The sequence below is a fragment of the Oncorhynchus mykiss genome, chromosome 9 (assembly GCF_013265735.2).
Source record: "Oncorhynchus mykiss isolate Arlee chromosome 9, USDA_OmykA_1.1, whole genome shotgun sequence".
NCBI classification, from domain to species: Eukaryota; Metazoa; Chordata; class Actinopteri; order Salmoniformes; family Salmonidae; genus Oncorhynchus; species Oncorhynchus mykiss.
In genome coordinates, this window is record NC_048573.1 from 57,147,543 (window position 1) to 57,291,721 (window position 144,179).

The 144,179-nt window shown below is 42.0% G+C and overlaps 7 protein-coding genes across 34 annotated transcripts in view; 2 read left to right on the forward strand and 5 right to left on the reverse strand.

Annotated features, from left to right (window-relative positions):
• Window positions 1-21,493: 21,493 nt before the first annotated feature.
• LOC110532451 (N-fatty-acyl-amino acid synthase/hydrolase PM20D1.2) lies at window positions 21,494-37,394 on the reverse strand. Of its 2 annotated transcripts, XR_002474833.2 has the most exons (14): window positions 37,028-37,394; window positions 36,818-36,904; window positions 33,198-33,433; window positions 32,905-32,991; window positions 31,555-31,688; window positions 27,718-27,837; window positions 26,947-27,022; window positions 26,761-26,822; window positions 26,522-26,600; window positions 25,702-25,773; window positions 25,048-25,213; window positions 24,813-24,912; window positions 22,499-22,713; window positions 21,494-22,375 (listed from the first exon to the last, which is right to left on the reverse strand). XR_002474833.2 is itself a non-coding variant. In XM_021616368.2 (13 exons), exons 1-13 carry the CDS (start codon window positions 37,245-37,247, stop codon window positions 22,584-22,586), a joined length of 1,569 nt encoding a protein of 522 aa, XP_021472043.2. In that variant the 5' UTR covers window positions 37,248-37,394; the 3' UTR covers window positions 21,494-22,583. The 2 variants fall into 2 exon arrangements, 1 of the variants encoding a protein (XP_021472043.2); XM_021616368.2 differs by having other exon boundaries at window positions 21,494-22,713.
• A 258-nt stretch (window positions 37,395-37,652) lies between these two features.
• Window positions 37,653-58,259, reverse strand: lemd1 (LEM domain containing 1). Of its 22 annotated transcripts, XM_036988450.1 has the most exons (12): window positions 58,200-58,249; window positions 55,536-55,569; window positions 53,403-53,470; window positions 44,870-44,972; window positions 44,653-44,775; window positions 41,739-41,803; window positions 41,386-41,460; window positions 39,633-39,728; window positions 39,411-39,506; window positions 39,151-39,240; window positions 38,607-38,671; window positions 37,653-38,296 (listed from the first exon to the last, which is right to left on the reverse strand). In XM_036988450.1, exons 3-12 carry the CDS (start codon window positions 53,463-53,465, stop codon window positions 38,017-38,019), a joined length of 1,056 nt encoding a protein of 351 aa, XP_036844345.1. In that variant the 5' UTR covers window positions 53,466-53,470; window positions 55,536-55,569; window positions 58,200-58,249; the 3' UTR covers window positions 37,653-38,016. The 22 variants fall into 22 exon arrangements, with proteins under 22 accessions (XP_036844345.1, XP_036844347.1, XP_036844346.1 ...); XM_036988452.1 differs by lacking the exon at window positions 53,403-53,470 and having other exon boundaries at window positions 58,200-58,228; XM_036988451.1 differs by lacking the exon at window positions 55,536-55,569 and having other exon boundaries at window positions 58,200-58,214.
• A 12,193-nt stretch (window positions 58,260-70,452) lies between these two features.
• Window positions 70,453-75,736, forward strand: mfsd4ab (major facilitator superfamily domain containing 4Ab). The gene is made up of 10 exons (XM_021616379.2): window positions 70,453-70,881; window positions 71,521-71,719; window positions 71,823-72,071; window positions 72,257-72,419; window positions 72,616-72,731; window positions 72,832-73,005; window positions 73,183-73,330; window positions 73,537-73,607; window positions 73,687-73,807; window positions 73,920-75,736. The coding sequence occupies exons 1-10, from the start codon at window positions 70,652-70,654 to the stop codon at window positions 74,006-74,008; spliced, it is 1,560 nt and encodes a 519-aa protein (XP_021472054.2). The 5' UTR covers window positions 70,453-70,651; the 3' UTR covers window positions 74,009-75,736.
• LOC110532456 (acidic mammalian chitinase) lies at window positions 74,550-82,445 on the reverse strand. Its single transcript, XM_021616381.2, has 11 exons — window positions 82,395-82,445; window positions 82,272-82,301; window positions 81,556-81,757; window positions 81,385-81,441; window positions 80,374-80,539; window positions 80,091-80,215; window positions 79,785-79,908; window positions 79,485-79,670; window positions 76,893-77,012; window positions 75,156-75,297; window positions 74,550-75,020 (listed from the first exon to the last, which is right to left on the reverse strand). The coding sequence occupies exons 1-11, from the start codon at window positions 82,417-82,419 to the stop codon at window positions 74,704-74,706; spliced, it is 1,494 nt and encodes a 497-aa protein (XP_021472056.2). The 5' UTR covers window positions 82,420-82,445; the 3' UTR covers window positions 74,550-74,703.
• An 11,345-nt stretch (window positions 82,446-93,790) lies between these two features.
• LOC110532457 (cell division control protein 42 homolog) lies at window positions 93,791-97,160 on the forward strand. Of its 4 annotated transcripts, XR_002474834.2 has the most exons (7): window positions 93,791-94,070; window positions 94,526-94,649; window positions 94,836-94,908; window positions 95,011-95,120; window positions 95,325-95,522; window positions 95,760-95,899; window positions 96,214-97,160. XR_002474834.2 is itself a non-coding variant. In XM_021616383.2 (6 exons), exons 1-6 carry the CDS (start codon window positions 93,991-93,993, stop codon window positions 95,841-95,843), a joined length of 669 nt encoding a protein of 222 aa, XP_021472058.1. In that variant the 5' UTR covers window positions 93,793-93,990; the 3' UTR covers window positions 95,844-97,160. The 4 variants fall into 4 exon arrangements, 3 of the variants coding, with proteins under 3 accessions (XP_021472058.1, XP_021472057.1, XP_021472059.1); XM_021616383.2 differs by having other exon boundaries at window positions 93,793-94,070; window positions 95,760-97,160; XM_021616382.2 differs by lacking the exon at window positions 95,760-95,899 and having other exon boundaries at window positions 93,804-94,070.
• Window positions 97,161-99,960: 2,800 nt separating this feature from the next.
• Window positions 99,961-115,728, reverse strand: LOC110532458 (F-box only protein 44). Of its 2 annotated transcripts, none has more exons than XM_021616385.2 (6): window positions 114,997-115,728; window positions 108,194-108,452; window positions 107,969-108,086; window positions 107,002-107,097; window positions 106,765-106,900; window positions 99,961-100,671 (listed from the first exon to the last, which is right to left on the reverse strand). In XM_021616385.2, exons 1-6 carry the CDS (start codon window positions 115,393-115,395, stop codon window positions 100,525-100,527), a joined length of 1,155 nt encoding a protein of 384 aa, XP_021472060.2. In that variant the 5' UTR covers window positions 115,396-115,728; the 3' UTR covers window positions 99,961-100,524. The 2 variants fall into 2 exon arrangements, with proteins under 2 accessions (XP_021472060.2, XP_021472062.2); XM_021616387.2 differs by lacking the exon at window positions 99,961-100,671 and adding an exon at window positions 105,367-105,423.
• Window positions 115,729-129,136: 13,408 nt separating this feature from the next.
• LOC110532460 (F-box only protein 6) overlaps window positions 129,137-144,179 on the reverse strand; it is a 36,789-nt gene continuing 21,746 nt past the window's right edge. For both annotated transcript variants that reach the window (XM_036988464.1, XM_021616388.2), the window contains 3 exons: window positions 142,882-142,977; window positions 142,647-142,782; window positions 129,137-130,286 (listed from right to left, as the gene is read on the reverse strand). In XM_036988464.1, coding sequence (XP_036844359.1) covers window positions 130,140-130,286; window positions 142,647-142,782; window positions 142,882-142,977 — 379 coding nt within the window. In that variant the 3' untranslated portion in view covers window positions 129,137-130,139. The remainder of the gene's footprint in view (window positions 130,287-142,646; window positions 142,783-142,881; window positions 142,978-144,179) is intronic.

Sequence of the window (144,179 nt, forward strand, 5' to 3'; positions counted from 1 at the left end):
TAGGTATCACGATCTCTTTCAATAATGGCAGGAATGGAGGTTTTTATCCTGGCTAACAGCCTGCTGCCTGGCCTGCACCCCCTTTCATTGCGGAGCTAGAGAAGTTAGAGCCCTGTCTATGTTGGTAGATAAGATGAGAGCACCCCTCCAGCTAGGATGGAGTCCTTCACTCCTCAGCAGGCCAGGCTTGGTCCTGTTTGTGGGTGAGTCCCAGAAAGAGGGCCAATTATCTACAAATTCTATCTTTTGGGAGGGGCAGAAAACAGTTTCAACCAGCGATTGAGTTGTGAGACTCTGCTGTAGAGCTCATCACTCCCCCTAACTGGGAGGGGGCCAGAGACAATTACTCGATGCTGACACATCTTTCTAGCTGATTTACACGCTGAAGCTATGTTGCGCTTGGTGACCTCTGACTGTTTCATCCTAACATTGTTGGTGCCGACGTGGATAACAATATCTCTATACTCTCTACACTCGCCAGTCTTAGCTTTAGCCAGCACCATCTTCAGATTAGCCTTAACGTCGGTAGCCTTGCCCCTTGGTAAACAGTGTATGATCTCTGGATGATTCGTTTAAGCCTAATACTGCGGGTAATGGAGTCGCCAATGACTAGGGTTTTCAATTTGTCAGAGCTAATGGTGGGAGCCTTTGGCATCTCAGACCCCGTAATGGGAGGAGTAGAGACCAGAGAAGGCTCAGCCTCAGACTCGCTGCTTAACCAGTTGCATCTCTAGGGGCGCTATTACATTTTTGGATAAAAAACGTTCCCGTTTTAAGCGCGACATTTTGTCACGAAAAGATGCTCGACTATGCATATATATAGATTTTGTCTGTAAGTGCCCCAGAACTCATTCTACAGGCGAAACCAAGATGATACGTTAAACAGGAAATGAGCAGAATTTCTGAAGCTCTGTTTTCTAATGTCTCCTTATATGGCTGTGAATGCGACAGGAATAAGCTTAGACCTTCTGCCGTTTCCCCAAGATGTCGGCAGCATTGTGACGTATTTGTAGGCATATCATCGGAAGATTGGCCATAAGAGACTACATTTTCCAGGGGTCCGCCCGGTGTCCTTTGTCTAAATTTGTGCGTAATCTTCAGGTGCGGGCATTTTCTCCTGGGATTCAGGAGAGAAAGCACACTTCCACGAACGATATATCATCGAAGAGATATGTGAAAAACACCTTGAGGATTGATTCTAAACAACGTTTGCCATGTTTTCAGTCGATATTATGGAGTTAATTTGGAAAAAAGTTCGCGTTTTGAGGACTGAATTTTCGGGTTTTTTTGGTAGCCAAATGTGATGTACAAAACGGAGTTATTTCTAATACACAAAGAATCTTTTTGGAAAAACTGAGCATCTGCTATCTAACTGAGAGTCTCCTCATTGAAAACATCTGAAGTTCTTCAAAGGTAAATGATTTTATTTGAAGGCTTTTATGTTTTTGTTGAAATGTTGCGTGCTGGATGCTAACGCTAATGCTAACGCTAAATGCTAACGCTAAATGCTAACGCTAAATGCTACGCTAGCTAGCTACTTTTACACAAATGATTGTTTTCCTATGGTTGAGAAGCATATTTTGAAAATCTGAGATGACAGTGTTGTTTACAAAAGGCTAAGCTTGAGAGATGGCATATTTATTTCATTTCATTTGCGATTTTCATGAATAGTTAACGTTGTGTTATGCTAATGAGCTTGCTGATAGATTTACACAATCCTGGATACAGTTTTTTTTCATAGCTAAACGTGACGCAGAAAACGGAGCGATTTGTCCTAAACAAATAATCTTTCAGGAAAAACTGAACATTTGCTATCTGAGAGTCTCCTCATTGAAAACATCTGAAGTTCTTCAAAGGTAAATTATTTTATTTGAATGCTTTTCTGTTTTTTTGTGTAAATGTTGCCAGCTGAATGCTAATGCTAAATGCTACGCTAAATGCTACGTTAGCCATCAATACTGTTACACAAATGCTTGTTTTGCAATGGTTGAGAAGCATATTTTGAAAATCTGAGATGACAGTGTTGTTAACAAAAGGCTAAGCTTGAGAGCTAGCATATTTATTTCATTTCATTTGCGATTTTCATGAATAGTTAACGTTGCGTTATGGTAATGAGCTTGTCTGTATTCACGATCCCGGATCCGGGATGGGGAGATCAGAAAGGTTAATGGGGAAAACCGGTTGTTAGTTTCTGTCGGCTGAATGAGCGACACCGGTTGAGCATTCCTACAGCATTTCCCTCCAGAAGCCATGAGAAGATTGTCCGGCTGCGGGGACCGTGGGAGGGGATTTATACTAATGTTACTATCTGTACTTACTGGTGGCACAGACGCTGTTTCATCCTTTCCTACACTGAAATTACCCTTGCCTACCGCTTGCGTCTGAAGCTGGGCTTGCAGCACAGCTATCCTCGCCGTAAGGCGATCGTTCTCCTGTATATTACGAGTACAGTGACTACAATTAGAAGGCATCATGTTAATGTTACTACTTAGCTTTGGCTGTTGGAGGTCCTGACAAACCATGTCCAGATAAAGAGTCCAGAGTGAAAAAGTTGAAAAAGAGAAAAAACAATGTGCCATCAGTCTTCCAAGCCTTTTTAGACGAGATTTTCAGGGACCTGCACGGGCAGGGTGTAGTGGTGTATATTGATGACATTTTGATATACTCCGCTACACGCGACGAGCATGTGTCCCTGGTGCACAGAGTGCTTGGTCGCCTGTTGGAGCATGACCTGTACGTCAAGGCTGAGAAATGCCTGTTCTTCCAACAATCCGTCTCCTTCCTAGGGTATCGCATTTCCACTTCAGGGGTGGAGATGGAGAGTGACCGCATTGCAGCCGTGCGTAATTGGCCAACTCCCACCACGGTAAAGGAGGTTTATCCGAGGTTTTGGTCAGGTGACGGCTCCCATTACCTCACTGCTGAAAGGAGGCCCGGTACGCTTGCAGTGGTCAGCTGAGGCGGACAGGGCTTTTAGTCACCTGAGGTTTCCGTGTTGGCCCATCCGGATCCCTCTTTGGCTTTCATAGTAGAGGTGGACGCGTCCGAGTCTGGGAAAGGAGCTGTGCTCTCTCAGCGCTCGGGTACTCCACCTAAGCTCCGCCCCTGTGCCTTCTTCTCGAAGAAGCTCAACCCGACGGAGCGAAACTATGACAGGGGGGGACAGGGAGCTGTTGGCTGTCGTCAAGGCCTTGAAGGCGTGGAGACATTGGCTTGAGGGGGCTAAATACCCTTTTCTCATCCGGACTGACCACCGCAATCTGGAGTACATCCGGGTGGCGAGGAGACTGAACCCTCGCCAGGCAAGGTGGGACATGTTTTTCCCCAGTTTCCTACCGACCAGGCTCTCAGAACGTTAAGGCAGAAGCATTGTCCTGACTGTATGACACAGAGGAGCGGCCCATGGATCCCACTCCCATACTCCCGGCCTCTTGCCTGGTGGCACCGGTAGTGTGGGAGCTGGACGCGGACATTGAGCAGGCGTTGCGTACAGAGCCCGTTCCCCTCCAGTGTCCGGCTGGGCATCTGTACGTTCTGTCTGCTGTCCGCGACTGGCTGATCTATTGGGCCCATACGTCACCCTCCTCTGGTCATCCTGGTATCGGTCGGACGGTGCGTTGTCTTAGTGGGAAGTACTGGTGGCCCACTTTAGCTAAGGACGTGAGGGTTTATGTTTCCTCCTGCTCGGTGTGCGCCCAGTGCAAGGCTCCTAGACCCCTGCCCAGAGGTAAGTTACAACCCTTACCCGTTCCACAACGGCCATCGTCGCACCTGTCGGTGGATTTCCTGACTGATCTTCCTCCTTCACAGGGTAACACCACGATTCTGGTCGTTGTGGATCGTTTCTCTAAGTCCTGTCGTCTCCTCCCATTGCCCAGTCTCACTACGGACCTACAGACTGCGGAGGCTCTGTTTACACACTTCCGGCACTACGGGGTGCCTGAGGATATAGTGTCTGATTGGGGTCCCCAGTTCACGTCGAGGGTCTGGAGGGCATCCATGGAACGTCTGGGGGTCTCAGTCAGCCTTACCTCAGGTTTTCACCCCGAGAGTAACGAGCAGGTGGAGAGAGTTAATCAGGATGTGGGTAGGTTTCTGAGGTCTTATTGCCAGGACCGGCCGGGGGAGTGGGCAGCGTTCGTGCCTTGAGCAGAGATGGCACAGAACTCGCTCTGCCACCCCTCCACTAACCTTTCTCCCTTCCAGTGTGTATTGGGGTATCAGCTGGTTCTGGCTCTTTGGCATCACAGTCAGACCGAGGCTCCTGCGGTGGACGACTGGTTCCGGCGCCCATGGGAGGCCGCCCATGTCCACCTTCAGCGCGCCGTACTGCGCCAGAAAGTGGGCGCAGACTGTCACCGCAGTGAGGCCCCTGTGTTCGCACCGGGGGACCGGGTCTGGCTCTCGACCCGAAACCCGCCCCTCCACCTGCCCTGTCGGAAGCTGGGTCCGCGTTTTTTTTGGGCCATTTAAAGTCCTGAGGAGAGTGAACAAGGTATGTTACAGGTTACAGCTTCCCCCCGATTACTATATTAACCCCTCGTTCCATGTGTCTCTCCTCAGGCCGGTGGTGGCTGGTCCGCTCCAGGAGTCTGAGGTACGGGAGGTTCCTCCGCCCCCTCTGGACATCGAGGGGGTCCCGACGTACTCCGTTCGTTCCATACTGGATTCGAGATGTCGGGCGAGGGGCCTTCAGTACCTCGTGGACTGAGAGGGGTATGGTCGGAGGAGAGATGCTGGGTTCCGGTGGAGGACGTGTTGTATCTTTCTATACTGCGAGATTTCCACCGTCTCCATCCGGATCGCCCTGCGCCTCGCCCTACGGGTTGTCCCCGAGGTAGGTGCCGACGCACTGCGTCAAGGGGGGGGTACTGTCACGACTTCCGCCGAAGTCGGGCCCTCTCCTTGTTCGGGCGGTGTTCGGCGGTCGACGTCACCAACCTTCTAGCCATCATTGATCCATTTTTCATTTTCCATTGGTTTTGTCTTGTCTTCCTTCACACCTGGTTCCAATCTCATCAATTACATGTTATGTATTTAACCCTCTGTTTCCCTTCATGTTTTGTCAGAGATTGTTTTATTGTATGTTTGTACAAGTCAGGTGTCGGTGTGCGACGGGTTTTGTAGCCAATTATGTTATTTTTTTGTATATTTTGGTTTTTGGAGTTGTATGAGCACTTATTAAACTTCCCTGCCACCGACACGAACCCATTACACCAAGATAAGTGTACATTTTTCTCTCTCTCCCCACCCCTCTTCATTCGTTGTGTACAAGCCACCATATTTTGTGAGTCCACTATGGACTGTGTTATAATTTAGTTAGCAAGTAAATAAACAATTAAACTAATTTGTGTAGTACTGAATCATGAGTAAGGCTGGGTTTTTTGCAGATGCATGAGGTTACAACTGTTCAGAATGATGATATGATACGAGGTAATGATTAATACGTTGACTGTTTGATGGATGTGATCGGTAAAGACCTTTAGAGTTTAAATATGGAGATGGTAACTCTTTAACAACCTCTTCTGTGGTGCCCCAAAACCTAATTGTTACATGATTCATTTAATCTGGTAACAATTAAACATATTTAGTTGATTAAATAAATAACAGTCATCAGATTAATTAAAGTAAAGTCATGACACGTCTCTTAGTTAACGGCCTGGATCTTGCATAATGTTTGTTCTCCTATGATGACCTTTTGCAATTTCTTTTTCAGTTTTCTTTGTTTATGGCGTAAACTTCACATCAAAGATATCCAACAGATAGGCATACACAGAGTGCGAATTAAACTGTGATATTCAGGAGAGCCTTTATTGGGAAAACAAATATATATAGATATACATGTACACTGAGTGTGAAAAACATTAAGGACACCTTCCCAATATTGAGTTGCACCCCACCCTTTTGCCCTCAGAACAGCCTCAATTCGTCAGAGAATGGATTCTACAAGGTGTCGAAATTCTTCCCGCAGTTGTGTCAAGTTGGCTGGATGTCCTTTAAGTGGTGGACCATTCTTGATACACATGATAAATTGGTGAGCATGAAAAACCCAGCAGCGTTGCAGTTCTTGCCACAAACCGGCACTTAAATCTTTTGTCTTGCCCATTCACCCTTTCAATGGCACACATACACAATCCATGTCTCAGCTGTCTCAAAGCTTCTCCACTTCATCTACACTGATTGAAGTGGATTTAACAAGTGACATCAATAAAGGATCATAGCTTTCACCTGGATTCACCTGGTCAGTATATGTCATGGAAAGAGCAGGTGTCCTTAATGTTTTGTACACTCAGTACAGGAGGTTGGCGACACCTTAATTGGGGAGGATGGGCTCGTGGTAATGGCTGGAGTGGAAGGGTATCAAATACGTCAAAAACATGGTTTCCATTATTATGAGCCTTCCTCTCCTCAGCAACCTCCTGTGACACTCAGTGTATAAACAAAAATATAAACGCAACATGCAACAATTTAAAGGATTTGACTGTGTTACAGTTCATATAAGGAAATTGAAATATATTTGTTAGGTCCTAATCTAAGGATTTCAAGACTGGGAATACTGATATGCATCTGTTGGTCACAGATACCTTTTTTTAAAGTAGGGGCGTGGATCAGAAAACCAGTCAGTATCTGGTATGACCACCATTTGCCTCGTGCAGTGCGACACATCTCCTTCTCATAGAGTTGATCAGGCTGTTGATTGTAGCCTGTGGAATGTTGTCCCACTCCACTTTAATGGCTGTGCAAAGTTGCTGGAACTGCGTCAATCCAGAGCATCCCAAACATGCTCACCGGGTGATTTGTCTGGAGAGTATGCAGACCATGGAAGAACTGGGACATTTTTAGCGACATGAGGTAGTGCATTATTATGCTGAAACATGAGGCAGATGAATGACACAACAATGGGCCTCAGTATCTCATAATGTTGTCCGTAGCTTATGCCTGCTCATACCAAAACCCCACTGCCAACATGGGGCACTCTGTTCACAATGTTGACATCAGCACACCGCTTGCCCACACGACTCCATGCATGCTGTCTGCCATCTGCTCAGTACAGTTGAAACTGGGATTCATCTGTGAAGAGCACACTTCTCCAGCGTGCCAGTGGCCATCAAAGGTAAGCAATTTGCCCACTGTAGTCTGTTACGATGCCGGACTGCAGTCAGGTCAAGACCCTGGTGAGGACAACGAGCACACAGATGAGCGTGAACTTGAGACATCTGTGGCATTGTGTTGTGTGACTAAACTGCACATTTTAGAGTGGCCTTGTATTGTCCCCAGCTCAAGATGCACCTTTGTATCAATCACGCTGTTTAATCAGCTTCTTGATATGCCACACCTGTCAGGTGGATGGATTACCTTGGCCAAGGAAAAATGCTCACTAACAGGGATGTAAACACATTTGTGCACCAAATTTGAGATAGATTCGATTTTTGTGTATATATATATATATATATATATATATATATACACTGCTCAAAAAAATAAAGGGAACACTTAAACAACACAATGTAACTCCAAGTCAATCACACTTCTGTGAAATCAAACTGTCCACTTAGGAAGCAACACTGATTGACAATAGATTTCACATGTTGTTGTGCAAATGGAATAGACAACAGGTGGAAATTATAGGCAATTAGCAAGACACCCCCAATAAAGGAGTGGTTTGGCAGGTGGTAACCACAGACCACTTCTCAGTTCTCTTGCTTCCTGGCTGATGTTTTGGTCACTTTTGAATGCTGGCGGTGCTTTCACTCTAGTGGTAGCATGAGATGGAGTCTACAACCCACACAAGTGGCTCAGGTAGTGCAGCTCATCCAGGATGGCAGATCAATGCGAGCTGTGGCAAGAAGGTTTGCTGTGTCTGTCAGCATGGTGTCCAGAGCATGGAGGCGCTACCAGGAGACAGGCCAGTACAGCAGGAGATGTGGAGGAGGCCGTAGGAGGGCAACAACTCAGCAGCAGGACCGCTACCTCCACCTTTGTGCAAGGAGGAGCAGGAGGAGCACTGCCAGAGCCCTGCAAAATGACCTCCAGCAGGCCACAAATGTGCATGTGTCTGCTCAAATGGTCAGAAACAGACTCCATGAGGGTGGGATGAGGGCCTGACGTCCACAGGTGGGGGTTGTGCTTACAGCCCAACACCGTGCAGGACGTTTGGCATTTGCCAGAGAACACCAAGATTGGCAAATTCGCCACTGGTGCCCTGTGCTCTTCACAGATGAAAGCAGGTTCACACTGAGCACATGTGATAGACATGACAGTCTGGAGACATCGTGGAGAATGTTCTGCTGCCTGCAACATCCTCCAGCATGACCGGTTTGGCGGTGGGTCAGTCATGTGGGGTGGCATTTCTTTGGGGGGCCACACAGCCCTCCATGTGCTCGCCAGAGGTAGCCTGACTGCCATTAGGTACCGAGATGAGATCCTCAGACCCCTTGTGAGACCATATTCTGATGCAGTTGGCCCTGGGTTCCTCCTAATGCAAGACAATGCTAGACCTCATGTGGCTGGAGTGTGTCAGCAGTTCCTGCAAGAGGAAGGCATTGATGCTATGGACTGGCCCGCCCGTTCCCCAGACCTGAATCCATTTGATCACATCTGGGACATCATGTCTCGGTCCATCCACCAACGTGTCGTTGCACCACAGACTGTCCAGGAGTTGGCGGATGCTTTAGTCCCGGTCTGGGAGGAGATCCCTCATCAGGAGCATGCCCAGGCATGTAGGGAGGTCATACAGGCACGTGGAGGCCACGCACACTACTGAGCCTCATTTTGACTTGTTTTAAGGACATTACATCAAAGTTGGATCAGCCTGTAGTGTGGTTTTCCACTTTAATTTTGAGTGTGACTCCAAATCCAGACCTCCATGGGTTGATAAATTGGATTTCCATTGATAATTTTTGTGTGATTTTGTTGTCAGCACATTCAACTATGTAAAGAAAAAAAGTATTTAATAAGAATATTTGATTCATTCAGATCTAGGATGTGTTATTTTAGTGTTCCCTTTATTTCTTTGAGCAGTGGATATATATCATTGGAGGCTGCTGAGGGGAGGATGGCTCATAATAATGGCTGGAACAGAGTGAATGGAGTGGCATCAAACACATGGAAATACGCTCCAGCCATTACCATGAGCCCGTCCTCTCCAATTCAAGTTCAAGTTCAAGACGACTGTTCAAGGCCGGCTCTAGCCTTTTGGGGGCCACCCAAATTCTGCACATTTTGACATCGGGTGAAGAGAAAATGTAGCACTTTCAAAGCACCTTTTCTGCAGTTCTACATATTTTTCCATAGAGTGTAGCGAACACTTAGCAATTTTGCCATGGGGCCAATAATTTTTGTGTGTGTGCAATTTCACAGCTGATTCCCTGCCATTCTACCCATTTTGCCATGGAATGGAGAGAAAAGTTTTCAGTTTCACAGCTAATTCCCTGCAATTCTACCCATTTTGCCATGGAGTGGAGAGAAAAGTTTTCAGTTTCACAGCTAATTGCCTGCAATTCTAAAAATGTTGCCATGACTTATGTTAAGGATATCTGAGTGACTAACAAAATTAATGGGGGCCCCTGGTGGTCAGGGCCCTGTGCACGTGCCCTGCATGTCCAGTCTGTATTCGGCCATGATTACTACAAGTTTAGATTGCTGGCTAGACTAACTTCCTAATCTGAAAATGTTTAGCTGACATGGAAAAGGAATACCTAGTTGTCACTCCCTGACCTTCGAGAGCCTTTTTATTTCTCTATTTGGTTAGGTCAGGGTGTGATTTGGGTGGGCATTCTTGTTTGTCTATTTCTTTGTTGGCCGGGTATGGTTCCCAATCAGAGGCAGCTGTCTATCGTTGTCTCTGATTGTGGATCATACTTGGGCAGCCCTTTGTCCCACCTTCAGTTGTGGGATCTTGTTTGTGTGTAGTTGCTTTCTGAACTGCACATAGCTTTACATTTGTTTTGCATTTTGTTGGTGTCATTTAAAATAAAAGTATAATGTACACCTACCACGCTGCACCTTGGTCTCCTTCTAACAACGGACATAACACTAGTCAGTTGTACAACTGACATGTGTCTTAATTGATTGACATAACAGAAAAATTGCTGATGCAAAACCAAATTTCCAACCTTGTGTATTCAACTATTCTAACTCTCAACAATAAATTGACACAATGACTGAGTTCAGGGGCTCCCTAGCGGCCTGGGATCCTAAGCGACCGCTTATGCCTGGAGCTGGCCTTGCAACTGTTGTACAATATTTGAACAACTGAAAGTCCCAATTCTACATTGCTGATACAGAGGGTAGAGACGGTTTATTTTAGATACTAATCATCCAAGGTAGGTAGACCATAAAGATGTGTCTCAATCTCTGGTACAGTTCAGACATTTCACTTAAGGCTATGACCTGACAAAAATGGTATTTAGCCTTTGGCCCAGACTTATCAGAGCGGTGTAAAGGGTGAGATGTGTTCTCCTCCAGACACGGATCTAGCTTCTCACAGAGGAAGATGTAGGACTTGGGCTCTATGTTTTTATCATTACAATATAGTTCTACTATTACCATTCATTCAGCTAGGTTTACAATTCTAAACTATAACCTTTTTGGTACTATCAGAGCAAAATATATATTGCCTATGCTCCACTGATTTGAAGTGCAATCAGAAAAACTTTAGCCACAATATACAAACACATTTTTACCACCATGCTTTGTTTAATGAAAAAAAAAAAGTATACATTTTTCCAGGTTCAACTTTGATTTTGAGAGGCTGTGCAACTCATCATCGTCAAACTAACACTCCTTGCTGGTAAGTCAAATTCTGACAATGAAATATTGTGATCAATTTAACATAATCGTGTTTGGTGTTACGATGACACCATAGTGTAGATTCCTCAATGACTGCATACAATGAAGCTTGTTTGGTTTTTCTAGTGAACAAATGTTTTGTTCCTGTTTTAGGCCTGTCTCTCTTGATGTGCCTTCAAATGGGTAAGAATTGTGTTTATTATACTATTGAATGTCAATTCAAACCTTGTCTGTACAATAGCTATACCAAAAATGTGCTGTTTGTTGGTTACATTCATAGTTTGAATAACATGGCCCAGTACAATCATACATGTATACTTTAACCTTGTTCTGACAGAACGCCCGATACCAGTATTTTAATTCCTCAACAGTGTCATCAACAAAACTGGTGTGCAATTTCCCAGTGCCTGGTCTCAGACCAGGCTCTGGGAAATACCTGCCTGCCAACGTGGACCCCAACCTCTGCACTCATCTGATCTACGCCATCTCAATCCTCTGCCACTACAACCAGCTGGTCACCTATGAGTGGAAAAATAATGTTCTCTACACATCTTTCAATGGGCTCAAGACCCAGGGAGTTTTACATGCTGAGCTATATGTCTATGATCTCTTAGGGCCTCCAACAGCAATCCTTGCATTTACAATAAGTGTTACATAGTCACATTTCTCTTTAATTTATTTAAATGCATGACATTGGGTGTGCTAATTAATTAATCTCTCTTGTCTTGGACAGAAATCCTGCTCTGAAGACATTATTGGCAGTTGGAACTACCCAGTAAGTATTGTTGTCAGAAAGCAATGATTAAGTTTGACATGTTTCAGGAGATGTTACAGCAGTAGGAAAGAAAGAGAACATTTCTTAATAATCTACTGTTATACCCTGTAACACGAGGGAGCCCCCCAGACGACAAGAATAGGTTCACATTGCTGTGCGGGGTCAGTTTGGCATTCACAGCCACAGTAGTAATAATCACAAATATCTGGAAAGCATTATATTTGTATCCTGAGTAGCAGTATTTAATGGGTCCTCCATAATGATTACGTTCAAACTTAACTGATCCAGCACAACATTGTCATGATATTATTTCATGGATAAAAGAAACATGAGCTGGCGCACACCCAGAATAATAGTTTGTGTGGAGGTGCAGACTAACGGCAGATAAACTATAAACTATCAAAATAAAGAAAGTCACACACTCCATGTATAATCTCCCAGCAATTTACTGGGTATTTACCAACGTTTCGGCATCTCTGTGCCTTCCTCAGGGTAATGTCATGAATACTTGAACCAGGTTATGTAGACACACAGTGCAATTAGTGTAATCAATGACAGTAGTGAGGGGTGTGTCATAATGATTAAGTTAATAAAAATGTATTAGTGAAACTGTTAAATAGTATATGGAATATTAAATATATTACGCTATTGTTATCATATAGAAACATAATGGAATATTGTATATCATATTAGCATCAACATACATTATTGTTTCATTCAATTTCACAATTTCGTATTTCATTTTTGTAACATGTAATCTTTTGGTTCAACCTGAATATATAATGAACATCATCAACAGAGGGAACATATTAGGTGTATGCTAATAAGCTGTCAAAATATTTTTTAAATTTATAAGACTTGTTCATAAAGGAAAATGTGTTCATAAGAAGGGCCAGAGATCAAAGTCAATATTCAGACCACTAGGGGTCAATGTTTTTAGACAGGATATCCAGTAACCCTCCTGTTGTAGTAGGATCTCCATGTTACCTCCTCTCCTTGGTAGAGCAACATACTCAATGCCTGTGTATTTGAGAGAGGAGATGGGATGGTTAGCTTCAACAACGTGAGCTGCTACTGGATAGTCAATGTTCTTACACCTGATTGAGCTGCAGTGTTCAGCTATGTGTTGTTTTAATTGTCTTTTTATTTGTCCTACATAGGCTTTTCCACATGAACAGGTGATGAGATAGATTACTCCCTTGGTCTTGCATGAGATGATACCCCTAACAGGGATCTTTCGACCTGTATGTGGGTGTCTGAAGAAAGACGTTTTTATAGTACTATTGCACTGTGCACATGAGCCACATTTGTAGTTTCCATTTGGGATAGGTGTCAAGAGTGTCTGAGTGGGCTCAGGAGGCATGTCAGATCTCACCAAACTATCTCCAATATTGCAACCACGCTTATAGACCACCAGTGGGGGTTCCTTGAAGAGGTGTGCGATTATTATTATTTTTGTCTGATTGCAGAATATGCCAGTGCTTTTTCAGGATTGCTTTAATTTTCTCTGAATCTTTGGTGTAAAAGACAGTTGCGTTGTTTTTCTTCGTTGATTTGAGTTTTTAGTAATTCCGCTCTTGGTTTTTGAGATATTTTCATCATTGCAGCATCAAGAGTTTTGTCCTTGTAGCCTCTCATTTTCAATTTATCTGTCATTTTTTTAGCGTTGCTGTCAAAATCTGACTGGTGGGCACAGATTCGATTTAACCCTGCATAACTGGCTATATGATAGTATGCATCCCCTTCCCCTCAAGAATGATCTATCAGCAAATAGCAAGGTATTGAGATCTGTGGGCTTTGTGTGTAAATCTGTGTGTAATGCATCATTCTCTTTGATAATTCATAAATCCAGGTAATTTATTTTTCTCTCATCAGTCTGCATGGTGAATGAGGTACTCAGAGCTCTCGTTTAGTAGAGTTTGGAATTAATTTAGTTCCTGCTGACTTCCTTCCCAGAGCACAAAGACATAATATATGTATCTCTTCCATAGAAATACTTTAGAAAGTAAGGGTTGTGTCTCTGTTTTAAAAAGGAATGCTTCTTCAAATTGTCCCACATACAGGTATGCATAGTTGGCGAAAAAGGGGAGCACATGGCTACACCACGAATTTGATGGAAAAAGTCTGACTCAAAGACAAAGTAGTTATGGGATAATACCAGTTCAGTAAATTGTAAGATGCAAACATTGGATGGAGCAAGGGTAGAGTCTCTCTGCTGAAGGAAGTATTGTAGCGCCTGCAAGCCTCCAGTGTGTGGGATGTTAGTGTACAAGCTCTCCACATCAAAAGTGGCCAGCAGGGTGCCCTCTGGTATCCTTCTTAAGCCCTCTATCAATGACTATTGTCTTTGACATAAGATGCGAGATTCTCAACTATCGGTTTAATGTGGTAATCCACAAATGTAGAAATGTTGGCTGTCAGAGTCGATTGCTGCTACAATGGGTCTACCTGGAGGAGGAGACAATGGGTCTACCTGGAGGAGGAGACAATGGGTCTACCTGGAGGAGGAGACACTTGTTTGTGTAATTTAGCGACTGTATTGAAAGTTGGTATCTTGGGAAATTTCACACATAGAAATTCAACTTCTTTTTTCGTGATTTGTCCAGATTCCAAACATCTGTCCACTGTGGATGATATATTATGCTGGAATTCCAGGGTAGGGTCACTATTCAGATTGTGATAGAAGTCACCTTTAGAGAGTTGTCAGCAACATTCATTCACATAGTCACATTTATTTTGTATACAAATTCCTCCTCCTTTGTCACATTTTTTATGATAATTTTAATAAGGATCTGACTTTAAGTCCTTAAGAGCCATTCTCTCATCTCTCCTCAGATTATCATAGGATTTGTGTTTCTGTTTGTCTTTCAGTAAGTCACCTACATCATTTTCAACAATCGTACAGAAGGTTTCTATGGATCCATTACATTTGAGAGGAGGTACAAATGAACATTTTGCTCTAAATGTTGTTCTCTCAGATGATGATGTTCATTATATATTAAGGTTGAACCAAAATATTACATGTAACAAAAATGAAATACGAAATTATTATGTGAAATTGAATGAAACAATAATGTATGTTGACGCTAATATGATGTACAATATTACATTCACAATCGAATGCCGACCGTATTACCTCCCAAGAGAATTATCTTCGGTTATAGTCACAGCCGTGTATATTCCCCCTCAAGCCGACACCATGATAGCCCTCAAAGAACTTCACTGGACTTTATGCAAACTGGAAACCACATATCCTGATGCTGCATTTATTGTAGCTGGGGATTTTAACAAAGCAAATTTGAAGAAAACACGACAGATGTTCTATCAACACATTGACTGTAGTACTCGTGCTGCTAAAACACTCGACCACTGTACTCCTACTTCCGGGATGCCTACAAGGCCCTCTCACGCCCCCCCATCGGCAAATCTGACCACGACTCCATTTTGCTCCTCCCTTCCTACAGGCAGAAACTCAAACAGGAGGTACCCGTGCTAAGGACTATTCAACGCTGGTCTGACCAATCGGAATCCACGCTTCTAGATTGTTTTGATCACGCGGACTGGGATATGTTCCGAGTAGCCTCAGAATAACATTGACGAATACACTGATACGGTGACTGAGTTTATCAGTAAGTGTATAGGGGATGTTGTGCCCACTGTGACTATTAAAACCTTCCATAATCAGAAACCGTGGATAGATGGCAATATTCACGCAAAACTGAAAGCGCAAACCACCGTATTTAACCATGGCAAGGTGACTGGGAATATGGCCGAATACAAACAGTGCAGTTATTCCCTACATAAGGCAATCAAACAGGCAAAACGTCAGTACAGAGACAAAGTGGAGTCGCAAATTCAACGGCTCAGACACAAGATGTATGTGGCAGTGTCTACAGACAATCACGGACTACAAGGGGAAAACCAGCCACATCGTGGACACAGACGTCTTGCTTCTGGACAAGCTAAACACCTTCTTCACCTGCTTTGAGGATAACACAGTGCCACCGACGCGGCCCGCTACCAAGGACTATGGGCTCTCCTTCTCCTTGGCGGACGTAAGACATTTAAGCGTGTTAACCCTCGCAAGGCTGACGGCCCAGATGGTATCCCTAGCCACTTCCTCAGAGCATGCGCAGACCAGCTGGCTGGAGTGTTTACAGACATATTCAATCTCTCCCTATCCCAGTCTGCTGTCCCCACATGCTTCAAGATGTCCACCATTGTATCTGTACCCAAAAAAGCTAAGGTAACTGAACTAATGACTATCGCCCCGTAGCACTCACTTCTGTCATCATGTACTTTGAGAGACTAGTCAAGGATCCCCTCTACCTTACCTGACACCCTAGACCCACTTCAATTTGCTTACCGCCCCAATAGATCCACAGACGATGCAATCGCCATCGCACTGCACACTATCCTATCCCATCTGGACAAGAGGAATACCTATGTAAGGATGCTGTTCATTGTCTATAGCTCATCATTCAACACCATAGTACTGTCCAAGCTCATCATTAAGCTTAAGGCCCTGGGTCTGAACCCTGCTCTGTGCAACTGGGTCCTGGACTTCCTGACGGGCTGCCCTTAGTTGGTGAAGGTAAGAAACAACACCTCCACTTCACTGATCCTCAACACAGGGGCCCCACAAGGGTGCTTGCTCAGCCCCCTCATGTTCACCCAGGACTGCGTGGCCACGCACGTCTCCAACTCAATCATCAAGTTTGCAGACAACACTAGTAGGCCTGATTACCAACAACGACGAGACAGCCTGAGGGAGGAGATGAGGGTCCTGGGAGTGTGGTGCCAGGAAAATAACCTGTCACTTAACGTCAACAAAACAAAGGAGCTGATCGTGGACTTCAGGAAACTGCAGAGGGAGCATCCCCCTATCCACATCGACAGGACCACAGTGGAGAAGGTGGAACGCTTCAAGTTTCTCAGCATACACATCACTGACAAACTGAAATGGTCCACCCACACATGGATGAGGGGCAATCAATTCACATATCTTCAGAGTTGGTTCTGTTGGGTGACCTAAACTGGGATATGCTTAACACCCTGGCAGTCCTACAATCTAAGCTAGATGCCCTCAATCTCACACAAATCATCAAGGAACCCACCAGGTACCACCCTAAATTCGTCAACATGGGCACCCTCATAGATATTATCCTGACCAACTTGCCCTCCAAATACACATCTGCTGTTTTCAATCAGGATCTCAGCGATCACTGCCTCATTGACTGCATCCACTATGGGTCTGAGGTCAAACAACCACCCCTCATCACTGTCAAACTCTCCCCTATAACACTTCTGGCGAGCAGGCCTTTCTAATCGACCTGGCCCAGGTATCCTGGAAGGATATTGACCTCATCTCGTCAGTCGAGGATGCCTGGTCGTTCTTTAAAAGTAATTTCCTCACCATCTTAAATAAGCATGCCCCTTTCAAAAAAATGTGGAACTAAGAACAGATATAGCCCTTGGTTCACTCCAGCCGTGACCGCCCTTGACCAGCAGAAAAACATCCTGTGGTGGACTGTAATAGCGTCAAATAGTCCCCGCGATATGCAACTATTCAGGGAAGTCAGGAACTAATACACGGTCAGTCAGGAGAGCAAAGGCTAGCTTTATCAAACAGAAATTTGCATCCTGTAGCTCTAACTCCAAAAGATTTTGGGACACTGTAAAGTCCATGGAGAACAAGAGCACCTCCTCTCGTCAGCTAGCCATGCTTTCCTCCTGGCTACCCCAACCCCGGCCAACAGCCACCCCCTTCTCCTTCACCCAAATCCAGATAGATGTTCTGAAAGAGCTGCAAAACTTGGACCCGTACAAATCAGCTGGGCTAGACAATCTGGACCCTCTCTTTCTAAAACTATCCGCCACCATTGTTGCAACCCCTATTACCAGTCTGTTCAACCGCTCTTTCGTATCGTCCGAGTTCCCTAACGATTGGAAAGCTGCCGTAGTCATCCTACTCTTCAAAGGGGGTCACACTATAGACCTAAACTGTTATAGACCTATATCCATCCTGCCCTGCTTCTCTAAAGTCTTCGAAAGCCAAGTTAATAAACAGATCACTGATCATCAGCTCCTTCGATCACTGTGCAGCCGTCTTCATCGACTTGGCCAAGGCATTCGACTCTGTCAATCACTGTATTCTTATCGGCAGACTCAATATCCTTGGTTTCTCAAATGACTGCCTCGCCTGGTTCAACAACAACTTCTCAGACAGAGTTCAGTGTGTCAAATTGGAGGGCTTGTTGTCCGGACCTCTGGCAGTCTATGGGGGTAACACAGGGTTCAATTCTCGGGCCGACTCTTTTCTCTGTATATGCAGTGCCTTGCGAAAGTATTCGGCCCCCTTGAACTTTGCGACCTTTTGCCACATTTCAGGCTTCAAACATAAAGATATAAAACTGTATTTTTTTGTGAAGAATCAACAACAAGTGGGACACAATCATGAAGTGGAACGACATTTATTGGATATTTCAAACTTTTTTAACAAATCAAAAACTGAAAAATTGGGCGTGCAAAATTATTCAGCCCCCTTAAGTTAATACTTTGTAGCGCCACCTTTTGCTGCGATTACAGCTGTAAGTCGCTTGGGGTATGTCTCTATCAGTTTTGCACATTGAGAGACTGAAGTTTTTTCCCATTCCTCCTTGCAAAACAGCTCGAGCTCAGTGAGGTTGGATGGAGAGCATTTGTGAACAGCAGTTTTCAGTTCTTTCCACAGATTCTCGATTGGATTCAGGTCTGGACTTTGACTTGGCCATTCTAACACCTGGATATGTTTATTTTTGAACCATTCCATTGTAGATTTTGCTTTATGTTTTGGATCATTGTCTTGTTGGAAGACAAATCTCCGTCCCAGTCTCAGGTCTTTTGCAGACTCCATCAGGTTTTCTTCCAGAATGGTCCTGTATTTGGCTCCATCCATCTTCCCATCAATTGTAACCATCTTCCCTGTCCCTGCTGAAGAAAAGCAGGCCCAAACCATGATGCTGCCACCACCATGTTTGACAGTGGGGATGGTGTGTTCATGGTGATGAGCTGTGTTGCTTTTACGCCAAACATAACATTTTGCATTGTTGCCAAAAAGTTCAATTTTGGTTTCATCTGACCAGAGCACCTTCTTCCACATGTTTGGTGTGTCTCCCAGGTGGCTTGTGGCAAACTTTAAACTACACTTTTTATGGATATCTTTAAGAAATGGCTTTCTTCTTGCCACTCTTCCATAAAGGCCAGATTTGTGCAATATACGACTGATTGTTGTCCTATGGACAGAGTCTCCCACCTCAGCTGTAGATCTCTGCAGTTCATCCAGAGTGATCATGGGCCTCTTGGCTGCATCTCTGATCAGTCTTCTCCTTGTATGAGCTGAAAGTTTAGAGGGACGGCCAGGTCTTGGTAGATTTGCAGTGGTCTGATACTCCTTCCATTTCAATATTATCGCTTGCACAGTGCTCCTTGGGATGTTTAAAGCTTGGGAAATCTTTTTGTATCCAAATCCGGCTTTAAACTTCTTCACAACAGTATCTCGGACCTGCCTGGTGTGTTCCTTGTTCTTCATGATGCTCTTTGCGCTTTTGACAGACCTCTGAGACTATCACAGTGCAGGTGCATTTATACGGAGACTTGATTACACACAGGTGGATTGTATTTATCATCATTAGTCATTTAGGTCAACATTGGATCATTCAGAGATCCTCACTGAACTTCTGGAGAGAGTTTGCTGCACTGAAAGTAAAGGGGCTGAATAATTTTGCACGCCCAATTTTTCAGTTTTTGATTTGTTAAAAAAGTTTGAAATATCCAATAAATGTCGTTCCACTTCATGATTGTGTCCCACTTGTTGTTGATTCTTCACAAAAAAAGTTTTTAAAATTTAAAGTTTAAAATACAGTTTTATATCTTTATGTTTGAAGCCTGAAATGTGGCAAAAGGTCGCAAAGTTCAAGGGGGCCGAATACTTTCGCAAGGCACTGTATCAACGATGTCGCTCTTGCTGCGGGTGGTTCCCTGATCCACCTCTACGCAGATGACACCAATCTGTATACATTTGGCCCTTCTTTGGACACTGTGTAAACTTACCTCCAAACGAGCTTCAATGCCATACAACACTCCTTCCGTGGCCTCCAACTGCTCTTAAAACGCTAGTAAAACCAAATGCATGCTTTTCAACCGTTCGCTGCCCGCCCGACTATCATCACTACCCTGGATGGTTCTGACCTAGAATATGTGGACAACTACAAATACATAGGTGTCTGGCTAGACTGTAAACTCTCCTTCCAGACTCATATTAAACATCTCCAATCCAAAATAAAATCGGCTTTCTATTTCGCAACAAAGCCTCCTTCACTCACGCCACCAAACTTACCCTAGTAAAACTGACTATCCTACCGATCCTCGACTTCGATGTCATCTACAAAATAGCTTCCAATACTCTACTCAGCAAACTGGATGCAGTTTACAGTGCCATCCGTTTTGTTACCAAAGCACCTTATACCACCCATCACTGCAACCTGTATGCTTTAGTCGGCTGTCCCTCACTACATATTCGTCGCCAGACCCACTGGCTCCAGGTCATCTAAGTCTATGCTAGGTAAAGCTCTGCCTTATCTCAGCTCACTGGTCACGATAACACCCACCCACCCATAGCACGCACTCCAGCAGGTATAGCTCACCCAAAGCCAACACCTGCTTTGGCCGCCTTTCCTTCTAGTTCTCTGCTGCCAGTGACTGGAACGAATTGCAAAAATCGCAGAAGCTGGAGAATTATATTTCCTTCACTAACTTTAAACATTGGCTATCTGAGCAGCAATTGTAATTACTTTGCTACTATGGCCTATTTATTGCCTACTTCCTCACACTGACTATTTTTTTTCTATTGTGTTGACTGTACGCTTGTTTATTCCATGTGAAACTGTTCGTTTTGCACTGCTTTGCTTTATCTTGGCCAGGTCGCAGTTGTAAATGAGAACTTGTTCTCAACTGGCCTACCTGGTTAAAGGTGAAATAAAATGTATAAAATATCACATTCATTCATATACAGGCTATCCTCTGTTTTGCCTACATGAAGTTGGTTCCGTTTTCAGTCATGTCTTTGGTCACATTCGCGCGGGTCAAACAAAAACACCCTAATTACTTGACAAAAGTAATCCACTCAAACGCACCCATTGTATCATTCCATGCTTGACAATAACACATTGTGTACGACAAATTTGCCACCCCTTCCTCCCACGACCACTCCACCACCGTGCCTACATTAGTTTAGATTCTAATGTCAATATGTACACCAATTACAACAATACCAATTGTGATATCATTCAATAGTGTCCCAAAAATAAAGTACTTGTTCAATGTTTGTATGTAATATTTGTTGATGCTGCTGATTGTGATTTGCCTTTCAGTTGAAATGTTTGAAACCTTTGTTGATACACATTAACTCCAACTGTAAAGTAGGCTACTACTTAGTAGTAAGTATATAGTCTACAATAGGTGAATAAGAAAACAATATTGTGAGGCTACTTGTTAATGTGGCATGGATTTAGACCTGTCTGAACACGGTTCGTTAACCAGGCTTCCTTGGGACATCCCTACCCCAGGGTTTCCCAAACTCAGTCCTCAGGACCCCAAGGGTGCACGTTTTATTTTTTGCCCTAGCACTACACAACTGATTAAAATAATCAACTAATCATCAAGCTTTGACCATTTGAATAAGCCGTGTAGTGTTAGAGCAAAAACCAAAACGTGCACCCCTTGGTGCCCCGAGGACAGAGTTTTAGAAACGCTGCAACCCCTACCCTAACCATTTTGAATGTCAACTTCAGTTGGGTAGAGATGTCCCAAAGATCCCAGATAGCAAGGACTGTCTGAACACTTAATCATGTCTGACTACATTGTTTGGACACACCAACTGGAAACAAAGATGGCCGTCACCACAGAGCATCTTGTTTATTATCCATTATGTTCACTACACCCCCACATCAATGATATCTTTAGCGTCATTGGCACAGTACCTCCGACACTAGGCAGTAGTATTTCAAGAAAAATAGATACTTTCAGTTATCATCTGAAACAGAGGATTAAGTATTGCACCTCAATTAACCTGTGTGTTTAATATTCACAATTAAAAAATGCTCTCAAATACCTCAGAAATCAGCAAGTAAAATAGCATGCAAAGTTCTCCTTTTAAAAGCTTGCGATTTCAATCTTCATACCATTAATGTGCATTAAATAATTGTTTTACATAATATCTTTAATTTAATATTCATTTACAGATGCCATTCCACAGGGAGGAAATTTGGCCAGCAAATATCAGATCATCTCTCTCACATGCATGCTGCATACACTTCACCAATCACCTACTTCAAGCTTCATGTTGCCAATGACCAGTAACAAAATAAAAGTAACATATCAAATTGATGTTGTACCAATCAAAACGGCTTTTCTATGGCCATACCAACATCTAACTCCATATCTCTAATGCAATACTGTCACCGGGTGGGAGGGTTCTTTTCTTAAAAAAATGTAACCCAGATCAAATTCTCTGTTGTATTATTTCTGTTCCTCGTTAGACTTTGCCCCCTTGATGTCTTCGTAACATTGAATTGCTGTACTCATTCATAATACAATCCTATTGTCTTCATTCAAACTATAGCATTGATCCTAGTGTGCACATGGTTTGTTGCTTATCACCACGAGACAACTGTGCTTCTTCCAAAATATTGGAGGGACCAAACCTGACAGGGTAAACAGAACATAAAAGTGTAATTTGGATTATGAATGTAAGAGGCTGCATTTACACAGGCAGCCCAATTCTGAGATTCTAATTGGTCTTTTGACTAATCACATCAAAACTTTTCAGATCTGATTGTCAAAAGACCAATTAGATTAACAAATATTAGAATTGGGCTGCCTGTGTACACACAGCCGGAGTGGCATACACTTGCAGCAATGGATAAGTGAACCACCAAAGCACAACCACCGCCCACAGTACCCATAATGCCCTACAACTTTAGAGCTCATGACCAGCACTGTGAGGAGAAGGGAGGTCCTTGATGTCACAGTTCTGGATTAGATTGAAGTAAAAGACCACCAGTTCCTCGTAGTTCTTCTTAGAAATCCTCTCGTTAATACCATGGAACCTGAAAATGCAGAGGGAAAAGATAGAAAGATAAACTAAATTAAGTTGAGGTGTTCTCGTTTGTCGAATGCAGTACAGAGCATTGTTTAACCCCCCTTGTCGGCACACTGTGTGTATAGGGCTGACTTACATTTTATGGTTCAACCGTGGCACATGGCTAGATCATAAGACTGGAGTATTAGTCTCGTGATCAACAAAAGAACAGGGCCTTGTGTTCAAACAATCTTATGACTAGATCGTTATGACTACATTCAAAACCTTGCTTCTGGACAAACTAAACACCTTCTTCCCCCGCTTTGAGGACAACACAGTGCCACCGACGCAGCCCGCTACCAAGGACTGTGTGCTCTCCTTCTCCGTGGCAGACGTGAATAAGACATTTATGCGTGTTAACCCTCGCAAGGATGCAGAGCAAGACGGCATCCCTAGCAGCATCCTCAGAGGATGCACAGACCAGCTGGCTGGAGTGTTTAAAAACATATTCAATCTCTCCCTATCCGTCTGCTGTCCCCACTTGCTTCAAGATGTCCACCATTGTTCCTGTACCCAAGAAAGTAAAAAGGTAATTGAACTAAATGACTATTGTTCCATAGAAATCACTTCTGTTATCATGAAGTGCTTTGAGAGGTTAGTTAAGGATCATATCACCTCTACCTTACCTGACACCCTAGACTCACTTCAATTTGCTTAACGCCCCAATAGATCCACAGGCGATGAAATCGCCATCGCACTGCCCTATCTCATCTGGACAAGATTAATACCTATGTAAGAATGCAGTTCATTGACTATAGCTCAGCATTCAACACCATACTACCCTCCACGCTCATCATTAAGCTCGAGGCCCTGGGTCTGAACCCCGCCCGGTGCAACTGGGTCCTGGACTTCCTGACGGGCTGCCCCCCAGGTGGTGAAGGTAGGAAACAACACCTCTACTATGCTGATCCTCAACACAAGGGCCCCAACAAGGGTGCTTACTCAGCCCCCTCCTGTAGTCTCTGTTCACCCATGACTGCATAGCCACTCACGCCTCCATCTCAATCATCAAGTTTGCAGACGAAACAACAGTAGTAGGCCTGATTACCAACAATGCCGAGACAGCCTACAGGGAGGTGAGGGCCCTGGGAGAGTGGTGCCAGGAAAATAACCTCTCACTCAACGTCAACAAAACAAAAGAAGCTGATTGCGGGCTTTAGGGAACAGCAGAGGGAGCACGCCCCTATCCACAGACGGGACCGTAGTGGGGAAGTTCCTCGGCGTACACGTCACTGACCAACTGAAATGATCCACCCACACAGACAGTGTGGTGAATAAGGCGCCATAGCGCCTCTTCAACCTCAGGAAGCTGAAGAAATTTGGCTTGGCCCCCAAAACTTTTACAGATGCACAATTGAGAGCATCCCGTCAGGCTATATCACTGCCGGGTACGGCAACTGCACCACCCACAACTGCAGGGCTCTCCAGAGGGTGGTGCGGTCTGCCCAACACATCACAGAGGCCAAACTGCCTGCCCTCCAGGACACCTACAGCACCCGATGTCACAGGAAAGCCAAAAAGATCATCAAGGACATCAACCACCCGAGCCACGGCCTGTTCATCCCACTCTCATCCAGAAGGCGAGGTCAGTACAGGTGCATCAAAGCTGGGACTGAGAAAAAAAAGACTAAAACAGACTTAAATAGCCATCATTGGCCGGCTTCGACCCAGTTACGCAAACCCTGCACCTTAAAGGCTGCTGCCCTAGAAACAGACTTGGAATCACTGGCCACTTTAATAATGTTTAAATACTGCTTTACTCATTTCATATGTGTACACTATTCTATTCTACTGTATTTTAGTCATTGCTCGATCTAATATTTATATATTTCTTAATTCCATTCTTTTAGATATATGTGTATTGTTGTGGATCGTTGTTAGATACTACTGCACTATTGGAGCTAAATACATTTTGATTTGAACACAAGCATTTCGCTACACCCGCTAAATATGTGTATGTGACCAATAAAATGTGATTTGAATAGAGCTGGAGAGAGCTCTTCTACACAGAATATTTCCTTGTGGGTGTTATGGCTCACAGTTCTTCTGTTACAGTGTGTGTCCTACCTCTGGGCGTCCCCTGGTCTGAACCAGGTAGGAGCAAAGCGATAGATGTCCTTGGCCAGGTCAGTGTAGTGACGGCTGTCTGTGTTTCCGATGCAGATACCTGCACATTGGAATATGTAGTAGTAGGTCTCGACATAAAAATGCTAAAACATTTCATTAGCAGAAAACATTTTCAACATCATGGTGGGCAAACCAAACTAATACCATTCCCTCTCCACGTACCCCAATTTCTTACCAGGGGCAACAGTAACTTGTGGGAACTGGTCCAGCACAGTCTTCTTGATGATCTGGAACCCAAAGGATGTTTCATCGTAGGAGCTGACAGGCAAAGGGTCAAAGCCATCCACTAGCTCCATCTTAACCCTCTCATCTCCCACTGTGGACTGGATCAACTCCAAAACCTGAAGGGAGGACAAATACACTATCATTGTGAAAACTGTGAACAGTTTTCTTCAACTGTACTTCAAAGTTGCCAGCATGACTAAATTAAATACATTTTCAATGTTTTACTTTTGTGAGAGGACCATATGATTCTAGCTAAAATAATAGATAAGTAACATGAGTTTTTAATATAGCATGTGGTTGAACCATATAGATAGCAGTAGATTTGCAATGTCGCAGCACCATTCATTAGACCAGGGATTACCAAACAGATTCAGCCGCGGGACAATTTTCCTTGAGCAGATGGTCAGGAACATAATTACAAATAATTTGTAGACTGCAAATTGCCCGCAAACATAATATTTGACTAAAACAATAATTTAAAATATTTATTACTCAGAAAACTTGGGGTGCCAAATAAAAATCACCCATTGGCCAATTTGGTCCGTGGGTCACCAGTTGGGGAACCTGGCTTTAGACAGAGCTTGCAGTAAATACTAATCCCCACCTCTTGTAGTGACTGTGCGGAATGTATCCGCAGATTCACATAGGCCTCAGCTTGGGAAGGAAGAATGTTAACCTGTGAAGAAAGAAAACAAATGTATGTAATTAAAAAGGACTCCCCAGAGGAAGTTGCCGCCACTATTTCAATGTAATTTCCTGTCCTAGAGATGTAATACACATTTAGGTTCCACAACTAAAGTATGACAAAGGCTACTTATACATATTCACGAATTGGGTGTGGGAATTTCCACTTGGACTTGATAAACATCAACCAACAGGGCACCGACAGCAGTACAGTTAGCATGCTAACCTTATCTAGCTAGTTAATGTTATCCGTTGTTGCCACTTATTTTTTTACTACACAGTATTCAAAAGATTAGCTAGCTGGCTCTATGGCTGGTTCTGGAACTGGATTTGTCATAAGCACTGATTTACGGAAAACTTTGCCGCAGATGGAAACCACTGGACGCAAATCCAACATAGAAATAGAAAATAATAAGATGAAGCTCCGGTAATACGGATAACTATTGAAAGATAGCTGGTATGCATTTTTCTACATTTGGAATGGAAACGATGCAACCTCTGGTAGGCTGCTGACAGGCTTTGGCTGTGGTACAGAAAAGCAAAGTCAGCCAGTGTTCAGGCTTCTCACAGGGGAAGTGAAGAACTATAAGTTCCTTTGCAGGTGCCTTTTCATTATCTGGATAGACACTTGTGGTTTCTGGCCATTGTCTTTCAGCTCGGAAAAGTGATTTCTACTAGTGCGGGCATTTAACAGACAACTTTATGCACAATATATAATTTATCATGACTAGATATTGTACCTTAACTCCTGAGTTGAACATAGTGATTGCAGTTGTGGTTCTCACAAAAGCATTTGTATCAGGTCTTCTTTCCATTACTCTGTAGCACAAATAAAAGCTGTTAATTAGGTTTCAGAATTAAATCAACACCATAAATTCCCACAACATGAGGTATGTTTATTTTATAAGAGTATAAATCTGCATGTAATTCAAATAATCAAAGATGGAACAAGCCAGTGAAATTCAGAGTGGAAAATTACCTTCCAAGGAGTGGGGAGAACAGCCACATATTCGACATGACAAATTTGAGTGGGAGCCTAAACTGTGAGAAAGAAAGTGATAAAAAAAATATTTTTTTACTGACAAATAGATGTAATTTGATGGAACTTTCCCTTTAACACTCTATAGCACTTATAGGATGTCTGAGGCTAGAAACACAGCATTACCTTGTGAGCCAGGTGTTCAAAGGTCCCACGTTCAGGGCCTTCACCAAACAACCTAGGCATTGGGTTATCCTCCAATCTGACGAAACAGATCACGTGTGCTTAGACTTAGAGAACGTGGGCTTAGGGTCACAAAGATTCCTCCCTTTACTGAGTTTCCTAATATTATTAACTGAAAAGGTCCTAAGAGGGAACTTGGACCTTGCAAAATGTCTCATGCTCTATATACTGAGTACATCAAAGATTAGGAACACCTTCCTAATATTAAGTTGCGCGCACACCCCCACCCCCCACCCTCAGAAGAGCCTCAATTCGTAGAGGCATTGTCTCTACAATGTGTTGAAAGCGTTCCACAGGGATGCTGGACCATGTTGACTCCAATGCTTCCCGCAGTTGTGTGAAGTTGGCTGGTGGACCATTCTTGATACATACAGGAAATTGTTGAGCGTGAAAAACCCAACAGTTCTTGACACAAACCGATGCACATGGCACCTACTACCATAACCCGTTCAAAGGGACTTAAATATTTATTTAACATGACATCAATAAGGGATAAAAGCTTTAACCTGGATTTCCCTGGTCAGTCTATGTCATGGAAAGAGCAGTTCTTAAATGTTTTGTATACTCAGTGTATGTTCATGGCTGACCATGCAAGGAACATGGAATTCCCTTTGATTGCACAGTACCTGTAGTTGTTAAGCAATGGCTACACACAGTAGATCCATCTAGCCAATTCCCAGCCATACCTGTGACGATTCATTAATCCCCTCTTACCTTTTGACTGCTCCTGCCAGGATGCCTATGCTGCTCTCACTGGGAGGCATGGAGGAGTGACCCGGGGCCTTGGAAACGCTCAGCTTCACCGTAGCCAGCCCCTTCTCACTGATCCCAATCCTGACATACACACACAGGCAAATCAAATAAAAATCTAATATTATTTGTCACAGTGAAATGCTTACTTACAGTTGAAGTCGGAAGTTCACATACACTTAGGTTGGAGTTTTTCAACCACTCCATAAAACTACAGTTTTGACAAGTCAGTTAGGATATCTACTTTGTGCATGACACAAGTAATTTTCCAACAATTGTTTACAGACAGATTATTTCACTGTATCACAATTCCAGTGGGTCAGAAGTTTACATACACTAAGTTGACTGTGCCTTTAAACAGCTTGGAAAATTCCAGAAAATGATGTCATGGCTTTAGAAGCTGCTGATAGGCTAACTGACATCAGTTGAGTCAATTGGAGGTGTACCTGTGGATGTATTTCCAGGCCTACCTTCAAACTCAGTGCCTCTTTGCTTGGCATCATGGGAAAATCTAAAGAAATCAGCCAAGACCTCAGAAAAAAAATTGTAGACCTCCACAAGTCTGCTTCATCCTTGGGAGTAATGTCTAAATGCCTGAAGGTACCACGTTCATCTGTACAAACAATAGTATGCAAGTATAAACACCATGGGTGTCATACTGCAGTCATACCACTCAGGAAAAATATGCGTTTTGTCTACTTGAGATGAACATACTTTCGTGTGAAAAGTGAAAATCAATCCCAGAACAACAGCAAAGGACCTTGTGAAGATGCTGGAGGAAACAGGTACAAAAGTATATATATCTACAGTAAAACGAGTCCTATAGATATAACCTGAAAGGCCGCTCAGCAAGGAAGAAGCTACCACTCCAAAACCGCCATAAAAAAGCCAGACTACGGTTTGCAACTGCACATGGGGAAAAATAATATACTTTTTGGAGAAATGTCCTCTGGTCTGATGAAACAATAATAGAACTGTTTGGCCATCGTCCTGTTTGGAGGAAAAAGTGGGAGGCTTGCAAGCCGAAGAACACCATCCCAACCGTGAAGCATGGGGGTGGCAGCATCATGTTGTGGGGGTGCTTTGCTGCAGGAGGGACTGGTGCACTTCACAAAATAGATGGCATCATGAGAGAAGGGAAATTATGTGGATATATTGACGCAACATCTCAAGACATCAAGTCAGGAAGTTAAAGCTTGGTCGCAAGTGGGTCTTCCAAATGGACAATAACCCCAGGCATACTTCCAAAGTTGTGGCAAAATGGCTTTAGGACAACAAAGTTGGGGGGGGGGGAAATCAATGCAAACAGTCTGGGTGGCCATTTGATTAATCGTTCAGCAGTCCTATGGCTTGGGGGTAGAAGCTGTTGAGGAGCCTTTTGGACCCAGACTTGGCACTCCAATACCACTTGCCGTGCAATAGCAGAGAGAACAGTCCTGGGGCGGCAGGGTAGCCTAGTGGTTAGAGTGTTGGACTAGTAACCGAAAGGTTGCAAGTTCAAAGCCCTGAGCTGACAAGGTACAAATCTGTCATTCTGCCCCTGAACAGGCAGTTAACCCACTTAACCTAGGCCGTCATTGAAAATAAGAATTTGTTCTTAACTGACTTGCCTAGTTAAATAAAGGTAAAATAAAATAAAGTGTCCCGCTCCTTGAAAGCGGCAGCTCTAGATGTTGCCTGTATTCCATGGCTTCTGGTTGGAAAATGTATGTATGGACGTTGTAGTCGATGCAATTAAGCCTGTGACTGAAGTGTATGTACATACACTCCTCAATGCCATTCGGTGAATCTCAGAACATATGCTAGCATATGCTAGCAAAACAGTCCTGTAGCGTAGCATTCACATTATCTGACCACTTCCTAATTGAGTGAGTCATTGGTACGCCTTGCTTGTAAGCAGGAATCAGGAAGATAGAATTATGGTCGGGTGAGGGAGAGCTTTGTGGAGTGGAGTAAAAGTGGCCTTTTTTTCCCCTGCTGGTAGAAATTAGGTGAAACAGATTTAAGTTTGCCTGCATTAAAGTCCCATGGCCACTAGGAGAGCCGTTTCTGGATGAGCATTTTGTTTGCTTATGGCCTTATACAGCTCGTTGAGTGCAGTCTTAGTGCAAGCATCGGTTTGTGGTAAATAGACGGCTATGAAAAATATAGATGAAAACTCTCTTGGTAGATAGTGTGGTCTACAGCTTATCATGAGGTACTCTACCTCAGGCGAGCAATACCTCGAGACTTCTTTAATATTAGACATCGCGCATGGGCTGTTTTTGACAAATAGACAAACACCACCACCCCTCGTCTTACCAGAGATAGCCGTTCTGCCCTGCCGATGCACAGCAAATCCAGCCAACTGTATATTATCTGTGTCGTCGTTCAGCCATGACTCGGTGAAACATAAGATATTACCGTTTTAATGTCCCATCGGAAGGATAGTCTCAAACGGAGCTCATCCAGTTTATTCTCCAGTGATTGCACTTGGCAGGCATATATACTTTTAATATACTGTGATAGCAAACATAAACCATATTTAAGTTGTGTTTTATATCATATTGTACAACAGCTGATGAAACTAACACTGTAAAAGTGTGAAACTTTGATCAGTAACCAGGTTTCCATCCAACCACTTCATGCAGATGAACTACGTGACGCATGGGAAAATCATGACCTGGTTGATGGAAACAGCTGGTACAATTTTATAAATGTGGACAGACAATTTATTCATTCGACATAGTGGAATCTTTGTGTGTGCGGAAAATTAATTACACGAGAAATGATGCAAATATTGATAAGCATCATATCGAAGTAAACTTGAGTCACAAGACGATATGTTGTGTGTTCCTTCCACTACGACTCGGGAAAGCATGCAGTTTATTAGGCTACAGATGAAAGAAGTTATGATGAACTTCACAGGGTGGTGAAAGTGCACAGGGATGATCTTGATGCTCATTTCCAATAAATATTGAGGATCTTATTCTAGTGACATGATGATCAATGCTTGGCTTCCATTTGACAATTAAACATTATCTTGCTCTCATCCATAATAATCTCATCATGTAGGTAGCCTACCTGCAATCTATCTACAAACCGTTGGCTAGAGTGGTCACATTTGCTATATAAACAGAACAATTTTGGTGACAAAACTATCAGTAATTGAAAATGCGATAAAGACCAATTTAACTTGTTTTTTTATTTTTATTGGGGAATTCAACCGCAAAAGTTATGTTCTCACACAGCCTTTTATCCACAATAAGTCCGGTTAATGGAAACATCTCTGGTGGGAAAATGTGCATATTGTCGTACTCACATTTTTAAATAGTCGCATGAAAATCTGTCGCCAATTGGATAGAAACCAAGCTAATGTTAGTTTCTGGTTGAAAATATATTTTACGCAGGACCTTGTAATCAGCCGTTTTTGCGTGGGTGGAGTTTTGGCTTGCCTGTTGACATAACCAGGCAGTATAGGTTAATAGACCAATAAAGAGAGTTCCAAACCGCTCTGCCAATAACAGATAGTTTTTTCAGGTTACATATCCCTCCCATTAGGCCCATCCAATTACACCCCTCACTCAGACCACTCCTAGACCACTCCTAGACAGTACTAACTAAATTCTTGCTTAAGAAATTATTTTTTGCTAAAAATCTATTTGAATTTGACAATTTTAATGGAAAACTATTATAATGGTACTTAAGTGTTACCCAGAAATGAGTTCTTACCGAGATAACAAAAAAATGGCTACATTGGGCCTGTGGTTATAATCACTTAGAAAGACACTAAATATGAGAGAAGAGTGAATGAATGCTTACAGAGCAGCAGGCCCCTGCAGACCACTGATGACTCCATCCAGTACAGCCAGACCCTCATCCAGTACAAACGCAAGCTGTACCCCTTTCTTCTTCAGCACCCTCACTATGTTCATTGCCCCCTGGAAGCCACTCACCTACAGTAGACCGACAAAATCCTGTTAATGATTTCTGTTCCTTTTCAGTTAGTGAAATACAGTTTAAGTCGGAAGTTCACATACACCTTAGCCAAATACATTTAAACTCACTTTCACCATTCCTGACATTTAATCCAAGTAAATATTCCCTGTTTTAGGTCAGTTAGGATTACCACTTTATTTTAAGAATGTGAAATGTCAGAATAATAGTAGAGAGAATGATTTATTTCAGCTGTTATTCCTTTCATCACATTCCCCATGGATCAGATGTTTACATACACTCAGTATTTGGTAGCACTTCATTTAAATGGTTTAACTTGGGTCAAACATTTCAGGTAGCCTTCCACAAGCTTCCCACAATAAATTGGGTGAATTTTGGCCCATTCCTCCTAACAGAACTGGTATAACTGAGTCAGGTTTGTAGGCCTCCTTGCTCGCACACACTTTTTCAGCTGCAAACCGTAGTCTGGCTTTTTTATGGCGGTTTTGGAGCAGTGGCTTCTTCCTTGCTGAGCGGCCTTTCAGGTTGTCGATATAGTTCTTGTTTTACTGTGGATACAGATACTTTTGTAACCGTTTCCTCCTGCATCTTCACAAGGTCCTTCGCTGTTGTTCTGGGATTGATTATCACTTTTCGCACCAAAGTATGTTCATCTCAAGTAGACAGAACGTGTCTTCTTCCTGAGTGGTATGACGGCTGCGTGGTCCCATGGTGTTTATACTTACGTACTATTGTTTGTACAGGTGAACGTGGTACCTTCAGGCATTTAGAAATTACTCCCAAGGATGAACCAGACTTTCTTTCTGAGGTCTTGGCTGATTTCTTTTGATTTTCCTATGTCGTCAAGCAAAGAGGCACTGAGTTTGAAGGTAGATCTTGAAATTCATCCACAGGTACACCTCCAATTGACTCAAATTATGTCAATTAGCCTATTATCATTTTCTAGAATTTTCCAAGCTGTTTAAAGGCACAGTCAACGTAGTGTATGTAAACTTCTGACCCACTGGAATTGTGATACAGTGATTTATAAGTGAAATAATCTGTCGGCAAACAATTGTTGGAAAAATTACTTGTGTCATGCACAAAGTAGATGTCCTAACCGACTTTCCACAATTATAGTTTGTTAACAAGACATTTGTGGAGTGGTTGAAAAACGAGTTTTAATGACTCCAACCTAAATGTATGTAAACTTCCGACTTCACAAACTTCACAAACCTCCTCATCATGACCCAAACCAATGAAGAATCCCCTTCGCGGTGAATAACCTCTTATCAACAGGTACTCCAGCGCCTGGAGAATTCCCTACAGTGAAAGATTTGTCTGGTTAAATTCTCACAATGTGAAATTGTATTATTGGGTGAGAAAATCAGCAACCACATTGTTGATTACGCAATGCTCTTAGCTCAAAGATAATACATATTATAGATTTATCTCTACAATCTGGTCCTTGTTCTTGGAACACCCAGGTTCCATAAACATCTACCCACTGTCAACCCTCACGATCTCACCATGACAGACTGCTTGTTATCGATGGTCCCTCTCCCGTAGATGAATCCATCTATCTCCTTTGCAGAGAATGGTGGGGCCTCCCATCCGTCTCTCTCCTCAGCAGGCACCACATCTATGTGGGCCAGCAGCATGTAGGGGACGAGGGCCAGGTCAGAGCCCGGCACCCAGAACAGGTGGCTGTAGTTGGCCACAACCTCATGCTGGACCAGGTGGGAAGAAAACACTGTCGGGAAAGCTGGCAGACAAAAAAAAAAAATCTGTTAAGTGTTAGGAAATGCAGGATATGACCCGTACGAAAAAAACTGCACTCAGAGTGTTGCATTATTCTGCAAATACTGCATCCAAAATACCACAGTCGACTGCAGTTACTGCACTTTTACTGCAGTTCCAAAACTGAAATCTTTTTTTGGAAGGGCATTTCTATTAAGCTTTTAAAATAGTGGATTTGAAGTAAACGCAGACGCATTACTGCTTGAGTATCAGAAAGCAGTGTCGAAATGCTAATTGGTAACTGTATATGCTCAAAGCCCAAAGGCCGGCAGATGGCGATATTGAGTCGTTTCATCTTATGGTCATAAGGGAATGCATGCAGCAGGCTATACACTAGTATGCCGCGTGGACGTTTTTTTGTGTGTGTACATTCTCCATTCAGGCTGCAAAGACATCAATTTCCTCAACTCAATTTAATCGTGAGAAGGCAGAATTTCTTTGGGAAAGTATGCATACTTTCTTGATGAAGCAACATTTTCCACCCCCATGGTAGTGGCTAATGCTACTTCCTGATGTTTAGCCAGGGTCATGTCTAGATGGGACACAGCTTGTCAAAATTGAGGTCAAAAGTTATTATTTTTACATTTCAGCTAACCGTAAACTGAATTATCCTAACCTGGGGGGTTATGAAGGAACCAATGGGATGCTCAAGGTGGGGCATTCCTGCAGGGAACTCTTAAAATATTATCGTGCAGTTGCATACATGGATTTATCGGGCTTCACTAAGGGGCTGTAAAATTAAAGTTGTAACAAAGTTGACATTTAGCATAGCATCCATTTTTTTGTCACGACCCCCAACACCCTACCATAATACTTCACCTAACAGTATATGGCCTGTGCGCATTTTTAGCACTTCACTGAGCTGGCAAGCCTCCAGCTATACAGCACTCACGTAGAAGCAGTAATAGTTAGTTCAGAGTATTTCTGAGTCAACTTTTTAGACGACATGCGTCCCATTGTGCCTGTTGTAAACCAAACACTGCATTCCACAGTAAGAACCTCATACCAACAGTCAAGCGTGGTGGTGGTGGTGTGATGGTTTGGGGATGCTTTGCTGCCTCGGGACATAAAGGCTAGGCAACAATGATTTGAAAGTCGCAAAATAAATCAAATGCTGTTTCTTGCCTTAAGCTGGGCATAATTCACAAGTGATAATATCATTCACAAGTAAAAGGCTAATATTGTCACCCATCAAACTATTCTTGATTTAATCTTATTGTTGCATATACTAAATAATATATGTGAAATTTGTTTTGATTTAGGTGCATGATAATGGTCAATTCTCTCTCTAAACAAGGGCAGCAGAAGAAATACATGTCATCTATGCACTTAAATAGCAAATGGAGGACTCTTTTCCCGTGGTTCATTATCATGCCAGCCAGGTAGGCTAAACTCCTGTTGTAAGGAGAAGCAATAAGCTTAATATTAGGAAAATGAATAAATATATATAGTAGTCCTAGCCTATAGAACACTGGATGGGAACCGCTTCTTTTAATAGAGGCCATCACTCTGTTCTCTCACGCAACAGCATAGCCTATAGAATTGTTGCGCACTTCTCATGAAGTGTTTGATTAGATGTTCGAATATATTTGCATTGATGTCAGAGTGATTAGAGGGACAATAAGAGTGCTGAGTACCAGGCAGTTAACAAGTCTGGTAGGCTACTAATGACCATCAGCAGCATCAGAGCTTTTTAATGTAATCTTTATTTAACTAGGCAAGTCAGTTAAGAAATACATTCTTATTTACAATGACGGCCTACCCCGGCCAAACCGGACGACACTGGGCCAATTGTGCACCGCCCTATGGGACTCCCAATCACGACCAGTTGTGATATAGCCTGGAATCGAACTAGGGTCTGTAATGACGCTTCTTGCACTGAGATGCAGTGCCTTAGACCGCTGCGCCACTCGGGAGCCTAATTACCATGACTAAGCGGTCACGTGGAATTAGACTGCCTTCATGACTCGTCACCGCCAGTGTGACGGTAATATGGTCACTGTAACAGCCCTAGTCCACATACACATATCTGTCATGCTGCTGCTCCAGTTTCAACTGTTCTGCCTGCGGCTATGGAACCCTGACCGGTTCACCAGACAGGTTACCTTGTCCCAGACCCGCTGTTTTGGACCCCCTCCCTCTACCACACATGCTGTCTCAACCTCTTAATGCTCAGCTATGAAAAGCCAACTGACATTTACTCCTGAGGTGTTGACTTATTGCACCCTCTACAACTGTGATTATTATTTGACCCTGCTGATCATCTATGAATGTTTGAACATCTTGAAGAACAATCTGGCCTTAATGGCCATGTACTCTCAATCTCCACCCAGCACAGCCAGAAGAGGACTGGCCACCCCTCAGAGCCTGGTTCCTCTCTAGGTTTCTTCCTAAGTTCCTGCCTTTCTAAGGAGTTTCTCCAAGCCACCATGTTTCTACATCTGCATTGCTTTCTATTTTAGGCTGGGTTTCTCTATAAGCACTTTGTGACATCTGCTGATGTAACAATGGCTTCATAAATACATTTGATTGTTTTATAATGTTAGCTAAATGTAGTAATAAATAAAGGCTACGTTTCTTTAAATGGACAATTCTGTGAACTGTCTTGTGCAAGTTTTAAATTGACACAATACCCATTAGTAAAGGTATCAGCTAGAGATGACATGCAGGAACGTGCAGAGATTTGTAGTTTTGACATGTCTAAATTGATTACAATTAGCATTTTTGAACCTGAGAGTAAATAGAGCCAAATATATTGATATAAGAGAGAGAGATGTACATGGTTATCAAAACCTCAAGCCAAGGTAAGCATACACAGCTCTTATTTTAAGTGTTTCTAAAATCCCTTATGGGAAAATGGGGTAAAAATGATTGGAACCATTTCCCTGTTTGACTACTAGGTTATGACACCTCCACTGTGGGATTCTACTCAGGGACTTGCATGGAATAAACATAGATTTGTAGTTCTGACTGTGTTCTTCAAGGGGTGATGACATTCCAAATAGTTAACATGTATTTAATATTTCCTTGAAAACGACACGCAGTTGTCAATGCTTTCTGCGGAGCTGAAGGACTACATGCACCCAGCAGGCAAATCGAATGCTCTATTTTATTGTGACGTTTCATTGAAAACGACCAGCGCCATGCATACCTTTTGGACGGTAAAATGAAACGAATCCTTATCGCCATTTGCCGGTCTTGTGCTCAGTGGGCTAATGGGCCTTGTGTTCAGTGGGCTAGTGTACTCAGTGAAAACATGTTTCCTACAGTAACCGGTTATAATATAACCGCCCATGCAGCATGTACCTGCTCCTAAACCAAGTATAACAGTAGGTATCCGGTAGTTTACCTTTCCTCAAGAGGCCGTCGAACTCGCGCAATGCGGTGGTGTTGAGCTGCGTCTCCGTGGTTGACACGGTGGGAATCCGGATTGCGTCTGCGTACAAAAAAGCAGGCGGCGTTGAGCAAATTTGGTGTGCACATTATAGCGATTAATCATTCACACAGCATAGGTTGACAAACCTGCTCAGCTTAATGATCGAATTAGTCCGGATCTCACCTCTGAAATTCGATAGAAGCTCCTCTCTCTGGTGCTGGTTTATGTCAGACGCAATATTGTTCGTCTTCTCCCAGTGTGCAAGTTGAAGTCCTGCATTCACGTCAAACGTTAGTGTCCTTACAGTGGCTGCAACGAAAAAGGCTAATATAACTAATAACAAGCTAAACGACACAATTTTCACAAACTTGAGAATGTTCAATTTTGCACTGCGTTCGGTCATTTTTTTAATTCGACAGTGCACAGCGTGTTGTTGTGAAGAGTGCAAGCTGCTCGTGACGTGATCTGCTAATTTGATCTATGAATGATCGTTTGAGCGCCACCTTTTGGGCTGGAAATAGGTCACCAGATAATCATTTACCTTATTCACCTTCATGCACTTCGATTCAAATTGCCATATAGCACTTGTTTTAGACAGAACATGTCAAATGCTCTTTATTCAAATTAACTCAGACAACTACACAATAAGCAACTCTTGAAAAATCAACAAAAAACATGTTGCATGTTTCATATTACACTGAAGTCCCTGACATGTTGTCTTGACCACATCTTTGGTGAGCTCCACATAACACTTTACTTGTTTTTGATAACAAGGCCACAAACAAAACCAACAGTGTAACTTCTACTGTAACTCCAGGAATTTGTCATTGAGACATACTTTTATTAAATACAAACACTCAATTAAGTTACAAATTTCATACATGTTTTTATTATTTTAAAAAATGTAGGCCTAGTCATTTGTTTTCTGCACTTGCACGGATCCTGTATGCATTGGAACAGCACAGTAGGTTTCACCGTAACATTTTCGAACCAACAGGATTGTCCAAAGGAGAATGACACCAGAGCCATATATAGAGATTAAAAAAAAAAAAATAAGGCTTTGAATGATGGTAACAAAATGATGTTCCGCACAACAACTGTAAACCAATGTGTGGAGTACTGAGGAGGAGCAGGGGAATTATGCCTCCCTAGAGAACGAGCAGAGGAATATCCTAGGGTTCAGCCTGGAGGGACAGCCCCTCAGTCTCCGTCTCCATGCTGAGGTTGTCCAGCAGAGTCACAAAGGGATTGGCCAAGCTATCCTCCATGGCAGCATAGATGAGGTAGAGGAGACAGGCCACGATGAAGAAGACCAGGATCTGGACCCACAGAGGAACCAGGCGATGCTCCACTGCCCATCGCTGTAGGGTCATGGGACTAGCAGGGAGGTCTGGGTATTTAAACTGGACCGGTCGCCCCGCTGCACCCTTGATAGGCCTCCGACGGGTGGCACTGGAATAAAGGGGGGAATTAGCAACATTGAAGTGCCCAAATATTTATATTCCATGTACCTATAGTAGACTTAGGTAAACCAGAATTCTCCATCTCTGGTCCTAAAGAGTTGCTGGGGCTGATGTGTTCTGTTTTAGTACTGTATATGAAGGAACCAATAGATTGCAGAATAACCCAGACAGGGTACCTTTCAATTAAAATACTGGTAGCAACTGACTGCTTAACCAGGTTTGGACAAAGGCTGATGTGACTGCAGGCTTCTTTAATATCTAGTCTACTGTGTAATGTATTTTTATGAGACTGGACTCACGCAATACCAGTTGGTGTGGGTTCTGTCTCTGGGAACATCTCCATCAGAACATCTGTGACTGGCTCCTAAAGACCAGACAAACAGAAGCACATATCAGAGACTGACACACACCAAAATAGATGAGAGGAAAGAGAAGTGTCCACACCAGTGTCTGCCCTCACCACCTTAAAACAGGTCAGGTGGAATGCCAAAAATAGATCATTAAAAGTTGGGGGAAACAGGAAAGTCAGATAAAGACACTTGTGATTATTGTGCTAGCTAGACCATAAGATTAAAGTCCTCAAGTACAGTCAACTAATGTATCAACCTTTTCTCAGTAAAACGTTAATTTAGGTATGAATGAGCACTAATTAAACCACTGGCTTGGTTATATACATGAAGACCCACCCAATTAGACTCACATACTAATAGTCAATTTATAAACAGAGTAATAGAATGAGCCCTGCAGATCTGCATGTAGACCTGAAAGCACAAGTATATGAACTGTTGAAAGAGCGTAAAAAAAGAATCTAAAAGACTTGGGTAAACAAGCTAATGTATGTGCCTTGATTTGCCGTTTGAAAAGGGATGTCTTAGGGGTGACGAATAGGGATCTGTTAGTCATCGTATACTTGTCCACCGTCGCCACTTCCTGCTAAAATAGGTGAGAAACCACACAAATTAAATGTTACATCCTCGTTTCCCTCTCAGCCCTGTACACCCACACAATGTTTACCACAGCCCAGTGAATCACAGAAACCCGATAACCACCAACACCAGCCTGTCACTGATAAGATTATTGAACTGTTTGTGAGTACTACTGACCCAGTAGGGCCTGGGGCGAGGTCCTTGATTATTACTCCTGTTGTTCCCTCGCTTGATTTCTGGTCCACTACTGGAGAGAGGGATCCGACTCTCAAACTGTAGTTCCACAGGAAAAGGTAAATACAGCATATCACTCCAGTGGAGATTGATAGAATTGCATATTTTACATAGTAAATATGATCATTAAGACTAGATACCAAAATCAGTTCAAAACAAACTTCCCTCCTCCACCATTTGAGTAATGCTGAAGCTCTTAGAGGACAAAGAGGAGTCAACATCACAACCACCTCTCAGAGACACAGACTGGGGCGACACCTGCAGGGGTTAGGACAGAACTTAAAAATAAATATACACCAATAGCTTGCTTGATCCCTTAGAAGATACTCTCCATAAGTGAAAAAAAACCCACCAAAATCCTTGCACCATCTTTGGAGTGAGAAAAGGGTGCCCAGACTCATGCACATTTTATACTGAACAAAAATATAAACGCAAAATGTAAAGTGTTGGTTTTATGTTTCATGAGCTAAAATTAAATATCCCAGAAATGTTCCATATGCACAAAAATCTTATTTCTCTCAAATTTTGTGCACAAATTTGCTTACTTCCCTGTTAGTGAGCATTTCTCCTTTGCCAAGATAATCCATCCACCTGACTGGTATGGTATATCAAGAAGCTGATTAAACAGCATGATCATTACACAGGTGTACCTTGTGCTGGGGGCAATAAATGGCCACTCAAATGTGCAGTGGTCCCACAACACAATGCCACAGATGTCTCAAGTTGAAGGACGTGCAATTGGCATGCTGACTGCAGGAATGTCCACCAAAGCTATTGCCAGATAATTGAATGTTAATTTCTCTACCATAAGCCGCCTCTGTCGTTTTAGAGAATTTGGCAGTATGTCCAACCAGCTTCACAACCGCAGACCACGTGTAACCACACCAGCCCAGGACCTCCACTTCCGGCTTCTTCACCTGCGGGATCATCTGAAACCAGCCACCTGGACAGCTGATGAAACTGAGGAGTATTTATGTCTGTAATAAAGCCCTTTTGTGGGAAAAACTATTTTTGGCTGGCTCCCAAGTGGGTGGGCCTATGCCCTCCCAGGCCCCTCCATGGCTGTGCCCCTGCCCAGGACTACTCTGTTTATTATCTATGCATAGTCACTTTAACTCTACCTACATGTACATATTACCTCGACTAACCGGTGCCCCTGCACATTGACTCTGTACCTGTACCCCGTATATAGCCTCGCTATTGTTATTTTACTGCTGACGTTTAATTATATTGTTACTTCTTTTTTTTAACTTAAGATTTAAGAAAAATAAGTGTTAAAGCATTGTTGGTTAAGGGCATAAGGCTTGTAAGTAAGTATTTCACCTGTTGTATTCGGCGCATGTGACAAAGAACATTTTATTTAATTTTAATGAATTTATTTCAATTGACTGATTTCCTTATATGAACTGTAACGCAGTAAAATCGTTGAAATTGTTGCATGTTGCGTTTATATTTTTATTCAGTATATATTAAATGAATTGCTAGCAGAAGGGGATAGATCCCATGCCCATTGAAGAGGAATGTCTGTAAAAAGTAAGTCATTATGAAAGTGTTACAGTGGGAGGAAGTTTGGTGAGTGTAGTGGTATATCCCTAAATCTGTGGGCAGTCCTAGTACAAGAGGATGTTCTGCTCAGCACATGCCCAGAGGTAACAGGTGAGGGGGGGGAAGCTGCTGCCCCCACTCTGCTGTGGCAGACAACTCAGCCACATTCCCATGATACCCTGCATTCCTCCCGGGATCGATTTCAAAAGAGGCCCGGATCTCTTCGAACCAGCTGCCAGGGTGGCACCATTATCATCCCATTACACAAAAGCATTACCCTCATTAAATAATTCCATCACCCATTTTAAAACATTGATTTTGTGAATAAATAATACATAATGGTGATGGTGGTATAATGAATAGGCAGATTTACCATTCTGGACAAAGGCATAAAACACTGATGATAGCGATATTCCGTGTTTTTATTATTCCATGATTGCGGTACCATCTATTAAAAGTAAGGAATAACTTAGCAGAGAACCACTCCTAAAATATAACTTATCTTTACATTGAGAGAGTTTTCATTATTAGATCCATGTCCAGAGATACCAATTACTGCCACCAGATGGCACTGCAGGCAATGTTCTCTCCTTTCATATCTTGAGGAACATGACATACTGTAACTGCAAAGGACATTTACTATTCTTAAAGGAATGAGAGGCTTAACATAGGTACAGATCTTTGCTTTGAGCACAGTTCTGAAAACCAGAGTATGAATGCACTCACCCGTATGTCAACGTGCAGGTTTTCCTCCATTAATGAAACCGTCTCTGGGCTTCCTTGTTGTGAAACTGCAAAATCAGAGGCAGAAACACATTAGATTAGATTGATTGCTGGTATATCAGCACAGTATGATGGCAATTGATTTATATATACACATATACAGTACCAGTCAAAAGTTTACACATTTACTCATTCAAGGGTTTTTTAAAATGTATTTTACTATATTATAGAATAATAGTGAAGACATGAAAACTATGAACTAACACATGGAATCATGTAGGAACCAAAAAAAGTGTTAAAACAAATCAAAACATATTTTATATTCTTCAAGGTAGACACCCTCTGCCTTGACAGTTTTGCACTCTTGGCGTTCTCTCAACCAACTTCATGAGGTAGTAACCTGGAATGCATTTCAATTAACAGGTGTGCCATGTTAAAAGTTCAAATGTGGGATTTATTTTCCTTCTTAATGCGTTTGAGCCAATCAGTTGTGACAAGGTAGGGGTGGTATAAAGAAGATTTGGTAAAAGACCAAGTCCATATTATGGCAAGAACAGCTCAAATAAGCAAAGAGAAACAACAGTCCATCATTACTTTAAGACATGAAGGTCAGTCAATCCTGAAAATGTTAAGTACTTTGAAAATGTTTCTTCAAGTGCAGTCACAAAACCCATCAAGTGCTATGATGAAACTGGCTCTCATGAGGGCCGCCACATGAATGGAAGACCCAGAGTTACCTCTGCTGCAGAGGATAATTTCATTAGAGTTACCAGCCTCAGAAATTGCAGCCCAAATAAATGCTTCCTAGATTAAGTAACAGACACATGTCAACGTCTCCTCTGAACAGTTGATTGCGTGAATCAGGCCTTCATGGTCGAATTGCAGCAAAGAAACCACTACTAAAGGACACCAATAAGAAAATACTTACTTGGGCTAAGAAACACAAGCAAAGAACATTAGACCGGTGGAAATCTGTCTTTTGGTCTGATGAGTTCAAATTTGAGATTTTTGGTTCCATTCGCATGTCTTTGTGAGACGCAGAGTAGGTGAACGGATGATCTCCGCATGTGTGGTTCCCACCGTGAAGCATGAGGAGGTGTGATGTGTGGTGGGTGCTTTGCTGGTGACACTGTCAGTGATTTATTTAGAATTCAAGGCACACTTAACCAGCATGGCATCCCATCTGGTTTGCGCTTAGTGGGACTATCATTTGTTTTTCAAAAGGACAATGACCCAACAAACCTCCAGGCTGTGTAAGGGTTATTTGACCAAGAAGGACAGGGAAGGAGTGCCGCATCAGATCACCCGACCTCAACCTAATTGAGATGGTTTGGGATGAGTTGAAGGAAACGCAGCAATTTTTCAGTTTTTGATTTGTTAAAAAAGTTTGAAATATCCAATAAATGTCGTTCCACTTCATGATTGTGTCCCACTTGTTGTTGATTCTTCACAAAAAAATACAGTTTTATATCTTTATGTTTGAAGCCTGAAATGTGGCAAAAGGTCGCAAAGTTCAAGGGGGCCGAATACTTTCGCAAGGCACTGTACCTTTTACTGTTGGATGTTCTTATAGGCACTTTAGTATTGCCAGTGTAACAATATAGCTTCCATCCCTCTCCTCGCCGCTACCTGGGCTCGAACCAGGAACACATCGACAACAGCCACCCTCGAAGCAGCGTTACCCATGCAGAGCAAGGGGAACAACTACTCCAAGTCTCAGAGCTAGTGACGTTTGAAACGCTATTAGCGCTCACCCCACTAACTAGCTAGCCATTTCACATCGGTTACTCTTAGCCTAATCTCGGGAGTTGATAGGCTTGAAGTCATAAACAGCGCAATGCTTAAAGCACAGGGAAGAGCTGCTGGCAAAATGCACAAAAGTGCTGTTTGAATGAATTCTTACGAGCCTGCTGGTGCCTACCATCGCTCAGTCAGACTGCTCTATCAAATCATAGACTTAATTATAACATAATAACACAGAAATACGAGCCTTAAGTCATTAATATGGTTGAATCCGGAAACTATCATCTCAAAAACAAAACGTTTATTCTTTCAGTGAAATACTATTTTATCTAACAGATGGCATCCCTAAGTCTAAATATTGCTGTTACATTGCACAACCTTCAATGTTATGTCATAATGGCAAATTAGTTCGCAATGAGCCAGGCGGCCCAAACTGTTGCATATACCCTGACTCTGCGTGCAATGAACACAAGAGAAGTGACACAATTTCACCTGGATAATATTGCCTGCTAACCTTTCTTTTAGCTAAATATGCAGGTTTAAAAATATATACTTCTGTATATTGATTTTACGAAAGGCATTGATGTTTATGGTTAGGTGCACGTTGGAGCAACGACAGTCCTTTTTCGCGAATTGATTATATGCAATGCAGGACACGCTAGATAAACTAGTAATATCATCAACCATGTGTAGTTAACTAGTGATTATGATTGATTGATTGTTTTTTCTAAGATAAGTTTATTGCTAGCTAGCAACATACCTTGGCTTCTTACTGCATTCGCGTAACAGGCAGGCTCCTCGTGAGGCAGGTGGTTAGAGCGTTGGACTAGTTAACCGTAAGGTTGCAAGATTGAATCCCTGAGCTGACAAGGTAAAAATCTGTAATTCTGCCCCTGAACAAGGCAGTTAACCCACCGTTCCTAGGCCGTCATTGAAAATAAGATTGTGTTAACTGACTTGCCTAGTTAAATAAAGTTGTAAAAAATATATATTATTATTTTTTAAAATTGGCAAAATTGGCGTCCAAAAATACTGATTTCCGATTGTTATGAAAACTTGAAATCGGCCCTAATTAAATCGGCCATTCCGATTAATCAGTCGACCTCTAATACACACACACATTTCACCCTGATTCCAAAGTTGACATTAGAAAGTTACATCTTAATAATCATACCTGACTCTTCGTCCCCTTCACTGTCTGAGTACTGGTCTGCATCCCCTGTGCCACCGTTCTGCCTGGGCTGGGCAGGTTTTAGTAGCCTCTGCAACTTCCTCTCATATATAGACCTAGTGGTGGCTATCACACACACAAACATAAGATGAGAATACATTGTATAATAATATAGGTAAATAGACCGTCTGTAAACAGTGTAGTCTGGGAATAATCTCACCTACAATGGGTCCAGCTTCCACTCCATATTTGAGTAGTGTGGTCTTAAGCTCCTCATCTGTCAGTACACTGGGGTCTAACATCTCTGGATCTTTCTCCTCTTCCTGTGGGGACAGGAAACTACCATGTATGATGAAAAGACATTACACAACTTTTACCATAACTGAGAACTGTCTCTTAAACTAGACAGGGTAAAACACAGTCATGTTGATCGTACTAATAGAAACATATATACTGTTCAAAAAAATAAAGGGAACACTTAAACAACACAATGTAACTCCAAGTCAATCACACTTCTGTGAAATCAAACTGTCCACTTAGGAAGCAACACTGATTGACAATAAATGTCACATGTTGTTGTGCAAATGGAATAGACAACAGGTGGAAATTATAGGCAATTAGCAAGACACCCCCAATAAAGGAGTGGTTCTGCAGGTGGTGACCACAGACCACTTCTCAGTTCCTATGCTTCCTGGCTGATGTTTTGGTCAATTTTGAATGCTGGTGGTGCTTTCACTCTAGTGGTAGCATGAGACGGAGTCTACAACCCACACAAGTGGCTCAGGTAGTGCAGCTCATCCAGGATGGCACATCAATGCGAGCTGTGGCAAGAAGGTTTGCTATGTCTGTCAGCGTAGTGTCCAGAGCATGGAGGTGCTACCAGGAGACAGGCCAGTACATCAGGAGACGTGGAGGAGGCCATAGGAGGGCAACAACCCAGCAGCAGGACCGCTACCTCCGCCTTTGTGCAAGGAGGAGCAGGAGGAGCACTGCCAGAGCCCTGCAAAATGACCTCCAGCAGGCCACAAATGTGCATGTGTCTGCTCAAACGGTCAGAAACAGACTCCATGAGGGTGGTATGAGGGCCCGACGTCCACAGGTGGGGGTTGTGCTTGGAGCCCAACACCGTTCAGGACGTTTTTCATTTGCCAGAGAACACCAAGATTGGCAAATTCGCCACTGGCGCCCTGTGCTCTTCACAGATGAAAGCAGGTTCACACTGAGCACATGTGACAGACGTGACAGTCTGGAGACACCGTGGAGAACATTCTGCTGCCTGCAACATCCTCCAGCATGACCGGTTTGGCGATGGGTCAGTCATGGTGTGGGGTGGCATTTCTTAGGGGGCCGCACAGCCATCCATGTGCTCGCCAGAGGTAGCCTGACTGCCATTAGGTACAGAGATGACCCCTTGTGAGACCATATGCTGGCCCTAGGTTCCTCCTAATGAAAGACAATGCTAGACCTCATGTGGCTGGAGTGTGTAAGCAGTTCCTGCAAGAGGAAGGCATTGATGCTATGGACTGGCCCGCCCGTTCCCCAGACCTGAATCCAATTGAGCACATCTGAGACATCATGTCTCGCTCCATCCACCAACGCCACGTTGCACCACAGACAGTCGAGGAGTTGGCGGATGCTTTAGTCCAGGTCTGGGAGGAGATCCCTCAGGAGACCATCCGCCACCTCATCAGGAGCATGCCCAGGCATTGTAGGGAGGTCATACAGGCACGTGGAGGCCACACACACCACTGAGCCTCATTTTGACTTGTTTTAAGGACATTACATCAAAGTTGGATCAGCCTGTAGTGTGGTTTTCCACTTTAATTTTGAGTGTGACTCCAAATTCAGACCTCCATGGGTTGATAAATTGGATTTCCATTGATAATTTTTGTGTGATTTTGTTGTCAGCACATTCAACTATGTAAAGAAAAAGGTATTTAATAAGAATATTTAATTCATTCAGATCTAGGATGTGTTATTTTAGTGTTCCCTTTATTTTTTGAGCAGTGTATGTATCATGTCTACTATAATGATAATTGAATGCTGAATCAAACATCATGATAAACTAGCTGTTACAGCATAAGTTGTACAAAGTGGTTTAACAGTGGTTCAAATTCCACCCCCATTAAAGCTTCTATCGAAGACACCCTGTTTTGTCTACAATTCAACATATGCATAATGCTTGGTTCTAGCATTTATTGAAAAATACTTCAGTGTTCATATATATTCATTGACAGACTAGCAGACTAGCTGACTGTGCTGTAAGTTGCAAAGACGACAATCCGGTACAGCAGCAGCAGCCTTTGAAAGCATCAAGCATGTGTTCGACCAGAGAAAGCAGCTGAGAAGACATCTGAGAACACAACCCCGGGTGTCGCTAGTTATCAGAGCCAAAGTCACCATTACAGCTAAACCAAATCAAATCGGATTTGTCAAATGCGCTGAAAACAACAGGTGTAGACCTTACCGTGAAATGCTTACTTACAAGCCCTTATCCAACAATGCAGTTAAGAAAATATTTACTAAATAAACCAAAAAAGTAACACAATAAAATAACAATAATGAGGCTATATACAGGGGGTACCAAGTCAATGTGAATGGGGTACAGGTTATATGAGGAGTAAAGTGTAGGAGTAAAGTAGGAGTAAAGTGACTATGTATAGATAATAAACAGCAGCGGGGGGGGGGGTCAATGCAAATAGTCCAGTTATCCATTTGATTAGTTGTTCAGCAGATTTATGGCTTGGGGGTAGAAGCTGTTAAGGAGCCTTTTCGACCTACACTTGACACTCCGGTACCACCTGCCATGCGGTAGCAGAGAGAACAGGCTATGATTCGGGTGGCTGGAGTCCGACAATTTTTTGGGACTTCCTCTGACACACCTAGTATAGAGGTCCTGGATGACAGGAAGCTTGGCCGTACTAGGCTGTATGAGAGTGATGCCCGGGTTGACTCATAACCCGCCAGTCCCCGCAGGCTGGGTTTAGGGTCATTAAATATTGTGTGGCTGTAGGGCGGGTGGGTGGCGGGCAGGTGGAATAAAGAGAAACAAAACCTTTAAAAAAACAGAAAATGTATAATTATTGTGCAATTTACATAATGTACATTGAGGTTTTTCTTTCATTATCTTAGGCTATCTGGAATTAGTGCATAACCCTAAACTTTAGGGCTTAACTGTATGCGTGCCAAATTGCCGACACAGCCAATCCCCAAATTATGCTTTTGGGAATGGGCAGAAAAAGTTTACATCAATCCCCGGAGGCAAAATAATAAGATAAATGCTGCGAAAGGAGAGTTGAAAATAAAGAGAAGGGAGGGCCAGACAAGTAATGTTAGGAAAAGATTTGGTGAATTGGTAAAAGAGAATGATAGTAATGTCGGCTATGTTATGTGATCCGATTCAGGAAACTAAGCGTAGGTCACAAGTCACAACTTCACAGGAGAGCTGTTTGAATGTAAAAAATATATTTTTTATGTGATGATTGTGAGGTGCTTTACAAATTTGACAGTCACAAGACAGGACTTCAAATAGGCCAATGGCATGTCAGGGGAACTGTAACTTACTGTTTAGATGGGTTAAATGAAAACTGAAATCTGGACGACTAACCAGAATAACCTACTGTTAATAATAGTAGTCCAGTGTGAATCGACATCCCTGTGTTTTGAGAGAAAATGTCTGAGTTTTACAGGTGTTGCTCACGGTTTGAGCAAGAAAACAAGACCTGAGTGGATAAATTGTGCTTACGCATAGCCTATATATGAATGGCCTACACGTAACAACTTTCACAGTGAATGCTTTTGTTTATATGTTTTGTGCGAATGAATTGAACATGGCCAAATGCATCATAAAAGAAATATTGCGCCTGTTTAATGCAACCCTTGCTGTTAATAGATCGCAAAGCAGCACAAATGAGCTACACGTTTGGAACAAGTTCACTTTCTCATCCATAGCCTAAAAACGCATATCAAGTGCAATTTAACTGTTAAACACATCTGAAGGCTGGGGGGCATTTAGGAAGTCTTCTACTGCGGATCGGTAAAATATCCTAATGATTATGATCGCACTTCCTCAATTCAAATATTATGGCGACACTATAATAAAGATGATTTGGTATGGTTTAGAAACTAGGGAACCAAGCTCGAGTTATCAGTGTATCCTGTTATCGCCTGGACTTGTTGAAATATCTTCACACCTAGAAAAACAAACCTCCAGGATTCGGTCAAAACGGTCCATTTAAAAAACAATAATTACAGGGGGCATATCCCGTCTGAATTGTCCTCACGAATAACGGATATTCTGGGGTAATAAATACATAACCAACGTTCTCTAGTAAAAACTAGTCCTGTGCAAATTGGGCTATAGTCTTAAGCAATATGGCACGAGGGGGTGTGGTATATGGCCAATATACCACAGCTAAGGGCTATTCTTAGGCACGACGAGTGCCTGGACACAGCCCTTAGCCGTGATATATTGGCCATATACCACGAACCCCAGAGGTGCCTTATTGCTACTGGTTACCAACGTAATTAGAGCAGTAAAAATAATATGTTTCGTCATACCTGTGGTATATGGTCTGATATACCACGGCTGTCAGCCAATCAGCATTCAGGACTGGTAGCACACAGTTTATAATTAATAATAACTCCTGCAAAATTAAGCATTTCTTGCAGTAAAATAATACACCAAATGTCGGCAAAATTGGGATTTGGAAACAGGAGTGGAGAAATATGATTGATTTCTTTCTGCATCTTGAGAGAATGCAATGCTCAGTTAGATACGATCGTAGAGGTGATGTCTTCATCATAAAAGCATAATAAAAGTTGATAGTATTTCAACCACGTAAAATATGTATTGCTTTATTGTATTTTCATCCCAGTCGATAAACGTCTTTGCTCCGCAAAAGATGACAGAGAAGACTTTACCGATGTCAACTACTATAGATTGAAGAATTCATTCTATCGATCTATTACATTGTTCTTTTGTGTAATGGTATATTTAGTCGTCAAGGGCAACATATAAATGACAAAAGAAAAGCTACAAGTATCTCATTATAGACAAGTTGACTAACAAATAGCCTACCAACATGTTGTAAATTATAAGCAGAAACATATCTAAATCGGGCAAAACAAAATCCTGCACCCTCTGTCAAAAAAATAATTCTGCCATCTTTGACTGTAGCCTATAGCGCATTTTCTATATTTGCGGGTTGGGTGTGGGCCTCAGATTTTCACTTTATCACATTTAGTCGTGCGGTTGCGGATGGGTTATTAGAAATTGCGGCCGGTGAACAAACAGCTGACCCCAGTAGCGCCTTACAGTCGGATGCCGAGCTGTTGCCATACCAGGCGGTGATGCAACCAGTGCTCTCGATGGTGCCTATTTCTACAATGTATCTTCTTAAAATCTGATTTGAAATCTAACCTTCAACACACTGCTAACCTTATGCCTAACCTTAAATTAAGACCAAAAACCTAATTCTTGTTGAAAGCTCTAGTTAAGTGTGAAACCACACTGAATGATGGCATGGCATTGTTGACCCAGTTCTGCAAGACCCCCCTTCATGGGCCCCTCCCTGCAGACCAGCCAGCCAGGCCGAGTATATAGCTGACCTTGCAGAGTATTAGTTGATATGGGGTTACAACAGCTGCATGCAACCTTGTGTCCTCCCTTTACTATTAGGCAGTCACCCTGGATAGTATCAAGAACATGTTTAACTTAGTTTACCAGAAAATCTGACCCCCGTAGACATAGTAAACACTGTATGCTAAATGTTAGTATAGTATAAAGTAAAGTATAGCATTAGTTTATAGTTGACTACCTCTGCTAAGCTAAAGCCATTTGAACGTTCCCTAGTGAGCAAATGACTGAATATGGGAGGAACACATAATATTATACAACGGGTGGGTCTAATCCTGGATGCTGATAAAACCGCATAAATTACTTATGATCAGAGTTTATATGAGATCGATTCCTATTCCCAAATAGATTGGGAGGACTGGGTATAGAAAGCTCAATTTATCTAGATCAGAACACATATGTTGGCTTGGAACTAGTATACGTTATAAAGAGTTTCACTCAAGCTACTTGATACAAAATAATTAACTTGCCATCCGATTGACATGATAGCTCTACTTACAAAGTCCTGACTGTCCTGTACTTCCACAACATCGTCATCTTCCTCATCACTAGAGAAATCTGCAGCACTTTTCTGAACGATGTGTTTCAAATATAGTTCCACATAAACTTGCTTCTTGCTCTCCACCGCAGGCAGGGTGACGTTGTGGGCTATTAACTCCGACTTCAGTCTCGGCTTGGAGAACTGAGCGGGGTCTTCTACAAACACGGGCATGTCACGCGTCCAGGGGCCGACCAATACACCAAAGCAAGCAATATGCCAACTTGTTTAGCAAGCTAGCTATTGAAGTAAAAAGACGGTCCAATGCCAATGAACCAGCAATCGTTACTAGCTAGCTACGGCGTCACCCAGCCGGAGAAACAGGTGCTGCCTGGAAGAGGGCAGAGGGCACGAGTTACTTGATTTGCCAGCCAACACAGTCAAGCAAGCAGCTGCAACTGTAGGAGCTACAGTAAGTTAGCTAACTAAGCTAATTGAGTCAGACTAGTCATGATTCCTTCGCTACGTCAGTAGCATTTCACTTTAATAGTATTAACTGACATTAGTTGTTGATACCGTTTTTATGCATTATTTAGCGCTTGTACCCTTAAAATAGTTACCTTTGTTTGGCTGGTACTGCAGTGAAGGCACGGTTGTCGGCTGTTTCTCTGATTTGGCGCCGAATGACTTGTGTTGCTTCTTGATTAAATGCTTTTTCAAATCACACTTGCTTGCGTTTACAAATGTCACTTTAACGAAGTACTTTTCTACATTTACATGTGAGGCTGGCTGGGGCATCATTTGGGGAAGCTACAGGTACATTTTTCTACTTTACCAGGTTTGTCATATATATATATATATATATATATATATGTAAAGTAATTTTTCACAATTCACGACATTTAAGACTAGTATAAATTCCCTGTTTTAGGTAAATTAGGATCACCACTTTATTTTAAGAATGTGAAATGTCAGAAGAAAATTAGAGAGAATGGATTATTTCAGTTTTTATTTCTGTCATCACATTCCCAGTAGGTCAGAAGTTTACATACACTCAATTAGTATTTGGTAGCACTGCCTTTAAAATTGTTTCACTTGGGTCAAACGTTTTCGGGTAGCCTTCCACAAGCTTCCCACAATAAGTTGGGTGAATTTTGGCCCATTCCTCCTGACAGAGCTGGTGTAACTGAGTCTGATTTTTAGGCCTCCTTGCTCACACACGCTTTTTTCAGTTCTGCCCACACATTTTCTATAGGATTGAGGTCAGGGCTTTGTGATGGCCACTCCAATAAGCTTGACTTTGTTGTCCTTAAGCCATTTTGCCACAACTTTGGAAGTATGCTTGGGGTCATTGTCCATTTGGAAGACCCAGTTGGGACCAAGCTTTACCTTTCTGACTGATGTCTTGAGATGTTGCTTCAATATATCCACATAATTGTCCTTCCTCATGAAGCCATCTATTTTGTGAAGTGCACCAGTCCCTCCTGCAGCAAAGCACCCTCACAACATGATGCTGCCACGCCCGTGCTTCACAGTTGGGATGGGGTTCTTCAGCTTGCAAGCATTCCCCTTTTTCCTCCAAACATAACAATGGTCATTAAGGCCAAACAGTTCTATTTATGTTTCATCAAACCAGAGGACATTTCTCCAAAAAGTACGATCTTTGTCCCCATGTGCAGTTGCGAACCGTAGTCTGGCTTTTTTTATGGCGGCCTTTCAGGTTATGTCGATATAGGACTTGTTTTACAGAGGATCTAGATGCTTTTGTACCCATTTCCTCCAGCATCTTCACAAGGTCCTTTGCTGTTGTTCTGGGATTGATTTGCGCTTTTCGCACCAAAGTACGTTCATCTCTAGGAGACTTCTTCCTGAGCGGTATGATGGCGTGGTCCCATGGTGTTTATACTTGCGTACTATTGTTTGTACAGATGAAGGTGGTGCCTTCAGGCGTTTCGAAATTGCTCACAAGGATGAACCAGACTTGTGGAGGTCTACAATTTTTTCTGAGGTCATGGCTGATTTCTTTTGACTTTCCCATGATGCCAAGCAAAGAGACACTGAGTTTGAAGGTAGGCCTTGAAATACATCCACAGGTACACCTCCAATTGACTCAACTGATGTCAGTTAGCCTATCAGAAGCTTCTAAAGCCATGACATAATTTTCTGGAATTTTCCAAGCTGTTTAAAGGCACAGTCAATTTAGTGTATGTAAACTTCTGACCCACTGGAATTGTGATACAGTGAATTATAAGTGAAATAATCTATTTGTAAACAATTGTTGGAAAAATGACTTGTGTCATGCACAAAGTAGATGTCCTAACCAACTTGTCAAAACTATAGTTTGTTAACATGAAATTTGTGGAGTGGTTGAAAAACGAGTTTTAATGACTCCAACCTAAGTGGATGTAAACTTTCGACTTCAACTGTATGTGTGTATATATATATATGTGTGTGTGTGTGTGTGTACATATATACATACATAGCCACTGTGTGTGTGTGTGTGTGTGTGTGTGTGTGTGTGTATGTATCTGTATATATATAATGTGTGAGTATATGTTATAGATGTTTCATTCTCAGGATAAACCTAAACATGCCCATACAGTACCTATGAGGAGGTCCACAGGTGACGTAACCTACCTCTGGCCCAGTCGTTTTCCATATCCTCCTTAGTTTTCCATTTTTCCTGTCGTCTTCTGTCATTTAGGCTGGCATAAAGAACGCAAGACATAGAAAGAATGTGGAAGTTTGAGCATACAGTCATGCTTGCAGAAGAAAAGAAGATGCTTATTGGTTTACCGGCTTCGAAAGGTAGGCCTAAGCTATGCCCTGTAGTATAGGACCTGAGTAACAAATATCCTATTACCAGTTTGCCTACCTGTATGTAGGCTATTTGTCTGGATTTGGTTTGTTTCCCATGAGATCACAGTGGCAGGCTTGGGTCCTCGTTTTGTACAATTGTCTTACATTATTACACCCAGTGGCTACAGCAGCCATTCCCATCCTCCTGGCAGTTTTCTCAGAGACAGGTTTTATTTACTCCTTGAAAAGTGGGATTATGTGTGTATAACAGCTGTTTCAAAAGGATATACATGCCAAACAAGGTGACTGAGGCAGATTTCCTGGCATGTGGACATAGACAGTGAGAGTACCAACCTCATTGCATTTTCTCCAGGCAGGGAGGAATGCCAGGTTTTTAAACCGTGCTCTAGACATCTAGGCAGATGTAGATAGGGGACTGAGCAGCTGGAGGGAGGATAAGGATCTGACAGGATACTACATCCTATCTCCAACACAAAGGATAGAAGGTGTTTATGCTTTAGGCTATCACTAAATGATGGACAGCTGATTTTGATTAATTCTTTGACAAAAAATATTATTTGGCTATTTAAAATGTTATATGAAGCTCCTACTGTTGATTTGGAGACCAGATTTTGTGATATCTATGGTTATATTTATTTTATTTAACCTTTATTTAACTAGTCAGTTAAGAACAAATTCTTATTTTACAATGATGGCCTACCCCCGGCCAAACCCTCCACTAATCCGGACAACGCTGGGCCAATTGTGCGCCGTCCTATGAATCAATAAATAATAGATGTACAATAATTAAAGAGACTATGACTATATGCAAGTGATAGAGGCAAAATGATATTCCTTCCTCATGGTCTATGTTTAGAATAGTCGGTACCCTGGTTGCGTTTCCACTCTGTACACAATGGCTTTAAACCCTACATGACATACCAGAGAGAAATCACATAGGAATAGAAAGCCATAGAACACAGGCGTGACTAAATGATCAGGGAAAACAACAAACTTCGGAATAGTCCCAATGTGCTTCTTTTGTTTATTAGCCTCCAAAATGTTATGCAGCAATGTTGAGACACATTATTTTAATATCAAAAGCTGGAAAAAGAGTAATTATAACAAGGGCAGGTTGCAGGGAGGCACTGGTCAGGATTTAAAACTCATATCCCTTTGAATAATTGACCAAAGAAACTGAAATGGTAGTCTTCAAGGCCTCGGAGGAAATAAATTATAGTATCTCATTATTCTTTTATTTTTCTAACTGATTCCTCGGTGAATGAACAAGAATTGTGTTTTTGACAGAGGAAACTCAAATATTAGGCTGTACGTACAGTGATCCCTATTCAACGCATCATTCTAAAATATCTATCTGCAAGCCATTTAATACTCAATTACAGAAATACTCTTTCCAAATCTTTCAGTCAATGTCTAAAGGAAAAAGGTAAAGTGTTAATCAAAAGGGTGTTTGTGGTGTTAAAGGAAAGCAGTGAATACAAGACAGATTATGTAAACAGTCATTTCTATTCAGTGGCAGGCCTCTTCCTGACGTTTGGAACCACAAACAAAGGATTGGAGAATGACCTCAGCATTGATTCATTCATGACTGAGACACAGAGAGCTAAGCAGTTTTGGGTAATTAACTAAATCTTTGTGCAAACAGAAGCAATATTTGGGATTGGGAACTGGACGATAAGCTTTAGTTGCATGGACAGAACAGTCTGCCCATTTAAGATATGCTATTTTTAGAGACTCAGCCTTGTCCAATCAAAACTGATAGCCTAACAGTGTTTCCAGGATAAGTCCAAAACACACAACCCTCATACCTCAAGATTTTTTTTGAATTAAAAACAATGCAATAGAAAGGATTTTTCTTCTGTTGCAAACCAATTCCCTATACAGCATACCCAAAGCTATAGAGAGAGACATCCAAACATGTTATTTAACAAAGGGGCCAACTGTACCTACCATTAGTGCAATGTCTTCTGTGCAGCCCTTCTGACTGAAATACATACATAAATCACTGTTAAAGGTCCAATGCAGCCATTTTTATGTTAATATCAAATCATTTCTGTGTAACAATTAAGTACCTTACTGCAATTGTTTTTGTTTAAAATGTTCAAAACGTTTTTAAAAATTTGCTTCTTAGTAAAGAGCAATTTCTCAAGCAATACTTTTTCTAGGACTCTCTGGGAGTGGGGAGGGGGAAACTGAACACTAGCTGTTTTTGACAGAGAGGTTTGAAACTCTGTTTCTTATTGGTCTATGAACTAATTCACCGCCTGCTGATGTCACTAGGAAGGCCACAAGAACAGGCTGAAATTTCAGGCTCTATTTTCTAAATGTCCTGACACTAAAATGGCATTATCATAATTTTCACAATTTCATAGTGTGGAAATATATATAAAACACAGGGAAATCATGTTTTTGACTACGTTGGGCCTTTAACTCAATCACTATTAACTCTCCCCTTCTCTTTATGGGTCTGTACCAGTCAGACACATCCCCTGTTCACTTTATTCAGGTCATTCAAGCTGGCCATCTCTGTTGAGGAAAAAGTACAAACATGGATGCTGTAGTCTAGCTCTGGGAAGAAAATGGGGAACTGAGGAGGACAGAGGCAGTATTTGTTGAAATTGTATCAAGAGCAAAGCTGAGGTATTTGAGGCACAGGGGGGCCAGGTATTTGTCAGTCAGTGTTCAGGGTTTCTGGTGCTTTCTGTGTCTCCAACTCAAACAACAAAAGCCCCATTGAGGCAAGATTTTTTTTCTCTGAACTCGAGCACAAAGCTTCCTGTACGGCTGTGACTGTCCACTGCAGAACAGGGCTTCTGCTCTGCAGTGGACAGTTATTCAGACAAAGCACAAAGAGGGTTGGACGATTATAGACTGCCAACCAATTTTGTTCTTAAACCTGCACTTTTCCATGTGGGGTTTGTAGACTGAGTATATTAAAACATTAAGAACACCTGCTCTTTCCATGACATAAACTGACCAGGTGAATCCAGGTGAAAACTATAATCCCTTATTGATGTCACTGGTAAATCCTCTTCAATCCTTGTAGATAAAGGGGAGGAGACAGGTTAAAGAAGGATTATTAAGCCTTTAGACAATTGAGACATGAATTGTGTATGTATCCCATTCAGAGGGTGAATGGACAAGACAAAAGATTGAAGTGCCTTTGAACGGGGTGTGGTATTAGGTGCCAGGCGCACCGGTTTGTGTCAAGAACTGCAATGCTGCTGGGTTTTTCAGTTTTAATTTCCTGTATGTATCAATAATGGTCCACCACCCAAAGGACATCCAGCCAACTTGACACAACTATGGGAAGCATTGGCGTCAACATGGGCCAGCATCCCTGTGGAACGCTTTCGACACCTTGTAGAGTCCATGCCTTGACAAATTGAGGCTGTTCTGAGGATAAAAAGAGGTGCAACTTAATATTTGGAAGGTGTTCCTAATGTTTGGTACACTCAGTGTATATAGCTGTATTATAGGTGCAAAAGAGCCAGGCCATCTTAAGACAGAAAGTGTGTAGAGAACAGGCCAAAATGCAATAGAACTAAGGCTACAGTACATTCAGAGCTTTATTTGCACTGTCCTTTGTACCTGGAATTAATGCTTTAGATATGAAGGCCCTACAGTACCTACAATTATTTGACAATGCTCTAGTAACTTACTGTACTATCTTGCCTGCCATTGTACTATTGTCCCATCTCATTATTATTCTGTTCTAATAGTCTCCCAGCCAGCCAGGGTGATCATTCATTTGTCCGGCAGACATTAGATGGCTATTATTGGTGAGAATATTCCCTGCTCACTTTTTTGGAAAGCAGTGAGCTCTCACACCCCTAATAAGTCTTCTTTCCCCAGACACCCAATTCAAACCCTGGGTTGACAGCCCCCTCTGGCCCCCTCCCTCCTCCCGATCCTATAACGCCAGGGAGCCTACTGATGCATGTCCAGGCATAAATTAGCAAGGCCTCTGCTCTGCTGTGTGTCAGACACTGGCCAGACGATAAGGTGAATCTCAGGGAAGCACAGCCAGGAGGATTAGCACTAATCCCAAACATCCTACAATGTTTCATCTCCACTGGGAGCCAATTGAAGTCATTGTCACACTGTCAGACACACCAGAAGTGTATGTCAGTGTGTTTATGTAATATATGTCTGTGTGGAATGTAATCACATACATACTGTGGAGTAATGGACAAAACAAAATGAAGATAAAAATACATTCTGGGTTGCTCTTCACTATTACAGTGCAGGATACGATACATTCCATTATTTGCAGTTGTGTTTTAAACTCCATCTCACAGAGGTATTTGCTTGTTTCCCTAATACACAGGAATAAGGGACAGCAATCAAATGTCTAGCGAGTCACATTGCAACCCACTATTCATTCAATACACATGCACCTACTACTGTCAGACTACATAGTCACTATCACAGACCAAACACTGCATTCTGTAAGCAGAAGAACAACAGTAAGATCTTCTCATTTGAAGCTGCCCTTTTCATACAACCAGATAACAATTACCAAAACATGGACAAGTAGCTTTCACACACTAGCCCTAAGCCCACAGTTTACTGATGGGCAGATTTATTCGATGTAATAAATCTTTCACTTACCTCCATTTCCTCATCTTCTGGCTGTGTCCTCACTAGAGCGAGTAGGCTATGGCATCCCCTCAGCCTGATACTGTAGAGAGACAATGGGTAGTGGGGAGGAGGAGTTAATGTGTAAGCAGGAGGCGAGAGAAGAGTGGAGAGACCGAGGGAGTAAAGCAGAATGAAAACTGAAAGAGAGAGAGAGAGAGAGACCTTTGGAGGATCAATTGCTGACAATACTCACAAATTCACAAATCTGACGAAATGCTGCTGGAATGGCAATTTTAGAAACCCCAGTTGCCATGATGGAAAATAATCAAGCAAAAATCCCTCTTCACATGGGGAAATGAAAGGGGAAAAACACAAGGACTGGGAGAGAGAATGTGTCCTGGCTTTTAACAAGTCCTTATTTTAGGGGGTTTCTTTGAATGAGAGTTCTTAAGATTCCGAGTTGGCAGTGTGCCCATGTGTGTTGGATGGAGAGGATAAAAGAGAAGGTTGAGGTAGCGGGGTGTCTATTGTGTCCCCTTCCTTTCAACCATAGCACTCCAGTTGATCCTTGCAGGCAGTGGGCGGCTGCTGATTATTCTCAAAGAATCTTACTTTATCAACCTCCAGATTGGAAAGTTTTGTACATTTTGTTTAATCTGTTAGATTATAACTGCTGAAATTGACATAAACTTCAACATCTACTCCCAGCACAGAAAATTAGTTGATTTACAGGGAAGAAAAGAGCAGGCAATCCAAACATGTCAGAGAAGCACTGGGACTCAAATCAATGCAGGAAAATCCTCATTCCTCAAAGAGCTTTTTCACTATTCTTTGTTCAGGCCTTCTTTATTCCTTTTTTGTCCTCTTAAACAGTCCATCACTGGCAGAGGAAGAATGTAGTTTGCAGTGTGCAGGGATGAAGCCAGCAGGTGCTGTGCCCCTCTCTGAGCCACATTCACACTCTCTCTCTCAGCTTTCTCCTCCCTCCTTCCTTCCGCTTCCCCTGTTAACACATTCCCCTTTGAGAAAACGGGGTGAAAGGAAGGGGGGAGAATATGAGCTACTGTATACGTAAGTAGAAGGGGAGATAAATAAAGGGCAAGAAACCAGTGGGAAGAAGAAATGTGTGTGAATTGTTGAAGATTTAATTAGTAAAAAGGTTTAGGTCATGATGTCCCATGAGGCTCAGTTGGTATAGCATAGCGCTTGCAATGCCAGGGTTGTGGGTTTGATGTCCACATTGCGACTAGTAAGAAAAAAAAATGAACATGGATGCAAGCCACTCTGGGTAAGGGTGTCTGCTAAATAACTAACATGTAAAATGTCACGACATCTTGATCAGCTCTGTAGTACAAGACTGATAAGGAAAAGGAGAAGAGAGTGTGTTGGAGAATGGTTAGATGGTGGGGATAAATAAATCTGCATCCCTCCTCTTCTCCCCAGCTCCCTGTACATTCAAGAAAAGCCCAGTTTCACTGTCTCCCTGCCGCTGCCAGCCCCAGACCCAACTCTATTCTGTCTCTCCTTCTCCCTTTCCATCAAATAGACACACAGGCTCAGTTCATTACTATTCACCAGGTCTCACTAAGACACGCTTCACTGCCCCACTCACTACCACTGGGGAGGGGAGGGAAGGTAGAGGCACAGATAAATCTTACAATGGAAGAGAATAAATCACAATAGACTATCCAGATGTGTGTAAAAAAAACACTTACTAGACTGTTATGTGCTAAGCATCATCTGGCAGTTTGTTTTTCTGTTGTGTGTCAGCATATATCCAGGTAAACAACAATGCTAGTTTTATTCTAATCCGCACCACCCCTAATATCCCTGAGTCTAGCAACAAATGCAGTGAACAAATGGAGCTTTCTGCTGTTTAGATGGACTCTCCATTACTAACGCACAATACAGATGTACACAGTACATTCAGAAAGTATTCAGACCCCTTCCCTTTTTCCACATTTTGTTACATTACAGCCTTACTCTAAAATTGATTAAACAAAACATTTTTCCTCATCAATTTACACACAAGACCTCAGAATGACAAAGTGAAAACAGGTTTTTAGAAATTTGAGCAAATTTATTGAAAATAAAAATCAGATTACTTATGTAAATAAGGTTTCAGACCCTTTGTTATGAGACTTGAAGTTGAGCTCAGGTGCATCCTGTTTCCATTGATCATCCTTGAGATGTTTCTACAACTTGATTGGAGTCCACCTGTGGTAAATTCAATTGATTGCACATGATTTGGAAAGGCACACACCTCTCTATATACGGTCCCACAGTTGACAGTGTATGTGAGAACAAAAACCAAGACATGAGGTCGAAGGAATTGTCCGTAGAGCTCCGAGACAGGATTGTGTGGAGGCAAAGATCTGGGGAAGGGTACCAAAATATTCCTGCAGCAATATTTCTGCAGATACTGGAAAAAATACCTTTGATATAAAAGTTTGCTTTGTCGAGAACAATTTTAATGTTGTGGCTCTTCAAAATAATCTAAAAGTATGTCTTAATAAAGAGGATCTTGATATGATAATGGACTTACACGGGGTATACAAAATATTAAGAACTCCTGCTCTTTCTATGACGGACTGACGAGGTGAATCCAGGTGAAAGCTATTACCCCTTATTGATGTCACTTATTAAATCCACTTCAATCAGTGTAGATGAATGGGAGGAGACAGGTTAAAGAAAAGCTGAGACAGTTGAGACATGTATTGTGTATGTGTGCATTCAGAGGGTGAATGTTCAAGCAAAAAAATGTATGTGCCTTTGGCCGGTGTATGGTAGTGGGTGCCAGGCTCACCGGTGTGTCAAGGAATGCAACTATGATGGGGTTTTCACGCTCAACAGTTTCCTTGTGTATCAAGAATGGCTCACCGGTGAAAATGGCGCCGGAGGAGATGGCCGCCGTTTTACGTTCTCCTAACCAATTGTGCTATTATGTGGGGTTTTTTGCGATATTTGTAAATTATTTTGTACATAATGTTTCTGCAACCGTATCTTACGGAAGAAAAGAGCTTCTGGATATCAGGACAGCGATCACTCACCTCGGATTAGACAAAGATTTCTTCAACAGCAGCAGCGAGCAGGACTCACATGATATTCTCCAAACACCCCACAGGGCAGACATCCCAATTATTCACAAACGGAAGCGACGCAGAGGACGAAGAGCCGGATGCCTCATCCGGACCCGCAAAAGACAACTGGGAAAGCTGCCATTACCGTCAATATTACTCGCCAACGTGCAATCATTGGACTATTAACTAGATAAGGTAAGATCACGAATATCCTACCAACGGGACATCAAAAACTGTAATACCCTATGCTGCACGGAATCGTGGCTGAATGACGACATGGATATTCAGCTAGCGGGATACACGCTGCACCAGCAAGATATAACAGCACAAGGGGGGTGGGGGGTCTGTGCATATTTGTAAACAACAGCTGGTGCACGAAATCTAAGGAAGTCTCTAGATTTTGCTCGCCTGAAGTAGAGTATATTTTGATAAACTGCAGGCCACACTACTTGCCTAGAGAGTTCTCAGCTAAACTTTTCGTGTTTATTTACCACCACAGACAGATGCTGGCACTAAGACTGCACTCAGTCAGCTGTATAAGGAAATAAGCAAACAGGAAACCACTCACCCAGAGGCAGCGCTCCTAGTGGCCAGAGCTTTTAATGCAGGGAAACTTAAATCAGTTCTGACAAATCTCTATCAACATGTTAAATGTGCAACCAGAGGGGGAAAAAATATTGATTGTACTCCACACACAGAGACGCGTACAAAGCTCTCCCTCGCCCTCCATTTGGTAAATCCGACCACAACTCTATCCTCCTGATTCCTGCTTACAAGGAAAAATTAAAGCAGGAAGCACCAGTGACTCAGTCTATAAAAAAATGGTCAGATGAAGCAGATGCTAAACTACAGGACTGCTTTGCTATCACAGACTGGAACATGTTCCGGGATTCTTCCGTTGACATTGAGGAATACACCACATCAGTCACTGTCTTTATCAATAAGTGCATTGAGGACGTTGTCCCCACAGTGACTGTACTACATACCCCAACCAGAAGCCATGGATTACAGGCACCATTTGCACTGAGCTAAAGGGTAGAGCTGCCGCTTTCAAGGTGCAGGACTCTAACCCGGAAGCTTACAAGAAATCCTGCTATGCCCTGCGACGAACCATCAAACAGGCAAAGCGACAATACAGGGCTAAGATTGAATAATACTACACCGGCTCCGATGCTCGTCGAATGTGGCAGGGCTTGCAAACTATTACAGACTACAAAGGGAAGCGCAGTTGCGAGCTGCCCAGTGACACGAGCCTACCAGACGAGCTAAATCACTTCTATGCTCGCTTTGAGGCAAGCAACAATGAGGCATGCATGAGAGATTCAGCTGTTCCGGACGACTGTGTGATCACGCACTCCGTAGCCGACTTGAGTAAGCCCTGCCAAGTAAGCCCTGCCAACATACACAAGGCTGCGGGGCCAGACAGATTACCAGGACGTGCGCTCCGGGCATGTGCTGACCAACTGGCAGGTGTCTTCACTGTCCCTGATTGAGTCTGTAATACAAACATGCTTCAAGCAGACCACCATAGTCCCTGTGCCCAAGAACACAAAGGCAACCTGCCTAAATGACTACAGACCCGTAGCACTCACGTCCGTAGCCATGAAGTGCTTTGATAGGCTGGTAATGGCTCACATCAACACCATTATCCCAGAAACCCTAGACCCACCCCAATTTGCATCCCGCCCAAACAGATTCACAGATGATGCAATCTCTATTGCACTCCACACAACCCTTTCCCACCTGGACAAAAGGAACACCTATGTGAGAATGCTGTTCATTGACTGCACCTCAGTGTTCAACACCATAGTACCCTCAAAGCTCATCACCAAGCTAAGGATCCTGGGACTAAACACCTCCCTCTGCAACTGGATCCTGGACTTCCTGACAGGCTGCCCCCAGGTGGTGAGGGTAGGTAGCAACACATCTGCCAAGCTGATATTCAACACTGGAGCTCCCCAGGGGTGCGTGTTCAGTCCCCTCCTGTACTCCCTGTTCACCCACAACCGGATGTCCAGGCATGACTCCAACACCATCATTACGTTTGCTGATGACACAACAGTGGTAGGCCTGATCACCGTCAACGACGAGACAGCCTATAGGGAGGAGGTCAGAGACCTGGCCGGATGGTGCCAGAATAACAACCTATCCCTCAACATAACCAAGACTAAGGAAATGATTGTGGACTACAGGAAAAGGAGCACCGAGCACGTCCCCATTCTCTTTTTTATTTTTTTTATTTTTTTATTTTACCCCTTTTTCTCCCCAATTTCGTGGTATCCAATTGTTGTAGTAGCTACTATCTGTCTCATCGCTACAACTCCCGTACGGGCTCGGGAGAGACGAAGGTTGAAAGTCATGCGTCCTCCGATACACAACCCAGCCAGCCGTACTGCTTCTTAACACAGCGCGCATCCAACCCGGAAGCCATGTGTCGGAGGCTACACCGTGCACCTGGCAACCTTGGTTAGCGCGCACTGCGCCCGGCCCGCCACAGGAGTCGCTGGTGTGCGATGAGACAAGGACATCCCTACCGACCAAGCCCTCCCTAACCTGGACGACGCTAGGCCAATTGTGCGTCGCCCCACGGACCTCCCGGTCGCGGCCGGTTACGACAGAGCCTGGGCGCGAACCCAGGGACTCTGATGGCACAGCTGGCGCTGCATTCTCATCAACAGGGCTGTAGTGGAGCAGGTTGTGAGCTTCAAATTCCTTGGTGTCCACATCAACAACAAACTAGATTGGTCCAAACACACCAAGACAGTCGTGAAGAGGGCACGCCAAAGCCTATTCCCCCTCAGGAAGCTAAAAAGATTTGGCATGGGTCCTGAGATCCTCAAAAGGTTCTACAGCTGCAACATCGAGCGCATCCTGACCGGTTGAATCACTGCCTGGTACGGCAATTGCTCGGCCTCCGACCGCAAGGCACTTCAGAGGGTAGTGCATACGGCCCAGTACATCACTGGGGCAAAGCTACCTGCCATCCAGGACCTCTACACCAGGCGGTGTCAGAGGAAGGCCCTAAAAATTGTCAAAGACCCCAGCCACCCCAGTCATAGACTGTTCTCTCTACTACCGCATGGCAAGCGGTACCGGAGTGCCAAGTCTAGGACAAAAAGGCTTCTCAACAGTTTTTACCCCCAAGCCATAAGACTCCTGAACAGGTAACCAAATGGTTACCCGGACTATTTGCATTGTGTGCCCCCCCCAACCCCTCTTTTACGCTGCTGCTACTCTCTGTTTATCTTATATGCCTAGTCACTTTAACTATATATTCATGTACATACTACCTAAATTGGCCCGACCTACCAGTGCTCCCGCACATTGGCTAACCTGGCTATCTGCATTGTGTCCCACCACCCGCCAACCCCTCTTTTTACGCTTCTGCTACTCTGTTCATCATATATGCATAGTCACTTTAACGATACCTACATGTACATACTACCTTAATAAGCCTGACTAACAGCTGTCTGTATTTAGTCTTGCTACTCTTTTTTTTTTTGTCTTTTTACTGTTGTTTTATTTCTTTACTTACCTACACACACACAAACATCATTTTTTTCCCACACCATTGGTTAGAGTCTGTAAGTAAGCATTTCACTGTAAGGTTTACACTTGTTGTATTCGGCATACGTGACAAATAAACTTTGATTTGATTTGAATGGTCCACCACACAAAGGACATCCAGTCAACTTGACACAACTGTTGGAAACGTTGGAGTCAACATGGGCCAGCATCCCTATGGAACACTGTCAACACCTTGTAGAGTCCATGACGAAATGAGCCTGTTCTGAGGTGGGACGCCGGGTGGCGCCCCAAGATGGCGAGGGACTGTCACGTCTGCTCCTGCTCTTCCCTCTCCCTGGCGCTTGAGGGTGCTCGGTTGTCCTGCATCACGCACTCCTACCACCCATCACGCACACCTGCCTTCCCTCGTCACGCGCATCAGCGTTATTGGACTCACCTGGACTCACTTATCACCTGTTAATTTTCTCCCCGATATTTGTCAGTTCCCCGCTGCTGCATTGTATTATTTTGGTCTTTTAACATTGGTTTGTGACGCTGTTCCTGTCTCGTTCCATGTCCGTCTTTATTAAATGTTTTACTCCCCGTACCTGCTTCATCTCTCCAGCATCAAACCACGTGACAGCTTGGGTGATCAGAGCTGCTTCACTGAACTTTAATCTAGTATAAGGATATCGTGGGAGGACTTTTCAAGGAATTATGCTTCATGCTCATTTGACCACAGCCATTTTCTACTGTAAGTGACACTTCTCACATTCAACCACATTTTGAACCCCATCCCTGAAACTGATACATTAGTTGACTTGTTTCTATGAACCATGATTACAAAAACGGCTCATATTAGTATTTTGGATAATTAATCTTGCATCATGTTGTTATTTTTAAGTCTGTCATATAGTATATTAGTCTTATTGAAACCCTAGGATTCATTCATTGCAACCGTCAAGGTCCTGTAAAGATGGAGAACTTGCAGGCATTTGTTGCTGCCACTTAATAACCTGATTAACTTAGCTTCTACCTAGCATTCAGAATTAGTCAAATATACTTTTTTTTCCTGAGGGGTAATGCTATTTTGCACTGCAGTGCTAACATTATGCTATTGCTCAGCTGCCTGTCTTCTGCATTCAACATATCCTTGACTCTATTTTTGGCCTTGGAGAGGGGTAGTATGGGGGCATCTCTGTCAGAGGGGGAGGGGTGGGGCCAGGTTTGACACAACTCGTGTCTCTGTGCCCTCCAAAGCACCGAAAGGTGAGTGACAGATTGCTAGAAGCTAGAAACGTGAAGAGTCCATTTAAATTACAGAGCCCATTTAGAAACAAAATTGAACATGGACATTTATGGCTTATCGTTATAGCTCTCTGGACAATCTGAACATTACCTCAGAATGGAGCCCTGTCTGGTTGGGACAACAAATCTTTAGTCTTATAACTTATTTACTCTTTAAAAATCATTGGCACTCTTCTCTTTAGGCATTTTAGTCAATTCTAATTTCAAAGTAGGCCTACATTAAAATGTACTTTTAGATCATGTAGCTAGTGCTATTGACATTTATCTTAAGCGATTGTAGGGCTGGTGTGAGTTATAGCAGTATAAATGTCTCTTGATGAAAGAAGTGAGGCAACCTGTTCTCCTTCTTATTACAGTGACAGCTTCAATAGCAAAACAAGCTGCAGTCCCTCCCCCTTACTGCAGCCAGTCTTACTAGAACCCTGGGGGAAATACAAGAGAGACCCGCAGCCTGCAGCAAAAACAGAGTGAGGAAGAATAGGGGGCCGGGAGTAAAAAAAGTGAAACTAGCAGATTAAGATTCCATACACAGTTTGACCTCGCACTGTCTTAGGCCTCTGATTAAGTGTTGGCTAAATGTCAGACTATGGAGATGAGACGGAGAGGAGTTGAGAGGCCTGAGACTCTTCTCTCTAGTTTATGCCCGGCTACTGACGTTGATGTGGCCAGCATACTAAATGTCAGAAGGCTTCAACAGAAAAACGTGTGTGTGTGCATGAGCGAATGTGTGCCTATATGCGACACACCGAGACAAAAGAGGTGACAAAGAGAAAAAATATTAGAGGTTGATTCATGGGCGTTAATCCTGCAGAGAAAATGAAAAACTGTCTGCCAGAACTCAAGTTTGTTTTCATTTAATATGATCGATAAAGTATGGATCAAGATACGTGACAAAGTTTGTCTGCTATTCAGAGTGTAAAAGTGTTCATCTCAGAAGCATTCAGTATTAGAGACATCTGACTTGCAGGATTAATCAGCATATTTTCTCTTCACTAAATCTATTTACAGAACATCAACTATGGCTAAATAAATCATTCTGTGTCATAATCGTGTTTCATTTCTACATTCTGTCGCCAATCTTATGAAGAAGGGCCGTCTTTATGTTGATATTGCCATAATTGCCATTTAATTTCATTGGATACAATTACTGAGCAGTAAATGTAATTTCATGTTGACAAAACGCAACCACCCAACCATCCAATGATGGGATTTATAAATCAATTATCTGGGCTCCTGAAAGGACTGATCTCTATAATATACAGTCTAAACAACTTTTGGAAAGCTCATATTCTAAGCTAGCCATTAAAAAAGTATGGTACACAGACCTAATTGAATCTGAACAACCCTTTAAGTTAACTGGAACAGAGTATTGAAAAGTATGAGTTTCAAGTTTTAATGTCACGTGCACACGTATAGTGAAATTCCTTTCTTGCTAATTTAAAACCCAACAATGCAATAATCAATAACAATGTATTACTAGAAAAAAACACACAAGTAATATGAAATACACAAAGTAAGTAAGTATGCATACTATATAAAGGAAATATTTAAAAAGTCAGTTCCGATACCATATTTACATGTGCAGGGATACTGGAGTGGTGAAGGTCAATATGCATAGGGATAAGGTGACTAGGCAACAGGATATAAGATAAACAGAGTAGCAGCAGCTTGTATGTGTGCGGGTGTGTAGAGTCAGTATAAATGTATGCACGAAAAAAGTATGACAATGTATGCACACAGTACTATAAGTTGCTCTGGATAAGAGCATCTGCTAAATAACAAAAAGGACAAATGTGTGTGCATATTATGTGTGAGTGAGCAGATGATGGAGTGACTGTGTGTGTAGGCCCTGTCAGTGTGCATAGAGACAGTGCAAATACTGAAATAAAAGGTCAATAAAGATACAAGGCTAACTCAATCTGTGTAGCTATTTTGTTAGCCATTTATCAGTTGTATTGCTTGAGGATAGAAGCTGTTCAAGAGCCTGTTTGTGTCACACTTGATGTACTGGTACCTCTTGCCGTGCGGCAGCAGAGAAAATAGTCTATGGCTTGGGTGGTTGGAGCCTATGACGATTTTCCAGGCCTTCTTTTCACACCGCCTGATATATAGGTCCTGGATGGCAGGGAGCTTGTTCCCAGTGATGTACTGGGCGTCCACACAACCCTCTGTAGCTCCATGTGATCGAGGGTGGTGCTGTTGCCATACCTAGCAGTGATGTTTGTGACTTCTTCACGACTGTGCGGGTGTGTATGGACTATTTTAAGTCTTTAGTGATTTGGACACAAGAGGAACTGAAGCTGTCTACCTGCTCCACCACCCCCCCCCCCATTTTTTATTTTTAGTGGCAATCTACGGGTACATGTTTCATAAAAGTATAATTTGAAATGGATAATGTATCCCCAACAAAAAATGGGGTCCACATTTTTTTTAAGGTAAACTGTAAAGGAAACGCAACGTATGTGCACCATCTAGTGTTTAAAGTCAACAACCTCAACCCCACTATAATCAGAGCATTAGTAAGCAAGTGGTATGATGTAGTTGTGGATTATAACTCTGGGATATAATAAAAAAATATATACAGTAAACACTTTAAAAGATATATATATTATAATAGTAGTATGTAACAAATAGTGAATGTGATAGGTAGACCAGGTTTCTTAACCAAATATTTGAGAGATTGAGTAAAAAATAATACTTTGTTTGCAATAGACACCAATTCTTATAATTATGCTTGTGACAACTTTGGCAGAACCAGTTCTACTAACCATGGAAAACCACCATCTTCAGCCTCATTCAAATTACAATGCAGTTGAAATTTAACAACCGCCTTACAAATCTCTGCAAGGATGTTAGTTTGTTGACATTGTTAGTTGACAATTACCTAAAAAGTTACTTGTGTGTTGGTGTAACCTTGAAAGAGGAAGTGTGCAGGCTGATTGTCGTTAATCAATGTCTTTTATAAAAACATATACAGTATTTCTCAGGGGCCATGACTCAACCAGCATCTCCGCTCCAAGGAAAAGACTTGGCAAATCAGTTACACAATATGAACCCAGCAAGATGTTCAATTTTGGGCACAGTTTATCCACTTGCACACACATGGAACTACATTGCCTTCGGAATATGGAGGTGACCAAGAACCCGATGGTCAATCTGACAGAGCTCTCTGTGGAAATGGGAGAACCTTCCAGAAGGACAACCATCTCTGCCCACTTTTTTTTGTATCCATTTTAGAATAAGGTTGTAACATAATAAAATATGGAAAAAGTTTAGGGGTGTGGAAACTTTCCAAAGGCACTGTATTTAGCCTTTCACAAGGATATGAAGCATACGTAGCATATTGCAGCATGAATGTGTAGTAAATGTGTAGCATAAATACTCTCTTCCAAATTACATGAAGGTCGTTGTGTTAGCGTCTATGTGGAAGATACTGGCCTGGGTACGATGTGGTAAAGGGTAAGGAATAGGATTCAATAAATGCTTGTGATTGTTCGAATTGCTACCATTTGTTGGTACCCATTCCTACTCTTTGACCTTGTTGTGACCAGAAAATTCATAACTGGCCATTAGCCTCAGTAAATCAATTCAGGGATGAGTTGTAAGCCAGCAAACCAAGGCGCTCACCAGCAGGACATCCCTGCTGCTAAACAAATGTATCTTCCTGTCATGGTTGAAGTTTTAAAACAAATGTAAGTCAATATAAAACTAGTGGTGTTGTGTGATGCACATCCTCCAACCCCAGTCAACCTCCTAGACTTTAGACCTGCAAACAAGTTCGTGTTGGTATACTTTATGTAACCTATATTTAGCTGGGGAGTCATTGCTAAAGTCTGCCATTTTAAATATACAACTGACAGCGAGTATAAGTGACACTTTGTCAATGACTTGCGATAATAATTTTCCCCACCTTGACTCTCATCATCAGTACTTTCCCTTGCTGCCCACACAGAGAAAGTCTCGGAGGAGGAGAGTGCCATATAAATGATCAAGAGCATGTTGTAGTCCTTTTGAAGTTATATTCCAATCATTTATCAAGTATGATGCTTTTACATCTATGGGAAGTTATTTTGGGCCCTCCACAGGTTAGGTCCCCTAAGCCCTCCTGGTGATACAACTCCATGCTGGCACCAAGGGAAGCCAAGGCACCCTTTCATCCTGTGTCATTTCCTGACCTAAATGAATGAATGAATGAATGGACATGACTGACGATGACAGAAAAAACAATAGTTAGCTTTAAAATATAATTTTGACACAGTTTGACGCTTAACAGCAAATCATTGACAATTGAAAGATACCCAATGTTCATAGAGTCTCCTCTACCCATTAACTACAAAGGACATCCTTTCAGTTAAGTAATTTTGGTGGGAACTTGAAAATATTTAAAAGAGAGCGAATCACTCAAATATTATACTGCAAGACCTTCAGCAGGTAGAGACAGAGTAGTTACTAACCATACTGTTGACTAGACACCCAATAACATAGAGGCTAGTTAGGTCTACTACTGGACAATTCTCTTTGCAAAATTGTGGACTGACTTTTGTTCATAATTTCTCAATTTGAATTTCTGAAGCTTGTGGAACAATAATGTTTATAGAAGAGCGGATTATAACACTTTTTAAAAGGAACTTTCACCACACCTGTACATACTGGAGTGTGTTCTTCAGTTTTGGACTGTGTATAGCCTTCCTGGGACCCACCATATTGGACTTGCGATGTCAAACCCAGTCTACACTGAGCCAGATCACCTGGGTCTTCTTCTCCCAGCAGTTCTGCCTGCTCATCGGCAGCTCAATCGGAGGGGTCTTCAAGAAAACGTGAGTGACTATTCAAACAGTTCTCTAATCCCTGTGTGAAGCATAGGGTCGAAAAAAACTATCTCTGGTTTTCCCAAAATCCCAGTTGGTGGATTCCCGAAATCCATAATGTGCAACCCTACACTTTTAGAAAAAAAGGTGCTATCTAGAACCAAAAAGGGCTCTTCGGCTGTCCCCATAGGAGAAACCTTTGAAGAACCCCTTTTGGTTCCAGGTGGAACATGGAACCCAAAAGAGTTCTACCTGGAACCAAAAAGGGTTCTACAGTATGGGAACTGTGTTCCCTGGATTCTCACTTTAAACCAATTACAAAAAGATAGCTGTAATTTAAAGGGCTTTCTACGTAGTTCTAGGTACTGCATTTTTTTTAAACACAATGCAAACATTTCCGTAGCTTCTTTTTGCTTAAACTGTGAAATCACTTTGCAGAGCCTTTAAGAGTGTGAGGGTTTGTGTATGCATCAGTTGGCAATTATCTCTGTAGCCCATTCTATCAACAGTGAGCCCCTAGCCAGCAGGCCTTTGCATATTTCAACCATAGTGTTGGCTAACATCTTGTTCAATGTTTGAGCCATTCAAACCTCTAGTATATGTGTATGTTATTTCTAGTAGTAATAACTCCTCCCCTCTCTCCCAAAGGTTGTTCAGTGCTCTAGCTGCACTGTTCTTGTCCTCGCTACTCATCTCTGTAATATTTGCCATCATCCCCCTCTGCCATAATGTGCTGCTGTTGGCTATTGCCATGGCTGTGTCCGGTCTGGCCATGGGCATCATTGACACCATCGCCAACATCCAGCTGGTCGCCATATATCAGAAGGACTCGGCTGTCTTTCTCCAGGTGAGAGAGTAACTATGCCCAGTTCAGTTCAGTTCAGCTTTCAGAATATACCCAAAGTGCATTATATTTAGAATGAATGATAGAAACTTTGTTGTTTTTGCAGGCCCTCCACTTCTTCATTGGGTTCGGGGCGCTGGTGAGCCCTCTGATTGCTGATCCTTTCCTGTCGGAGACAGGCTGCAAGGTGGGGAATGTGACAGAAAATGTGACCGAGATCATGCACCACTTCAGGAACACGCTGAGGAACAGCCCCATTGTGATGCACAACGTGTCCGTGGACCACCTGCCCCTAGCAGAGGAGCCAGAGGAGTCCATCATGTCCTACGCCTTCTGGATCATGGCAATGATCAATGTAAGATCTTGGCCAAGCATAGTGAGGTGAAACATAGTGTGTAAGCTCAAGCATAACGGCTCCTAATATTGATTCCGCTCACTCCAAACTTTGAATAATGTTGATTGATTATTGCAAAGGCTTTGATCCAAGATTTTACATTTCTTCCCATGATACATAATTTGAATGATATTTTCCTCTCCCAGCTGCCAGTGCCAATGGCAGTGTTATTCCTGATGTACCAGGAGCAGTTGATCCCCTGCTGCCGCAGCACCACACCTCTTTTGCTGGACAAAGACGAGCTGTCCATGGAGAACCAGGGGGCCGAGGGGCCTGACACAGAACCTAAAGACCAGGAGGAGGGAGGAGGTAAGGGGCAAAACTGGTTCTTTTGGATCTGATCTGAACTCCTCATTTCCTCTATAAGATGACAGTATACCCAAGATAATTTGAAAATTATAAAACTTGGATCACATCAAATTCTGAGTTTGGATCAGTTGAAAATTCACACCTACTGTACTAGCCAAGTGGTTTAGATCTCTCCAATGTTTCTCTCGGTTTGCAGGTCATGGGGATGTCTTCAGCTGCTGTCAGAATAACAACCTGCGTGAGTTGCCTGTGTCCTTCTTTGGGATTCATATCGTTGGTGGAATGGTCCTGTTCATGACCGATGGCATTGTGGTGAGTAGTACCAATTCTGTTATAACTATGCAGTCTGCTCCATATTAGTGTATGTATGCAGCAATGGATTAATCTGAGGACCTCCACTTTCTATTCCTAGGGTGCGTATGCAGGCTTTGTGTACACATATGCAGTATCTCCCCCCATTTCTCTACCTAATAAGACTGCGGGATACCTGGTTAGTATCTTCTGGGCAGCCATTACTGCAGGACGTCTGGTGTCCATCCCTCTCACCTTCCGCTTCCAGCCCGTTCGACTGCTCATGATTAATCTGGTAATGTCAATGATATAATATTTTATTAATCCCTAAGGGAAATGAATTAACATTAATGAAGGCTTGTAATAAAATATTTATTGTCTTTCAATTCCAATATGTTTATATTTAAATGGGCATTTCTCTCAATAATTGATTGTCTATATATCCAATTGAAGTCTTTCTTCATCTCTGCAGGCTGGTGTCATTGTCACAGTGTTGTTGCTGCTCGTCCTCAACACCAGCAGTATATTCCTGTTTGTTGGGACCACTCTACTGGGCCTGTTCCTCAGCAGCATCTTCCCCTGTATGCTGGCTTACACTGAGGACATCCTGGACTACCAAGGTACATTCATCAATCGCCAGCACAATAAGTGTCAATGACTCAGTAACAACACAGTAACGACTCAGTAACAACACAGTAACAACTCAGTAACAACACAGTAACGACTCAGTAGCAACACAGTAATAGAGTGGTTTGATAAATGATGATGAGATACTACAGTATATAATCTCTCTGTCTTACTCTGCTTATCTTTTCTCTCTTGGCAGGATGTGCAACCTCAGTTCTGGTAACAAGTGCTGGGATGGGAGAAATGGTCATGCAAGTCCTTGTTGGATCGGTAAGACTGCACAGAGACGTAGTACATGTTAAAGAGAGGGGAAGATTAACAGTCTAAAATTGTGCTTTTTATTCTCCAGATCATCCAGAGTGAAGGCAGCTATAGTTTCCTGCTCTGTGGAATGATAATCGGTTGTATGGGCTCCATCCTCTTCTTCGGGCTGCTGTTCTTACATCGCATGCACAGGAAATACCTCACTGGTACTAGGACCACCTCAGCCATATCACAGTTGAACAACTGTAGATAGAGGAAAAAGTACATAATTTATCTGTAACCCATCTGTTAACATTCTAATCTTTCTCCCCCCCACAGGAACCTCAGTGAAGTCAGCCATGGTGGAGGAGCTCCCACCAGCAGCAGCAGTAGTAGACAGTAAAACAGAACAGAAGGAGAGTAGCTGAGAGGCTATGTAGCTGGGGCCATTTGGTGCTCAGTATTGTTATTGACCAACAATGTGAAGAGGAAGAAAACACGCCGTCAGTGAAGACAAACACATACAGTACCAGGACATGTGTAATGTTTTAGCCATCCTGAAGGCTGCAATAGCCAGAGGAGTGAATAAGTCATGTTTAAGTTATTGATATATTCCAAATGATTTAGTCCCTCCATTTTTCCTTCCTGAAAATGCCGCTACTGCTTCTTATTCCAATCATCATCATCCCTTTAGATATGCTAATGTTACCTTCTGTTTAAAGCCCCTATAGATAATGACTCTGTAATAAGTGTGTGAGCAAGGGGTAGTTAGGTTACAGTATATGAAAATAATGTGCTTTATTTTCAAGGCATTTGGATTGGTATTCATTGTTGCTTATTGTCACAATGTTGAAATGTTTAAAAACATTTGAACATGAGTTGAATGACTACTTTTTTTTATTTCAACAGATAAGACAGTGAACTCTTTTGCTTTCATTAATAGTTGATCACAAGAAGGGGATAATTCAATACATTTTAGAACAATTTATTGAAATAAGTCTTTTTTTTTTTATTGCTATCTGAAATATAATGTAAGATATATACTCAAAAAGGGATGCCTCCAGTTCTAAAAATGGAGGGTATCTGACCATGAAATGTCACCTGCCATTCTGAAATAGGGACTTTAGGACCAGTTGCAGCAAGAGCATGAGGTGTCGAAGACCAGGCCAGTAGCACAGTACTGGAAGTAGGTCTTGCCCTGACTGCAGTTGTAGAACTGGTTCTTGTTCTTGGGGTCGGCGTACAGCCCAGCAGCTTTGCCAGCACAGAAGTTACTGTTCATGCCACTGGTCCCACTGGTGGTCCCGCTGGTGTTCCCACCGCTGGGGCTGCCTCCACTGGAACTGCCTCCGCTCGAGCTGCCTCCAGAGTCCCCACCATCATCACCTCCATTGGTAGTTCCCTTAATAAGGGGCAGGGGAGTTGCAGGGGGATTGCAAGCTGAAATGGGTATTAAAAACAAAATCATGAATTGAAAGAACACATTTTAGGTGTTTGATATAATTCTGTAGCACAGCAGTCAGAGATGTCATACTTTTCTGCTATTGAACCCAATCTAGTGTGCAGGTCTCTTACGTGCTGATTCCAAATTGAGGCCTTTCTTGAGGACGTTGATGAGAGGATATTTTCCCTGGCCACAGTAGTTGCCGGTATAGTCATCCATATCAAGAGTCCAGACCATGGCTCCTCCAAAGTTGTTCTTCTTCAGCCAGTCAACCTATAAACAGTGGTGTAAAGTAACTAAGTCAAAATTATTTGAACTACTACTTAAGTAGTTTTTGGGGGTATCTTTACTATTTATATTTTTATTACTTTTACTCCACTACATTCCTAAAGAAAATATATACTTTTTAGTCCCATACATTTTCCCTGACACCCAAAAGTACTTGTTACATTTCGAATGCTTAGGCAGGAAAGCAATATGGTCCAATTCACACACCTATTAATATAACGCATTGTCATTCCTACCCACTGGGCACACACTGGTTGTTTCATTTCAATGAAATTACCTTGAACCAATGTGGAATAGACATTGACGTGCCCAGCGTGTACTGCCTCTGATCTGGAGGACTCACTAAACACAAATACTGCATTTGTAAATGATGTCTGAGTGTTTGAGCGTGCCCATGCAGTCCGTAAATAAATAAACTAGAAAATGTTGCCGTCTGGTTTGCTTTATATGAGGAATTTGATGTGTTGCTTTTACTTATTCAAGTATGACAATTGAGTACTTTTTTCACCACTGTACTTAAGTACCAGATACATTTAGACTTTTACTAAAGTAGTATTACTAGTTGAATTTTAGTCATTTTCTATTAAGGTATCTTTACTTTTACTCAAGTATGACTATTCAGTACTTGTTCCACAACTGCCGAAAGACAGCAAGGGGCACAACTTAAAATGTTAGCTGGCAAAAAGGCGCAACATTTTTTGTGGCGTTCAACACATGCAGAGAAACCCAGTTGAACAACTTGGTGCACTACTATAAGGTAATCCCTAGAGAGCAGCCGCACTAATAATTTCCATGTTATGAATGCACATTCATGTGCAGTGAAATATTGATGCTGTTGTGTGTGTTGAATGTACTTATGTATTTATGGCATGCTTTTATATACACATTTTTCATATTACCCTCTTAAGGGTGTGTGTTGGAAACACATTTAGCAGACTGTTTGTTCTAGTCTCGCCACTCACGTTTTATACACTGAGTGTATGAATCATTAAGAACACCTTCCTAATATTGAGTTGCACCCCATTTTGCCCTCAGAACAGCTTCTATTTGTCAGTGCATGGACTCTACAAGGTGTTGGAAGAGATTTACAGGGATGCTGGCCCATGTTGACTCCATTGCTTCCCGTAGTTGTGTCTAGTTGGCTGGATGTCCTTTGGGTGGTGGACCATTGTTGATACACACGGAAACTGCTGAGCATGAAAACCAATCACCATTGTAGTTCTTGACACACTCAAACCGGTGTGCCTGGCACCTACTTCCATACCTCGTTCAAAGGCGCTTAAATAATTTTCTTGCCCATTCACCCTCTGAATGGCACACATGGACAATCTATGTCTCAATTGTCTCAAGGCTTAAAAATCCTTCTTTAACCTGTCTCCGCCCCTTCATCTACACTGATTGAAGTGGACAAGTAATATCAATAAGGGATCATAGCTTTCAGCTGGATTCATCTGTTCAGTCTATGTCACGGAAAGAGCATGTCCCTAGTGTTTTGTACACTCAGTGTATGTCACCATAATGCTTAACGAAAAGTAGTTTCACATTGCAACAAATACTATTTTTTGTTGTATTGTTCTTACCTTGATCCCAAAGCTCTTGACATTGTCATAACCCACCCACTGGGTTCCTTTGTAGGCGTACGGCACGTCCTGTGGTGTGTCCCAAACCTCTGTGGCTCCGTCTTTCAAAAACCCACAGATCTGTGATACAGTTGAAGTAGGAAGATTACACACACCTTATCCAAATACATTTAAACTCAGTTTTCACAATTCCTGACATAGAATCCTAGTAAAAAAAAATCCCTGTTTTAGGTCAGTTAGGATCACCACTTTATTTTAAGAATGTGAAATGTCAGAATAATAGTAGAGATTTATTTCAGCTTTTATTTTTCATCACATTCTCAGTGGATCAAACGTTTATATACACTCAATTAGTATTTGGTAGCATTGCCTTTAAATTGCTTAACATGGGTCAAACATTTCGGGTATCCTTCCACAAGCTTCCCACAATAAGTTGGGTAAATTTGGGACAATTCCTCGTGACAGAGATGCTGTAACTGAGTCAGGTTTGTAGGCCTCCTTGCCCTTGCCTACTCTTTCTCAGTTCTGCCTACACATTTTCTAGGATTGAGATCAGGGCTTTGTGATGGCCACTCCAATATCTTGACTTTGTTGTCCTTAAACCATTTTGCCACAACTTTGGAAGTATGCTTGGGGTCATTGTCCATTTGGAAGACCCATTTGAGACCAAGCTTTAACTTCCTGACTGATGTCTTGAGATGTTGCTTCAATATACCCACACCATTTTCCTTCCCTCATGATGCCATCTATTTTGTGAAGTGCAACAGTCCCTCCTGCAGCAAAGCACCCCCACAACATTATGCTGCCACCCACGTGCTTCACGGTTGGGATGGTGTTCTTCGTCTTGCAAGCTTCCCCCTTTTCCCTTCAAACATAACGATGGTCATTATGGCCAAACAGTTACATTTTTGTTTCATCAGACCAGAGGACATTTCTCCAAAAAGTATGATCTTTGTCGCCATGTGCAGTTGCAAACCGTAGTCTGTCATTTTTATGGCGGTTTTGGAGCAGTGGCTTCATCCTTGCTGAGCGGCCTTTCAGGGTATGTCGATATAGGACTCATTTTACTGTGGATATAGATACTTTTGTACCTGTTTCCCCCAGCATCTTCACAAGGTCCTTTGCTGTTGTTATGGGATTGATTTGCACTTTTTGCACCAAAGTACATTAATCTCTAGGAGATAGAACGCGTCTCCTTCCTGAGCGGTATGATGGCTGGTGTTTATACTTGCATACTATTGTTTGTACAGATAAACGTGGTACCTTCAGGTGTTTGGAAATTGCTCCCGAGGATGAACCAGACATGTGGAGGTCTACAATTTTTTTCCTGATGATTTTCCTATGATGTCAAGCAATGAGGCACTGAGTTTGAAGGTAGGCCTTGAAATACATCCACAGGTACACCGCCAATTGACTCAAAAAATACTTGTGTCATGCACAAAGTAGATGTCCTAACCGACTTGCCAAAACTATAGTTTGTTAACAAGAAATTTGTGGAGTGGTTGAAAAATGAGTTTTAATGACTCCAACCTAAGTGTATGTAAACTTCCGACTTCAACTGTACATGAAAGCACAGGGGATCAACAACACCTATCTCCATCAAGTGTCATCACTTTCTTTTGTTGTTCTTGAAAGTACACTGAACAAAAATATAAATGCAAAATGTAAAGTGTTGGTCCTATGTTTCATGAGCTGAAATAAAAGATCCCAGAAATGTTCCAGAAGCACAAAAAGCTTTTTTCTCTCAAATTGTGGGCACAAATTTGTTTACACCCCTATTAGTGAGCATTTCTCCTTTGCCGAGATAATCCATCCACCGGACAGGTGTGGCAGATCAAGAAGCTGATAAAACAGCATGATCATAACACAGGTGCACCTTGTGCTGGGGACAATAAAACACCACTCTAAAATGTGAAGTTTTGTCACACAACACAATGCCACAGATATCTTAAGTTTTGAGGGAGCGTGCAATTGGCATGCTGACTGCAGTAATGTCCACCAGAGCTGTTGCCAGAAAATGTAATGTTAATTTCTCTACCATAAGCCGACTCCAACGTAGTTTTAGAAAATTTGGCAGCATGTCCAACCGGCTTCACAATCGCAGACTACGTGTATGGTGTTGTGTGGGCGAGTGGTTTGCCGATGTCAATGTTGTGAACAGAGTGCCCCATGATAGTGGTGGGGTTATGGTATGGGCAGGCATAAGCTACGGACAACGAACACAATTGCATTTTATTGATAGCAATTCAAATGCACAAAAATACTATGACGAGGTCCTGAAGCCTTTAGTGGGGCTTTAAAGGTATCTGTGACCAACAGATGCATATCTGAATTCCCAGTCATGTGAAATCTATAGATTGGGGCCTAATGAATTTATTTCATCATATGAACTGTAACTCAGTAAAATCAATGAAATTGTTCCATGTTGCGTTTATATTTTTGTTCAGTATGATTTCCCTTGTTATGATAAAGCCATCAAATAAGAAGCAACCAGTTGAGTCGAAGTTGAGATACAATTGATCATAAGGAGGCCCTCAACAGTTAGAGTTCACTTTTTATGATGAAAGAAAGAAATATCACAATTTAAAGTACCTCAAAGTAAGCCAGCTCTCCAGCCTCCTGTGTGTATTTGCCTGGAGTTCCAGCCCCGGCAATAGATGCTCCGATTCCGTTGTTAGCTGCATTCGTCAGGGTGAATGTGTTGCCGTAGGTGGGGAACCCAACCATCAGTTTCTCTGCTGGTGCTCCATGGTTCTTCCAGTAGTTCATAGCATAGTCCTGGAACACAATAGCTTTATATGTTAGTGTTTGCTGCCTGCTGGATTAACTTTGCTCTTCAGCAGACTCATCACACCCACAAAGAGCCATCCACCCTTGTCCTGACATACTCACCACATTGAAGTAGATGAAGCCACCATTGTCAGCAGGGCTCTTGTACAGGGGGCTGCACTCTCCAGTGAAGGGATCCCAGGAGCCGTGGAAGTCATATGACATGACATTGATCATGTCCAAGGCCCTAGAGGTTGCAAAAGTGGCAAACTGTTATTATATGGTCAGTATCATAGCCTGAGTAGCAGTTATATCTTTTTGAGAAAGACAATGACTGTATGGCAGTATACAGGCTACAAAGTACAGTAGATAGGCCACTACAGAGTGAGTGTAGAGTGGATATGTAACTACAGAGTGGATGATGCCTACTGTCCAAGCTTGGGGATTTCGTAAGCAGAGCTGATGGTACCCCTTCCAGCGGAGACAGCAGCAGACAGCAGGAGACGGGCCTTGTTAGTCTGCTTAGCCTCCTTCTCAAATGCTGCCCTCATTTCCTGTTATTAAGACATTTTTATTTTTATATTTTTTATTTAACCTTTATTTAACTAGGCAAGTCAGTATTAGGGCTTTACTATTTACTATTTACAATAACTATTGCAACAGAAATATATTAAACTCTGTATTATTATTGTTCTTGTTTAGTCAACTTTACCTCCACGAGAACAGAGTAGAGCTGCTGATCCTGAGGAGGGCTCCCTCTGTTGGCTGGGTACTCCCAGTCGATGTCCAGACCATCAAACTCATACTTCCTCAGAAACACTATCACAGAGTTGATGAAGGTCTGGCGGTTGGTTGGGCTGGCCACCATGGCAGAGAATCTGATGGGGGAATAGAATGACTCTAATCACGTTTCCATCCACAGTTTTTAGGCGAGTAAAGACCTTGTAAAAACATTACCTTTCGCTAGAATGTTATAAAAGCCTACAGATAATTTGTTCGTTTGACATGGTGGAATCGTTTTGTATCTGTAAAATTATTTTTTTGCGAGAAATGGTGGTGGAAACGCCTTTATGCTCAAATAATAATATAATGACCATCATATTGAAGTAAATTTTGGAGTCACGCGATGATATGCTGTGTGGTCATCCCACTACGACTCGGGAGACCATGCAGTTTATTAGGCTACAGATTAAATACAGTATGAACTTCACAGGGTGGTGAAAGTGTGCAGTGATGAGTTTGATGCTCCTTTCAATGAATATCGAGGGAATGGTTTTATTGACATGATGATCGATGCTCTTAACCATAATAATATCATAATGTAGACTGGCCTACCGGCACTGTCGGCCTGTCTGCGAGCTGTTGGATAGATCTCACATTCCAAGACCATATTTGCTATTTTGCGCAACAGTTTTTGTGACAAAACTATCAGTAGAGTCGAAATGCAATGGAAACAGATTGAACTTCAGATTTGTATTCGGTACATGAAAATGTAAGCGAAAAAGTACATCTTATCTGCAACAAGTCTGTTTGTGGAAACAGAACTGGGAGGAAAATACATATTTTCACCATGCCAATTTTAGAATATTCGCATGAAAAATAATCAGAGAATATTCTGATGAATATACTGATGATCTATAGAGAGAAATAGAGGGAAATAGAGAGACACTCTTGGCCGTTATCAAGAGGAAAGTATGCGAACAGATATAACGGATCATCTTACCCAGAAGAGCCGAAGTTCCATCCTCCAACAGACAGAAGAGTCTTCAAGTTGCCATTCCTGTTGAAATACAATATGTTATTCCATATTAAGGGAAATTAAAGTAGTAAATTGATGACATTTGTCTCTCTTGACACAATCTCATGAGGTGTTAGTTTCTCAGTAGGGGCTCACTGGTTCTTCAGGCCATTGAACTGGCTATAGAGTTCTACGTCATTCCACTCGAAGGTGGCCAGTTCATTGTTCTTCATAGTGGCGAAGGCATAGAGAAGATGGGTACACAGACATGGGTCAATGTCATTGGGCATGTAAATGGCGGGGGGTGGTCTGTACTGTGCCCAGTTTGTGAAGTAGCATGACAAAATGTAGGAGGAACCTGAGACACAAGTTAAAACATGATATGAATAGTTTGATATTTGCTCACTCACTTGTTTATAGGATTGAATTACTTAATTTTAAACTATAGTCTCATAATCCACCTAGTTTACATATTCTATTGCCCCATATTTAGTCAATTACAGATGTAGGATCTTAATTTGATCACTCTGTTGCAGGAGAACATTCCATCAATGCAGGAAATGTAAAACATGTAGTGTATTTGAGGTTTAAAAAGGCTTCTGAAGTTTGTAATTTTCACTTAGACATTTCAGACTAGATTTTACCTTGTGAAAAATGCATAAACCTCTAAAAAAAATGAATGTAAATGAATTATAATCCACATAATAATTCACATTTCCTGTTACTGCAGGATTATTTTCCTGCTGTCATAAACTGGCTCAAATTAAGATACTACATACAGTATGTACTGTACTTGGTCTATGGACCAATTGAGTTCAGTTGAGACCCCTATCCCCAGCCTACAAAGAGTTTGTGTTCTGGAGTCCACTTACCGAGCTGTGCATGCAGCAGCAGGGCTAGAGCTATGGAAAGAGAAGACATAGATTACATTTTGTTATGCATACGTTAGATACCATACAATAATGTAGTGTTGAGCTTGCACCATAACTGCTTACCCGTCACAAACAGTACTTTGCCCATGATTGCCTTGAATAAAGACAGTGTCTACAGTTACCACTTTTATACAATCTGCATTTGCTCAAAACGCCTTGACATGCATTTTTTTTTAAAAGGGAATATTTACTAAAGATTGTTGTGCATTATCAAAGATTAACATATTTGCTGGCGTAAGCTGTGATTACCTATCTTTCCATTATGTTCTGCAGGTACACTGCCAAATTGGATTTCTCCTTGTGTGAAGGACCTTTATGGTAGATTGTTTCATGAACATACTGATCATAACAGTAACTAACAAGTACATGTGGCCAACTTTGGGCCTTGTTTTGGTTGATACTTGGCAACTAAGAAAAGATGTATGCACATATTGGCACTGAGAATTTAGGGGAACACAATATCCCAAATATTAAAACTACAGGGGTGGCAGGTAGCCTAGTGGTTAGAGCGTTGGGCCAGTAACCGAAAGGTTGCTGGATTCCCAAGCTGACAAGGTAAAAATATGTCATTCTGTCCCTGAACAAGGCAGTTAACCCACTGTTCCCCGGTAGGCCATCATTGTAAATAAGAATTTGTTCTTAACTGACTTGCCTAGGTTAAATCAAAAGAAATAAAAAACACATTGACTGGAAAATGTGTTGAAGATTCGGCTGTGTTTTTTTATTGCACTATAAACCAGAATAATGTAACTGTCACGTCCTGACCTTAGTTCCTTTTTTATGTCTCTATTTTGGTTTGGCCAGGGCGTGAGTTGGGGTGGGCATTCTATGTTTTGTTCTAGGTTTTGTACTTCTATGTGTTTGCCCTGGTATGGTTCCCAAACAGAGGCAGCTGTCAATCATTGTCTCTTGAGAACCATACTTAGGTAGCCTGTTCCCACCTGTGTTTGTGGGTAGTTGTTTTCCGTTTCAGTGTTTGCACCATATGGGACTGTTTCGGTTTTTTGTTTATGCTCTTGGTCTTTTGTATTTAGTGTTCAGTTAATTTAAGGAAATACGAACACGTACCATGCTGCACTTTGGTCTACTCCTTCTTCCTCAGACGAACATTGTTACAGTAACATTGAATAAATGGTGAAGTTTTTCTGTTTGAACAGCTAAGTGGTAACCTATACTATACATATACTGTTATCGCACTGCTAACATAAACAAGGCACAAAACAGAGATGCTTACACTGTAGCTATTCAACCTATCTATGTGATATGTTAAAGTCAATAGATTACTTATCTCAATCTTTCCTTCCTTATTTCAGGCTTCCGTTATTTCAGACTGCATCAGATTATGCAACAGAAATGCTGATGCTAATGGAACATGTTGAACAGTGATAGTTATAGTGTGAGTAAAACACCTTAAAGCAAAAGTTGTTTTAATAAGTGACCATTTGTTTTATGGATTTCCCATAGAAACATTGTTTGTTCTGCTGGAGGCGTTTGTAAAGTGAACAGGGACGCTAACCATATGTTAGTGGGACAGCAGCAGGGGAGCCCTTCTAGTATCCTCATTGGATCTGAACTTACCAAGGTCAAATGTAGGCCATGTTAGTCAGGAGTAGCTGTGTGCAACTACAGTATGTTGTTAAACACTGGCCACAAAAATCCAAGGTCCTCTATTAAAACCTGGTGAATTCATGGTGAACTAATCTCTGAGGTCAGATTCACACCAAACCAGGTTTCAACATCTGTTATTGGCCTATAACTACTGAAATTAGTCCTTGGTGGGTGATTATAATGCCAATGGGCAAATGTTACATAATGAATCATTAAAAACCACACACTTCTCTGCTCTCTCATTTGCTGCGTTCTTGCTTAAGCAAATAGCAAATGTCCTATTTCTCATTTCTCACTTCCCCTAATACATATACGTTGAGCTGACGAAACTGTACTTTGAAGGAATACTTGCGATTTTGAGACATACATCATCACAATAGTGAGATTATAGAAACTTCAAACTTGGCTCAGATTGTTAAAAACATTCTAGAAGTGTTACTAAAGGTAAGAACTTTTATATTTTGGGGAATGTCTGCATATTCTCCTTATAACCCCTTAAGCCATAATAGTATACAAGTTTACTTAGGCTACTGTATAACCAGAGACAAAGTTTTCAGCTTGATTAAGGCATTATGCCATGTAACATTTTCACGGTTAGTTTAGACAAAGATGTGTTGAAATACATTTGAGGCTTCAAAGGATTATTCATCTCCCTGTGTGTGCGTCACTAATTTGTTCCGTTCACTCATAGAAAACAACAACCTTTTCGGATGAAAATGGGAAACAAACCATCAAGTAAGTCATTTCCCAAAATGAGAGAGAAAATCCAAAGTATCCCTTCGATCATGGTTCCTCAACTAGCAGCATGCGTGCCGAATTTGGCCCGAGGGGGATTTTAATCTGATCCAAAGTATTCCCACATATAATAGAGAGAGATAAAATATCATATACAAATGTAAGCAAGGTTTGAAATTATTATGTTTTAGTCAAATAATATCTGTTTGGGATTTTGTAGTCAATTTGCAGTCTTCAATTATTTGTAATAATGTTCCGGCCCCCTGATCATCTGCTCAAGAAAAAATTGTCCCGAGGCTGAATCTAGTTGATTTTCCCTGCCTTAGATAATATAATGTACACAACATAAATCTTTACATTGCGATGTGATCAAAGGTGTGTATTTAGTTGTAATAGTCTACATGTGGGACTCACACCTCAGACTGGTTAGTGGTTTTGCATCATTGTTTTGGTCCTTGGTTGAACATGGATAAGTAAAAGGTGACTTTGTGGTGGTAGTGATTGGGACTTTCATAAACATTGTCATGAACACATGTTTCTGTCATTTTGTAGTATTCTTTTGACAATATTTTAAAGCACTAAGTGGCCTACTTCAAATGTACTAATATCCTTTATAGCAACAACAACGACAATAGCACCAACAACAGCAGCAACAACAACTATTCCTACAACCACATACATGCCAACAACACCATTAATTGACCAAAGGTAAGCATTGAATTCTACGACTAATTCATACAGTCGCTCAAATTCATACATTTTCTTCACACACACCAAATCAGATCAAAAATGTTTACGGCTTATATTATCACTCTTCAATCACTGTTTTTCTCATTCCCTTTTACTCTTCAGGCCCGTATCAGCAGAGCCGATCATAATTGGCCTGGTCACCTGTATTTGTCTACTTCTTGTTGTGGCTGCATCAGGTCTGTTCGTTTATACCCTCTGGAGAAAGACAGCTTTGCGTGAGTAACATCATCTTCTTTTAAAACATATTTATCCTTTTTAACCCAACACAAAGATGTATATTGATTTATTCTAAGAAAGATTCTAAATGTTTTCCTTTTTTTGTTTTTTTCCTTTTATGTTTTTTTTCTCTCCAGCATGTGTGTCAAAATCAAGAGAGTTGGATGATGAAACAAATACCACAGACAAACCACAGGTACAGAAATGCATCACTCAACAATATGACCACAAAAGCAGACCCTATTCCTAAGCATTCAGACAAATGTATATTATTTGTACAGGAGATAAAAGCAACATTTTAACTGTCTGTCATGAAAGACACATTTAGTCTGTAACTTGGTTGTATATCATTTTCAGGTGTTTGTTATTGCAAATGAGCACACATATGCGAACGCTGGTAAATCCAAGGTGCAGAGGATGGAAGACCACATTACTTACAGTGACCTGACCATCCTAAGGGCTAACGCCAAACCATCGCCAGCCACAGAGATGACTGAATATGTCAGTGCTATAATCTGCACTTCTGAAATTTAACATGCATAATAATGCACAAATATAAATCTCTTCAAGGATAATGCTCTAAAGTCACAAGGGTGGGGGCAGCTCAGAATTGGAATCTTTTGAAGTTTATTTTGTATGGTTTTAAAAATATGATTTAGATTGCAATGATTCTAATTATCATAATGTTTTGTATTCTATACATTTAATATATTAGTATTAGTATGTATCCTTTTTGTAAATGTTTTGAATCATGAGAGTAAAGTAGCCTATAATATAGTTTAGATACCATGTACTGTAGCTTAATGAAAAAAACTGCATTACACCTATTTAGTTGTTTCCTCACAACTTTACCAATAAACCATTGTTTATTAGTAAATCAAACCTAACTCTTTACGGGAACGCCTTGGCTCTAGTGTCATTCATTGGCCTTGTGGCTCAGTTGGTAGAGCCCCTTACGAAAAAAAGACATGTTTTGCACACGTTTCATTTCACATGTGAAATCATGTGAAACCATGTGGTTTTGGAACACTTCACATGTGATGATATTTCACATGAAGTTTCACATCTGGATATTTTTCACAGGTAAACAAAAATGTCCCCTGAATGTCATGTTATTTGCAGTGTTTTCAAATGACCTATTTGACACACAGTAAATGATTACATTGTGTATGTTTATTTATACAGTATTTTTTTATTCAACATGTCCTCACCTGGGATTTGAACTCACAACCAAACCTCTTGGTTCATGGCATTTTGAGCTTCCTGCTACGTGTCTGTGTCAATGACTGATTTCACCTGTATTCCTACACTTTGGAATTCAAAATAACTCTCAGCTTTGTTCAAAATACACTCAAGTAAAACTATTACATTTATCATAGTGATTCAGGAGTTACATAAAACAACATATGCACACCAACTATACAAAAAAAGTGTCAGTGCAGGCAGAGGTCAATAATCCAGGGCGGTCTGACAAGGTACAGAATGGCAGGCAGACTCAGGGTCAGGGCAGGCAGAATGGTCAAAACCGGGAAAACTAGAAAACATGAACTGTAGAAAAAGACAGGAGCAAAGGGTAGGCTTGACGGACAAAACAAACTGGCAACAGACAAACAGAGAACACAAGTATAAATACACTGGGAATAATGGGGAAGATGGGCAACACCTGGAGGCAGGTGGAGACAAGCACAAAGACCGGTGAAACAGATCAGGGTGTGACAGAAATAAGTAAATGAAAGCAATGATGAGAGAATAGTCAGATGTACTGAAACTGATAACTAAAAGTGGTGCCGATGGCACTTTTTTGCTAAGTGCAGAGATGTATTGTAGCTAATGAATCTGTAGGGGACTTATGAGAATACTAAAGACTTCGTAACACAGCAGATCAGTTTACCCCAAATCCCAGGTGGGGTCATAAAAAAAAGTCAGCACTAAGTGATCATGTCAAATGTAATCATATTACACTATTTTAGCTGAACAGCGTACCACTAACCTTAAAACTCCTATACCATTTAATTACTTCCCATCCCCCCAAAAATGTGAAAATCTAATTTGCAGTTTTACATGTGAAAACGTTCAAATGATGTCACATGAAGTTTCATGATATCACTTTTAAATATTTAAATGGTGTCTCTCAAAATCAATGATATAAAGAAGCCAAGATAAATTATATCAATAATTATTTGAAAAAAATGTAATTACTTTAAATGTAAATATAGGCAGAAAGACAAATTCAACTCCATCTTTAATCGAAACAGATGGTTTATTCATCACAAAACCATTTGATGTTGCTAATTATTTTTATGATTACTTCATTGGTAAAGTAGGCAAACTCAGGCAGGAAATGCCAACAACGAACAGTGAGCCACTGTATTCATGCATTTTTTAAAAATGTACAGAAAGAAAATCATTGTAAGTTTGAATTTTGTAAAGTTAGTGTGGGAGAGGTGGAAAAAATATTGTTATGGATCAATAATGACAATCCTGGCATTGAGAACTTAGATGGAAAGCTACTGAGGATGGTACTGTAGCTGACACTATAGCTACTCCAATCTGTCATGTCTTTATTCTGATTCTAAAGGAAAGTGTTTGCCCTCAGGCCTGGAGGGAAAGTTATTCCGCTACCAAAGAGTGGTAAAGTGGCCTTTACTGGTTCCAACTGAAGACCTATCAGCTTGCTGCCAGCTCTTAGCAAACTGTTAGAAAAATTTGTGTTTGACCAAATATAATGCTATTTCTCTGTAAACAATCGAACAACAGACTTTCAACATGCTTGTAGAGAAGAGCACTTAACACGTACTGAAGTGACACAAATTACTGATGATTGGTTGAAAGAAATGGATAAAAAAGAAGATTGTGGGAGCTGTACTGTTGGAATTCAGTGCAGCCTTTGATATTATTGACCATAACCTGTTGTAGAGAAAACACGTGTTAAGGCTTTTCAACCTCTGCCATATTGTGGATTCAGAGCTATCTATTTTATAGAACTCAGAGTAATTTTTTTTAATGGAAGCTTCTCTAATGTCAAACATGTAAAGTGTGGTGTATCGCAGGGCAGCTCTCCAGGCCCTCCGCTCTTTTTTATTTTTATTTTTTACCAATGACCTGCCATTGGCATTTAACAAAGCCTGTATGTCCATGTATGCTGATGATTCATCAACCACAGCTAACAAAGCTACTGAAACCCTTAACAAAAGTTTCAGTCATTTTTGGAATGGTTACAAACCTTACCCTAAATTCTAGACCTCAGCTAAATCTGGTAATGAATGGTGTGGCTATTGAACAAGTTGAGGAGACTAACTTGGTGTTACCTTAGATTGTAAACTGTCAGGGTCAAAACATATTGATTCAATGGTTGTAAAGATGGGGAGAGGTCTGGCCGTGACACCACACTCCACAAAGCAAGTCCTTCAGGCTTTAGTTTTATCTTGTGTGCTGCAAAGAAGGACCTAGTTAAGTTGCAGCTGGACCAGAACAGAGCGGTACGTTTTGCTCTTCATTGTAATCAGAGGGCTAATATTATTACTATGCATGCCCGTCTCTCTTGGCTCTTGAGTTGACGAAAGGCTGACTGCATCACTTCTTGTTTTTATAAGAAACATTAATATATTGGAAATTCCAAATTGTTTGCACAATCAACTTACACACAGCACTGACAAAAACACTTACCCCACCAGACATGCCACCAGGGGTCTTTTCACAGTCCCCAGGTCCAGAACATATTCAAGGAAACATATAGTATTATACAGACCCATAAATGCATGGAACTATCTTCCATCTCATATTGTGAACAGCAAATCTGGTTTAAAAAACAAATACAGCAACACCTCACAGCACAATGCAGCTCCATCATGTGACCTACTTGTTGTGTGTATGTACTGACATCTATGTGTCACATACATGCACACACTCGCACACTACATGTTCATGTTTTTAAATGTATGTCAATTGTAAAGTTTTTTGTCTGTAATGTCTTTTTCCGGTAAGACAAACCCAAGTAAGACTAGCTGTCACCATTGGCGTCTGCTAATGCGGATCCTAAAAAAATATACACTACCGTTCAAAAGATTGGGGCCACTTAGAAATATCCTGGTTTTTGAAAGAAAAGCAACATTTTTGTCCGTTAAAATAACATCAAATTGATCAGAAATACAGTGTCAATATTGTTAATGTTGTAAATGAAAGTGGAGATCTCGTACAACGCTGTGTACTACTCCCTTCAGAGAACAGCGCAAACTGGCCCTAACCAAAATAGAAAGAGGAGCAAGTACATTAGAGTGTCTAGTTTGAGAAACAGACGCCTCACAAGTCCTCAACTGGCAGCTTCATTAAATAGTAAATGCAAAAGACCAGTCACAACGTCAAAAATGAAGAGGTGACTCCGGGATGCTGGCCTTCTAGGCAGAGTTCCTCTGTCCAGCGTCTGTGTTCTTTTGCCCATCTTAATATTTTATTTTTATTGGCCAGACTGAGATATGGCTTTTTCTTTGCAACTCTGCCTAGAAGGCCAGCATCCCGGAGTCACCTCTTCACTGTTGTCGTTGAGACTGGTGTTTTGCAGGTACTATTTAATGAAGCTGCCAGTTGAGGACTTGTGAGGTGTCTGTTTCTCAAGCTAGACACTCTCATTTTATTTAATTTTTTATTTTATTTCACCTTTATTTAACCAGCTAGGCCAGTTGAGAACAAGTTCTCATTTACAACTGCGACCTGGCCAAGATAAAGCAAAGCAGTGCGACACAAACAACACAGAGTTACATATGGGATAAACAAGCGTGCAGTCAATAACACAGTATATAGAAACGTCTATATACAGGGTGTGCAAATGTAGTAACATTAGGGAGGTAAGGCAATAAATAGGCCATAGTGGCGAAATATTACAATTTAGCAATTAAACACTGGAGTGATAGATGTGCAGAAGATGAATGTGCAAGTAGAGATACTGGGATGCAAAGGATGTACTTGTCATCTTGCTCAGTTGTGCACCGGGGCCTCCCACTCCTCTTTCTATTGCGGTTAGAGCCAGTTTGCACTGTTCTGTGAAAGGAGTAGTACACAGCGTTGTACGAGATTTTCAGTTTCTTGGCAATTTCTCAAATGGAATAGCCTTCATTTCTAAGCACAAGAATAGACTGACGAGTTTCAGAAGAAAGTCCTTTGTTTCTGGCCATTTTGAGCCTATAATCGAACCCACAAATGCTGATGCTCTAGATACTCAACTAGTTTAAAGAAGGCCAGTTTTATTGCTTATTCAATCAATACAACAGTTTTCAGCTGTGCTAACATAATTGCAAAAGGGTTTTCAGATCAATTAGCCTTTTAAATGATTAAATTGGTTTAGCTAACACAACATGCCATTGGAACAGAGGAGTGATGGTTGCTGAAAATGGGCCTCTGTACTCCTATGTAGATATTCCATAAAAAATCTGCCATTTCCAGCTACAATAGTAATTTACAACATTAACAATGTCTACACTGTATTTCTGATCAATTTCATGTTATTTTAATGGACAATTTTTTTTATTTTCTTTCAAAAACAAGGACATTTCAAAGTGACGCCAAACGTTTGAACGGTAGTGTATATATGCGGGTTTTCTCCTAAGGGGCATGACAGTTTTGAGCTCGATTCCCACAGGGGACCAGTACAAAAAAAGTATGGAAATGTATGCACTTACTACTGTAAATCAGTCTGGAGCATCTTCTTAATGACTAAAATGTAAATGTCAAATTCCTTTAAATCGATAATCTGCCATGACAAAACACATTTCAGAAGGAGGCCTTTACTGCCACCTACTGCAGATAAATTGTCTAAGCAGTACACTCGGAGTAGTGCCCATCATTTGAATGAGGAACATAATATTACACCCACCCACCCACACACAGAGAGAGAACTGGCAAGCAGATTTTGCTCAATGTTTTAAGGGGAAGGACAGACAATAAACCACATACACAAAGTGAAGAACACATAGTTCTACATAAATATTCCACGTGGCCTTTTCCTTCTCATCATGAAGACGTCTGTGATAGACAGTATATTACATTTGTCAATGGTAAAGTTTATATGTCACTGTAAGGCACGGGGGGGTGTGATATATGGCCAATGTACCACGGCTAAGGGCTGTTCTTTTGCACAACGCATCGCAGAGTGCCTGGACACAACCCTTAGCCATGGTATATTGGTCATATACCACAAACCCTGAGGTGACTTATTGCTATTATAAACAGGTTACCAACGTAATTAGAGCAGTAAAAATACATGTTTTGTCATACCCGTGGTATACCGTGTGATATACCATGGCTGTCAGCCAATCAGCATTCAGAGGTCGAACCACCCAGTTTATAATAGATAGTTATATTTAGAAGATGATTATTATGAGCTTCAAGAGAAACATGATTAAGTCAACAATTGTGATTCTATTGTGATTAAGATACCAGTTGGAAATGGTTAAAAGAAAATAGTAAAAATTGACTAATTTAAACTTAAGTATTTTTCCAATGTTTACTTTGCATCTCCTGACCATGTTAAATGTCTGTACAGCTCTCTTCATTCTCCTCCCTCTAACATGGAGGAGTGTGGGCTCGATTCAGCTGTTTGCTCCCAACGTGGTAACCAGAGATGTAACCATCTCCTGCCAGTACAATTCCAACTACAGGCAGAACACAAAGTACTGGTGTAGGGGACCAGTCTATGATTATTGTCAGATAGTGGTGAAGACCAGCAAGCCCAGAGTGAGAGAGGGGAGGATCAGGAAGCTGGGGTCTTCACTATCACAATGAGTGCACTGAGGTAAAGTGATGAGGGGAAGTACTGGTGTGTCATCTCCAGACCAGGGAGGATTGTCTACACAGGTTTGAAGCTACAAGTCCTCAATGCAGGTAATGCCACTCAGATTGTCCTGCTTCAACTTCAGAATGTTCTACCCACAGTGTTGTAAGACCATGCAATAAGCCAGATGAGTATGATCTGAATGAAGTTTATCACTGAATTTAAATTCAACTACTATGTTCCTTCCACATAGCTTTCTGGAGAAAATGAGAATATGCAAACACTGTATGTCCTTGTATTTGATCATATTGTAAATTATAACATGGCATTGTTATTTTTTGCACATATTTTTTACAGGCATATCTTCTTCAACTGCTACAACTACATCTATAAATTCAACAACAAAACTGGAAGAGAGGAAAGTGCAACATCGTGAGTCCTAAAAAAATACATATTTTTAATGGTTAGAATGTTAGGTCTATAGGGGGAAAACAAAAAGTATCATTGTATCCTCCCAATATTTATAGGGTAACCAACTCAAACAAGCAGCATTACCACCAGTCACCGCAGGGACAGCACAACTCCTACGTTTTTTAATGCACTGTAGAAAATCAGGGTGGACCAGATTGATGAGCTCGTCCTACAATTTCTTTCTGCAGTGAGGATACACCCTCTTTAGATAATTATTTTGTAACGTAACTGCAGAAAAACATTGTTTTGAGCTCAGAAAGCAGTAGAAGCAGAATGCAAACCAGCAGAATGAAAGTATTTCACTGACGCGATACGGCTCCCCACTTTAACCAAAAAGATCAGTTCAAAAAGAGCCATTTGTTTGTGAACGACCCATCACTAGTGTAAGGTATGTTTTCTGTGGATCCCAGCTCATGCTGGGGTAGGGGGAAATGAGGCAGTGGATAAGGTTGTGAAGAAAGCTCTGAAGAGGTAGGAGATATATGTGGGGTTCCCATTAAGGGGAATGTAGAAGCATCACAGCAGACTGGTTGACACAGGAGTGGGAACGTGAATGGGGGATTCTATCCAGAATTCTGTGAGGAAGGTCAGTAGGTATGTGTGGAGTGAAAGGAGGGATGAGGTTCTGTTGACAAGGCTGAGGTTGGGTCATTGTGGATGGGAAGTGGGTTATTGTTAGTGGGGAAACACCCAGATGAGAAGTGTAAGGCATGTGAAGAGGTAGAGACTGTGAAGCATGCCCTGTTATATTGATGAGTGGCGCAGCAGTCTAAGACATTGCATCTTAGTGTAATCACTACAGTCCCTGTTTCGAATCCAGGCTGAGTCACATCTGGCTGTGATTGGGAGTTCCATAGGGCGGTGCACAATTGCTCCAGTGTCGTCCGAGTTTGGATGGTGTAGGCCGTTATTGTAAATAATCATTTGTTCTTAACTGACTTGCCTAGTTAAATCAAAAATATTGCTGAGGACACTTTTCTGCGAGTTGAGTGTAACTGAATTTTTGCTTGTAACAATCTTGGGCTCAAATGACTGGCAGAGACAAAATAGAAAGGAAACTGTTGGTCTTTATTGCACCAGCCTGCACCTACAGTTGATAGGCTATTAGATATTTAAATGTGTAATTCTCCCTCCGATCTGAGACCGGCAGCAATACAGCGTCTAGTCTGCCGGAAACGCACAAGAAGAAGAAAGAGGTAAGGGAAATCTTTCGAATTACATGTTATCAATCATCAATAGGGTAACAATTGAAATGATACCAACGCTGTTCATGAAGGTGTTTTAGCTATAGGTTTGTCATTCATCGTTAGTAACAAATAAAATGAATATGAAATTGAGAATGAGATCTGCGAACACCAACCCAGATAGCTAGCAAACATTAGCTACGTCAGTTTAAATTAGTTAGAGCAAAGTATCTATTGTAGCTAGTTATCTTTTGTCATAGATTTCTATTGAGTCTGTAGTTGGTTGTTGCTACAACTTCTTCATTTAGACGTGGCTTGCTAGCCACATAGGAAACCAGTTTCAGACGTTAGCTAGCTAACGTTCGTAGCATACAACCAGCTACTACTGGATACGTCTTCCCTGCCACTCGTCTGAAGTCTTGTAGCTAACTTATGCGGAACTTTTTGCTTTGTCTTTTCTCTTTCAGACATACAGAGAACACAAATATGCAGACGATTAAATGTGTTGTGGTTGGAGATGGAGCGGTGGGAAAAACCTGCCTTTTGATTTCATACACAACCAACAAATTCCCCTCTGAATATGTACCAACAGTATGTGTATCTTCTATACATTGGGTTTATCTCAGTCACAGTGATTATTGATCACCAGAGTTAGGTGTCTCATTCTCGTGTTTCACACGCTTTAAAGAGACTTAGCTTGTTCTTCTCAATAACTACCATTCAGAATAATCATGGAACAGGACAGGATATCTAATTCTTTTCATTTTCTCATCATAGGTGTTTGATAACTATGCAGTAACTGTCATGATTGGAGGTGAACCTTACACCCTAGGATTATTTGATACTGCGGGTAAGAGTGGATCCTTTTCAAGGACATGTTCACAATTTGAATAGATCATATTTTTGGTTGAATGCTATTCACATTTAATCAACACGTTACCTGTTTCCTTAGGTCAGGAGGATTATGACAGGTTACGGCCTTTGAGCTATCCCCAGACTGATGTTTTCCTAGTTTGTTTCTCTAGTGTTTCACCCTCTTCATTTGAGAATGTTAAAGAAAAGGTGAGTACAACGCCAAGCCCTTGACGCATACAATGCACACGTTTTAATAAAGGAATATTGACTAAATTATACATTATTTCTAGTAGGTTAAATGGAATGTTAAATTGGTAACATGTGAAGTGATGGGGAAGATGCTAGTTATGACACATTCTGATGGACTAACTTTTCTGATTGTTTGAAAATAATGTTTCCTCTCTCTTGCAGTGGGTACCTGAAATCACTCACCACTGTCCGAAGACACCATTCCTGCTGGTTGGAACTCAGATTGACCTGAGAGATGACCCTTCCACAGTAGAGAAGCTGGCCAAGAACAAACAGAAGCCCATCAGCCCTGAGACAGCTGAGAAGCTCGCCCGTGACCTGAAAGCAGTCAAATACGTTGAGTGCTCTGCCCTAACACAGGTGAGACTATCTAAAACGTATAGGGAATAGAGTTATGACTTGCATAATAGCAACTTATGTTAATGTGCATCTAGTCTGTGTTGTCTTTGTGCTAAGCTTGTCTTGCCTTCATTCTTTCTGTGTTAGTGGTGGCCTAGTATTGGAAACTCATCCAAATGCACTTTACTCTTGTATGTCTGCTAACTAACCTCTATCTAACACTGGTCATATTCCCCTCTTTCTCCTCCCTCTCTATAGCGAGGTCTGAAGAATGTATTTGATGAAGCTATCCTAGCAGCTCTAGAACCCCCTGAAACCCAGAGAAAGTGCTGTCTGTTTTGACAGCGGTTTTTTCAAATATTTGCTTTGCCTCTGATCGTCTGCTGCGTCTTTTTAATGTAAAGGAATGTCTATTTGTCAAGTAAATAACCAAGATGCTCTTTTTAAATGCGTGCCCATTAACTTCTTTCATTTCAATGTCGATGTTGTTTACGCCTAGTCATAATAGCCCATACTACCTTGGCCTTCATGGCAAGGATGCTAACCTGTATTTTTCTATGGGAGAGAACATGTCCAGTTGGGCACTTAATTGGCAAGTTTACGTAAGACTGCAGCTGAGTTTGTTTTCCTTTTATAAGACGGTATTACCAGTTGTGGTTACACACTGCAAGGTAAAAAATGTATTTGGTACATTCATGTTTTGTGTTTGCAGAAAGGACTAAAGAATGTGTTTGATGAGGCAATACTGGCTGCCCTGGAGCCTCCGGAACCCAAGAAGAGGCGCAAATGTGTGCTGCTCTGAGCATTTCCTCTCTTCTATTGGTTAGAGCATTTCATCAACACTACTCGGAGAAAAGCAAACCATTATTGCACAACGTTACTTCACTCCTATTGGTAACTGACACAAATATTTTTTACAATGTTTGCAAAGTAGTGTGTGAACTTAATTGAACTAGATTGATCTCTACTAGAACCTTTGCAATATAACCCTCTTATGTAATAGTACACATCATTCCTAGAGCCATCTCAGTATTTTTCAGTTAAACAGATTGGTGGCTGCATAGTCTTATCAGAAGTGTGGAAGGGTCACAGACACACACAGCTGATGATTGGGACCAGTGACAACAGGACAAAACAATTTTACCTTCAATACTGTCGGCAATATTCCCCAAGTTCTTTTATTTTTTATGATTCCCTTTTTTCAGGTGTATATAATGTTTTCATGAACACCTGAGGTGAACATAAATCCCCTTTCAATTGGGAAAGTGATAATAGATTCTGTAACAGTCGGTAGTAACAATGATATGTTGGTGCCAACCCAGTTACAACATATGCTATGTTTGTCAGGGCAGTATAGTAGTTTTTTTTGTCTTTTAAAGCAAATGCCTTGTCTGATGTCACATACTCTATTGCATTCTAGGCACTTAAGTCTTTACTGCTCTGAATGAAACAGCTCATTGTTGCAGTGTAAAACCACCATGAGACTTTTGCTTTAGAATTTCACTCCGTTGACAGATTGTTCCTCCTTTGACAGGAACAGAATCTTACAGGATGTTTATTTGTTTTATACAAAAATGTACATCTCCCGTTGTCACAATTTGAGGATAAGTGAATTTCTTGAAATGTATCAACCAAATAAAGTTTAGAATTCTCAAGTGTGCATTCTTTTCTGATTCATTCTCAGAGTAGGAGTGCTGATATGCCCCTGATTTAAGTATGGGCTCTCAGTATATTGTATTGTCAGCGTTCTGGCATAGAGGATGACACTCACTCCACACTAGTAGAAGAAACAAGGACAGTACACTTACATTTATTTAACATTGTAAAGGCATAAGAAGCAATCTCGACAGGATTGCAGTACAACCAAATTAGCCTACATTATATTATTGAATTGAAAAGTATTAGTTTTACAAACAGTTATACCAACACTTGAAATAATGATCTTCATACATATAGTAAGGTAGTGCACCATGTTCTGTGTATCCTCAATATATACTGTACATGTTAACAAATAAAATACGTTTACAAAAGTGTTAACTATGTTTCTTAAGGTGTCCTTTGTCAGATGGTTATATACATTCAAATTTACATTCAAGTTCACTTTCCTTTCCTTCCTTTGGTCGGCCTGCCGTGTTTAAAGCCTCCATGCAGTCGTTTTAATAAAAATGAAATCCTTGTCTAATTCACCTGCAGTTGAAGTCGGAAGTTTACAAAGCCAAATACATAACTAAATTTCACATTTCATGACATTTAATCCGAGTATAAATTCCCTGTCTTAGGTCAATTAGGATCACCACTTTATTTTAAGAATTTGAAATGTCAGAATAGAATGATTTTTCACTTTTTATTTATTTTATCACATTCCCAGTGGGTCAGAAGTTTACATACTCAGCATTTGGAAGCATTGCCTTAATTGTTTAACTTGGGTCAAATGTTCCAGGTGGCCTTCCACAACCTTCCCATAATAAGCTCCTGACAGAGCTGGTGTAACTGAGTCAGGTTTGTAGGCCTCCTAGAGCGCACGCCCTTTTTCTGTTCTGCCCACAAATTTTCGGTAGGACTGAGGTCAGGGCTTTGTGATGGCCACTCCAATACCTTGACTTTGTTGTCCTTAAGCCATTTTGCCACAACTTTGGAAGTATGCTTGGGGTCATTGTCCATTTGGAAGACCCATTTGCGACCAAGCTTTAACTTCCTGACTGATGTCTTGAGATGTTGCTTCAATATATCCACATAATTGTCCTTCCTCATGGTGCCATCTATTTTGTGAAGTGCACCAGTCCCTCCTTCAGCAAAGCACCCCCACAACATGATACTGCCACCCCTGTGCTTCACTTTTCATCCAAACATAATGATGGTCATTATGGCCAAACAGTTCTATTTTTGTTTCATCAGACCAGAGAACATTTCACCAATAACTATGATCTTTGTCCCCATGTGTAGTTGCAAACCATAATCTGGCTTTTTTATGGTGGTTTTGGAGCAGTAGCTTCTTCCTCGCTGAGCGGCCTATCAGGTAATGTCGATATAGGACTCGTTTTTCAATGGATAGAGATACTTTTGTACCTTTTTCCTACAGCATCTTCACATTGTCCTTTGCTGTTGTTCTGGGATTGATTTGCACTTTTCGCACCAAAGTACATTCATCTCCAGGAGACAGAATGCATCACCTTCATGAGCGGTATGATGGCTGCGTGGTCCCATGGTTTTTATACTTACAGATGAACATGGTACCTTCAGGCATTTGATAATTGCTCACAAGGATGAACCAGAGGTCTACAATTATTTTTCTGAGGTCTTGGCTGATTTCTTTTGATTTTCCCATGATGTCAAGCAAAGATGCAGTTTGAAGGTAGGCCTTAAAATACATCCACAGGTACACCTCCAATTGACTCAAATGATGTCAATTAGCCTATCAGAAGCTTCTAAAGCCATGACATTTTCTGGAATTTTCCAAGCTGTTTGAAGGCACAGTCAACTTAGTGTATGTAAACATCTGACCCACTGGAATTGTGATAGTGAATTATAAGTGAAATAATCTTTCTGTAAACAATTGTTGGAAAAATTATCTATGTCAAGCACAAAGTAGATGTCCTATCCGACTTGCCAAAACTATAGTTTGTTATCAAGAAATTTGTGGGGTTGTTTAAAAACAAGATTTAAGGCCTCCCGGGTGGCGCAGTGTTCTAAGGCCATCGCAGTGCTAGCTGTGCCACCAGAGATTCTGAGTTCGAGTCCAGGCTCTGTCGCAGCTGTCCAGATTAGAGAGGGTTTGGCCGGCAGGGATATCCTTATCTCATCTAGCACTAGCGACTCCTGTGATGGGCCGGGAGCAGTGCACGCTGACCAGGTCGCTTGGTGTACGGTGTTTCCTCCGACACATTGGTGGGGTTGGCTTCCGGGTTGTATGTGCGCTGTGTCAAGAAGCAGTGCGGGGGCCTCCGGGGTGGCGCAGTGGTTAAGGGTGCTGTACTGCAGCGCCAGCTGTGCCATCAGAGACTCTGGGTTCGCGCCCAGGCTCTGTCGTAACCGACCAGGAGGTCCGTGGGGCGACGCACAATTGGCCTAGCGGCGTCCGGGTTAGGGAGGGCTTGGCCGGTAGGGATGTCCTGGTCTCATCGCGCACCAGCGATTCCTGTGGCTGGGCCGGGAGCAGTGCGCGCTAACCAAGGTTGCCAGGTGCACGGTGTTTCCTCCGACACATTGGTGCGGCTGGCTTCCGGGTTGGATGCGCGCTGTGTTAAGAAGCAGTGCAGCTTGGTTGGGTTGTGTATCGGAGGACACATGACTTTCAACCTTCGCCTCTCCCGAGGCATACGGGAGTTGCAGCGATAGGACAGCAACTACTACCAATTGGACACCACAAAAAAGGGGGGTAAAATAATAAAAATAACGAGTTTTAATGTTTGTATGTATGTAAACTTCCGACTTCAACTGTACATTACCAGTCAAAAGGTGACACCTCATTCCAGGGTTTCTTTATTTTCTGCATTGTAGAATAATAGTAAAGACATCAAAACTATGAAATAACATATGTAATTACCAAAAAAAGTATTACATCAAAATATATTTTGAGATTCTTCAAAGTAGCCACCCTTTCCATTGACGACAGCAGCTAGATGTGGTTGTAATAAACAGTGGTTTCTGTTTTCTTACTACAAATGTGGCTATATCCTTCTTACGGTTTAAAATACAAAATACTCTAACCCCATCACTTAAAGACAAGACTGAGGAACACGTTCTTGTCTTCTGTTTCTCTCTACAGTGTCCACAAGGACTCACTAGAACAGAGTGGACAAAAACAGGCACTAAATCAGACTAGGGGAAAATGAATATTAATATATAAAAAAGTATATATTCTACAGCTAGAATCGTCTATATCCACATGGAAACAGGGTGCCAAAGGCAGAAAAGACAGAACAAGGTGTACACTATGCTAAGGTACAGATGCTAAAGTAAAGCTTGCAGGTGGGCACAATGTTCACATGTAACCTCTTGGGAGAGTAAATGGGAACACCGAAAGCTATCTGTCCACCGATGGGCAGATCTCGATGCTACTGTTGGTGACCCGAATTCCATACCAGCCGGCCCAGTACAGGGTATCCTTTCCTCCATGAATGAATCGGATGTACCGCACACCTGGTCCATAATTCTTGAACACATGAGTCATCTGAAACATGGAAGAGGATCATTGAAGAGACCATATTTTCATGTTCAATTGTAATTAGTATGCTTTGTTTAATTGGGAACAATCCTTTTTGTATATACAGTTGAAGTCAGAAGTTTACATACACCTTAGCCAAATACATTTAAAGTCAGTTTTACACAATTCACAAACATGTAATCCTAGTAAAAATGCCCTGTTTTAGGTCAGTTAGGATCACCACTTTATTTTAAGGATGTGAAATGTCAGAATAATAGTAGAGATTTATTTCAGCTTTTATTTATTTCATCACATTCCCAGTCAGTCAGAAGTTTACATACACTCAATTAGTATTTGGTAGCATTGCCTTTAAATTGTTTAACTTGGGCCAAACGTTTTGGGTAGCCTTCCACAAGCTTCCCACAATAAATTGGATGAATTTTGTCCCATTCCTCCTGACAGAGCTGGTGTAACAGTCAGGTTTGAAATAATAGGTGTAAAATAATCTGTCTGTAAATAAATGTTGGAAAATTACTTGGGTCATGCACAAAATAGATGTCCTAACCGACTTGCCCAAACTATAGTTTGTTAACAAGACATTTGTGGAGTGGTTGAAAAACAAGTTTTAATGACTCCAACCTAAGTGTACGTAAACTTCCGACTTCAACTGTACATTACCAGTCAGTGTACAGTGCTTTCTGGAAAGTATTCAGACCCCTTGACTTTTTCCACATTTTGTTATGTTGCAGCCTTATTCTAAAATGGATTAAATTGTATTTTTCCCCTCATCAATCTACACACAATACCAAAAAATGACAAAGCAATGAAATGTTTGCAAATTTATAAAAAATACAAAAAACTGAAATATTACATAAGTATTCTGACTCTTTACTCAGTACTTTGTTGAAACACCTTTGGCAGCAATTACAGCCTTGAGTCTTCTTGGGTATGACGCTACAAGCTTGGCACACCTGTATTTGGGGAGTTTCTCCCATTCTTCTCTGCAGATCCTCTCAAGCTCTGTCAGGTTGGATGGGGAGAGTTGCAGCACAGCTATTTTCAAGTCTCTCCAGAGATGTTAGATCGGGTTAAGTCCGAGCTCTGGCTGGGCCACTCAAGGACATTCAGACTTGTCCCGAAACCACTTCTGCATTGTCTTGGCTGTGTGCTTTGTTGTCCTGTTGGAAGGTAAACCTTCACCCCAGTCTGAGGTCCTGAGCGCTCTGGAGCAGGTTTTCATCAAGGAGCTCTCTGTACTTTGCTTCGTTCATCTTTCCCCTCGATCCTGACTATTCTCCCAGTCCCTGCTGCTGAAAAATATCCCCACAGCATGATGCTGCCACCACCTTGCTTGACCGTAGGGATGGTGCCAGGTCTCCTCTTGGTATTCAGGCCAATTCTTGGTTACATCGAACAGGTGCCTTTTGCAAACTCCAAGCAGGCTGTCATGTGCCTTTCACTGAGGACTCGCTTCCGTCTGGCCACTCTACTATAATGGCCTTATTGGTGGAGTGCTGCGGAGATGGTTGTCCTTCTGGAAGGTTCTCCCATCTCCACAGAGGATCTCTGGAGCTCTGTTAGAGTGACCATTGGGTTCTTGGTCTCCTCCCTGACCAAGGCCCTTCTCCCCCGATTGCGCAGTTTGGCCGGGCGGCCAGCTCTAGGAAAAGTCTTGGTGGTTCCAAACTTCTTCCATTTAAGTATGATTGAGGGAACTGTGTCGTCTCGGAGCTCTACGGACAATTCCTTCAACCTCATGGCTTGGTTTTTGCTCTGACATGCACAGTCAACTGTGGGACCTTATATAGACAGGTGCTTGCATATTCAAATCATGTCCAATCAATTGAATTGACCACAGCTGGACTCCAATCAAGTTGAAGAATCATTAAGGATGATCAATGGAAACATGATGCATCTGAGCTCAATTTCAAATCTCATAGCAACGGGTCAGAATACTTATGTAAACAAGGTATTCCTTTATTTGTTATCAAATGTGCCAAAATATTAAAATAAAACCTGTTTTCGCTTTGTCATTATGGGGTATTGTTTGTAGATTGCTAAGGAAAATGTTTTGTTTAATCCATTTTATATCAAGGCTGTAACGTAACAGGAAGTACCTGTTCTAATGACTATTCAAGACTGGTCTGACCAATTGGAATCCACGCTTCAAGATTGTTTTGATCACGCAGACTGGGATATGTTCCGGGCAGCCTCCGAGAATAATATTGATGAATACACAGACGGTGAATGAGTTTATCAGGAAGTGTATAGAAGATGTTGTACCAAATGACTTAAAACCTACCCTAACCAGAAACCGTGGATAGATGGCAGCATTTGTGCAAAACTGAAAGAGCGAACCACCGCATTTAACCACGACAAGGTGACTGGGAATATGGCAGAATACAAACAGAGTAGTCATTCTCTCCGCAAGGCAATCAAACAGGCAAAACGGCTGTCTCTATACTAAGTGGAGTCGCTCAGACAAGAGACATATGTGGCAGGGTCTACAGACAATCACCGACTACAAAAGGAAAGCCAATCACGTTGCGGACACCAACGTCTTGCTTCCTGACAAGCTAAACCTGTTCCTTGCCCGCTTTGAGGATAACGCAGTGCCACTGACCCAGTCCGCTACCAAGGACTGTGGGCTCTCCTTCTCCAAGGCAGACGTGAGTAAGACATTTGAATGTCTTAACCCTCGCAAGGCTGCCGGCTCAGACGGCATCCTTAGCCGCGTCCTCAGAGCATGCGCAGACCAGCTGGCTGGTGTGTTTACGGACATATTCAATCTCTCCGTATCCCAGTCTGCTGTCCCTATATGCTTCAAGATGGCCACCATTGTTCCTGTCCTCAAGAATGCAAAGGTAACTGAACTAAATAAATTTTGCCCCATAGCACTCACTTCTGTCATCATGAAATGCTTTGAGAGACTAGTCAAGGACCATATCACCTCCACCTTACCAGTCACCCTAGACCCACTTCAATTTGCTTACCGCCCTAATAGGTCTACAGACGATGCAATCGCCATCACACTGCACAATCCCATCTGGACAAGAGGAATACCTATGTTAGAATGCTGTTCATTGACTAAAGCTCTGCATTTAACACCATAGTACCCTCCACACTCATCATTAAGCTCGAGGCACTGGGTGTGAACCCCACCCTGTGCAATTGGGTCCTGGAAATCCTGACAGGCCGCCCCCAGGCGGTGAAGGTAGGAAACAACACCTCCACTTCGCTGATCCTCAACACTGGGGCCCCACAAGGGTGTGTGCTCTGCCCCCTTCTGTACTCCGTTCACCCATGACTGCGTAGCCAAGCATGCCTCCAACAAATTTGCAGACAACAGTAATAGGCTTGATTACCAACAACGACGAGACAGCCTACAGGGAGGAGGTGAGAGCTTTGGGAGTGTGGAGCCAGGAAAATAACCTCTCAGTCAACGTCAACAAAACAAAAGGAGATGATCGTGGACTTCAGGAAACAGCAGAGGGAGCACCCCCCTATCCACAGATGGGACAACAGTGGAGAAGATGGAAAGCTTCAAGTTCCTCAGCGCACACATCACTGACAAACTGAAATGGTCCACCCACACAGACAGTGTGGTGAAGAAGGCGCAACAGGACCTCTTCAACTTCAGGAGGCTGAAGAAATTTGACTTGTCACCTAAAACCCTCACAAACTTTTACAGATGCACAATTGAGAGCATCCTGTTGGGCTGTATCACCGCCTGGTATGGCTCAATGTATCACTGGGGGCAAACTACCTGCCCTCCAAGACACATACAGCACCCGACGTCACAGGAAGGCCATAAAGATCATCAAGGACAACAACCACCCGAGCCACTGCCTGTTCACCCCGCTATCATCCAGAAGGCGAGGTCAGTACAGGTGCATCAAAGCTGGGGCCGAGAAACTGAAAAACAGCTTCTATCTCAAGGCCATTAGACTGTTAATTAAATAGCCATCACAAGCACAGAGAAGCTGCTGCCTATATACACAGACTTGAAATCATTGGCCATTTTAATAAATGGAATACTCATCTCATATACTGTATTCTATACTATTCTACTGTATCTTATTCTATGCGCCTCTGACATTGCTCGTCCATATATTTAAATATTCTTAATTCCCTTCCTTAGATTTGTGTGTAGTAGGTATATGTTGTGAAATTGTTAAATATTACTGCACTGTCGGAACTTGAAGCACAAGATTTCGCTACACCCGCAATAACATCTGCTAAACACCTGTATGTGACCAATACAATTTTATTTAATAACAAAATGTGGAAAAAGTCAAGGTCTGAATAATTTCCGAAGGCACTGTATATACAGTACCAGTCAAAAGTTGGGACACACCTACTCATTCAAGGGTTTTTCTTTATTTTTTACTATTTTCTACATCGTATAATAATAGTAAAGACATCAAAACTATGAAATAACACATGGAATCATGTAGTAACAGCAAAAAAAATATATTTTATATTTGAGATTCTTCAAAGTAGCCACCCTTTGCCTTGATGACGGTTTTGCAGACTCTTGGCATTCTCTCAACCAGCATCACCTGGAATGCTTTTCCAACAGTCTTGAAGGAGTTCCCACAAATGCTGAGTACTTGTTGGCTGCTTTTTCTTCACTCTGCAGTCCAACTCATCACAAACCATCTCAATGGGTTGAGGTCGGGTTATTGTGGAGGCCAGGTCATCTGATGCAGCACTCCATCACTCTCTCTCTTGGTCAAATAGCCCTTACACAGCTTGGAGGTGTGTTGAGTCAGTGTCCTGTTGAAAAACAAATGATAGCCCCACTGAGTGCAAACCAGATTAGATGGCAAAACACTGCATAATGCTGTGGTAGCCATGCTGGTGAAGTGTGCCTTGAATTCTAAATAAATCTTGATCTCGGCATGTGTAGTTCCCACCAGCAAATGCACCTCCTCCTCCATGCTTCACGGTGGGAACTACACATGCAGAGATCATCTGTTCAACTACTCTGCATCTCACAAAGACAAGGGGGTTGGAACCAAAAATCTCAAAATTAGACTCATCAGACTAAAGGACAGATTTCCACCGGTCCAATGTCCATTGATTGTGTTTCCTGGCCCACGCAAGTCTCTTCTTATTATTGGTGTCCTTTAGTAGTGGTTTCTTTGCAGCAACTTGACCATGAAGGACTGATGCATGCAGTCTCCTCTGAACAGTTAATTCTGATATGTGTCTGTTACTTGAAATCTGTAAAGCATTTATTTGGGCTGCAATCTGAGGTGCAGTTACCTCTACCGAACGTATCTTCTGCAGCAGAGGTAACTCTGGGTCTTCCCTTCCTGTCCGGGTCCCCATGACAGCCAGTTTCATCATAGCGCTTGATGGTTTTTTGCGACTGCACTTGAAGAAACTTTCAAAGTTCTTGAAATGTTCCCCATGTCTTAAAGTAATGACGGACTGTCGTTTCACTTTGCTTATTTGAGCTGTTCTTTCCATAATATGGACTTGGTCTTTAAACAAATAAGGCTATATTCTGTATACACCCCCTCCCTACCTTGTCACAACACAACTGATTGGCTCAAACGCATTAAGGAAAGAAATTCCACAAATTAACTTTTATCAAAGCACACCTGTTAATTGAAACGCATTCCAGGTGACTACCTCATGAAGCTGGTTGAGAGAATGCCAAGAGTGTGCAAAGCTGTCATCAAGGCAAAGGGTCGCTACTGTGAAGAATCTCAAATATAAAAAGTAAAAAAAAATAAATAAATGGGTTACTACATGATTCCATGTGTGAGTTTTGATGTCTTGGATGTAGAAAATAGTAAAAATAAAGAAAAACCCTGGAAAGGGTAAGTGTCCAAACTTTGACTGATACTAATATATAGTTATTTCTTAGGTTTACAACCTCACATGCACACCTTTTTACCTTGTTTTTATCTGCACTGTTTGTCTTTTAATAGTATTTTTTGGTGCAAATAAATAAAACAAACATCTTACAATGCAATCACTGAAAATGTCTAATGCATACAATCTTAGTAAAACACAAGACAAGGAGAAACCACATTGTTGATTGTGTAGTCAGCTATTTACAGAACCATGTATATGGAGAATTATCTTAAAGTCTGAAGGTTTTACCTGATTCCATTTATGATCATCCCAGTTTTGAAAGATGACAGTTCCTGGACTAAACTTCTTAATTGGCTGCTTCTTATGATTTAGCAACTCAACACAGATCTCATATTTAGCGCCACATTCCCTCCGTGGAGCATACCTGATATGGACACACAAACATACAAGTTGTACAGTAGTCTATTCCTCTGACAAGTATAGAGTAGCAAACACTGAATGACAAAATTCTAATATTCCTCTCACCAGTCGGATATAATGATGTCGGGTTGAAAGTCATCCATGAAAGAAGGCCTGTAACCCTCTTTCTCTAAGTCAATCAGCTGAGACTTCCTGCAGGTCCTGAGATGAACCAAAGACAAGACGACACACACAGCCAACACATATACCAAGGTTGATAGTAAGCAGCCATCTAAGTGTCCATATAGGCTAGACCAGGGATGGGCAACTCATTGTAAATAAGAATTTGTTCTTAACCGACTTGCCTAGTTAAATAAAGGTTCAATAAAATGTAAATAGTAGAATACACAAGGTGCAATCTCAAAAGTAGGTTGTGCATCAGCAGCTTCTCTCTTATGTTAGTCACTGATAGTCACTCAATTAGCCTACGTCAGCAAAAACCTTTAAGGTTGGTAAGTTAGCGCGCCGCTGGACTATCTAAACTTGTCTTAATCATGGTCGTATTACTGACCCGGGCCCCCATTTATTTTGTTCGTCACCATCAAAAATATTAAATAACGCAAACATTTCTCTCCGCCCTTTGGCACAAGTTGGAGAATTGCTGGAAATACGCTGTAGAACTGCATTTCTCTCTCCGCCCCATTGCAAAATGCCTTCTTGATTTAAAACCACTACAATTTCTCTATGCCCCATGGCAAAATGTGTAGAATTGCAGGAAATTAAATCTAAAACTTTTTCTCTCCACTGTAAAGAGGGCCGCTAATATGTTTTGCTCGCACGCTGGGGGTATGGATGTGGGTATGCAGGCCCGTGAGCCACTGACTCCCCCCATGATGAGTTCAGATTTTTTTGTGGCTCCCAACCCTGGGCTAGACAGCAAGGTCATTGCCAATGATAGACATTATTAGGTGTTATCATCCAAATGTATTTGAAGAGCTGGAAAATAAGTCAACACCAATGTGGATGTGAAACAGAGTGGGACCAAGTGATATTCTCTCACTGAAAAACTAAAATGGTATAGTAGTATACTCACGAGTAAGAAGTCGCAAAGTACTTTTGGACAGTGTTGTCAGGAAGCGGCACTTCTTCCACTGACTCGATTTTCCATTTATCCCCTCCATTCTCCATAATTTGCCAGCCCTTGAATTTATCTGGAGAAAAATAGTAAGGGAGGGATTTGAAATGTGGGTTCTGGGGTTAATAACAGGACCCCCCATACACCAACAGAGAATTTAGACATTGTTGTTTTGACTCCTACCATCTGCTCTGGGGTTCTTGAGAAGATTACGTCTCTTCTTACACAAGAAGTAAAACAAACGCCAGTCTTTAGGTAGTTTAGTCACATATGTCTGGTATCCTTCTCTTCGGCACCTCTCTCTCCAAAGGGAATCACTGTCCACCACTTCTTTCCACTCACGACACACAAGTCGACAGACACACACCACCTGCTGTGGAGGGACATTTAGGAGCATCTCCTCCAGGACTTCTAGAGGGAGCACAGGTAGCATGCCTGTGAACTGAACAAGAGAATGGATGTTTTCGTTGACATGGGAGACAAATTATGTACTATGAACTAATAAAACAAAAGTATAGCTCTTTGGCATTACAGATGAGTGTTGTGTTTACTTACGACCAAATTAAGTGAAAATAAAATAACTCCCTAGAATAAAAGATGGGGGAGGTTTGATAATGCTGTGAGGTTGCTTTGCTGCCTCTGGTACTGGATGCCTTGAATGTGCACAAGGCATCATGAAATCAGAAGAATACCAGCTGTTTGAGTCCAATATTCAGCACAGTTTCCAAAACTGGGTCTTCATTAAAGGTTGTAGATCTTCCAGCAGGAGAACGACCCCAAACACACATCAAAAAGCAACCAGGAATGGTTAACAAGAGATGCTGGACTGTTCTGGTGTCCAGGTCTGAATCAGCAACAAGTCCAGATCTGAATCACATCCAAAACCAAAAGCTGAAAAAAGCAGTTGGTGGAAGGCACCCCCTCAAACATTGAAGAGTTAGAGCAGTTTGCTGCTGAAAAATTGTCCAAATTCTCACTAGCGGGTGCAGCAAGCTCATTGACGGCTACAACAAACATTTATTTTACTCTTTCAATGAGCTTATAATATAAACTCCAAAGCGAAAGGTACTGTTCATTAATAATAAGAGAATCTCTTGTTCGTATCCTGATAAGAGCTTGGCAGCACTAAATTGTTATAGGTTAGGATGCCTCTGGGCCTCCTCTGCCAGGCTGAACCCCCTGTCCTCTTCGTGGGTCTCCCTGAGGACAGGTTGGCACTCCTTCACAGTGAAGTTTCTATCAGTCTGATCCTGTTCCTCACTATTAATTGGATACTAGCTGTGTGCTACTCTGTCTGCTCTCGCCATCCATAAGTGGCCTGTTAATGAATACTGGATAAGAATCCTCATCTGAGCTCTGACTCAGCGCTCTCAGCATTTCCCTTCTCCACAGACCTCTACGCTGGGGCGGTTCCCTTCTCCACAGACCTCTACGCTGGGGCGGTTCCCTTCTCCACAGACTACACGGTGCTTGAAATGGTTCCTCAAATGGTAGAGAATTACCTGACAAGAGCATATTGCAACACAAAACCCAGGCCCTGTCTGTACCCCTCTCGGGTGTGACCTCCTAGACAGGGCGGTCGCTTTTCCTTGTTACTACCATGTGTATTTGGTCCTCCCAGTGTGATCTTAGCTTTCCCGGTGCCCCACGTTCTGACATGATCCCCTGAGAACAGAACCAAACTAATTTTATTTCGATCGTAGTAGGCTTTTAACTTTGCTGTTGATTTCTCCATGTTTCTTATGGCGATATCATAGTATTCCGCCATCTGTTGCTGCAACTTCTTAGCATGATTTCTCCTGTTCCTTTATCTGTAACCCAAAGAAAGGGTCAATAGGTAGGCAGTGGAGCCCTTCCAAATAGCAGGAAATGTGGTGAGAATCCAGTAGCTTCACTTGTGGTAAAATTATATGCATGAATGACCTTGTTTAGATAATCACCCCAGTTTACCTTTTTCTCATCATCTAGTGTGGGCAACATTGACAATAGTGTACGGTTAAATCTCTCCACCGGATTCCCCTGTGGATAATATGGAGAGGTTCTGGAAGGCTTTGAAGAACTGATTTTCAAACTCTCTTCCCTGATCATGATGGTTTATGACAAAGCCAAAAACTTCAGGAAAAAGTCCTCAAAAAGCTTTTTTGCTGCAGTTTTCCGTGACTTATTTCTGGTGGGGTTGGCTTGTGCATATTTTGTAAAGTTATCTAAAATAACTCAAATGTACTCGTAGCAGCCTCTGCTCTTCTCCAAACGCAGTCAATTGAAATCTGGAAAGGACCTGTAGCCCGTACATGTTGCATTGGAGTCCTAGTTATTACACAGGGTCTATTTTGTTTGATACACACTTTAGTGATAAATTGTTCAATGCCATGTTGCATGCGTGGCCAATAAAAGTGTTTGTGTTAATAGGTTCAACACTCTTTCTGTTCCTAGATGGGCCATTTCAGTACCTAAGTACTTGTCATTTAGTGTTCTGTACTGACTTAGTACCACAACTTGTGTCCTTTCTGCTGTTTCCCTTTGTAATAATCCCTCTGGTGAGACATGGAGCCTGTTACACTCTTGCAGTAACTGACTTAGCATGACTTTTGTTGACATTGTTGGTTTTGTCTTAGTCCTTTGCCTTTTCAGTTCCAAGATTCACCATACAGCTGCATCCTTTAACTGAGCCTGCATGAGATCGTGTGGAGACATTCGGTCTGTAACTGCTCCCACCCACCTTAACAGCTCCTCTTGCACTGATGGCCTTAGTGTGACTGCGGATATCCAAGTTACACAGTCATTCTGTTGTGTCTGAACATTATTGAGTGTTGCTTTTACCGTCTCAGGTGAGTGTTTCTCGGTGCATTCTTCCATTTAATGTTCAGCATACAAAGAAGAACGTGACAAAGTCTGCGTCAGTGTTTACATTTTCAGGACGATACTTCAGTGTGGGATTAAAGTCAGATAGCTCCGCCACCCAGCGATGACCGGTGGCATTCAGTCTCGCTGTAGTTAGTATATATATATATCAAGGGGTCAAAGAGGTCATCTCGGAACTGCTTAGTCACTGTCCATTTGAGGGACAAGAATTCCAGTTTCCCCGGGTGAAGGTGATAGTTTCTCTCTGCTTGTGTCAGAGTGCGGGAGCCATATGCAATGACTCTCAGTTGTGGGTTTTAGCTTGCTTGAGCCTGCTAACTGAGGACTGTTAATTCACCTGTTTCCATACCATGTTTCATTTTAAAACATGCATCTTACAAAGGAGTCGTTTAATCTAACTGCTTAACTATTTATCTGTACATGGAACTTTATTTAAAAAAAATGTTTTACTCACTTTCTTCTAATCTATACAGGAAAATGCCATGGGTACTATCTGACGTGTGGATACATTTCACGGCAGCTAATGTAGAAGGAAAAGCTGTGTACATTTGCAAATACTGTGCCAAATCATATGAAGAATTCAAAGATGCAGAATCATCTGGCCAAGTGCGTAAAGTTCCCTCAGCGCTCACAACAAGCAACAAGCAAATCTGACAAAAGTCTCTACTTCTATTCGAGTTAAATTATGAATCAGACATCTTATCGATAGCAACAGCTCAGGGTCCTCCTGGAATCAGAAGTGTTTTTGACTCAATGGAGGAATGTAGTCAGAGAAATGCTGATGAATGTCTTGCTTGAGCTGTGTATGCAACTGGTTCACCTCTGATGCTCACAGGAAATGTGTATTGGAAGAGATTTCTGAATGTTCTTCGCTCAGCATACACCCATTGAACCAGACATGCTTTATCTACTAATGTGCTGGATGCAGAATTCAACAGAGTTCAAGTGAAGGTCAAGCAAATCATAGAGAAAGCAGACTGTATTGCAATCATCTCTGATGGGTGGTTAAATGTTCGTGGGCAAGGAATAATTAAGTACATCATCTCCACCCCTCAACCAGTATTCTACAAGAGCACAGACACAAGGGACAACAGACACACCGGTCTCTACATTGCAGATAAGCTGAAGGCAGTCATCAATGACCTTGGACCACAGAAGGTATTTGCACTGGTGACAGACAAGGCTGTGAACATGAAGGTTGCTTGGTCTAAAGTGGAGGAGTCCTACCCTCACATAACACCCATTGTCTGTTCTGCTCATGAATTGAATCTGCTCCTCAAGGACATTATGGCACTGAAAACAATGGATACACTCCACAAGAGCGCCAAGGAAATGGTTAGGTATGTGAAAGGTAATCCAGTTATAGCAGCAATCTTCCTCACCACGCAAAGTGAGAAGAAAAAGAGCACCACATTAAAGCTGCCCAGCAACACCCGCTGGAGTGGTGTTATCATGTTTGACAGTCTCCTGGAGGGGAAGGAGTCTCTCCAAGAAATGGCTATATCAGTCTGCCGATATGAACAGCCCCATCAAGAGGATCCTCCTGGATGATGTATTTTGGGAGAGAGTGGTAAGCAGCCTGAAACCTATAGCAGTAGCCATTGAACGGATTGAGGGAGACAATGCCATCCTGTCTGATGTTCAGACTGCTTACAGATGTAAGAGCAGTTATCCGTACTGCCACACCCTCTTCACTGTTGCTCCAAGTAGAGGAAACTGCAGTTCTGAAATACATCAAAAAGTGTGAAGACTTCTGCCTGAAGCCCATACACACCGCAGCGTACATGTTGGACCCAAGTATGCTGGCAAGAACATCCTGTCTGGTGCAGAGATCAACAAGGCCTATGGTGTCATCACTACCGTGTCTCGCCACCTTGGCCTGGATGAGTGCAAGGTTCTTGGCAGTCTGGCAAAGTACACTTCCAAGCAAGGGAATTGGGATGGAGATGCAATATGGCAGCGGTAACAACATATCTCATCAGCCACCTGGTGGAGCCACCTTAGAGTCTGATGTTCAAGAGGTGAACATTGGAGAGGTCCAGGGAGAAGACATGGAAGCCTGAGAGGAACACAACCAAAGCTTTAGTTTCTAGACTATCATTCAACAGATGCATGTTGAAAACGTTTTTGGGAGATGCGATGGATCATTGGGGATCATTCAATATTCCCTTTCCTTTGTTGTTTAGTGAAATCATCCCATGAGTCAACTCATTTAATTAAAGTTCAATTCGTAACTAAATGTTGTTTTTTTCTATTGGAAGGATTGAATCATTTGCAATTAAGTCTACTTATAATAAGATAAAATGTGTATGTTTCTGTCTCCATATGATATGGTAAATATTTCCAATGCAAAAAACATTACATTTAAATGGTATTAATATTAATGTGCATATATTTCCGTTAATTCCCATATATTCCCACTGAAAGTTTCCACCTCTGAATATTCCACAAAATGTGCAACCCTAGTATTGCTTATGATTTCTGCCAGAGGTCTAATGTGTGTGGCAAATTCAATCTTCTCCATTCCTCACTTATGATGGATACCTGAGTCCCTGTGTCCTATAGTGCTGGTCTTCTCCATTCCTCACTTATGATGGATACCTGATTCCCTGTGTCCCATAGTGCTTGTCTTCTCCATTCCTCACTTATGATGGATACCCGATTCCCTGTGTCCTATAGTGCTTGTCTTCTCCATTCCTCACTTATGATGGATACCTGATTCCCTGTGTCCCATAGTGCTCGTCTTCTCCATGCCTCACTTATGATGGGTACCTGATTCCCTGTGTCCTATAGTGCTTGTCTTCTCCATTACTTATGGACACCTGAGCCCGTGTCTCATAGTGCTTGCGTATTTACGCCCTGCAAAGAACACCACACTTGACATTTATTTCCAATGAGCTGTACTACATTACAATGTTCTGGGGTAGCTGGAGTAGTTGGTCCCCACTCTCTCTGTGTCATGGGACAAGGTGAGTTGTGGTCTTTCATTTTGCGAGCAGTCTTAAATGTAGGTTGGTGCTGATTCTAATGATCCTGTTGGAACAATAGGCAGCTTTATGAACACATCTTAAACTCTGAGGTTCTCTCTCCCTTTACACTGCAGCAACACTGGATGGAACTAGACGTATCTAAGGTCACACACCGTTCCATGGTTGTGACCCTCAGGCGTTTCCCGATGGCTGTGCGTTGCCCCTGATCCTACTGCCCAATGGCTTTCACTGCCACAATTGTAGCAATGCTGGCAAGTCTGATGACCAGTCTGTTGACCAGTCTCATAACAACTTTTGAATGTTCTTCTCTCCCAGTTGGTTGTACTTGGTTTTCTGTTGGAGCGATTCCTAACTGTCACCCTGGCCTTGCACTGACTGTACTAATGATGCTACATGTCAGTTCTTTGATCGTGTGCATCAATTGTATTTATTTTGTTTTCGGAATGTGGGGGCTCTACCTGTGCACATTCCTCTCAGTTATCCCCATTATCCTCACTCTGTAGTGCGTTCACTCATGTGGGTGTGAACTCACATCAAATCCTGGCCTTTTGCATGTGTTGGCTTTCATTGCCCTGAGCAATTAGCATTTTCTCAAGCAACAGTTCATGACTGGTGTTAAAATTCTGGAGATGCACTCTCATCTCTGTCCTGATGTTATCGTTTGTTAATCCAGTAACGATGGTGTGCAGGCACTGGCTCTTGACTAACTCACCCATATTTCATTCCTGATTGGGCACGAGCTAAGGCTGATAACACTGTCTCAGGTCGAAGACTAGGAAGTTTAAGGCAGACTCTCCAGGATCTTTTTGTTGCCTTAGTGAACTTGTGATATTATGCAGAGAAGGAAGCCACTGAATTCAGTGTCCTCAAGATTTGCCTTAGTGTGTAGAATGTCATGTCTGTTTTCCCCTCCATATAACACCTCATCTTAAAACCCTGATTACTGCTTCTATGATTTCTAATTCAGTGTATCCTTTTCTCAGTACATTTTCAATCTGATGTTCTAGGCTGCTGAAGCTGAGCTTCGCTTTCTGATTCTGATCTATCTGTCCGTGGATTTTAAAAGTCTCTATGACTGGGCATACTAACTCCACTCTCTCTCTGTGGTGTATGCCTTTCAGTAGCTGGGCTCACCTTTCTGCTGGACTGAGGACCCCCTACCTCCTCTTTCCGTCCTGCCGCTGCTCCTGTCTCTCCGCTGGGTTCGCTGTCCAAGTGCGTCGTTGACGCCGACTGGCTAGGACTTGTAGGCAGACGGTTCGCAGCATCCTCCGAGTCTGATATTACTTTTATTTCGTCTTTCAGTTGTAACAGACAAAATATTCCCCCATCCTCTGATTCCATTAAATCCTCCTTCTCACAGTAATCTTGAATCAGTTTGCGCCGCAATGCGCGACGGCTCTTTCCTTTCACTTCAGAGTCATCTACACCTCCTATTCCACAACGTACACACAGGTGCCGTAAATTGTCCTCAGTTAAAGTCCATAAACTCTGTTCGATTTCATCCAACAACGTTTCTCTTTCTCGATTCATATTCTCCTACTCACGTGGAAATAACGACAATGCAGGCAATGGCAAGATAGCTAGAAATCCGTTGCGTGGTTAGCCCGCTAACGTTAGCTAGCTAGTTACTCTCAAACGTCTCTCACTCGTTTTCCGTTCAATTAATATGGGCCTGTGCTCACATGTAAATAACTCCCAGCTGTGCCTCCAAATTTGTTACCCTTTCTATGAGCTTGTACTATAAACTCCAACGCGAAAGGTACTGTTTACTTGCATGTTAAGCACGACTTAACATAAGTTTACAGCATTTTTGTTAGTTTTCCTTCCTCGCCCCTGTTCTTCTTCGATGAGGTTTAACAGCAGTTGGTATCCAATAAATGTTGCATTACCGCCACCTACTAGACTGGGGTGTAACTCCCTTATACATTGATTAAATAAATACAAATACCCTACCATTTACACTACACTCACAAACAGACTACATAAAAACACACACCACCCTACTACACTATTTAAATCTATTTAGTCATACTTCAGGCCAACAGCATGAAAGGATGGGACACCAGCCCTTAACACACCCTGTAAATCTTCTGATGTCAACCCAGCTAGCACAGTGGATCTGGGCCAATTCCGTCTGAGTCGGGGCACTCGAGAGTCAGACTCGGCCGACGTCATGTGACCCTGGGCCACCTTAGGCAGTATTACTTATTTCTAGGATGCAGGGATTGAGCTTGGGCCGATTCTGGTGAGAGTTATCTGGCCCAAATGTATTACTTCGGTCTCAGGCCGATTGGGGCTACTCTCTGGCAGATGATTACACGGGCTGCTTTATATAACATTTCATTATTTATTTATTGTTCCATATTTTCTCATTGTTTCTGTGATCAAAAAATACAATTAACATTTAAATTAAATTATTTCAGAGTCCAGATTAAGTAGTATTTTAGTACTTTATGTAACGCAATTTATAAGCATTCAAAACTTTGTGGATGGAGCCTCCTGAGTGGTGCAGCGGTCTAAGACACTGCATTGCAGTGAAAACTGCTTTGCTACAGATGCAAGTTCGATACCCGTGCCGGCCGCGACCGGGAGACCCATGAGGCAACGCACAATTGGCCCAGCATCTTCTGAGTTTAGGGGAGGGTTTGACCAGCCGGAATGTCCTTATCTCATCGTGCTGTAGCGACTCCGGTGGAGGGCCAGGCGCATGCACGCTGACAGGGTCCATAGGTGTACGGTCCAACATGTATTTTTATGGGGTGGATGGGTATAATTTCTATGTATAAAATGTATAATAGTATTATTTAAAATGACTAAATCAGGTCATTTTGTATACATTTATTTAAATTTGCATCGGGCCGCTTCTGGGGAGATTCTGGTAAGATGCCGGCAAAGTCAGCTGAATTCCGGTAGATGGAAACGGCCCGATATACTTGGGCCGATTCAGGGCAGTCATTCATTTTGATTCCAGGCCGAGTCCAACACTGGGCCAATTCAATCAGTTCCGGCCCCCCGGAAGAGGGCCGGCTTCTGGGCAGATTCTTCATTGCTAGCTGGGAAGTCTCGCACACCCATGTGCACACCCACCCTCGCACACACATACCAATACTTTCCCCAATGCTACACATTTCTTTGCTTCATGCCCTTCTGCACACTTCTCACACATAGGAACCTCCCTCCTTCACACTTCTGCCACATTCCCATAAGCTTGACACCTGTAACAATGTAATGTATTCAGCACAAAAGCTCGTACAGGATACCTTATACAGTATATCCTAACATCTCTTTATCAGGTAAAGACACAACATCAAAACTCAAAAGAACAGACAACGACTCTTCTGTTTCACCACTCACACCACCCTTCCTGCACGCCCCAAACGACGAGCTTTACAAACACCAGGAATCTTCCCCTTCAGTTGGTCAACTTTCACATTTACCGCTACCCCAGTAATCACTCCTTTTAATGGCGCCCTTTTCATGGAAGCAAAACAATTCACATCTCTTACCCCATTCATTTAAAGCGGAGTGCCTGCTCCCTCTGACCAGCAGAAACACAAATAATTATCACAAAACCACTTCTGGTTACCCTCACCAATTCCACATCACCCAACTCTGTTTTCACCCACCCTGAAATTACAAATAGTTCAGCCAAAAGGCAAGGGTCCACTTTTTCCAAAAACTTCAAAAACTTCACCCCTACTATCAGACTCATCTTTATCCTGACCCTCAGTGCAAGCCTCAGGCTCTGAGAACTTCACCACACCTACCACCTCCGATCATTCACTTCCATTTATCCTCCTGTCTTCAGCTCACTCTGCTTACACTTTCTACCATTCTTCTTTAACAAACCATCTCACCCTCTGCAGCGCCCCAACCCAACACATCCGACTCAGCTTTAGAATCTTAGTGAAATATTCATTATTGGTTTTGGGTGTGTTAGGCCAAGGCTAGAGTGACAACCCACAGGGCCAGGACTGAGCAGGCCAGCAGCTAGGGATTGCCTAAACACGTATCTCTCCTGACGTGGGCATTTTCTCAATACAGACTCCTTTAGTCGTACTGTATTCCATTTAAGGCATCCAGGCCTTATGAAAGTTGCCCAGTATACCCATAATCTTGTATAAAATAAAATCTAGTGATACATAACTTGACATTTTAGGAGGATAACCAACCCTTGGTTACACAGTTTCTTCAAATAACAGTCTCCAGTATCAAGATTTCCAAGCAAACAAAAACAGGAAGAAGGGAGAATCTGTAGACATGCTAAGATAAAATAAGATACTCTTTTCCAGAATTCAGCCAGCCTTCACAAAACCATAATGTGCAAATATGCCCCCTTTTGTGTTTTACAGCTCCGTCATGAGGCTGTGCATTATCATGCTGAAACATGAGGTGATGGCCGCCGATGAATGGCATCTCGTCATGTTCTATCTAGGCATTCAAATTGCCATCGATAAAATGCAATTGTGTTTGTCTTCTGTAACTTATGCCTGCCCATACCATAACTCCACCACCATGGGGCACTCTGTTCACAATGTTGACATCAGCAAATCACTCACCAACACAATGCAATACACATCTGCCCGGGACTGTTGAAACCAGGATTCATCCGTGAAGAGAACACTTCTCCAGTGTGCCAGTGGCCATCAAAGGTGAGCATTTGCACACTGAAGTCGGCTACGATGCCAAACTGCAGTCAGGTCAAGACCCTGGTGAGGACGCGAACATGCAGATGAGCTTCCCTGAGGCGGTTTCTGACAGTTTGTGTAGAAATTATTCAGTTGTGCAAACCCAATTTTATCAGCTGTCTGGGTGGCTGGTCTCAGATGATCCCACAGGTGAAGAAGCCGGAAGTGGAGGTACTGGGCTGGCATGGCTACATGTGGTCTGCAGTTGTGAAGCCAGTGGGACGTAATGACAAATTCTCTAAAATCACTTTGGAGGCAGTTTATGGTAGAGAATTAACATTCAATTCTCTAGCAACAGCTGTGGTGGACATTCCTGCAGTCAGGATGGCAACTGCACACTCCCTCAAAAGTTCAGACATCTGTTGCATTGTGTTGTGTGACAAAACTGCACATTTTAGAGTGGCCTTTTATTGTTCCCAGCACAAGATGCACTTGTGTAATGATCATGCTGGTGAATCAGCTTCTTGATATGCCACACCTGTCAGGTGGATGGATTATCTTCGCAAAGCAGAAATGCTCACTAACAGGGATGTAAACAAATTTGTGCACAAAATATGGAACATTTCGAGTTTATTTTATTTCAGCTCACGAAACATTGGACCAACACTTTACATGTTGTGTTTTTATACTGTAGGTGATTAAAACAACTTGTATTGTATTTGAAAGTACAACTGCAAACTGTTATCCATTACTGCATTCAGTTAACAAATAATAATAACAATAACAATACAAATCTATGTAGTAATATTGGTGTAACAAGGCAACGTGTTGACTATGAACTGATACTTGGATAATGAAATAGATTTTTAGTCTCCTCTCACAATAACTAATCAATTTCTTTGATATAGAGTCAAGCTAATAAATCAACTTGCTTTTAGGGCCCATAGGGTCAAGAGTTACATTAAAAGTCTGGGGTGTTCAGAGTTTAGAAATACAGCCATCCCTAAAATGTCATTTTAATGATGCAGTGCAAGACTATGAAGACAATTCCACACAGGTCTTCAATTCATTTTTATTCTCCATCATTGTGTAACATCCAAACATGGAAGAATTACAAATGGACACTGTTCCAGGCCTAAATTACCCTGCGGGCAAAACTGGTTGAAATGAAATCATCACAACCATCACATCCTTATAACCAGATTTGCCTGGAGGTATCCTGCCTTTTAGAAGAGGGTTTAGGGAAGGGACATCCCAAGGATCACGGATATTGTGGCGGAAGAATCAGAATAAGCTCGGAAACATAGATAATTAAGATGTCTTATCTGCATAATGTCACACCTTGATCTGTTTCCCCTGTCTTTGTGATCGTCTCCACCCCCCCTCCAGGTGTCGCCGATCTTCCCCATTATCCCCTGTGTATTTGTACCTGTGTTCTCTGTTTGTCTGTTGCCAGATCGTTTTGTTTCGTCAAGCCTACCAGCGTTTTTCCCCCTGTTCCTGTCTTTCGATTGTTCCTGTTTTCTAGTTTTCCCGGTGTAGACCTTTTCTGCCTGCCCTGACCCTGAGCCTGCCTGCCGTCCTGTACCTTTGCCCCACCTATCTGGATTATGACCCCTGCCTGCCATTGACCTGTCTTTTGCCTGCCCCTGTTGGATTAATAAACTGTTGTTACTTCAACGTTGTCTGCATATGGGTCTTACCTGAAACCCGATACATAATATGCTTATATGATTGAACTGTGAACTGTTATCTTTTTATTAGAATGTATCCCTTCAGACTCTGGTGTTGGCAGTTGCACTTCCTCCTTCATATGGGCCTCAGTCACCTGGGGCCCAGAGAGGGGAGAAGTCAGGCTTGTCTATCACATGTCCCTGTCGCTATGCAAAATATCAGAAAGAAAAGAGGACAGGAGGGAACATTGTCTTCATATGTAGATTAATGGGGAACCAATTACTTGTCTCCACAATGTCTGTGCCCAGTCACTCCCTCCTTCGGCTTTGGGGGAGATAAGGTCTGAGACAGGATGTGTGGGGTAGTGTCTGGAAACATTGTAAGTCATCTCTGATGTTGCACCTATCCTGGGATAGTGTAGGACCTAGAAGCTCACTTCCCTCCTTGAGTTCGTCTAGGCGTGTGGTCAAGGACATTCATTTTTCTTGAGAAAGGGGTATCTGGAGTTGACAATTGATTTAAAAGTCTTGTCTTCGGAGCCAAACTCTGTACAATAAGAACAGTCTTCATGGCAAATGCTATCTGGCTGGGGGATAGCTCTTTCTCATAAATTCAAGTCTAACCTTGTGACCCATTCCACACATCTGCTGTTTGTCATGTAGACTAAGGGGGTGGATCCTTTGTGTCGGGGCTCTCAACGAATCATCTAAGAGTGGTTCGTCGACTAGCCATCGTTACGCACAGCACTCAATCGTGCCCTCACCTGTCTGAACAGTCGGGCTATGAATGCCCTCACCCGCTATATAAAGTCAGCAAAAAAAGAAACTTCCTATTTTCAGGACCTTGTCTTTCAAAGATAATTCACAAAAAATTGCAATGTCCGTACTGTGAGATGCATAAGACAGCGCTACAGGGAGACAGGACAGACAGCTGATCGTCCTCGCAGTGGCAGACCACATGTAACAACACCTGCACAGGATCGGTACATCAGAACATCACACCTGCAGGACAGGTATTGAATGGCAACAACAACTGCCCGAGTTACACCAGAAACTCTCAATCCCTCCATCAGTGCTCAGACTGTCCGCAATAGGCTGAGAGAGGTTGGACTGAGGGTTTGTAGGCCTGTTGTAAGGCAGGTCCTCACCAGACATCACTGGCACCAACGTTGCCTATGGACACAAACCCACCGTTGCTGGACCAGACAGGACTGGCAAAAAGTGCCCTTCACTGACGAGTCGTGGTTTTGTCTCACCAGGGGAGATGGTTGGATTTGCGTTTATCGTCGAAGGAATGAGCGTTACACCGAGGTCTGTACTCTGGAGCGGGATCAATTTGTCATAGTCTGGGGCGGTGTGTCACAGCATCATCGGACTGAGCTTGTTTTCATTGCAGGCAATCTCAACGCTGTGCGTTACAGGGAAGACATCCTCCCCCCTCATGTGGTACCCTTCCTGCAGGCTCATTCTGACATGACCCTCCAGCATGTCACCAGTCATACTGCTCGTTCTGTGCGTGATTTCCTGCAAGACAGGAATGTCAGTGCTCTGCCATGGCCAGAGAAGAGCCCGGATCTCAATCACATTGAGCACGTCTGGCACCTGTTGGATCGGAGGGTGAGGGCTAGGGTCATCCCCCCCAGAAATGTCCGGGAACTTGCAAGTGCATTGGTGGAAGAGTGGGGTACCATCTCACAGCAAGAACTGGCAAATCTGATACAGTCCATGAGGAGGAGATGCACTGCAGTACTTAATGCAGCTGGTGGCCACACCAGATACTGACTGATACTTTTGATTTTGACTCCCCCTTTGTTCAGGGACACATTATTCCATTTCTGGTAGTCACATGTCTGTTGAACTTGTTCAGTTTATGTCTCAGTTGTTGAATCTTGTGTAAATATTTGTATGAACATAACATGTTACGTTTGCTGAAAATAAACGCAGTTCACAGTGAGAGGACTTTTTTTTTTTTTTGCTGAGTTTACTTATTGGTTTGGTTCTGTCCTCTATAGTGCTGTCCGGTTAGAAGATGATATTGAGGCACATCACTGTACTCTTGATATTCACCCCACACACACACACACACACACACACACACACACACACACACACACACACCTGAAGATGTTTATATGACTTGGTAATCTGTATGACTTGGAATCTTATTGTTGTGATTCTATAAAGACAAAGATAAGCACACATGTAAACAGAATTAGTTCATGGGTATAACTATGCAATATACATATGTACAGTGCCTTGCGAAAGTATTCGGCCCCCTTGAACTTTGCGACCTTTTGCCACATTTCAGGCTTCAAACATAAAGATATAAAACTGTATTTTTTTGTGAAGAATCAACAACAAGTGGGACACAATCATGAAGTGGAACGACATTTATTGGATATTTCAAACTTTTTTAACAAATCAAAAACTGAAAAATTGGGCGTGCAAAATTATTCAGCCCCTTTACTTTCAGTGCAGCAAACTCTCTCCAGAAGTTCAGTGAGGATCTCTGAATGATCCAATGTTGACCTAAATGACTAATGATGATAAATACAATCCACCTGTGTGTAATCAAGTCTCCGTATAAATGCACCTGCACTGTGATAGTCTCAGAGGTCCGTTAAAAGCACAGAGAGCATCATGAAGAACAAGGAACACACCAGGCAGGTCCGAGATACTGTTGTGAAGAAGTTTAAAGCCGGATTTGGATACAAAAAGATTTCCCAAGCTTTAAACATCCCAAGGAGCACTGTGCAAGCGATAATATTGAAATGGAAGGAGTATCAGACCACTGCAAATCTACCAAGACCTGGCCGTCCCTCTAAACTTTCAGCTCATACAAGGAGAAGACTGATCAGAGATGCAGCCAAAAGGCCCATGATCACTCTGGATGAACTGCAGAGATCTACAGCTGAGGTGGGAGACTCTGTCCATAGGACAACAATCAGTCGTATATTGCACAAAGCTGGCCTTTATGGAAGAGTGGCAAGAAGAAAGCCATTTCTTAAAGATATCCATAAAAAGTGTTGTTTAAAGTTTGCCAAAAGCCACCTGTGAGACACACCAAACATGTGGAAGAAGGTGCTCTGGTCAGATGAAACCAAAATTGAACTTTTTGGCAACAATGCAAAACGTTACGTTTGGCGTAAAAGCAACACAGCTGAACACACCATCCCCACTGTCAAACATGGTGGTGGCAGCATCATGGTTTGGGCCTGCTTTTCTTCAGCAGGGACAGGGAAGATGGTTAAAATTGATGGGAAGATGGATGGAGCCAAATACAGGACCATTCTGGAAGAAAACCTGATGGAGTCTGCAAAAGACCTGAGACTGGGACGGAGATTTGTCTTCCAACAAGACAATGATCCAAAACATAAAGCAAAATCTACAATGGAATGGTTCAAAAATAAACATATCCAGGTGTTAGAATGGCCAAGTCAAAGTCCAGACCTGAATCCAATCGAGAATCTGTGGAAAGAACTGAAAACTGCTGTTCACAAATGCTCTCCATCCAACCTCACTGAGCTCGAGCTGTTTTGCAAGGAGGAATGGGAAAAAACTTCAGTCTCTCAATGTGCAAAACTGATAGAGACATACCCCAAGCGACTTACAGCTGTAATCGCAGCAAAAGGTGGCGCTACAAAGTATTAACTTAAGGGGGCTGAATAATTTTGCACGCCCAATTTTTCAGTTTTTGATTTGTTAAAAAAGTTTGAAATATCCAATACATGTTGTTCCACTTCATGATTGTGTCCCACTTGTTGTTGATTCTTCACAAAAAAATACAGTTTTATATCTTTATGTTTGAAGCCTGAAATGTGGCAAAAGGTCGCAAAGTTCAAGGGGGCTGAATACTTTCGCAAGGCACTGTACATGCAGGGGCGCAACTTTCACTGGGGATGGGGTGTGACATGTCCCCCCCTACATTCTGAAATTGCATTTTTGTCTCCCGGAGTTTTATCATTGGAATGTGACCTGTCCGGTAGGCTGTTTGGGGTGTTTATCTGACTGGATAAAGAAATAATACATACATACAAATACACTGCAAATGTCACATGCTGTTGTGCAAATGGAATAGACAACAGGTGGAAATTATAGGCAATTAGCAAGACACCCCCAATAAAGGAGTGGTTCTGCTGGTAGTGACCACAGACCACTTCTCAGTTCCTATGCTTCCTGGCTGATTGTTTTGGTCACTTTTGAATGCTGACGGTGCTTTCACTCTAGTGGTAGCATGAGACGGAGTCTACAACCCACACAAGTGGCTCAGGTAGTGCAGCTCATCCAGGATGGGACATCAATGCGAACTGTGGCAAGAAGGTTTGCTGTGTCTGTCAGCGTAGTGTCCAGAGCATGGAGGCGCTACCAGGAGACAGGCCAGTACATCAGGAGACGTGTAGGAGGCCGTAGGAGGGCAACAACCCAGCAGCAGGACCGCTACCTCCGCCTTTGTGCAAGGAGGAGCAGGAGGAGCACTGCCAGAGCCCTGCAAAAGTACCTCCAGCAGGCCACAAATGTGCATGTGTCTGCTCAAACAGAAACAGACTCCATGAGGGTGGTATGAGGGCCCGACGTCCACAGGTGGGGGTTGGGCTTACAGCCCAACACCGTGCAGGACGTTTGGCATTTTCCAGAGAACACCAAGATTGGCAAATTCGCCACTGGCGCCCTGTGCTATTCACAGATGAAAGCAGGTTCACACTGAGCACATGTAACAGACGTGACAGAGTCTGGAGACGCGTGAAGAATGTTCTGCTGCCTGCAACATCCTCCAGCAAGACCGGTTTGGAGGTGGGTCAGTCATGGTGTGGGGTGGCATTTCTTTGTGGGGCCGCACAGCCCTCCATGTGCTCACCAGAGGTAGCCTGACTGCCATTAGGTACCGAGATGAGATCCTCAGACCCCTTGTGAGACCATATGCTGGTGCGGTTGGCCCTGGGTTCCTCCTAATACAAGACAAAGCTAGACCTCCTGTGGCTGGAGTGTGTCAGCAGTTCCTGCAAGAGGAAGGCCTTGATGCTATGGACTGGCCCGCCCGTTCCTCAGACCTGAATCCAATTGAGAACATCTGGGACATCATGTCTCGCTCCATTCACCAACGCCACGTTGCACCACAGACTGTCCAAGAGTTGGCGGATGCTTTAGTCCAGGTCTGGGAGGAGATCCCTCAGGAGACCATCCGCCACCTCATCAGGAGCATGCCCAGGCGTTGTAGGGAGGTCATACAGGCACGTGGAGGCCACACACACTACTGAACCTCATTTTGACTTGTTTTAAGGACATTACATCAAAGTTGGATCAGCCTGTAGTGTGGTTTTCCACTTCAATTTTGAGTGTGACTCCAAATCCAGACCTCCATGGGTTGATACATTTGATTTCCATTGATAATTTTTGTGTGATTTTGTTGTCAGCACATTCAACTATGTAAAGAAAAAATAATTAAATAATAATAATAAATAATTCAGATCTAGGATGTGTTATTTTGGTGTTCCCTATATTTTTTGAGCAGTGTATATATACAGTTATGCCCCCCCCCCACTTCTAAAACCAAAGTTGCAACCCTGTGTACATTAATAAATGGCATTACAATTACAACATGTCTATATAGGGCAATAAACACAGCATCAATATTAACACAAATATTCACCTTTTGGACAGAGAAAGAAACCAATTACTTGGATTGACAAAGGGTAAAGATTTATGCCACTCTCTCTCTTCAGCCTTGCATGAGAATATGCCAGGCTGAGACCTTGTGCAACCAATGCAATAACACTTGTGGCAGTATGGAATAATACTACATACGACACACAATAGGCAAAGCGGTATTGGAAACGCTAACATTAAAGAAGAGTAACAGCCATAAAGTAAAACAAATGTCTGAAAGTTATCAAAGTAACATTAAGTAATTAGTGGTAATTATCTATTATTACACAGCATGTAAAACCCCCAATAACCCCCCCTGCAACTTACATTTTGTTTTACGCACAACACTCAGACATTCGTGTTGCTATCAAAAATAGAAAGATAACACTCTGACCTGAGTGGGTGGGTGCAGTGTCCAGATGCGCATTTCCAAGGTTGGGAATGGCAGGGCTATGTAACTGAGTTTGATGCTACATAAGTTTGTGCTATTAGTAAATAAAAATTAAAGACTGGGTTGCTTAGGTAGGCTGAGGAGCCAAATTAACGAGACATAAGGGAAATTGAAGGGACTGTGAGCGGAAGTTAGGTAGGGGAAGTTAGGTAGAGGAGAGGAGCAGGACGGCCTCTTTTTACAATTCGTTTAAAATGGCCCACGACATGGTTTGTGAAATTCTCAAATGCGCACAAATTCGATGAAAAAAAAAAGGGTATCTCTGGTAATACAGGTCATATTTTTTCAAATCATTTAGGCTAGACACAAGCTGCTCTCTTTGCTGTGAAGCTGCTCCATTTCCCCGCCCTGAGGGCAGGTAGGGGATGCGGCTGGCTGAATACAGTTGAAAATGAAGTGGATATTATTGGACTGGCGCATACAAGAGACTAGCAGCTGTTGCTTAAATTCAATTGAATTTTTGAATTATTAACAAAACAGACTTTATAAACATTTATAACCAGAGCCAGCAGGTTCTTTAGATTGGTAGGGCTGAAAAATTAGGTAGTGTCATGAAACGGTACTACGGTATTCTAAAACGTTGGTATCATAAGTATCATGAGTAACGGTTTCCATGCAAAAAAGGAGAACACAAAAACAAGCCATCTTTCAGTTATTATATATATATTTTTAAACCAGGCCATTTTCAAGTAACCTAATTTTCCGCTTTCACTCAGAAAACCATTGGCAACAAGGTACCTTCTGTCAATTGGTCAAAGTATCCAGAATCGGACTTGTGTTGATTTTGTGAGTGTCTTTTGCCCATGAGGAGAGGGCACTACGCCTTACGGTCCTCAGGAGGAGAACTGTGTCCGGCTTTGCTCTCCAAAGCAGAGCGCCGCTGAAGGGAGTGATAATTGGGGCGTACTCAATCCGCTGATGCTGTTGCAAAATGTTTCTTAAATGAAGCAAACAGAACAAAACAGGGGTGGTCTCAAAGACTAGATGTAACATGGTAAACGTAAATCCGGGACACTCAAATGAGAATGATATGTTACATATTTGGTATGGTTACATGAGATATGTTACTAGTTGCAATATGCCTTAAATAACCTATACAACGAAATGGATGAAGGACAACCACAAAATAACATATACAGTACCAAAGGAAATATAACAATTTATGTACAGAACAATACATAATGCTCTCGTTGATCCACTGGCCCACTACCAAAACATGCATTCAGAAAGTATTCACACCAATTGACTTTTCCCCCAAACATTGTTACTGCCTGAATTTGAAACTTATTCAGTTACTGCCATACATGCAATACCCCATAATGTCAAAGTGGAACTGTGTTTGTAGAACATTTTACAAATGAATAAAAACATAAAAATCTGAAATGTCTTTAATCAATAAGTATTCAACCATTTCTTATGGCAAGCATAAATACATTGTCATGGAAATGTAAGTACTGAGATACTTGGTCATTTCTTCAAACAATCATCTTTAATTAATATTGATTAATTATTGCAATAATGATACCGTCGACCCAACAGTCTTGACTGTTGGGCTGAGAGCCTAACTGATAATGGAAAAAATGTTATATAGGCCCTAAAAATTGCTTAGTCATTTCTAACCTTCCCTAACCTTGGTTCATCTACACAGGATGGCATTTTAACCCCAACCCGGCTTAGTTTCCCAGATACCAGAAAAATGAGACATTGTTCTAAACTCTTCAAGGCTCTCTCTCTCTCTCACACACCACATCTTGTCTATGGAATGCCAGCTTTTAGGTTGTCACTAAGTCGTTGTCAGCTCAAACTATCTCTAGCAGATTAACTGCAGGAAGCTAGAGTGGAAACCATCTCCTTACAGAAACAGAATTAAACAGAACAGAAATATCCTATTTGTTTAATATTAATAGTTAGCAATCAATACTTAAATTAGGTAAATGTTTAAAAAAAAAAATGTTTAGGAGTAAAAATGTGTTTAACAAGTCATAATCTTGCATGGACTCACTGTGTGCAAGGGTTTAACATGATTTTAAATGACCTCATCTCTGTACCGTACACATAATAATTGTAAGGTCCCTCAGTTGAGCAGTGAATTTCAAAACACAGACTTAACCACAGACCAGAGAGGTTTTCCAATGCATTGCAAAGAAGGGCACCTATTAGTAGATTGACATTGAATATCCCTTTGAGCATGAAGTTATTAATTACACTTGTGTATCAATACACCCAGTCACTACAAAAAAGATACAGGCGTCCTTCCTAACTCAGTTGCCAGAGAGAAAGGAAACCTATCAGGTATTTTACCATGAGGCCAATGGTGATTTTAAAACAGTTTCATGGCTGTGATAGGAGAAAACTGAGGTTGGATCAACAACACTAGTTATTCCAAAATACTAACCTAAATGAGCGTGAAAAGGAAACAAGCACAGAATAAAAATATTTCAAAACTTGCATCCTTTTCGGAGTAAAACTAACTAAACTAAAACTGGAACAGACACTGGGAGACAAATTCACCTTTCCAACAGGACAATAACATAAAACAAGGCCAAATATACACTGGACTTGCTTACCAAGACGTCATTGAACGTTCCTGAGTGGCCTAGTTACAGTTGACTTAAATCCTTTTGAAAATCTATGGCAAGACTTGAAAATGGCTGTTTAGCAATGATCAACAACCAACTTGACTGAGCTTGAATTTTAAAAAGAAAGTGCAAATATTATACACCATGTGTGCAAAGCTCTTAACAGTTACCCAGAAAGACTCACTGTTGTAATCTCTGCCAAAGATGATTCTAACATTTATTGCCTCAGGGCTGTGAACACTTATGGAAATGAGATATCTGTATTTAATTTACAATAAATGAGAAACAATTATGGGGTATTGTGTGTACATGTTTAAGAAAAATTGATTTAATACATTTTGAATTCAGGCTGTAACAAGACAATGTGGCGTAAGTCAAGGGGTATGAATACTTTGAAGGCACTGTAAGTAACAATTACATTATAGAAGTTAAGATATAGGTGAGTACAAGCAAAAGTGTTCAACTACGTTTCTTAAAAGGTGTTTGTCAAAATGGGTCAGACGTTTATGTACCTAATACATTACATTGAAGTTCACACTTTCCTTTGGTCTGTCTTCCTCGGAATTGTACAGAGCAAAGCAGAAATGAAATTAATAATATCATGTGAATTTTTGCTTTGCTCTGCACAATTCAGAAATGGACACAAATGATAAAGGTAACTGACAAAATAAAGAAAACAAAGTGTCTTAATAGGGCGCTGGCCACCACTAGCTAGAACAGCTTCAACGTGCCTGAGCACATTCTGTGTGATGAACTCCATTGGAGGGAGGCGACACCATTCTTCCATGAGATATTCCATAACTTGGTGTTTTATTGATGGTGGTAGAAAACGCTGTCTCAGGCACCGCTCCAGAATCTCCCATTAGTGTTCAACTGGGTTGAGACCTGGTGACTGAGACAGACCGACCACTATGCTCCTTGGAGACCCCTCTTTCAATGTCACTGAGATCTCCTCTAGCCATAGTAACCAAAATAACGGGCAACTGGGAATTTTTATACATGACCCTAAGTACAATGGGATGTTAATTGCTTAATTAACTCAGGAACAACACCTGTGAGGAAGTACCTCTTTTCAATATACTTTGTATCCCTCATTTACTCAAACGTTTCCATTATTTTGGCAGTTACCTGTATTGTACAGCCAGAATAATTTATATCCACAGAGAAACATCAGTGTGCCTATTGCCTAAGGCTGAAAATACATAATGATGTTCACTACACTAAGAGAGGTTTCAAAGCTTGCAGGTCAGCAAAACATTCAAATGTAACCTCTTAGGAGAGTAAATGGGAACACCAAAATCTATTTGTCCACCGATGGGAAGATCTCGATGCTACTGTTGGTGACCCGAATTCCATACCAGCCGGCCCAGAACTGAGTGTCATTTCCTCCATGAATGAATCGGATGTAACGCACACCTGGTCCATAATTCTTGAACACATGAGTCATCTGAAACATGGAAGAGGTCATATGTTCAATTGTAATTCGTATGCTTTGTTTAATTGGGAAATATGTTGTATAATAATAAATTATATATAAATACACATGTATACATACACAAACAAATGTAAATATATACATACACACACACACACCACACATACGTATATACACACGTATATATACACACACACACACACACACACACACACACACACATACACACATACACACATACGTATATACACACATACGTATATACACACACACACACACAGTTTGGACACCTACTCATTCCAGGGTTTTTCTACATTGTAGAATAGTAACGACATCAAACTATGAATTATCACATATGGCATCATATAGTAACCGAAAGTGTTAACAAATCCAAATATATTTAGTGAGATTATTCAAAGTAGCTACCCGTTGCACACTCTTGGCATTCTCTCAACAAGCTTCATGAGGTAGTCACCTGGAATGCAATTCAATTAACAGGTGTGCCTTGTTAAAAGTTCATTTGTGGAATTTCTTTCCTTAATGCGTTTGAGCCAATCAGTTGTGTTGTGACAAGTTAGAGGGTGTATACAGAAGATAACCCTAGTTGGTTAAAGATCAAGTCCAGGGGGAATGGAGGGACACCATGTGCGACTGACGTGTTTTCCGTTTACTCCCGCGGTATTCTTAAAGTTTGTGAATTTTGCAGCAGAACCGTATTTATTTTCAAATATTAATTTGGTGATCCCTTTCCGTAAAAACCAAGACTACTTTGCTTCCGAATGTCAGCATGTCGACGAAATATAAGGCCAAAAGCATGACTTTGAGAAAACCCGGCCTACAAGACCCACTCTCATCACCACCCTCTCCTGAGTCTGAGGACCCGGGGACTCACACTTTACCCGGGGGTGCGGCTTGGTGGCGCTGAAATGAACGTTCGAGGCCATCAAACTACTACGCTCTGAGATAGCTGAAATGAAAACGGAGATGGTTGCTACAATTGAGGCCCGAATACAGGAGGTTTCTGATACTTTAAAAGCAGATTTAACCATCCTGCGGAACGAGACTGTGCCAGCAATCACATCACTCAAAACAACGGCGTCGCACACAACGATTGCAGCACTGAAGACCTCCGCTACTAATGTCTCCGACTTAACTACATCCCTGGAGGCTGAAGTGAAACGCCTAGCTGCGGATTTGAAAAAGGTAAAGGAGAGCTGTGTGAGTTTAGAGGGATTCTCTCGCCGCAATAATCTGAGACTTGTATCGGTCCCAGAGTCAGCGGAAATGCATCGCGCCACGGATTTCGTTTCAGGGCTGCTGAAGGATGTTCTTGCCTTAGATGAAAAGCCCCTGGTTGATCGTGCCCACCGGTCGCTGCGCCCAAAGCCCTGGGATCGGGAGAGGCCCCGTGACATAATTCTTCGAGTGCACTTTTTTCATGAGAAGATTGAGATTCTCCGACGAGCCTGCAATACCACTCTGAGCTTTCAAGGACAGAGCTTTTACATCTACCAGGACTACTCCCCCACTGTTTCCAGGCAGCGCGCAGCTTTCGGACAGGCCAAACGAGTACTTCGGGACCATCCAGGTGTGAAGTATGGACTGCGATTCCCGGCCCGTTTATGGCTCTCTCACGGGGGTAAAGACTACACATTTGAGTCTTCGGATGAGGCTATGGCTCACATTCAACGTCGCATCAAGAAGTCTTAAACTTGTGGATAGTAAGTAACCCACCTGTGGTACAATTATGTTTACATATAACAGGCTAGTCTTGTATAGTTGGCGAACCCATTCAGGCTTATTTGATGTGATCTAATGTTTTGATCTAGTGTGCGTGCCTTACAAGCATTGTCATTTTAATTTAATTGTATTAAGGTTTTACTTAACTCCTGTGTTCCTAGGCTCTCACTCACCTATTCAGTTTGTTTACACAGTGTCTCAGTGACTCAAAATATTTTTGGTTATTTGTTTACTGCATCCGTTTGCATTGACCCAGTAAACAGTAAATGTCTCGAGGTTACACGTTTTATGGGGTCTCACTTCAAATTTTAAAAGTTTTGAGCGTCATTTATGCCCAGCAACCACATAGTTTTTTGGTATTGGTTGTAAGCTGTCTCAGCGTCAACTGGACAACCATTGTAATTATTATTATTTTTGATTGTCTTACTACGATTTCCTTACTTCAAATTAGGTTTTTGGCTGAGAGCCTTTATACATTTTATTTATTTTCTCTCTCAATGCCTGTTATAAGACTGGGAATATAATTATATACTATATATCTACAAGTGGTGCTTTTGTCATTTCGTTTGCACAAGGGATTCACTTTTTTAATACATTTTTTTAATAAAAAAATATAAAATCTTTCTTTTTGCTGCTTGATCCACTAACAAAACGCGGCTTTAAAGAGCGGGACTGTGGGTTTAGGTTTAAGACCGCACTCTCACAGACATACTGTGCGAAGAGAATATGTTCTATTTAGGCTTGTACCTCATTTGGGGAGGTATTGTCTGGGATGGGGGGAGGGGGTGGGGAGGTTGAATTGATCAGTTCTAATGTTGTCATTCTGTCTTTTTAGTTTTTTTTCCTGTACTTTCTCCAAACATCTACCACCGTACATTATTACTCTGAGACAAGTTATTCCGGGGGTTTTGGGCGCTCATTGCTTTTCCATTCTATGCTCTAATGACAGGGTTGAATAACGGGAATGCCCAGAGGGGCCGAAATAATGCCATCAAGTACATTTCATGGAACATCAAAGGGGTTAATAACCCAGTGAAGTGTAAGAGGGTGTTGACACACTTAAAGGGTTTGAATGCAAATATTGCATTTCTACAAGAGACTCACTTGAGGACTGGTGAGCATTTTAGGATGCGTAGGGACTGGGTTGGTCAAGTGTTCCACTCAAACTTTCATAGTAAATCAAGAGGTGATGCTATTCTGGTTGATAAAGCTACTCCCTATGTAGCTTCTGAGGTTATTGCTGATCCTAAGGGACGATACGTCATAGTAACCGGTAAACTGTTTTCTACCCCTCTTGTTTTGGCTAGTGTTTATGCTCCCAATTGGAATGACAAGTTCCATTTCTTCCTTTTTGTCTGCTATACCCAATTTAGATTCTCATTTGTTGATTTTAGGGGGGGATTTCAACTGTAAAATGTTCCCAGTTCTTGACGTCCTCACAAACAATTACAGGCCCATCTAAAATGTGCCCTACTTATTCAAGCCTTTCTTCAGCAATATGCTATGTTTGAGGCCTGGTGTTTCCTACATCCTACAGATAGACAGTATTCCTTTTATTCTCATGTTCATCAAACATACACCCGGATTGATTACTTCTTTTTGGACAAAAAAACTGCCTAACCTTCGGCAGTGTACTTACGAGAGTATTGTTATTTCTGACCATTCACCATTAGTGCTTGAACTAGAGTTTCCCCAGCGACCTCCTATGTTTTATCAATGGCGTCTCAAACCCATTTTACTCTCAGATAAGGAGTTTGTCAATTTCATTTCTTCTGAAATCACCTTATTCCTAGAAACTAATTCAACACCAGGTATGTCCTGCTCTACCATATGGGAGTCTCTCAAAGCATACCTAGGTGGCCAAATTATTTCTTATACAGCCAACCAAAACAGAGTTCGCTCCCAGCGACTTCGGGACCTGAGCGAGTCCATAGCCACATTGGATGAGAAGTATGCTACGGATCCTTCCTCTGATCTGCGTAAAGAGCACCAATTACCCCAATCTGAATTTGATGAGCTTTCTACCAGGCAAGCTGAACAGTTACTCTTGCGAGCTCGATACAAAGTCTATGAACAAAGAGACAAGGCCAGTAAACTCCTTGCACATCAGATCCATAAATCTGAGGCCTCACGTTTAATCCCACAAATAAGGACCCCGTCTGGTGCCACCACAGTTATACATAAAAGAGATCAATGATCAATTCAAACAATTTTACTCTGCGCTATACACCTCTGAATCCCCTCAAGACACTTCGCTGATTGATTCCTTCCTTTAAATGGCTTGAATATGCCTTCAATTGATACAGACTGTCTAGAAGAAGAATTTACGCTTGAGGAGATTGCAACAGCAGTGTCCGCAATGAAAAGTGGTAAATCACCGGGTCCGGACGGTTTTCCAACTGAATTTTACAGGATGTTTTCTAGTCTGCTTTGCCCATTCTTGTCGACTATTTGCAGAGTGCCTTAATACTTCAACGCTACCGCCTAGTCTTTATCAGGCTTCAATTTCATTACTATTAAAGAAAAACAAAGACCCCCTGGAATGTGGATCCTATCGCCCAATCTCGCTTTTAAACTGTGATTACAAAATCCTAGCCAAGCTTTTAGCCATCCGTATGGAAGACTCGCTGCACCAAGTAATACACTCTGTATTACACGCTGCACCAGACTGGCTTTGTGAGAAAGGCATTTATTTTTCAATATTAGGCACCTTATACTGTACTCCCCAGCGTCGGGTGGGACCCGGAGGTGGTGGTCTCACTTGATGCGGAAAAAGCGGTTGACCGTGTTGAGTGGGATTACCTAACAGCTGCCCTTTATAGATTTGGCCCAAAATTCATTGTGTGGATAAAGATCCTTTATTTTTCCCCCATGGCTTCGGTACAGACTAATAACTTGTCCTCTGACTATTTTCCCTTGCACTGCGGATCCAGACAGGGTTGTCCAGCTCCCCCCTGGTTTGCTTTGGCAATCGAGCCTCTCGCCATTGCACTAAAGCTCTAATGATGCCATTCAAGGTATAATCAGGACGGGCTTAGAGCAGAATGTCTCGCTATATGCTGACGACCTCCTTTTTGTTTATCTCCAACCCTGATACCTCATTGCCACGTGCCCTATCTGTTCTTAAAAACTTTGGATCAATCTCAGGGTACAAGCTGAATCTAGGCAAGCGTGAGCTTTTTTTCAGTAAACAAGGCTGCTTTAAAGTGCTCTTTTACAAGTTCTCAGTTTAGGATTGTCTGGGATCAATTCACCTACTTGGGAGTTAAAGTGACAAGGAAATATTCAAATTAGTTTCAGGAAAACGTTGTTGCTCTAGCAGGCAGTTTGAAACAATCTTTTACTTTTTGGAACTCGCTACCCCTTTCTCTTATCGGAAGGATTAATGTCATTAAAATGAATGTGTTGCCCAAATTTTTATATTTCAATGTTTACCCATTTTTATTCCAAAATCTTTTTTTATTTCACTGGATCAAACATTCATGCATTTTATTTGGTATGGCAAGGTACCACAGATTGGTAGAAAACATTTACAGAAGCCTAGGTCATTGGGGGGTTTAGCTCTACCAAATGTTCAGACAAACTACTGGGCTGCAAATTTCAGAGCCCTTCTGTACTGGCTGCAGACTGATCCTACTGGCCCTAGACCACTCTGGGTCCAGATGGAGTCAATCGTGTAAACCTGCAGCACTTTCCTCTGTGTTGTGCTCATCTCTCCCAGTGTCCCTAGGCAAAAGGTGTGTCAACCCAATTGTAAAGCAGTCTCTTAAAATTTGGAATCAGTTCCGTTTAGCCTCCGAGGCTTTTCTCTATCAGGCCCAATCAATCAGAACATTTTATTTCCTTTGAATGATGGGGCATTTGGCACTCACTAGGCCTCTCCTCCCTAGCACAATTATTCTTTGATGATACATTTGCCTCTTTCTCAGCTGCAGGAAAAGTTCAATCGCCCCCAATCCCACTATCTCCAGACTAGAAACTTTGTCAGAGCTAACCCACCTGGATTTCCCCATAGGCCTGCGAATACAGCTAGAGAGCATCTTGGAGCTGAACAAACTTCCTAGGGGCGCAATTTCAGATGTATATGCAATCATTCATGACTTACAGAACCCTTCTTTGGTGCCTTTAAAGACTCGATGGGAAAAGGATTTGGGGGAGGAACTTGGGGAAGACACCTGGGAATCTGTGCTGCACAGGGTGCACTCGTCCTCTTTTAGCACTAGACACAGCCTCATTCAATTCAAGGTGGTTCACCGTATCCACTGGTCGGGGGCCAAACTTGGAATATTCTCTGATTTTGATCCTATCCATGTCAGATGTAAAATGGAACCAGCCACACTGTTGCATATGTTTTGGGGCTGTCAGGTTTCTGGGAATTAATATTTAAATGTTTCTCTGAGATATATATATATATATATATATGACACTGTTATAGATCCGTCTCCCCTTACAGCCCTTTTTGGAGTACTGCCCATAGGTACCCCCCTATCAAGAATCCAGTTGGACACGGTTGCTTATACAACTCTTTTAGCTAGACGGCTAATACTACAGAACTGGAAGATGGCAGCTCCCCCATCTTATAAATATTGGGTGAGAGATGTGTTGGGCTCTCAAACTAGAAAAAATTCAATTCAATTCACGTGGGAACCCCAAACTGTTTAATGAGGCTTGGGCTCCATTCCGGTCTTACTTTAAACAGTCCATCCTCTGATGTCATTCCTATTAAAACAAAAATAAGTCCGTATTTGACCCCCCTGTGACTGAAGGGTTGGAGGAGCTTTTCTCTGTGTTTTTGCTGGGGGGGGATCATCAAGGTTCATGTGCTTATTGATTGTGACCCGTGGATGCCTTGTTCATCTTGCCCGGGCAGAGACTGAAGTGTGAGCTTGTTTTTTCCAGTTATTTTTACATTTTGTTCACACCTACATGAATAATACTTTATTTTAAAGCATTGTAAACTTTATTTATGGTCCAGTGGATGGTCGTTCTGTGGCCATGACTGTCTGTGAGTGGTTGCATTTCTCCACCCTTATCCCTTGACTGTTTACAGGAACAATGGTGAGGTGTTAGCTCTGTCCCTGTACTATAGATTGCCCTTTAACCTTTGTGGCCTTCGGCCTGGTGTGTTTAACTTATCTAAAGTATGGTATCTTTAAAGCTATTTTTTTCTTTGTATTTTTTTTCTAGTTGAGTATATTATTTATATTGCTTTGTGTTGTCTGTGTGTGTGTGTAAAACTTAATTTAAAAAAATCAAGTCCATATTATGCCAAGATCATCATCAAGTGCTATGATGAAACTGTCTCTCATGAGGACCGCCTCAGGAAAGGAAGACCCAGAGTTACCTCTGCTGCAGAGGATATGTTCATTAGAGTTACCAGCCTCAGAAATTGCAGCCCAAATAAATGCTTCAGAGTTCAAGTAACAGACACCTCAAAATCAACTGTTCAGAGGAGACTGTGTGAATCAGGTCTTCATGGTCAAATTGCTGCAAAGAAACCACTACTAAAGGACACCAATAACAAGACTTGCTTTGGGCCAAGAAATACGATCAATGGCCATTAGACCGGTGGAAATCTGCCCTTTGGTCTGATGAGTCCAAATTTGATATTTTTGGTTCCAACCGCCTAGTCTTTGAGACGCAGAGTAGGTGAACGGATGATCGCCACATGTGTAGTCCTCACCGTGAAGCATGGAGGAGGAAGTGTGATGGTGCTTTGCTAGTGACACTCAGTGATTTATTTAGAATTCAAGGCACACTGAACCAGCATGGCTACCACAGCAATCTACAGTGACTGCCATCCCATCTGGTTTGCGCTTAGTGGGACTATCATTTGTTTTTCAAATGGACAATGACCACAATGCACCTCCAGGCTGTGTAAGGGCTGTTTGACCAAGGAGAGTGATGCATCAAATGACCTGGCCTCCACAAATCACCTTACCTCAACCCAAATGAGATGGTTTGGAATGAGTTGGACCGCAGAGTGAAGGAAAAGCAGCCAACAAGTGCTCAGCATATGTGGGAACTCCTTCAAGACTGTTGGAAAAGCATTTCAGGTGAAGCTGGTTGAGAGAATGCCAAGAGTTTACAAAGCTGTCAAGGCAAAGGGTGGCTACTTTGAAAAATCTAAAACATATTGATTTGTTTAACACTTTTTTTGTTTACCACATTTTTCTATATGTGCCATTTCATAGTTTTAATGTCTTCACCTTATCATGAAGTTGCCATCTTTGGGTACAGCGGGCACTATTTCCCCCTCCCTCTGCACCAGCCCTTTTCTAAGCACCATCCCCCTACCTCTGTCTCCCACACCCAGGCTGCTGTGGCCAGAGAGATCGTAAATTCCTAAAGAAGATCCTGCCTCATGGCCAGACACTTACCCTAGTAAAACTGACTATCCTACCGATCCTCGACTTCGGCGATGTCATCTACAAAATTGCTTCCAACACTCTACTCAGCAAACTGGATGCAGTTTATCACAGTGCCATCCGTTTTGTCACTAAAGCACCTTATACCACCCACCACTGCGACCTGTATGCTCTAGTCGGCTGGCCCTCGCTACATATTCGTCGCCAGACCCACTGGCTCCAGGTCATCTACAAGTCCATGCTAGGTAAAGCTCTGCCTTATCTCAGTTCACTGGTCACGATGGCAACACCCATCCGTAGCACGCGCTCCAGCAGGTGTATCTCACTGATCATCCCTAAAGCCAACACCTCATTTGGCCGCCTTTCGTTCCAGTTCTCTGCTGCCTGTGACTGGAACGAATTGCAAAAATCGCTGAAGTTGGAGACTTATCTCCCTCACCAACTTCAAACATCTACTATCTGAGCAGTTAACCGATCGCTGCAGCTGTACATAGTCTATCGGTAAATAGCCCACCCATTTTTACCTACCTCATCCCCATACTGTTTTTATTTATTTACTTTTCTGCTCTTTTGCACACCAATATCTCTACCTGTACATGACCATCTGATCATTTATCACTCCAGTGTTAATCTGCAAAATTGTAATTATTCACCTACCTCCTCATGCACACAATGTATATAGACTCTCCTTTTTTCTATTGTGTTATTGACTTGTTAATTGTTTACTCCATGTGTACCTCTGTGTTGTCTGTTCACACTGCTATGCTTTATCTTGGCCAGGTCGCAGTTGCAAATGAGAACTTGTTCTCAACTAGCCTACCTGGTTAAATAAAGGTGAAATAAAATAAAAATAAATAAAAGACAGTATAGAAAGAGAACAAAGGAATTTCTTCCACCTCACAGAACGACATTTATGTTCTGGAGAAGGTATAAAATATCGGTGAAGAATCTAGCTACAAACTGGTTCGTTTGGTATAATTTTGTGAAACTCATGGGAGACAATACGGCCACATTGCCATAGTGCTGTTTATACAATAGCCTCAGTTATGAGGCTTACATCTAATTGTTGTATAAGATGAATGAGTGAGGATGATACTGTTTGTGAAATTGTGTAATGTGGTTTTGGACTGTTTCATGAAGGAAACTCCAATTCCCTAAAAAGTTTCACTAAGTCATTGGGACGCCCTCAGGGGCACAGATAGGACCTGGCAATATGAGACAGCCTTTTTCTATGTCCAGAATAAAACCCCCACCTCGGTTTTCTATCAACAGACCGAGCTTACCTCAATTATGAGCGGGCTAATGTTGAGACGAGACCAGTACCTCTATCATAGAAGGAAATAAGGTTGAAGTAGATTGCTGTATCTTTTAACCATCCCACGTGGTTAAACTCTTAGACTATCGATATAATAAGAACGAGTGTTTGATATTAATTACTAGTCTACAGCTAGAAATTCGGTATCATTGAACGTGAAGACCGACAACCGCCGAAACATCTGAATAATGAATAAATGTCACTCTGAACTTTCCATTCTAACCATGACAGAGAGAGAGAGAGAGAGAGAGTGGACAAACGCTCCAACAGAAATTAACTTTTCAGAGATCCCGACGACACACTGAGCGTAAATATATATATTGATTGCAATTATTCCCGAATGAGTGAGCGTTCATGTGCAAAGGATTAGCATTTCAATTGTTATAATTATCAACTTTGTAGTGTCTCATCTCAGTTGACCACTACTCACTCCCCTTTTGTCTAACAAGCCGCCATGCCGGTTTAGCCCACTAGGGCACATTCCTCTATCATTTCTTTGTAACCATGTCTACTTTGTTTGTGTGATGCATTTTTGTGAGTACTTAATTAGTAAATCAATTATTTTAAGACGATTGACGTATGGATGACTCAGTGAAAACTGGGTTCGTGCAGTGATAACCAACAATTTACGATGTTTGGAATGAGACGAACGTGAGGTAAAGAACAAGTCATTAATCAGAAGACTAAGTGATCAGATATTAAAATATCTGAAAGTTATATTAGGAAAATTATAATTTTGTAATCTGAATATTTTCCTTGGTGCCCCAACTTCCTAGTTAATTACAGTTACGTGATTAAGTAGTTTAATCACGTAATAATAATTACAGAGAATATTTGATAAAGTTTCATCTTCAGTTTAATGATGCCAAAGACAAACTATTATTCTACAATGCAGAAAATAGTGAAAGTAAAGAAAAACCTTGTCCAACAAAAAGTGTGTATGCATGTGCATATATATACACACACACACACACTTTAAGATAATTCTCCATATACATGGGTCTGTAAATAGCGGAGTACACAATCAACAATGTGATTTCTCCTTGTCTTGTGCATTAGACATTTTCAGTGATTGCATTGCACTAAAAAAAATGTGCACACTAAACATTTAAGTTAAATAGTGCAGATAAAAACAAGGTAAAAAAAAGTTGTGTTGTATGTATAGTATATCACAAAAGTGAGTACACCCCTCACATTTTTGTAAATATTTGAGTGCATCTTTTCATGTGACAACACTGAAGAAATTACACTTTTCTACAATGTAAAGTAGTGAGTGTACAGCTTGTATAACAGTGTAAATTTGCTGTCCTCTCAAAATAACACACAGCCATTAATGTCTAAACAGCTGGCCACAAAAGTGAGTACACCCCTAAGTGAAAATGTCCAAATTGGGCCCAATTAGCCATTTTCCCTCCCCGGTGTCATGTGACTCGTTAGTGTTACAAGGTCTCAGGTATGACTGGGGAGCAGGTGTGTTAAATTTGGTGTCATCGCTCTCACTGATACTGACTGGTCACTGGAAGTTCAACATGGCACCTCATGGCAAAGAACTCTGAGGATCTGAAAAAAAAGAATTGTTGCTCTACATAAAGATGGCTTGGGCTATTAGAAGATTGCCAAGACCCTAAAACTGAGCTGCAGCACAGTGGCCAAAACCATACAGCAGTTTAACTGGACAGGTTCCACTCAGAACAGGCCTCGCCATGGTCGACCAAAGAATTTGGGTGAACGTGCTCAGCGTCATATCCAGAGGTTGTCTTTGGGAAATAGATATATGAGTGCTGCCAGCATTTCTGCCTGTCAGCCTGTCAGTGCTCAGACCATACGCCGTACACTGCATAAAATTGGTCTGCATGGCTGTCGTCCCAGAAGGAAGCCTCTTCTAAAGATGATGCACAAGAAAGCCCGCAAACAGTTTGCTGAAGACAAGCAGACTAAGGACATGGATTACTGGAACCATGTCCTGTGGTCTGATGAGACCAAGATAAACTTATTTGGTTCAGATGGTGTCAAGCGTGTGTGGCGGCAACCAGGTGAGGAGTATAAAGACAAGTGTGTCTTGCCTACAGTCAAGCATGATGGTGGGAGTGTCATGGTCTGGGGCTGCATGAGTGCTGCCGGCACTGGGGAGCTACAGTTCATTGAGGGAACCATGAGTGCCAACATGTACTGTGACATACTGAAGCAGAGCATGATCCCCCTCCCTTCGGAAACTGGGCCGCAGGGCAGTATTCCAACATGATAACGACCCCAAACACAGCTCCATGAAGACCACTGCCTTGCTAAAGAAGCTGAGGGTAAAGGTGATGGACTGGCCAAGCATGTCTCCAGACCTAAACCCTATTGAGCATCTGTGGGGCATCCTCAAACGGAAGGTGGAGGAGTGCAAGGTCTAACATCCACCAGCTCCATGATGTCGTCATGGAGGAGTGGAAGAGGACCCCAGTGGCAACCTGTGAAGCGCTGGTGAACTCCATGCCCAAGAGGGTTAAGGCAGTGCTGGAAAATGATGGTGGCCACACAAAATATTGACACTTTGGGCATTTTCACTTTGGGGTGTACTCACTTTTGTTGCCAGCGGTTTAGACATTAATGGCTGTGTGGAGTTATTTTGAGGGGACAGCAAACTTACTGTTATACAAGCTGTACACTCACTACTTTACATTGTAGCAAAGTGTAATTTCTTTAGTGTTGTCACAAGAAGATATACTCAAAACATTTACAAAGTGAGGGGTGTACTCACTTGTGTGTGTATACATACAGTATACCACAACAACTTTTTACCTTTTGTTTATCTGCACTATTTAATTTTAAAATGTTTAGTGTGCATTTTAGTGCAATGCAATCACTGAAAATGTATATTGCACAAGACAAGGAGAAATCACATTGTGTACTCAGCTATTTACAGACCCATGTATATGGAGAATTATCTTAGTCTGAATGTTTTACCTGATTCCATTTCTGATCATTCCACTGTTGAAAGACAACAGTATCTGGACTAAACTTCTTAATTGGCTTCTTCTTACGATTTAGCAACTCAACACAGATCTCATATTCAGAGCCACAGTCCCAGCGTGGAGCATACCTGATATGGACACACAAACGTACAAGTTGTACAGAACTATTCCTCTGACAAGTATAGAGTAGCAGACACTGAATGACAAAATTCTAATATTCCTCTCACCAGTCAGATATAATGATGTCGGGTTGAAAGTCATCCATGAAAGAAGGCCTGTAACCCTCTTTCTCCAAGTCAATCAGCTGAGACTTCCTGCAGGTCCTGAGATGAACCAAAGACAAGACGACACACACAGCCAACACATTTACCAGGGTTGATAGTAAGCAGCCTGAAAGCCATTTCAATTCAATGCATCATATCTAGGAGGCCATTTTTAATTCTTATTTTTTTAATTTCACCAGGTAGGCCAGTTGAGAACAAGTTCTCATTTACAACTGCAACCTGGCCAAGATAAAGCAAAGCAGTGTGACAGAGTTACATGGAATAAACAAACATACAGTGAATAACACAATAGCAAACTCTATGTACAGTTCGTGCAACTATAGTATGATTAGGGAGTTAAGGAAATAAAGGCAACATAATTACAATTTAGCATTAGTGATAGATGTGCAAGTAGAGATACTGGGGTGCAAAATAGCAAAAAAACACAAATAAATAACAATATGGGGAGGTGGTAGTTGGGTGTGCTATTTACAGGCACAGTGATCGGTAAGCTGCTCTGACAGCTGATGCTTAAAGTTAGAGAGGGAGATAAGTCTCCAGCTTCAGTGATTTTTGCAATTTGTTCCAGTCATTGGCAGCAGAGAACTGGAAGTAAAGGCGGCCAAAGAAGGTTTGGATTTTAGGGATGACCAGTGAAATATACCTGCTGGAGCGTGTGCCATGGGTGGGTGTTGCTATGGTGACCAGTGAGCTGAGATAAGGCGGGGCTTTACCTTGGAAATACTTTGACGACCTGGAGCCAGTGGGTTTGGCGACGAATATGTAGCGAGGGCCAGCCAACGAGAGCATACAGGTCGCAGTGGTGGGTAGTATATGGGGCTTTGGTGACAAAAAGGATGGCACTGTGATAGACTACATCCAGTTTGCTGAGTAGAGTGTTGGAGGTGTCGTGTCATTGGCATCATTAAAGTGAATACTTATTTTATCAACTCAATTCTCTAATTATTATTACATGATTAAACTAATCATGTAAATGTAATTAATTAGGAAGTCGGGGCACCAAGGAGAATCTTCAGATGTTATAATTTTCCTAATATAACTCTTCAGATATTTTAATGTCTGATCAATTAGTCTAATTAATGAATTATTCTTTACCTCACGTTAGTCGCATTCCAAATGTCGTAAATGGTTGGTTATCTGCACGAACCCAGCCTTTACTATGAATCATCCATACACCAACTGTCTTAATCATTTATTTACTAACCAACTAAATAATCACAGAAATACATAAACAAACAAAC

Excerpts from the sequence above, each read along its gene's own strand:
- LOC110532451 (XM_021616368.2), bottom strand. The coding sequence starts at position 37,247 with ATGACCGAACGCAGTGCAAAATTGAACATTCTCAAGTTTGTGAAAATT. Across the intron at positions 33,434-36,817 it reads CGACGGCCTCTTGAGGAAAG|CTTTCCCGACAGTGTTTTCT; the intron begins GTAAACTACCGG and ends TTTGTCTGCCAG. Across the intron at positions 25,774-26,521 it reads TGTTCAACTCAGGAGTTAAG|GTTAACATTCTTCCTTCCCA; the intron begins GTACAATATCTA and ends CTTTCTTCACAG.
- lemd1 (XM_036988444.1), bottom strand. The coding sequence starts at position 50,999 with ATGCCCGTGTTTGTAGAAGACCCCGCTCAGTTCTCCAAGCCGAGACTG. Across the intron at positions 44,776-44,869 it reads GGAAGCTGGACCCATTGTAG|CCACCACTAGGTCTATATAT; the intron begins GTGAGATTATTC and ends TGTGTGTGATAG. Across the intron at positions 38,672-39,150 it reads TTTTCAAACGGCAAATCAAG|GAGCCAGTCACAGATGTTCT; the intron begins GCACATACATTA and ends TCTGGTCTTTAG.
- mfsd4ab (XM_021616379.2), top strand. The coding sequence starts at position 70,652 with ATGTTTATAGAAGAGCGGATTATAACACTTTTTAAAAGGAACTTTCAC. Across the intron at positions 71,720-71,822 it reads ACTCGGCTGTCTTTCTCCAG|GCCCTCCACTTCTTCATTGG; the intron begins GTGAGAGAGTAA and ends TTGTTTTTGCAG. Across the intron at positions 73,608-73,686 it reads TGCAAGTCCTTGTTGGATCG|ATCATCCAGAGTGAAGGCAG; the intron begins GTAAGACTGCAC and ends TTTATTCTCCAG.
- LOC110532456 (XM_021616381.2), bottom strand. The coding sequence starts at position 82,419 with ATGGGCAAAGTACTGTTTGTGACGG. Across the intron at positions 80,216-80,373 it reads TCTACTCTGTTCTCGTGGAG|GAAATGAGGGCAGCATTTGA; the intron begins GTAAAGTTGACT and ends TCTTAATAACAG. Across the intron at positions 75,021-75,155 it reads CCTCAATTTGGAATCAGCAC|CTTGCAATCCCCCTGCAACT; the intron begins GTAAGAGACCTG and ends TACCCATTTCAG.
- LOC110532457 (XM_021616382.2), top strand. The coding sequence starts at position 93,991 with ATGTGTAATTCTCCCTCCGATCTGAGACCGGCAGCAATACAGCGTCTA. Across the intron at positions 94,071-94,525 it reads CGCACAAGAAGAAGAAAGAG|ACATACAGAGAACACAAATA; the intron begins GTAAGGGAAATC and ends TTTCTCTTTCAG. Across the intron at positions 95,523-96,213 it reads AGTGCTCTGCCCTAACACAG|AAAGGACTAAAGAATGTGTT; the intron begins GTGAGACTATCT and ends TTGTGTTTGCAG.
- LOC110532458 (XM_021616385.2), bottom strand. The coding sequence starts at position 115,395 with ATGAATCGAGAAAGAGAAACGTTGTTGGATGAAATCGAACAGAGTTTA. Across the intron at positions 108,087-108,193 it reads CAAGAACCCCAGAGCAGATG|ATAAATTCAAGGGCTGGCAA; the intron begins GTAGGAGTCAAA and ends ATTTTTCTCCAG. Across the intron at positions 100,672-106,764 it reads ATGATCATAAATGGAATCAG|ATGACTCATGTGTTCAAGAA; the intron begins GTAAAACCTTCA and ends TCCATGTTTCAG.